A 121,896-nucleotide genomic window follows, 5' to 3' on the forward strand; every position below is an offset into this window, starting at 1 on the left:
GGGGGCTCCTGAGCGCCGGGCTCACAGCGCCACGCCGACGACGCCGCCCGGAGGGGCCCCGAAGGCAATCCGGTGGGTAGAGGCGCGGCGAAAGGGACGCGTGGGTAGCTCCAGAAACCCCAGGAAGCCGGGGCAGAAGGCGGGGGCCAAACACTTCTGTGCAAAGACCGGGAGAAGCTGGGGGTGAAGGATGGACACAGAGGTGGAAGGTGAGTTACCCTGTGGGGCTCCCTGCCAGGCTCCTGCCAGCCGCCCTTCTGTCTTCGGCGGCACTTCGTCCCGCCAGCCTGGACACTTCCGAAGGGCAGTGCGGAGCCCAAGAAGGGGTGCGGGGGCTAACTGCTGGGTTTGGGAGACGGTGTGACGGTGGATCCCAGGAGCCGTCAGGGGCCAGGCAGGGTCCAGAATGGGGATAAGGAGGACTGTGGAAGCCCCGGAGGCCCAAGCCTGGAGGCTAGACTGGGACCTCTCCACCGTGAGTGGGGACGCATGGAGACCCAGGTTTCTATGTATGAAAAATGTCTGGTCCTGAGTTTTGCATTCTTGGACACACTTTGTGTTGGAAACTGTTGCAGGAACGTTTGTGCTCATTTTAAACTTTTATTTTAAAATCATAAATAAATGCCCCAGGACTCCTGCCTCCCCTGAGGCAACGGAGAAGACTTTCCTCCGTGTGTCTCTCGCCCTAGGGTGCCAAGACCCGCTCCTGGGAGCAGCACTGGCCGGGAGGGAGGGCTGAGAGGCGAAGAGGAAGGTGCGCCGCACGCGGATTCGAATTTAGGGCGGATTTCTAGGCCCCACCCATTCTTGCCCCCCAAAGTTCTCCTAACTATGGCACGTGGCGTGTTCCCGTGGGCACAAAACGAGAAACCAGAAGAAGAACCTAGCTAGAGAGAGCAAGTTTTATTTTGTTTTAACTTAAACAGGGTTTTTTCTTTTTTCCTTCAAAATACTAGTGCAGCCTCTTCCACCCTGCTCGCACACCCCCTCCGGGTGAAGGCAGCTTGGAGAGCCTCTGTTCGGCTTACAAAGGAGCCTCTAGGGAACAGAGAGGAGCTAAAAATACCGCAGACACTATGCCCCAGGTCCAGGAGGAGCTGGTCACATCCCCCCGCCCCAGCCCTGCCCTGGAGGGGGCCTTCGCCTCTTCTACCCCGACGGGCAGCCGCGCTAGGCTGGGGCCCACACTGCAGCCACCTCGCTAATTTTGCCTTCTCTTTGCGCCCTGACCTGAGTCTTTTGGGGCCATACCGGTTACTCTTAGTAAGGATTTCTAGACCAATCTCTGGCAAAATCAGGTGCCACACTTTTGGTACTTTCCAATATGACCTCCCCCGCAGAATCAGTTTCTAAAAAGAAAAGAGATGAGACCACTAGGCCCTATTTTATATGAACAATCGGGTCACGCAAGTATTCTTCTCCGGTTTGTGTAACGAGCTGTATCGCAGCCCTAGGACACAGTCTGATTTGCGGGGAACCGGTGAACCCCTTATTACAGCCCTCTCGAAAAAAAAAATCTAGCAGTTTCCCCCACAATTTCTCCCTTGGTTATTGGGTAAAACCGCAAAACTCTACATAAAAGCAAAACACACAAAGAATTTCAAAACTCCCGCTCGCCCCTTCTAAAGGGCAGCTTTTATTTTCGCTGCCCATGCTGGATGAAAGTGGTTTATTTTGACTTTTTTTCTGGTACCCACATGCCTTGTAAAAGGTTCCTGTGCACGGGCCCGGCCCCCCTCTGGTGACCGCAGGGCCTTGCTTCCAGACTGCAGTCCCCGCCACTTGGTTTTTAAGTCCTCGGCTGGAGCCGAGGTGTAATTGTGACCCCGCCCGAGCCGCGAGCCTCCCGGGAGGATGGTTGGCCCGGCCTGCGCCGGGGCCGGGACCTCCCAAGTGGCGGCCTGGGCGCCCGGAGCCGCGTGGTCCTCTCCTTGCCCGCCTCCTCCCCCTCCCTCCCTGCACACTGCGCCCGGGCTCTGCTCCTTTCTCCAGCTGCCAGCGCTCCGGCGCGCAGCAGCTTCCTCTCCGCTTTTCTGCCTTCCTCTTGCCTTTTTCCTAGCGTGCACCTTATTACCGCGCCCTCCGTCGCCTTCACGTGCACATCCCAGGCCGGGAGAAGCAAAGTGGGGCATTGTCGGAAAGTGGGGGAAAGCACGGGCGGCCTCTGGCCCCCTCGGCGCCTCGGCGGAGTCGGAACCCGGCGCTTCTGCGTAACGTCAGCGCGCGGGGTAATTTACCTTCCCCGGGCGTCTGTCAATATGACTAATTTCTACTGGGGTCAAAAAGCCTTTCTCTGGCAGTCCATCTTGGAGCGCTCTCTTACGCGGTAGACGGGCTTGGTTGTTTTGTTTCCAGCCCTAGAAATAAATACTCCTGGGGCGTCCCTGCCGGGCCCGCCTGAGAGGAGCGTAGGAATATACACGGTGTCAATTAAAGGCAATTTTCCTTGAACTATGAACTGTGATTGGGCGTAAACGACAGCGACCTGCTTGCCTTTTAATACACATTACCTACCTGGTCCTAGATCCTAATGCTTTCTTTGGAAACAGAAGATCAAAAAAGAGGAAAATAATTATTGCTCCAGTTCTTCTCTGTCGCGTGCAGGCACCTACTGCCGCATTTCCTCCGCATTTCAGAGTGTGATTTCAACATGGATTATGCGCGCGCGTCTCTTGCTCCTCTGGCCTAGACAGACAGTATATATTCATATACTCACAGACATATTCATCTGGGTCGTGTTTTACAATAACTTAAAAACTCCTACCAAGTTCTCAGTGTCAATCAGTGCTAAACATTCCCCGGGGTTCCAGGCATGCGGCTAAATGGTGCTGGTAGCGTAACCCGGACTCACTTTGAGAAATGCACAGAAAGAAGTCAACGTGGCTAGCTGATACAGAACGATTCTCTGTTTGCAAAGGACTCTCCTGTCTGAAAGAGACGAAGAGCGTTCACATCTGAGGGCACTCCTTTGGGCCCCTTGGGTGTCGGAGGTGATAAACCTCTCCAACCTGGGAATTTCCAGCAAGAAGTGAAAGTTGCCAAATAAACCCATTTCCCTTCCATAGGGCTCAGGTACAGAGGCCCAACTAATATACTTCTCTGAGTTAAATCTTCAACAAACTTTCTTGAAAAATCACGTCTCTCCTCGCCCCCCAACCACCTCCCCTCCACCCCGCCCTCGCCTCTTGCGGCCTTTAGGGAAGCATAAGCCCGGACCCGGGGCAGCTAGGAGGTTCAGTGGAACCCACTGGAAACCTAAGAACTAAGATAGCAAAGCAGAAGCGCTAGGAAGCCCACAGAGGGCGACTGAACTCGCGGTCCCTGGCCTCTGCCCGCGCGGGTGGGTGGCATGTACCGCCGCGCCAGGACCCACCTCCCCCGCCAGCCCGACCCGCATACCTGAGCCACCATACCCGCCATGCGCAGACACACGGGCACACACACACACACACACACACACACACACACACACACCTCCTTCCTTCTCTCATCTGTTGGTGCATTTATGACCTAATGAAAGTATATCCTTTAGGGAAAAGTCTGTCTATAAAACTTGAAATATGAAGAACCCGTTTGGATATTCCCACTCCAGGCCAGGCCCTATCTTGAAGTTTTTTAGCACGAACACCTTGACTCCTTCTGTTGCTTCCATAATCACCCTGTTATTTTTTTACTAAATGAGGAGAATTGGTTCTAAGTGACCTCAGCTCATTTCCTGTGGAAGGAGAAAAGTCTCCACCCTGAAGACATATCTTTATTTGGGGGAAAGCCTTCTTTATGGGGGGGAAATAATTTTACTTTCTATCCCTTGTCATCTTTGAGAAAACCTGGCACCATATGTTCCAAGTTCTGCAAACAGCTGGGGAAAGCAAGGGCTTTTTCAACTCCCAGCTCTTCCTGCCCCACCATTTCCCCCATGTGCCTCCTTTCTGGGTCTCACAAACGTTGCCCCATTCTTACTCCTGGTCACTCTGAAATCACTCCCAGTTTCCAACCTAAATGAATACCCTTTGGAAATCCTATGGTTTAACCACCTGCTTTTGTGGGAAAAGGCAATCTGACTTTGTGTTTCAGTGACTATCTAATTATTAACACAAATTGATGGAGCAGAGATTATTTCCCATGTGGTTTTCTATATTACCTCATCTTTCAATAATATAGTTTTTAAAAGTGCCTTTCATTTTGCAATTTGATCTTCCCTTTAAGAGTGGCTTAAGTTGTTTACTAGCTGGGACTATGCAACAGGAAAGGCTTCGGGATACATAAACATTAGAGTGAGCTGAAGAGCAGTGTCCTTTGCTAGGGTGAATTTGTTTATTTGCATATTTCTTGAAGAGCACAGCAGTTCTGACTTAAAAACCTTTTTGACAACCCAGGGCCATTTAAGCATCTGTGCAGAGTGGGTCGACTGTTGAACTTCCTGCTTAGTTTATCCCTTTTATTTCTGAGTTTACATCACTAAGGGGGTTTTTACTCTCCTTTTTTTGATTTAGCTTTAAAATATTAAGTTTCTAGAGTAGAATTTGCCTAACAAGAACTTTTACACCTAGTTAAAGCCTTGGGAAAGGGACAAAATGTTCTGCCCACCCTGAGAAGTGTAAGAGAACATATATGGAGAGGGTGCTTTGAGAGGCAGCCATTTCTAGGGAAGGGTCTTGTTCTCCTTGTTAACAAAAATTGACCATTTTCAAACATCTGTTAGAAAATGTCAATCCTTCTTTTCAGTTGTATTCTAGTTTTGCCTTTCCATTTGGGGCTGAGGGCTCAGCCTGTCCTGCAAGTCTGTGTTCCCAGGGACATAAGCGGGGGAGCAAATTGTTTTAAGCTGGCAAATTTTCTTCCCATTTGTGAAGATGAGGGAGGGGAGGAGCAGTGTACACTTTGCCTCACCTAAAGTTTTGTACTTTTGTGAAAAAAAAAATTATTTTCTAGTCAGATTTCCAACTTATAACCTATGGTGCAAAACAGAAAATTTATTACATGTTTTTCAATCCCATATTTTCAGTACATAACATCTGGATTCTCCTCCTCAACATGTGATATTATGTGTGAGTATATTTAGCATCTACAATCTCTCCTATATACCCTAATCAGATTAATTTCTCATAAGCAGGTAGTATATTCTCATGGTTTAAAAATATACAAATGGTACATGTGAAAACTCTCTAGTTGCTTCATCCACTGTTATTAATGTCTTGTGCATCCTCTCAGAGCTTCCTAATGCTTGGAAGAGCAAAGGGGATTATAATCTCTATGGTTCTAGAATGATGCAGGTTACTCCAGATGTATATATTCTGCTGCGGAGGGTGCCCGGGGAGAGGGAAGATCTCTGGAAGTTTTGAAGAGACTTGCACCAAATACAATCTAGTCAGAGTGTGAGAGGCCATCTGACTGTAATTTAAATTATATGGGAAAGAGAAGACAGGGACACATGCAGAACACACCATCCCTAAGGCTCTACATTGGATTGTCTTTTCTCAGAGACTGGGGCCAAAGAATTAGAAATAAGGGAAGAAGAAAAGTAAGTGAAGCAAGTAGAAAGAGTGAGGTTCTCAAATCCTGTCTAGAATTGTGGGAATGTGGCTCCTCATTGTTTGTGTGCCTGCTCCTTTCAACTCAGATGGGAAGGACTGAACTGTTATCCATTAAATAAGTAATGAAAAAATATCTTCTTACTGCAAGAGAGGTTTGCTATGTTCTAGTCTGTAGATAATTTGTACAGGTTATAAATGGAGGGAGGAGGGATTGGGAAATACATATTTATTATAAAGCAACTGAGATAAATTCTGCAGTGTAATAAGTATGTGTATACTTGCTAGACCTCAGGCATTTTGTCATTTATAATTCAGCAAGAGATGAAGATAAAGCCACCTTTATTTACATCAATGTGGCCCTTGGAGAGGCTGTGGGGTCTTGCTCCTCAAGTCTAACCTAGACAGCGACTGACCCTGACTATCCTCCATCTAAGAGTTAGATATAGGTGGAGAAGAGGACACACCTTGTGGGGAAAGTGCCATGCATAGGGTCTCTTGCCAGGAATGGGTGAAGGTCTGCTCTCTGAAATGTTCTGCAGCTTCTGGTACCTGGCCAGAATTGCAGTTAAGTTGGCTCAAGCTCAGGCTCCTCCTCACCACTCCTTCCCTTATCCTTGTAAATGGTGTTGGAAGGATTTTCAGCTTCTGGATGGACTACAGCCATTACTCTGTGTATGTACGCCAGGGAGAGGGTTGCTAAGTATCCAAATCTTCCACTAATACCAAAAATTTCTCTTCTTTCACTTTGGACTTCTCCCCAACCCTGTCTCATAATAATACTAGTTGCAGTAATAACAGCAAAGGCTCGCTGCTGATTCTCCCTTAAACACATTTTTCCTGTCCCCTATACAGATCCACTGCCAGGTTTTAGCCATAGTTACTGAGGTTAAGCCACTCTCCAAGAAGGTTTAGCTTTCAAATCATCCACTGTATTGGACTGATGCCCTGATAGGACCAAGGGCATCTGCTGGGTGAAAAGGACCCCAAACCCTCTGCCCCTTGCCCTGGAGCTGTTTTTCATCAGACTGAAAACCAAAGGCCAGCATAACTCTAATTAATGTGTGCATATGTTGGCCACCCTGTTGGCCAGTTTTATGGAGTTTTACTGTTAGTGTTTGAATTGCCAGGGTCAGAGAGTCTGATGCTAGTGCTCTGATGAGGAGTAAGGCCCTAATGAGTCATGTGACCATGAGTGGACTTGGAGGGTGGCTATGTTCAGGAGACCTACCCCAGGTGCCTTCCACCCTGAGAGTCTCTTTCTGTTCCCAGCAGGGAATGCTGGTCTGATAGAAACTACCCAGAGAGGGCACCCTCGTAAGTTTAAAATGTCCTTCTCATCTGCATCTTGGTACAGAATATCACTGAAATATATAAACACACACATATGTATGTATGTATGCAAATATTCCATTCATGAATACAGAACAAAAATTGTGTCTTGGAAGTGTTGAATTTAAGAGTGGAAATGGGCCTTTTGAGTCCATCTGGTCTAACCACTTCCTTACAGATGAGAAGGCTCAGGTCTGAAGATGCTCTTGGTGCCTGGCCTGCATGTACCACGAATTAGTGAAATTGGGGGTGGTGGGTTATTTCCAGGGATTTCTTGTTTAAGAAGGATAAAGGCATAAATAAAGGGGAAGTTGCAGCAGGAAACGTTTTGAGGGGGAAAGAAAACAGTATAGAGGGCCAGGGAGAAAAGAAGTAGCCAGAGTAATGGCAGCCTGGGGTTGGTTAATTGAGCAGGCCCATTTCCACCATTTCCTGAAAGTCTTTACTCCACTCCAAAACAGCTATTAGAGGCTGATGTTTTCACACTACAGATACTCTGTCATGGTTATTATTTTTTCTAAGCCAGCTGAAGAGAATAGATTTCTTTCTCCGGGGGAGAGGGAATAGTGTTTCCAAAAGGGAAGCAGCTCTCATCAAAAATGCTTGTGGATCTGATGACAGCACGAACATGCGCTTTACTTAGAACCTGGAGATTGTGGGTTGGTGGAGGTGGGATGGGGAACGACTAGGACTGCAGGGTGCCAGGGTGAACGAGTTGGGTACCCGTTGGGTAACGAACGAGTTGGGTTCTGGGAGGGCCCTGTCTCTGGGTTCAGAGATGCTAATAGCCTGGGCCAAGAGATTAGCCCAGATTCACAGGGAATCGCAGACGGAGGGAGGTTGGTAGTTGACTGGAGTAGAGAAGGATAAGAAGAGAAGAATGAAGAAGAGCGATTGCCTGGCTAGAAATGGAGCTTCTGGATCTCTGCAGGGCCACACAGTCCCTCTGCGGGGCAACCAGATTCGGTCCACTGTCCGGGCTGCCTAACTGTGTCTCTGTGTGTGTGTGATGGGGAACCACCTAGTGGCTCTGGTTTTTGCACCGATTCACACACACGCTGGCGTGGGTCTCAGTGGGGTCGAGGCTGCCGGTAGCCTGGCCGGATACACAGTGGCCTCGAAAGCGTCGGCTGTCTTTCCGTAGGCCTTAGAAACGGAACAGAACGAAAGTTAAAATCAACCAAGGAAACCAAACAACAGCTCCCACAAGCCAGCCTTCCATTGCTGGGGAGCAGTGTTCTGGCCTCAGTACTCAGGTTCGAAATTCGAATAAATGGAGCCAGATCCTGGATTGCACCCCAGGGAGAGCGTTTTAATGTAAATGTAAAATATGTTTGTAATAATCACTTGCGGCCCTGAAGCGTCATTAGAATCTCTGTTTAATTATAGGGCATGAGAGGAGCATTACCAGCTAATTAAATCCAATCCGATTTGTAATTCTCCCTCTGCTCCTGCCGACTTTAAAATGCAAAATTGCTTTTTCAATGTGCCCGACATGTGAATTTTTAAAACACCAGCGGACTAAAGTGAGAAGCGAGGGAAAAGAGGGCGGAGGAGACAGAAGGAAGAAAGGAAGGAGACGCAGCGCTGGGCCGCGTCAAGGGGCGTCTGGACGGTGTCCTCGCCCGGCCTCGGCCTCCCCGCCTTCCGGCCCGCGCTGAGCTTGGTTGCGAAGAAGCCACTTCCTCTCCCTTCGGAGCGTTCCACTGCCTCTGTCCCCGCGGGATCTCCTCCCGCTCCCGGGCGCGTCCCGAGAAGGGCGCCGGCGCGGGGCGGCGCGGAGCAGGCCCTGCGCCCCGGGTTCCGCGCGCCCGGGCAGCCGCGCCCCGGAGCCGGCTCCGGCGGACGGAAGGCGGCGGCGCGGGGAGGAAGTGAGCTCACTGGGGAGGAAGGCCCGCAGCGAGGATCGGCCGAGGCGCGCGGAGCCCGGGGAGAGGCTGCGAGCCCAGGTCCCGCCGCCGCCCTCCGAGGACAGGGCCGCGCGGGCTTTTCGAAGGGCCGGGGCTGCTGGCACCTACTCCGTCTGGATCTGCGCATTGTGTCCCTCGTGCTCCCGGGGAGGGAGCGCCAGGCTCGGCTCGCGAGGCTCAGGCCTCGAGGACAGAAGCTAGAGACTCAGGACGCGCTAGGGCTTTATCCCGGTGGACGCAGCCTCGATGTCCCCAGGCTTCCCCTCCTGCCTCCCTGCGAGATTCTGCATCTGACCTTCCCGCACGCGCGCGCGCACACATCCCTCCTCTTTCTCCGGCGCGCCTTGCAAAAGCGGGTCCTAAAGCTTTCATTTACGGTTAGAACGTAGAGTCATTTGCATGAGAAAACCGGAGTGACCGAGGCCACCAATTCTTGAATACTCCTTAGTGCCTGTGAAGTAGAATGATATGCTGTGGGGTCTGTTCCCAAACCTGGTACCATCTGCACCATGCACAGCCAGCTGCACCGTCACCTGGCTGCTCCGATGTAGTCTGGTTTGCGGAAATGGTCCTAAAAAGAGGGAGGCTGGCTGTCTCCCCTGTGCACCAGGCCCTGCAAGCAGAAAACGTGGAAGTGCGTTTCCAAACCAACCGAGCCGCCGAGCTAATGCGGGGGCACCTAGTCCAAGGGGAGGCATTCCCACTTCGGCTCCCCAGGCCGGGAGAGCACAGACGCAGGGTGGGCACTTGGCGGCCTTAGGCGCCTTCACGTCTGGAATGAGGCAGTCACGGTGGGGACCGGCCGGGGCAGGGAGGAGGAGGAGTGGGGAAGTGAAATTGCCCCAGCACCGGGGAAGATCCGGCCTCAGGGCTTCCCTAGTCCCTTTTGGGGGGATCCTGCCCTCAACTGAGAAGTCGCTCGGGAACCAGCCTAGCGGGCCTGCGAAGGGTGGGGACAGCCTGTGGTCTGGCTCCATCTGTGTGGCCTATGGCTTGGGCGTTCCGCAAACTAGGGACTGCGGAGGCCTGGAAGGAGGAAAGTCCAGACTCCTCTATGTGTGTTGGCGGTAAGGGATTAATGTCAGCCTTGCCTGCACGGCCGGCCTGGGCACATGGCTCGGATTCTTACGTTCTCCCCCACCTCCACCTCCTGAAGAAGCACCCACATACCCCAGTGGGTTGATAGGTTGCTTCATAAAATTAGTAAAATCTTGTTTTCAACCTGACTTTCGACATGATCTCTATCCATTTTTTGACTTCAATTCTTCCTTTGTACATTTAGGCGGTTGGAGGGGAAGTTCCAGGAAGCTGTCTTGTGTCAACTTACAGCAGCCAGGAGGAGGGAGCCCACAGGGCTTTCTTCAGGTTTTTCCCATATGCTGTCAGCTGGGCCCCCGCCCCCGCCCCCTCAGCTCTGTGCTCACGGCACCTCCCCCACCCATGCCCTCCCGGCCCCCCCACATTCCCTCTGCAGTCCCAGGCCGGTAGCAGCGCCTCCTGGAGCCACTCCTGGGGCAGCAGGGACTCTGGGCCTTCCAGGCCAGCCAGCGGAGGAGCCTCCCGGCCTGCTTTGGAAACTCTCCATTTTCCCACAGTATTTCACATTCATATTACTTTTCACACCCTGTTAGGCAGTAATGGCACTGAACCTGCTAAATACTTCCATGCACCAAGCCAGCCCTCCCCTGACTGCTCCAGATCTCTGCCTTCTGGTGATAAAAAGGAAGATTGCTCTCTCATCCTGGGGTGCTGGCTGCTTTCTTCTCTTTGCTCTTCCGAGGACTGGTCTCCAGAACCTGGTGAGGTGGTGTGGCGGTGGCCTCTGGGTGGGGGCGCTCAGGTGTGGAGCAGCTCTTAGCCCTGCCTTGCACAGGTGGAGGGGGCAGTTGTGGGAGGAAAGATCTTGGGGACAGGTCTGGCTTTTGGTAGTAGTGTGAAGTTACGTTGGCGATTTTGGAAAGAACAGGGCCATGGTCCAGGCCTTGTGCAAGGAGTGGGGTCTAGGCTTCTTCGTTAGCACCACCTCATGGCCTTCATGGGCACCAGGCCACTAAGGGACTCTGAGGCTGCAGAGGGGAGTGTTCCAGACCCCCTCCTCTGGCCTCTGCCACACAGCAGCTCTGAGAGCTCCAGGGAGGCTCAGTAAACCCGGGGAGTGAGGAAGGGGAGTTAGAGCCCTGCTCCAAGGCCAGCGAGATGAATGCTTGAGCCCCGAGGGAAAGTGATGAGTCTGGCCAGGCAGAACCCAGGTTTCCAGCACGGAGATTCGGAGAGTCGCTTGCTCTTTGGGTGTCAAATGAACCTGAGCCACTCCCTCCCAGACCTATGGCGGTTGGATTCTCAGAGAGCCCAGGACTAGGCCCGGAACACCGTGCTAGACACTGCAGTCCTGGCAGTTGCCTAGGCCATGGCCACAGCCACAGACATGCTGCCGGGAAACCGCTCAAGTCCACTACCTTAACAGGACAGAAGCTGGTGGCCCTGGGTCTTCAATCTGAGAAGTCAAGGGAAACTCAGGGTGATCCTCCATGGCTTCCCCACCCCGCCTCAGTTCTTCCATCAGGAAAAGAGTAGTAATCAGATCCACTCATTCCCTACCCACAGGACACGGGGGAAGGAACTAACTCTCATTGGGTGCCTATTATGTACCAAGCACTTCTCTGGCTGCATATTGTTTAATCTTCACAGCCGTAAGGAGGGCATTTCCAAGTCCTGTGTGCCTGCAAGAAAACTGGGGTACAACGAGGACAGATCTGGCAAGAGCCATAGATCTTGTGTCGGAAGAAACCCAAGGCCTCCTGAGAGCTGATGGCACACCAAGAGGTCCTGCAGCCTGGGCCAGGCCTCCTGGGAACTTGGGGGAGGGAGTTGAACTCCCTTCCGTGAGCCTCTAGCATACACTCCTAGAGAGTGATTTAAGTGATGGGAAACCCCAGTTGTTAGAACTTGAAGCTTTGGGCACCATTTTGAGCTATAGAGCCCACATACCTATTTCTCCAAAATATCCACAGGAAAGTCAACATTACCAGGAGTCTCTTACTCAACAAGAGGAGCCCAAAATGTAATACACATGTGTCCTTCAAGTGTCACTTCTCATGCCCCACCACACCAGGGTTTGAGACCATTTAAACTCAAACATGGCCAGGCATGGTGACTCACATCTGTAATCCCAGCACTGTGGGAGGCTGAAGCAGGAGGATCACTTGGGGCCAGGAGTTCAAGACCAGCCTGGACAACATAGTGAGACCCATAACTCTACAAAAAAGAAATTTCAAAAGCCTCCAAACTCATTTGAGTTTTGAGGGTTTGGGAAGATTTAAACTCAATCTCCTTTGACTTGAGTTTCTGTTCATACCATCTAAACTGAACCCAAAGCTCCCCCTTGAGCCTGGGGCAGAGACAATTCAGTCTTAGAAGCCTGGGAAGGCCTAGAAGGGGATTAACTTGGTTCCTAACTTCCAAGTGCCATCTCAGCCATTTCTCCACTGGACAGACCAGTAATACGCAGAAAGGACCACCCAAACCTAAGCTGGGAGAGGACTGAGTGTGGGACTCTGGATACCCATATGTCAGCCTTTGAAAGCAAAGCCCCAAGGGCTCCACCTCCCAAACTTTGTTGTTTGCACTTCCACCTCCCAGCTCTTGTTCAGTAGTTGCTTCTTGGTGTCACGGGTTTCTTTCTTATCTACAGAGAGGTTGTCTGATGACTGCTTGCTCACACACAGAGAAAATGCTTTAGTGTTTGCATTTAAGGAATTTGTGGAAAGTAGGAAGAGTGAGACAGAACAGGCAAAGCCAGGAAGCAAGGAAGGAGAGAGTGCAGGCCTGCGGGGGAGGCAACTGCAGTTTGGGAGTTGCCTGGGGAGATTTTCCCTCATTTCCTCTCCTACAAAGACACAGTCCCAGCACTGATCTTCTCCATTGTCTAGCTACTTTCCCCTTTCCCGTTTTCTTCACTCTCCCAATGTGCAGGCTGAGCAAGAAGAATTAGGGAGAGGGACCCCATCTTTTCTGCACAGAGCACTGACTCCAGGTGGGCATTAAGGATAAATTGTTTTTAAGTCTCTGAAGCCATCTCTTTCCCTTTGGACATGGAAGTGATGTCCGGGGAGTATTATGGGCATTTCTTGAATTTTTGGCTAATTGAAGGCCTCTGGGCCTTAATTGTCCCTAGAGCACTATTCCAAACCTGGAGGTGTGGTCATTTAATGGGACTTTTTAACTCCAACAAAGGTATGTTAACTCATTTTACAGTCACTGCACTAGAAGGAGAGACTATGATTTATTTTCTTCAATTACAGTTATTGATTATCTAACTTAGTGGTGACAATGAAAGCTGACAGAAAAGTGAACATCAAGTTCAGAAAGCTGCACGGCGTTCATGTATTTCTCCTCTGTCATCCTCTGCCATAGTTGCTGCTGCTACCTGTGGCTGGAGGCACCACACTCGACTCTGGTCACAGAGAAAAGGCTGACCAACCACTGCTGGCAAATTGGAATTAGGTTGCCTGTTTGAATTGAACTGATCTTCCCTCCTCTGAGGTTAGGGGTGACCCAGCAGTGACATCTCCTCTCGTGGTGGGGGGACTCCAGAGGTCTGGCAGCACTAAAACTCAAGAAATTCAAGAGGGAAATCAAAAGAACAAGACAATGTAGGAAGAAAGAAGAAAAAGTGAAGGAAAATAATAATTGTGCACAAAATTCAAAGGATGTTTGGAGCTTTGCCTGAATTTCCAACAAACGTGGCTAAAGTATGTTTGTCTCCACTTCACTGGGTTTTTCCATGAAGTTTCTAGAGCCCAATTCCCTTTTTCAGTATTTCTGTGGTGCTTTGCCTGGGAACCCCCACCTTTGGAGACAGGAGGGTCTAGCCACTGGAGGGCCTACTCTCTGGCCATGGGGAGGGAAATCTGGAGGCGGCATGTGAGGAGTTGGGGTGTGAAAAGCCCTGGGCAATGCTGGCAAGTACCCTCCAGTGCGTGTGGGCCCTCTGGGACCTGCTACCAGTGGAGCACGCAGCCCCTGCCCAGCCCCCCTCCCCTAGGCACCTGGGCCAGAGTGATCTTGTTATAGTTATTAATGATCAGAGTGATTTATTAAGCCAAGACCAGTAAGAAATGGATCCAAATGAGAAAACCAGTGCAGTTCGGGCTCTGTGCAAAGGCTGCGAAGGGGAATTGCACCGGCTGACATTATCACAGCCATTTCTTAGGCATCCATTCCGTGCTGGACAAAGCGGCGCTTCGGAGTTTGCAGTGGTGCCAGACTGGAAGGCAATTACTGAAACACTTAGACTTGTGTACAGCTTAGTAGGGTAGGAAACAGAAGACACTACTGGTGTATTTAAGAAAATTCGTAACGCCCCTCCTCACCCCTTACCCTCCCAGCAGGTTTAATGTAAATCTCTCCTTTGCTAAAGATAACACCCACCTAAAAGCCATCAGGAATTTGGACGGATGTGCAACTCTTGTAGAATCAGGGTCATCGTGAAGATCCTACTTGAGCCGCTTTTATCAGAGGCTGAGTCGCAAGTGCTTAATGCGATTTGGGCCTGGTACACCTGCTTGGGTCTTGGCTTTTGGACTGGCTTTGTGATCTCGAGCCACCATGTTGACGTCTCTGTTTCCACGTTTGCAAAACGAGGATAATTTGTCAAATATCCTCATCGTTGTGTATTTGTGCCACTGGGAAAATCCTTGAATCTCCCTCCTAGAAACTCGGGAAGTTCATAGCCTGACCTCCTTACTCCCTTACGACGGGGAGGCGTGGCCTCCCAGGCCGTCAGTCCCCTGCCTCCTCCCTTCCTCCCCTCAGTGGTCGACTACTGCGAACTTCAAGTCCTTCCCTCACGTCTCACAAGCTTGTCCTCAAACACGCCTCCGTTTGCATTCTCCGACCTTGACCGGCAAGGTCTAATCCTTTGCTCTTCAGCCAGTTTTATTACCCTCCCGCTACATGTCCGGGAAACCCACGTTCGACCCTCCCATCTGGGGCACTGTCCCTTGAAGCTGGCCATAACCCACACAAAAACCGAGAGATGCGGTTGGAGCGCGGCCTTCCCCTGTCCACCCTCTGTGTGGGCCAGTCCGAATGTGCATGACTAAAGGGCCTGGGAGCGGGAGCGACACGGGGTCGAGGTAGCCGTAGGGACAGAGACGACACCTGCACCAGACTTGCGGAAGCCCGGGGGACACACCCAAGGACCTGGGTGGTGAGGAACTGCCTGGGCCTGGGCTCGGGCTCCACCGCCCCTCCCCCAACCGTCGCCCAGCCTAGAAGAGTTCAAAGTCGGCCGGCGGGTGCTAGGCCCCCCCCTCAGTGCATGCTGCTTTTCAGGGGGCCCTGCTCTGCGCACCAGGCTCCCTTTGCATTTTTTCCAATAAGGAAAGTAAACATCTTGCCTGTATTTCCATAGTGGTCAGGCCCTAATTATGCATGATCACGTTCCAGAGACGCTGCTGTTGGGGCCAGAGGGCGCTGGGCCGCGGAAGACCCTTAGAACTTCATAAATTTTTAAAGTGTTTATTTTCGACAGTTTGGGGAGGATCAGGGACAGGTTGGTGGCAGGAAAGGGAGCATCCTGGATTCCCATTCCGAAAACAGGCCTTGGTGTCACCTTGCAGGTGAGAGCTGGCGAGGCGACAAGCCAGTGAGCTTGGGACTGCCCCTGCCAGACCCGTGTAGTCCCAGGCCTCCAGGACTCCTCCCTGGGCCCACATTCCGCCGGCACCACCATTGAACCAGGACCCAGTGAAAGCTCTTAAACTTGCAGACTTTGGAGAAAGAGGAAAGGAGCCAGGCAACGAAATAGCGGAAACATCCTCTCGGTCACGTGAATTTTATTGCAGATCAGGAAGTTATCTAACAGCTGCCAAAACTCTTCTGACTCCAGTGCTCCAAATGTTGACTGTTTCTCACACCTTACCACCCGGTACGCAGTCTGCTGCCTTTGGGGTTATTCAGATTTCCCATTCCCTTTTCAGCTTCGATCTACCCCCCACCTGTCTGGTTGCATTTGGAGATGATTTCCCTTTTCTCCATCCGCCAGACCATGTGGCTCCCATACTTACCTGGGCTGGCTGCTTCCCCCACCACCTCCCCCCGCGCCCCCGTAAGGGGAATTCAAAATCTCCTCCTGAACAGGGAAAGCCGAGTTGAGGAAGGGTCAGAAAAAGGAAGCTGAGCCCGAAGTCCAGGCGTGCAGTATTACAGTCTTCTCCGAGTGCCTTTGATTCATTCCAGAAAAAAAGTGCAGCACGAGAAGTAACTTTAATGGGCGCCCTCCCTTCCCTCCACTGACGCACCAATTCCCGGTCCCGAGCTGGGTTCGCGCGCAGATGCCAGGCCTTCTGTGGCCTTGTATGCGCCAAAGAGCCTGGCAAAGATCCGAGCACAGGAGGCACTGAGACAACAGCTCTTGACTGGCAGACAAGGTGCTCCGAGAGAGGGGCAGTTGTTTGCGAGCGAGTGGAAGCCAAGGCGCGCGTACCCTGTGCTTGTCCAGGTCGTCTCAGGCCCACGGCCGCGACTGGCTCAGGAGGGTTTGCTGCACCTTCAACCCAGCCTCGGCGCGACCTGCTTCCCCCCGGATAACCCACGCGCCCGCTCCCGCACGGAGGGAGCCTGGTCCCCCTGACAGTTTGACACAGGCAGGCACCGCGGTGCCCTCTGCCCGACAGTGATCCTTCCTTGACCCTCGAGGGTCAGGGTGAGCTGGTCCCACCCGGCCGGCTCCAGACTCCACCCAAACGACCCGGAGGAAGAGCCCTCCCCAGACGCCGTCCTGCGCTACTGCGGATGGCGCGGAGTCGCGCCGTGCTCCAGTGCCCGCGCCCACCGTGCGGCGGGGAGGCCCGGGCGGCGCCCTGGTCTCGGCTCTGCGGCCCCGCAGGGCAGACACTGGCGCGCTTGAGCACTGGGGCTCGACCGCAGCCGGGGTGGGGGGACCCGGCGTGGCCCACTCCGACGTCACTGTCGGCCAGAGTTGTGGCCGGTTCCTTTTGTTGGTCCCATTCCCCGGGGTCGCTATTCGCGATTATCCGCAGGCGCCGGTCCCGGCCGCGGGGCGCGCACCCCGGAAGTGCTTCCCGGGACCCGGAAGCGGCGGGGGCTCGGACGCCGAGGTTTGAAAGGGAGCGCTCAGCCCGGCCGCCACGCGGGGGCCCGGGTCTGCGAAGCCTCACGCCGCCCAGGCGCCGGTTTCGCGTTCTCGCCCCTCCCGCCCGGCGCCCCGGAATCCCCCGCCTCCGATTCCCCCCTTGCGGCCAGCCCCGGCCCCCTGCCCCGGGAGGGAAAGGGCGCTTTCCTAGAAGAGGCCTCGGGTGGATGTAGATCCTTCCTTTTAAGGTCGCCGTTCCGTCCGGCGGTGGACAACAGGGGGCAGGGAAGGCAGGAATTTACAACCGGCGCGTGAATGACTATTTAATACACTCCCCAAAGGTTACAGTGTAAATTTACTAGGGATCTTCGCGTGTGATTCATAATTCCGCACGCCATAAAATGCCACCACCGCCACCTCGCCCCGGTTTCCCGCTCCGCTGGCCGCTGCCGCGCGGGCCGGGCCGGGCGCGAACCCCGGGAGCGCGGAGGCCGGGGCGACCCGCAGTTCGCCGGGGAGCCGGGCTCGCGGCGCGGGGCGGGCGCCGGGGCCGCCGTCGAAGGAATGCTTCAGATCTGAGCTGGGCTCGTTTCCGGGATTCAGGAAACATCTGGGGAGTTTTCGCCCGGCGTTTGGGAAAGTACTTACTCCCGCACTTGGCGCTAAGGTGTCCCGGGATCCAGACAGACCCGCGCCCGAAAGGGGGATGGGCGGGGGCAGCCCTGCCCGGGTGCAAACGGGGCAGCTAAGCGGTGGCAGGCACCCGGGTGAAGGGCGAATTAAACACTCAGGGCCAGGTCCGCCCGCTCGGGCCTCATTGTTTTAACGTCTGTAGTACTTGCGGGCAGTCTGAGAAAGAAGGATGCCTTTACATTCAGAAAAACATCAAAGACTAGGGCTTGCTCAATGTGGAGCACATATGGTAGTCTCCGAAGGCCTTGCCTGCCAAAACATGTTTCTCAGTATTTTTCTGCTTTCCTTTCTTTCGATTCCTCCGCCCCCCGCACCCCCCACTTTTTTTCTCCTCAAATGGGAGGGAGCCTCGGGCTCGGGTTACCTAGCGGTCCGCGTTCTCGTGAGGCAGTTGCGGCCGTACTGAGGGTCAATGGGGCCTTTCAGGAACGCAGTCTACCCGGGAGAAGACTTGGAAGGTGCGCGGGCTGGAGGGGCCGGGCGGGAAAGACCGTGACTTGCCCAGGACCCCAGAGCCGGCTGTGGCAGAGTTTGAGGCATCAACAGATTCAGAGACGCTAAGGTGTTTTTTTTTTTTTTTTTGCATCATACAATGCCATTTTCATGCAAAAGCACATTTTCTTGTTGCTTTCTTAATACGGTCGAGATACACTGGCTGGATCCCCAGGCCTTAGCACATTGGTAGCATACGGGGGCACACTCACTAAATATTTACTGAATGAATACTGAATGCGTTAGCCTGTCAAGTCACTTTTTAAATTTCAGTCTGAGCAAGATTAAGTAGCAAAGGTCCTCTTCCTCATTAACTGCTATTATTATTAGTATTACTACTACTACTACTACTACCATTATTCTAAACCCACTATCCCAGTTTTTTAAATTACCTAGCAGAGAGAGGCAGAGGACAGTTGGCTAAAAGGGCAGTTTGCTCAGGAATTTCTCCAGGTGAAATCTCAGAATGTTAGGATTTGTTAAAGTTCAACATCTGAATTTTCCTGGAGATGAGCTGAGACCCAGAAAGGTGAAGTCATTTGCCCAGGGCCCACGGCTGGGATGGAGCCGCAGTGCCGTCTTCCCCGTGCCTAGTGCAGTGTGGGGGAGTACCCCACATTGCCCTCAGCAGAAGGACAAGCCAGATAATTTCCTCTCGTTTGGCCTCTTCAGAAATGGACTGCTTTCATCACCTCTGAAAAATGATCTCAGGATATTATCCTTCAGCAAATTTACATGTAGAGTTAGTATTAACGGCAGGGGTGAATTCTTAGGGCTCCCATTTAAAAGAAGATCCATGCTGTCACCAGAACGTGCAGCTTTTTCTGAGGCAACATCAATGGTGGGGGAAGGAAGCACACCACACATGGAGCTCATTAAACATGAATCTTATCAAATCTTCCAGCATTCTGGTGACATCCATGACTTACAGAGACCAATGGGCAAATTACCTGACCACTAGTTAGAAAACCTTGACATTAGACCTGGCTTTGTCATCAACCCCTTGCATATATTGACCAGTTTCTGAAGATCTACTTCTGTCTCTCTTTCTCCCTCTCTCTGTATGCACATATGTAATGTATATACACGCACATACACATTATTATTTTTTTAATCTGGGTGATCTGTGGCCCGTAAATCTGATTTCTGTTCTCATGTTCTCTGATGCTGTAATGTTTCAACGGTCAATGAACCCCTTCCCCACACCAGATGGAAGCAGCGGAGCTAACACTAGCTAGAACCCACTTCTTACACTAAGTGCAGAGAGCATGTTAAATTTGGAAAGGGCTTTAGAGATACTTCAGCCCCTTCATCTTACAGATGAGTACGCTGGGCCCAGAGAGCTGATTTCCTCAGGTCACGCAGCTGGAGACCCCAGGTTGAATTCCCCCGCACTGCCTTGCTCCTCCAAGAAACTTACTGTAGAGATGGGGCCCCCAGTCCAGCCTCTGTGACCAGTTTAGGTGAGCACAGAACATGTCTTTAGGCTGTATCTTCCTACCACCCCAACCATCTGCAGTCCTCACCTGGCTTTCTCATTAAGACCAGGAATAACTGGGCCAGAATACAATAGTCTTGGGTTCAGGAGCACAAATTTAAAACAAAACTAACAGTACCATTTCACTTGGGTGGTGCTTCTTTAAACATACCAGCTCTGCTGTGTGAGACTTTGAGCCATCAAGGGCCACTGAGACAGGGCTGTGGTTTCTCCAATGAGGAGTACAGCAGCAAGTCTCGTTTGTTTTTAGAGTCTTGAATCAAATGTAAGAGAGACAAAAATCCATAGAGGACATTTCCATACAGATGTACTTAGATTTTTAGAACTCACTATGCTCAAAACAGAATTTATATCTAATCTCTGCTGCACACCCATAGTCTGTTTCTTAGTCTCTGTGAATGGCACCTCCACCCATCTGGTGCTCAGGCCAGTAACCTAGCAACTGTCACCAGGTCCTCCTAAATATCTTTGAAATCCACCCTCTCTTTTTTTCCAAATCATTCCCTGCCTCAGCAATGACACACTGAATTTGCCTCCATCATTCCATCATTTCTCCTACTGCCAATGTACCTTCCAGTCTGTCCTCATGGCAGCTGGACTGATCTGTAATGCAAATGACATTTGGTCATGTCATTTTCCCACTTAAAATCTTTCATTCACTCCCCCATAGACTTCAGGAAAACCCAAATGCTAAGCACATAATGCTCATCATAGTCTCTTTCTCATCACTGTCCCTGCACACGCGGGAGCCATGGCTATCCTGAACTATATTGAGCACTCTTGTTTCTTTTGCCATCACATCTTTGCACATGTTGTCTTTCCGCCTGAGTCACACCTCCCTCCTTCATCACACTGTGTTCAGCTTGTCCTTCAAGATGCAAGCTGGCCATCTTTTCTTCTTGGAAGCCTTCACCAAGCCCCAGGCTGTTTATGGAATATGTATCCTCCAGGGGTGTAATTTCTCTGTCTTCACTCGGTGTGAGTTCCTTGAGGGCAGTGCAATATGTCTTTGATCTTTGTGGCCACCGTGCTTTAGTACCCAGCACACAGTAGGTGTCAATCACATGTTTGCTAAATATGAGAATGACTCAGAATAAACGGCTTTGGTTCTATAACTTCTTATCAAGATTTTGGGAAAGTTATTTTTCTGAGCTTCAGTTTTTCTAATCCGTAAAATGGGGTTTAACAATGCCTAATGCTGTGAGGATTAAATGAGAAGTAAATGCAAAAATCTTTTGTAAAGTGAGTAGCAATGTGCATTATTATAAATGCAAACTCATATTTCCCATGCATGTGCACATTTTCATATATGCACTTGGTATGCACATATCATATGCATCCATGTGTCTGTGTTTTTGTTCCTGCATGGTTATGTGGAAAGTCAGTTTCCAAACCACTGTCTCTAGATTCCACTCTTTAAAAGGCATGCTGAAATAGATGCATAATATAATTCCTTTTTGGTAACTAGTCCAGGCTCTAGATAAAGCAGTTTGTGGCAAGTGCCCTCCAATTAACAGCTGTTCTGTGAATTCATTATATCCGTACATGTAAATACAAACTCAGTGGAAATGTGTAAGGCACTGAGTGGATAATAATAACCTATTATCATTTTCACTAGGATTGTTATTGTACCTTTCTACAAAAATGGTAACATTGAAGGCAGTTTCTCACTAGGTTTTCCTTTTCTCATCAGTCACCTGAAGGTATTGTTCTCCCCATTTAGCATGTGAACAAACTGAGGCACAGGGGTTGCATTTAACCTGACTCCTTTCCAGTGTTGCAACAGGGTGGAGATCCGAATCCTAGGGAGCCTGTTCTCCGGTATTCTTCTCCTCCCCCCATAGGTCGGTGCGGGGAATCGCACAGGACAGGTGATTGATAGAAACGAGCCAGAGCAGATCAGTGCGTAAATTCATCTGTGCTTACTTATAATGCTTTGAGTGCCACAGGTGTTTCTGCACTTTACACCTGCTTTAAATGCGGAATCCACTATTTTACCACGAATAGAGAGGGAAGTTCCCGGTGATTCCCGGGAAGGGGACTGCGCCTCCCCCCGCAGCGCCGCCCGGGCTGTGAAGCGAGAGGCGCGTCACCTTCGAACCCGCCCGCCCGGTGCCCTCGGCGGGGAGGAGGCTGCGGGCCCCTCTTCGACCTCGTCCACCTCCTGCCTCTTGTTCTTGCTCAGGAAGCCAGGTGGCGCCAACTCTCAGCCGCGCCGGGGCCCAGGAGTCCTGCGGGCTCGGAGCGGGCGCGGGCGGCCGGCGGCGCGGGGCGGGCTGCTCCCCTCTGCGCCCCGCGCCCTGGGCGCGCAGATCCGCTCTCCCCTCCTCCGCTCGCCTCTCGGGAAGACGCAAACCTGCAGGAAAACGGAGTGTCCTGCGCGCCACATGGAGCTTGGGGAAAGGAAATGATGAAAGCCATGAGGTTTCCCGGTTCTCCGCGGCGTCCACGGTGGGTTTTGCTTTGGGGAGAGAGCCAGGAGAGGCCAGGGTTCCTGGCCGCCGGCATCCCGCGTCTGTCTGGGTTGCAGACGACCCGTGGGGCTCGGGCACGCGCCGCCCGGTGTCGCATACCTCGGGGTGCGGGATCGTGTCTCCGTGTGTCGTGTGTGATGGCCGTTCCTAGTGAAAACGTATATGTGCATGTTTGTAGAGAGGCAGAAATCCAGCTGCAAAGGACAGCGTTGAGCTTCTCTCATGTGACAGCTGAAGATCTAAGACTATTCTAGAAGGCATACGTTTCCGTTTTCAAACCCCATTTTTTATCCTTGAAGTGTTTCCAGTCTTTGAACTACTGTTATTCAACAGGGAGAGAGGAGAACCTTCATTATATGATTATATTGATTAACTGGAGCTAAACTAAACTTCATCGCACCAAAATGTTTGTTGAAACCTGGAAAATACCTACTAATCTGGTAATGAAAATTTGGTCATCCACTTGTGCTGCTGTAAATCATCACCAAATTCAGAGTTAAGAGGAATTCAATACAAGCAATTTTTTTTTTGTATTCACTGCAATACTAAGAGTATAGAGTTGGTATTGTGGGCCTGGCCTGTAGCAATTTAAGATTTTAATTGAAATGACAGTAACACACACACAAACACATAGAGCACTAAGCAGCATTAGTAATGATGACAATGTGCTATTAATGCTGTTTTTTCTTTAGTACTGGTAGTGTGATTATTATGGTGTGTACTTTAGAGCAGTGTTTTTCAAACTGCAGGTTGCTAACCATTAGTAACCCATGAAATCAATTATGTGGGATTTGACTAGCATTTTAAAAATGCAATAGAAAATATCAGAAGGATAAGTATTCTTTCACAGTTTTTTTCATACATGTGCGGGTACTGGGTTGCAATGTAAAATGTATTTCTCATAGATTAAAAAGAAGTTTGAGAGCTGTGGTTTTAGAAAACTCCATGTTTCTCTGACAAGGTTCCCATCAGTTTCAGGCTTTTCAGGCTTGGCTTGTGAGGCTGAAGCCCCTGCTGCCCTTGGTGCTCTAGCCTGAGCTATAGTGGGGACATCCCCTCTTGCAGACTTGACACTGAATGTGATCCTCAGTGAAAATGAGTTTGGGAGGTGGGAACTCAATTCTGAAAATCTCAACACAGTGTTTTTCCCCTGATTGTGAAAGTATTGATAATACTGGAGAAGAGAGCATGGCAGGCTTCAGGCCCCAGGAAGAAAACTGGCAAGAAAGAATGACGTGGAGCCTAGGACAGGACTGGCGGCAAGAGGAAGATAATTCGAATAGGAACTCGGGAGCAGAGACCGGAGCAGAAGGGGCCTGTTCAAGCTAGGAATGGGAGGTGGGGAGGAGAGGTGACTGCAGTCAGAAATTTTGGCAAGGGGACCCATTGTCTTAATAGGGACAGGTGGAATAGTCTTGAATCATGGGAAGCAATTTAAGAGCTCAGAGACTGATGTTCGGGGTAAGGAATAATTCTGTCTCTTCTCCTATCTCTCTGCTTCAGTGTCTACGAGGAGCAGACACTACTTTGACTGTTCAAGTTTCAGGACGCTGATTAAAGCATATTTACTAGAAGGCAGACCATTCTATTTCCTGGTAAGTGGACCTACTAGAGCCTGTCCTCAGGAATATTAACCATCTCTCTCTTTTCTTCCATTCCAGAGACTAGGGTTGTGGGAGTTTGTTTTGTTTTGTCATATTTTGTTTGTTTGTTTTTTTTTTTTTTGCGATAGGGTCTTGCTCTGTTGCCTGGGCTGGAGTGCAGTGGTGTCATCATAGCTCACTGTAACCTCAAACTCCTAGGCTCAAGCCATCCCCCTGCCTCAGCCTCCCAAGTAGCTGGGACTAGAGGTGTACACCACCATGCCCAGCTAATTTTTCTATTTTTTGTAGAGATGGGTTCTCGCTCTTGCTCAGGCTGGTCTTGAACTCCTGACCTCAAGCAATACTCCTCCCTTGGCCTCCCAGAGTGCTAAGATTACAGGCCTGAGCCACTGTGCCCAGCCCAGATAGTAGGATAGAGCCAAGGTGCAGGTTAGCTATGGCCTTCCTTCTCTCTCTTCACCTAAAATCATGCTGACCGTGGCTTTGGGTTCCTGCACCATGTGGTCAGGCAGAGGGAAAGCAGATTTAGATGTGCACCTGGGGAGAGATGGACCTAGCTGCATGCTACATCTTAGCTTTGCCAGAGCTCTACGATGAGGTTTATGCTGTTTTTGCCCCAGTAGTAATCAAGTGGGCATTATTTCCCCTATTCTATTGTTCCAGAAGTGTATATTTCCTTATAGCAGTTGTTCTGAAATTGTAGCAGGCTTTAGAATCACCTGAAGGGCTTCTTAAATCACAGACTAGACTCCACCCCTAGTTTCCGATTCAGCAGGTCTGGGGTACGGTTTGAGAGTTTGCATTTCTAACCTGTTCCCAAGTGATGCTGCTGCTGGTCATGGGACCAGGCCTGGGGAAGCACTGATCTCTGAAATCTCAAAAAGGGTGTGGAATGGGAAGGTGACTGGCAGAGCAAGATGGGAGCTCTCCTAAGTTCTTCAGCCAAGTCAGTCCCCTAGCTCTCAAGGCCGCCGGAAGACCCGATCTTAAGGAAGGCAATTCAGGCAGCAACACCACCAGCTCTCAGTGGTTAGTTTTAGTGTTCCCCATCTTGAGGGAGACTCCCAGGAAGGGGGGCTCAGCAGAGCATGTGTGCTGGGCACCTTGTTCCTAGAGCACTCGGCCTGTGACTCCGTGTGCAGTCCCTGTGGGAGCTGTGCTGGCCCTTGGCCACAGCACCAGGCTTTCCTAGGTTTTGCCCCTGCCTTGTCTTGCAGGGCCTAGAAGTGTAAACTACAGTTCCCACTCACCTTTGCAGCAAGAGTTCAGGATGCAATTTAGGTTCCCATAATGAAATACAGTCAGGTAAGATTTGAAAGGCAGCTGTGTAGGTGTACAAGACGGCTCTGGAAGACATGAGGATGGGCAGTGGCCTGACTCCATGGTCCACTGTCTGGTCACCAGCCTCATGGCTGTGGGGACTCTGATGGCTGCCCCTGACTGGGCTCCTCCAGCCCTTCCACGTGGTACCTTGTATCAAAGCCTCTGATCATGGCAGATCTATGGTTTTCTGTTTCCTGTACTGAACCATGACTGACAGGGAGCAAGGCCGTCGGGGTGGTTCACGTGAGGTCAGGGTTAGTGTGAACACGGAGTCGTACAGACCCTGCAGTGGTGAGATGGCTGTCCTGACCAGGGCAGGTCGGGGGCAGTGCGTGTAATCAGGAGGGGTCCCTGCCATCCACAAGCCAAGGGGCTGAGGGAGGACCGTCCCGCATTGCTGCTGTCACCTCACGCTGCCGCTTTTGCCACAAGGCCTCACTGCCACTGCCTGCCTTTTCTGATTTCCACAGAAAAGAAAAAAAAAAAAACAATTTTTTTTTGTGGAATTTAGGCAAAAATTTTCACTAGGGTTTAATGACTGACCTGCCCATTTTGATACTTGATTGTATATTGTCCTGTTTTGTGGTCTAATCTCTGGACATTCACTCCCCGAGGAGGCTCTAACCTGCTTAGGGGCAGTGAGTTTTCAGTTTCCAGCCCGAGGGTTGAATGACCAGTCACTGAGGACGATCAGCTTCGTCGCGTGCGAACCCAGAGCCGGGCAGACTCTGCAGGTCTCTGTGGCAGCAGCAACGGGGCCGCTTCCTCTGCTCACTCGCTGCCTGAGCCCTGCCCACAGCCGTGCACCTGCAGGTATTACTCGGCGGCTGATTCTTCGGCTCATCAATTCTTCCTGAGCACAGACAAGACAGACTATGTGTCACTTAACTAATGTTTGTCCGGAAGGAATTGATTGCCCTGGTAACTGCATCGTCGCTCACAAACACACGGCAGCCCTCTCTGCAGGAGGGGTGCACAGCCCCGCTGTGTGGCATGCAGTTGTGACCACTGGACTGCTGCTGGCCAGCGCAATGGGAGTAGAAACGACTGCCCTTGGTTTCCAGTCCCTCTACCACCATGTCAGCAGTGACGCAGAGAGAGGAGGCTCCCAGCGTCGGTGGCAGAGCCAAGACCACGTGCAGCAGCAGGGCAGCACGATCCAAGACGGAGAGATGGCTAAAACTTTAAAATATATACATGAATTCTGTATTAATTTACTTCTGTGAAGTAGTTGGGATTTTAGAGGCTCAATAAACGGCATCTCTCATCCTTACCAGAGTTTGGTACTAACTTTATGGTGTCAGGAATCAGAAGAACAGAGATTAAAAATACCGGCTGTATTACTAATAAGAGCTGGATTGAGACAGCCGCCACAGTGCGCTTGTGAATTGCTCCACCGGCTGGCAGTCACCTAGGCCCTGGCAATCTGGGCACCACAGGCCTCCCCCCAACCCCACCGCACAGAGGGTACCTGCCCGGCTGGCTCAGGGGTGCTGGAGGGACTGCCTGGGCACACTCTGTTCCTTCTGCAAATGCACCAATCAGACGAGTCGCTCCTCCTGCCTGGTGGCAGGAAGCGGCTTGGGGAGTTACTGCACAGCAGGCCCTGCCCCTGAAAACTGTAGTTCTGAGCAATAGAGGTTTCTGGAGGTATTTAGTTACCGTAGAATTTTATCACTCTAGCTATCTGAAAGAACTTACCAGAAATAGAAATAGTAGGAGAGGTCAGAAACATGTTAATTTTTGTTTCATTTTTATTCTTGCATATTTAAAGCCTAGGGGTAAACATTCAAGTGACAGATCAAGGCATTGAAATAGAAGTTTAGGGCTGGGTGTGGTGGCTCATGCCTGTAATCCTAGCACTCTGGGAGGCCGAGGTGGGAGGATCGCTCGAGGTCAGTTCAAGACCAGCCTGAACAAGAGCGAGACCCCGTCTCTACTAAAAATAGAAAGAAATTATCTGGACAACTAAAAATATATAGAAAAAAAATTAGCCGGGCATGGTGGCACATGCCTGTAGTCCCAGCTACTCTGGAGGCTGAGGCAGGAGGATTGCTTAAGGTTGCTGTGAGCTAGGCTGATGCCACGGCACTCTAGCCGGGGCAACAGAGCGAGACTCTGTCTCCAAAAAAAGAAAAAGAAATAGAAGTTTAAGCGATGGTGATTCTGACCATTGGCACTTCACTGCAATAGGGCAGCAATGCCATATTGAATGGGAGCTTTGGCCTGAACACTAACATGACTGACTTTCTGCCAAGCTGTCCCTGGCCCCCAGAGCCCGGCTAGTTGTTGTTAATTGATGGCCTATGGCTTCTCAGTGCTAGGCTCTGCTCTGGCTGCTGGACCTCAGAGGGAAATGGGGTTGTTTTGAAACCCAGTGTTCTTAATGGAGCTATTCCCAAACCTAAAATGTGTGAGAAAATAACCTAGAAGTGAAATGAGAAACTGGTCTATCGAAAAGTTGGTGACCTTTCCAAGGTTGCTTTTAAAAGAATAGATTTGTTTTACTTGACACTTTGGGAAATTATTTAATAAAACATAACGTCAAAGAGATTATCCAGTATGTTCCATGTCCTGCAGCCTGGAATATCTAAACTATTTAATAAATCCTTGCAAATGAGCATCATTATTAGTGAAATTTTGTTGCATAATTTGGCATGGACTATTTTGAGTTGTCAGACTTCTAGGCGCTATCACAGAATTGGCAAGATTCAAGGGATTTTTCTGATTTAATGACATTTTTCTTTATTGTCCTCATAATCACCTGCTTTATGAACTGTGGGTAGAGCTGATGTTGCAACTGGTAATTTTCTTACAACCCAAATGCATTTATATTTTTCCATCTTTTGATCTCCATCATTTCTGGGAATTGTTAGTAGATGGAATAAAAAGAGAATACATTATAAACAATTCAAAACACCAAAAACAAAATTCCTTGGACCTTTTACAGATACCACACATGCAAATAAATGTGGCTTTGCATTCCAATGGCATTCGAGTAGGGATTACATTTTCCTCATTAACCTCTTTCTTAACCAAACAGTATTGTTTTTTAAGTATTGTTTTATCTAAATCGAGTGTGACATTTTAAGTTAATTCACACTGAATCAGTTTAAGTGAAGAGGTAGAATGTCGTATTCTTTTGAACCCAGCAATTATGCAATCCTGATTGAATTGTACCAAAGTAGGAATGCCTACTATTTTAGGATGAATCAAGAGGTTGATTGTATTGCTTGCAAAGCCAAAAAACCTATTAGAAGTGCTAAGTATGTTTTTCCCCTCTGCACTACTGAGGAAAGAAGTGGAAAAAACAATCCATGACGTATACCTCGGGTCTAAACAGGATTGCTCTCCTTACGGCAAACCATTTATAAAATGAATGTACTTATTTCTAATTGAAGAAACACCCAATCTGTTTTCAATCTGTCATAACCAATAATTCCTCTGCTAATATGTGGACTTTAATTTGAAGCAGTGGGAATCTTCTCTTTTCTCCAGAAAGTCAAGAAGGTTGTTTAGAGAGACTGTACAATTTTGGTAGGAGCAGAAATGCAACTTCATTATTTTTTAAACTTCTGTAAACAATTATGCATGAATCTGTGATTTTTGTCCTAATATAGAACAAAAGTATACATTGTTTTCAGTGTTGGTATTGGGCAATGGATGATGAATATTTGTGGGTGTTTAGGTATGTGCATCTAAGTAAAAGGACGGAGACATTAAAATAACATTGTCTAAATTAAACCCACCAATTTTAAGAATCCCCGTGTCAGCTGTCTTCACTCTGCTGTTATCTCTGTCTTACTTTGTCAGGCATTCTTTTTCCTTCTGCCATCGTCTCATGCATTGTTTTCAAGCTCCTGTAAACCTAGCTCAAGATGGCATGAGTTAGAGTTGGAAAGAGAGCCAACGCTAGTCTCCTTGGTGTCCACAGTTTCAAAACACATGCTTTAATGTTATTTGACACCATTTTTCTGCATGTGCTTTTTTGGAAATTGGAAAAATACACTACTGAGAGTTTGTCAGATGAAACCAAATTGCAAAACATTTGCAAAACTGAATTATTGACAAAATTCATGTTATTCCAAACGGGCCTGCTTGATTGAAAGCAGTTGCAGTGTTTCAACATGAGCACGTTCCTCATCCTTTCTGTTGCCTGTGTGTCTGTGGATTCCTGCAAAGTGCAGGTCTGGACTTCTCCTGTCCTCAGACAGCAGTTTCTACAGAGCTAGCTCAGAGCAGAGTAGAGCTAGAGTATTAGAACACTTCTAGGCCTTTTAGTCCTTGAGTGATCATCCTGGAAAATTGCATCCTCATGTTCTTCCACAGTCATCTCTAGTTCGTAAGAGGCTGATGTCCCCCTCAGATGCCCGCAGTGTCCAGCACTGCCTGCCAAATTGCATCGTCGTGCTTGGTTGCCAGCATGTGCCTGGATGCAGCTATGCCCTGTGCAAGGTCCCATGAAGAGATACTCATTTCGAGTCATGTGACTTCAGGGGCAACTTGCCACTTATTCCTGAATGTCTCAGTTTAGCTGACACTTAACGTACTTCTGAGAATGACACCAAACTCTCGCCACTAACCAGAAACAGGCCATTTCTATTGAGAAAGGAGAAAAATAGTGTTTTGGAAAATTTGTTGTATACTTGGTGAATATCATTAACAAGTTGGAATTAAATATTTTTTAAAAGCCCAAATGTGTAGTGTATGTGATGTGTGCTGAGAGAATTTTTTAAAAACGTAATATATTGGCCGGGCGCGGTGGCTCACGCCTGTAATCCTAGCACTCTGGCAGGCCGAGGCGGGTGGATTGTTTGAGCTCAGGAGTTCGAGACCAGCCTGAGCAAGAGTGAGACCCCGTCTCTACTAAAAATAGAAAGAAATTATATGGTAAAAAAAAAAACCAACATAATATATTTAACATCTCAATTGCCTTTTGACTAAGATGGAATTAGCATCCTAAAAACTGACCAAAGAAGGTGAAAAAATGATTTGTTTTTATTTTCCCATTTTAAATTTCCTTCTTTTGTCAAATTGCTTTCAATTAATAAGGAAAACCATCAAGAGCAACATGATTCATCTCTATTTGGAATTTCAGAAAAGCTAACATCCCAAACCCTGTCTTCTGAGGTTTTCAAAGGACTTTTGCTGCCCAGCTTCATCTTGTTTAAAGATGTTAAAGCTGTGTTGAGATTAATATCAACCATCAGAAAGTAATATCATAGTTCTGGTTGTCATTATCCTGTTTAGACATGCTAGAACTAGATTGCCTGTGTTAAAACTTAATGGACTGGAGAAGAGAAGCATTTGAAATCTTAATGGTGGGGGCTTCAGCTATCCAGGCATCTGCCAGATGTCTCCTTTTCTAAATTCGGAACATCTGATAAATCCATGATTTGCCTCAATTAGTGTCCTTAGCCCTCACTGCACGTTAGAGTAGCCCAGAATTTAAAATAAAAAAATTGATAGGCAGGCTCCATCACAGGCTAATGAAAGCAGAATCTCTCAGGGTGGGGCCCAGACATTGGTTTTTTTGTTTATTTTTTAAAGTGCCTCAAGTGATTCAAATGTGCAGCCAGTTTGGAATCACTAAGCCACATGATAATGTCATCTTTCAGAAGGGAGAGGGAGAGGAAGCGAGGAGGATTAACACCCTGCTTCTAATTCTGGCCAACTAGGAGGCCCTGAATGGAAAATCAGAAGTGACAGGAACCCTGGAAGAGGGCCACCTGGCCATCAGAAAATTCCAGAGGGATGTGGTCACTGCCAGACACACACTCAGTTAGTCTGAGCTTAAAAATATTTCAGGAAATTATAAAGGCCTGACTTTGACACCCTGGCCCAAGATTCCAAAAAGAAGCAGCAGAGGAGATTCCTCAAAATAAAATTCAGATCCTACTATTGTAAATAGTCCAAAGCCCGGAGGGAGGAGGGGCGAGGGGAAAAGAAAAGAAAAAGGAAGGAGGCAGCCAAAAAGATTTAATGTCTTCAGGCAGGAAGCTGTCTGCTGAGATCTGATATATTTTTAAATGGTGTGTGTAAAATGTGAAAGGCGATCTAGAGAAACAAGCATGGGTACAAAAAGATCTGTCAAGAACATGTGAGAAAAAGAGAAAGACTGAATCCAGAAGGAGGCTAATGTTCTAGATGATGAAGAGAGCTGTTGGAATCAAACGCAAGAAAGTGTAGGATGCGTGCAGGGCTGGGATGGCATCATGCCAGTGGTGAAGGTCACGGAGTAGAAGCCTGTGTAGACCAGCAAGGCTGGGACGACGTTTAGTAAGAAACGATTGAAGGGCAAGCTCACTTAGGAGCAGATGCCAGCTGTCCTAAATAAGTTTAAACACTGGCCTGGAAATAACAAACCAGAATGTTAATAGAATTTTCAGTTGACATTGCTTAAATCTCTAAAAATTATGGAGAATGAGAGAGGTGCCCAAACACTGCCCCACCTTTTTTTTTTTTTCCAGGAAGAAAGTAGGAAAAATCTTTGAACTACAGACTAGAGAGCCTGCTGCTGCTTCAGTTCAAAAAATCCTAGGATTTACTTTAAAATGCAGTTTGCAATATTTGCTAAATTGAATCATGCCTGTGACATATAGTAGAAATAAGAAATCATGACATTTTAAATAATCAAATTCAAATTCGGTAATATTATAGTTCATAACCTTTGAGAATTACATAAAAACTAAGTACCCTCTTGAAGTGGTTACATATTACGGTATAACAAACCCTCTCAAAACTTACCATTAATTTGCTCACAGTTCTGCAATTTGCGCTAAGCCTCCCTGGTGGTTCTTCTGCCGGCTGTGTCTCCAGGGTCATCAGCCATCCGATGGCTTACCTGAGGCTGAACGGCCCAGACAGCCTCAGTCTCATGGTTGGTGGTTGTCGCTGGCTGTCAGCGGGGCCCTGTGTCTGCAGCAGGAGAGCGAGGACCAACCTATTTGGCGGTGGCAGCATTCCAAGAGAACCAGGGCAAGAGCTGCAAGGCTTCCTGAAGCCAAGGCCGGGAAGTCACATGACATCACTTCTGCTTCGTTCTTTCGTTCAGAGTGAGTCGTAAGGCCGGGCCAGAGCAGTGGGCCGGGGAATAGACAACACCTGTAGGGGGCGTCACGGCAAAGATTTGTGGCCACATCTGATCTATCACACCTCTCCTCAGAACAGTTCTTCCACACTGATGCTCTTTAATTTCAGGGGATTCATGTATCCTCCCAACCCCAGTTCAGAGCCTTTCATCTGTTCTAACCACAAGTATATTTAAATGAGGATGCTAAAGAAGCTCAAGAAGACTAAAGCCTTACCCACAGCCGAACATACTTACTGAGCACACAAGCACATAGCCTGGCCTGTGTCACCCAGGCTCCACAACTCCCAGCACTGTGCCGCTTCTGTTATGCCCGACTGATGATCGCTTTGTTATTACAGGAAATGAATCCCAGCAACTTTATAAATCACTCAACCACCAAATCAGGACAATTTAAGTCAAAATATAAGTATTTTATTTAATTAGTATATTCTATACATACACCCAGATAAGAAGGTAGGCTGGTTGAAAATACGGTTGAGCCTTAAACACCATGAGAGTTCGGGGCACTGATCCCCCATGCAGCCAAAATCCTCGTATAACTTGACTCCCCCATAACTTAACCACGAATAGCCTCCTGTCAACTGGAAGCCTTATCAGCAACATGAACAGTTAACACGTTTTGTATATGTGTTACATACTGTATTCTTACAATAAAGCAGTTTAGAGAAAAGAAAATGTTATGAAGGAAATCATCCTTTAGGAAGAGAAAATATATTTCCTGTTCATTAAGTGGAAGTGGATCATCATAAAGGTCTTCATCCTCATCATCTTCAGGTTGAGGAGGCTGAGGAGGAGGAAGAGGAGGAGTTGTTCCTGCTGTCTCAGGTGGCAGAGGTGAAAGGAAATCCACGTATAAGTGGAGCCTCACAGGTCAAACCCCTGTTGTTCAAGAGTCAACTGTACATGCGAGGGGTAAATTATTTAGTTGATTTGCAAACTAGCACAATTATTTATACATTGTGAGCCGTTCCCTAAGCCTAGCTCTGTTTTTACTGACAGGTACTCACTCTGCTTCAATTAACACACATGGGAAAGTTGTTTGTAACAGATCATTTGTGATTAGCAAAATTGTTTTCACTTTTAAACCATCTGCTTAAAAATCATTCATTGTAGGACAGCAAATAATCCATTTACATTGTTTTAACTTACATAAAAACCAGGCACTGTTACCACCACAAATTTTTGTTTTTCCCTCATAAAATAAAGATAATTAAAGGGAAATTGATGTGGTTTAGTTTAAATTATTGCCTTTTTGTTGTTGTTGCCAATGAATGAGTTCATATGAGGGCTGCAGGTGTGCTTAGTTTTAAAAAAATTATGAGTCTTTTATTTTATTCTTAATTTTTATTTTGTTTTTAAATTGTTTTTGCTGAATTTGATCAGTTGATCTGGTCCAAATGGGTGGAGAGAAACTAACTAGTTTTGAAAAATCTGATTTTCATACATTATCAACTAATAAAAGCAGGGTTTTTTTCTTACCTTTTTATCATAAAATTGTTTAAACACGCAGAGAAGTGGAAAAAAAGAATACAACGAACACAAATAACCCAACATCTTTAATCAGTAATTGCTATCATTTTGCCATCTTTATTTATCTGTATTTTTTTAGTTGGATCACTCTAAAGTTGCTCCCAAGCACTTCAGCACACATCTGCAAAAAATGAGGACATCCTCTTACATAACCAAATTCCAATATATCCCACTTAATAAATTAATAGCAATTCCCTAATATCATGTAACACTCAGTCCATATTCAAATTATTACCTTGGTTTTATAGATGTTTTTTAGAGCATGCTTTTTAAAAATTAATTGTTTATTTATAATTGACACAGAATAACTGTACTTTTTTTTCTTTTCTTTTCTTTTTTTTTTTTTTTTTTGAGACAGGGTATCACTCTGTCACCCCTGCTAGATTGCAGTGGTGTCATCACAGCTCACTGTAACTTCAAACTCCTGGGCTCCAGCAATCCTCCTGCCTCAGCCTCCTGAGTAGCTGGGACTACAGCGGCAACATGTCCAGCTAATTTTTCTATTTTGTGTAGAGACGGGGTCTGGCACTTACTCAGGCTGGTCTCAAACTCCTGACCAAGCTATCCTCCCGCCTTGGCCTCCCAAAGTGCTAGGATTATAGGCGTGAGCCACTGCGCCTGGCTAATTGTACACATTTATGGGATATGTAATACTTGTGATGTTTTAGTGCATGTATACATTGTATAATGATCAACTCAGGGTATTTATGGATTTTTTTCCAATTTAGAATCCAATCAAGGAACACATGTTAACAATTGTTATGTCTTCCGTTTCTTTTAATCCAAAACAGCACAACCCAGCCCCTTCCCATACTATTAACTTTTCAAAGAGGCCAAGCTAGTTGCCTATTACAGTACCCCAATTCTGGACTTCTGATTCTTTTTTCATGGTGGTTTAATTTGTTCCTCCATCTTCTGTATAGCCTGTACAGCTGAAGTCTTGCTTAGATTCAGGTTGTATGTTTGGAATAACACTCATCGGTGAAGCTGTCTTCTCAGTACATCGGGAACACACTGAGCCTGGCTGCCCCACTATTAGTGATGCCAGGTTTGATCCTTGAATTAATATGGTGGCAACCACAGCTCTCTTCACTGTTAAGATATATTTTCCCTTTGTCAATTTGCTAGTTGTTCTGGGGTGAGAATTTGGTGCCACACAAATATCCAGTTCCCTAAAGTTAGTTATTTTTCTTCTCTTTTTTTAAAATTATAACTGGTTGTACTTTTGATTTTCATAAAGAATTATACTGCATTTTTCAAAGCTTTCATCAAGCTGGTATATTCCACCTAAAATTCTGAAAACAAACCAATGTCTGCATTAAACCTTTAGCTAATTTCTCATTTGCTGGTGTCAGTACCATTCTGGTTTATAGCAGCCAAGCACAGCAGGACTAGCAGACTGGGTGTCGGCGGGTTTCCAGAGCTATGCGCAGTAGTTCCCTTATCTATTTATGTTATTTTATGACTATTACATGCTAAAGTTAGAAATGGAGCAATGGAAAATGCTATGGAAGTAAATGTCACACTGGCATGAATAATGAAATGATATCAGGGAAGTGCCCAGTGAACCAAGAAGCCAGGCCTTGCCGTAGGTATGATGGCTACTAGACTCTTGTGGAGAATTGTCCCACACACCGAAATTGAAATGTGGATCCCTTGAAGTGACTTCTTCGTTTCTTTTTTCAAGCAGGTCAGCAGATGTGAGTGAAAACATACCAGTCACCAAACATGGTGGTATCAAGCCTAATTAGAAATAGAAAATCATTCTCAAGTCTGAGTCTGTTCATTTTCTTTATTTCATTTGTTTTTGTTTCACGCTCATCTGTGATTCATTTTCCTTTCGTCATCTTCCGCAATGGCTTCTGCAAGAATATCAGTCTTGAAACATACAACATGGCTCACACCCACTTCAAAAGTTGTTTAAAATCTCATTTATTATTTTATACTGTGGTCTCACTTAAAAGTCAGTGTTATTGAGACTACAGAGTACATACCTTTAATTCCCAGGGTGAAGGGGGCGGGGAGAGAGCAAGTGCAAGAGGGAGAGCTGGAGCTGTGAGAACTGTGAGGAAAACAGGAAAATCCAGGAGTCTTATAGGCAGATGAAGTCTCTAGACACTAAAAAACTGGAAAGTACCCAAAACCTGGACTTAGTAGAGTAGAGAAAAGTGATGAAGACCAGGACTGGTATTTTTTTCCATCAAGAGGTTAGTTGCTTAAAGACCACATTCCCAGGATTACAAGGATTTGCCTGAGTAGCCCAGGGAACATTTATCTGCAGTAGAATTAGGAAGACAAAGAGATAGAATTCTATATGAGCCACTATTACATGAGACTGTATTTAGAACTTGAAATTAACACTGGGAGTAATCATATTAAATTGATGTCAGCAGGTGAAAGCTATATTAAGTAGGAATTATGTTTTTCCAATTAGCTTAAATTTTCAGATACTAAAATCCAGGTGTTACAGCCCAGTTGAGTTTAGCATCATTCCTTTAGAGAAAAGCAAAAACAACGCTATGCACTGAAATACCTCCTGCCAGTAGCTCAGCATTCTCATTCAACTCACTTTCCTTTCTCCACTCCCAAATAGAAAATAGTCACACAATTGAAAACTGTTTGGGAATGGACGAGGAGATTGTCCCAGCTGTCAGTAGGGTGTGTGCTGTTTCAACGCACCCCCATCCCAAAACATTTTGCAAACAGAAGAGAAAGCATGGACCTAATAGGAAAAAGAAGATCGGAGGGAAATTTTCCTGTTCCTGGTGCAATGGATAATTTTCTCCCTTTTTCTAGGGAAGCTATAAGTCACGCCTTCATAAGACGTTCAAATTTCAGACCACACATGTGTTTCAGGCAATTAATTACTCCGCAGCTCATTGCAGCAGGAAGCGAAAATAAGATATGGAATTTAAGGTAAGTGATTAGCAGACACCGAACTACAATTTTTATTTCTCTTGCTGAAGGGAGCTTGGCCGGAAGAGCCAAACAAACTCCTCTTACATGCAATGCTGCCATTGTCAACTTCAAATTCTCAACGTTTGGGCAGCCAATGCCTTCCTTCTGTTCTGGGTAAAACAAGGAAGAACACATAAGCATCACCCTATGATGCTAGCTTAAACCACTAATGATGGAAAATCTCATGCAAGTGAACAAATTACCATGAAAAGTTAATATGAAGGCCCCAAGTGTCTGGGTAGCCTAGAGCTGCAACGAATGTATTACAATGATGGCTTCTTACATCAGGCCAGAGCCTTGGTGTGCAAGAAATTTAACTTCACGATACAATTTAAATTGTATTTCAAGCCCTTGTGAAGTCAATTCAGGGACTTTCCCTGTCCATGGTGTCACATACGAATTCTAGGGGGGCTCACACAGTGCCAAGGCATTGGAGGGGCTCATCTGCTTCTGCATGTTGTCTCCACTCAGTGGACACTGAGTTGTCCCTGGTCACAAATTTGATCCTTGTGAGGTCCCCTTCGGCTCCACTCGCCCGCCCCTCAGTCTCGGTGCCTCTCGGGCTTCTTCCCCACTACTCTTGCACACACAGCTATCATTCTGCTCTCACACCCGCTGGGCCTGGGCCTGGGAAGCTTGTGAGGCCGTTTGAGACTTGAATGGCTAAGATATTACACATAGCCATATTTTTCCCTCTTCGGAATTCTCGCCGTTCTCAGGGATCTATCCAGGAAACGAGGTCCAGGTTCCCTCTATCTTACATCTGAGAAGGTTTTGCCTATTCCCCCAGAGCAGGGTGCAGGGCCCTTTCTCAGGAACCCCTCACTGTCTGCCGGTCACACTGGTTCCCTGCTTCTCCTCCCAGCCTTCTCCTTTTCTGGTAACAAGGGGAAAACAGACTTGCTTTCAATGTCAGCTCTTCTCCACGAGTGAGTGTTTTTTTTACAAAATTGTGATAAAATATATGTAACATAAAATTTACCATTTTAACCATTCTTAAATGTACAGTTCGGTGGCATTAAGTGCATTCACACTGTTGTGCCACCATCACCACTATCCATCTCCAGAAGTGTTTCGTCTCCCTACACTGAACTCTGCAGCCATTCTCTTATTCTCCCAGGTCCCAGTAACCACCATTCTACTTTCTGTCTCTATGAATTTGACTATTCTAGATACTTCATATAATTGGAATTGTACAATATTTGTCCTTTTATTACTGGTTTATTTCACCTAAAAATGTCTTCAAGATTTATCCATGTTGAAGTATGTGTCATATTTTACCCCTATTTAAGGCTGAATAATATTCCATTGTATGTGTATCCCATGTTTTCTTTATCCATTCATCTGTCCATGACAACTGGGTTGTTTCCACCTCTTGGCTATTGTGAGTGATGCTGCTATGAACATTGGTGCACAAATATCTCTTCAAGAACCTGGTTTCAATTCTTTTGGCTATATACCCAGAAGTGGATTTGCTGGATCATATGGTAATTCTATGTTTAATTATATTTAATTGCTTTACTTTTTTTCTTTCTTTTTAAAAGTTTCAATAGATTCAGAGGGTACAAGTGTTTTTTTTGTTACATGGATGAATTGTATAATGCTGAAGTCAGGGCTTTTAGCATACCTATCACCAGGATAGTATACATTGCACCCAATAGATAGATTTTTATTCCTCACAGCCCCCATCCTCCCCTTTTCTTAGTTTCCAATGTCCATTACAACACTTTATGACCATATATACCTTTCATTTGGCTCCCACTTATAAGTGAGAACATGCGGTACCAAATACTGGTTTTCCATTCCTGAGATACTTCACTTAGGATGACGGTCTCCAGTTCCATCCAAGTTGCTGCGAAAAACATTATTTCATTCCTTTTTATGGCTGAGTAGTATTCCGTGGTGTGTGTGTGTGTGTGTGTATGAATGACACATTTTCTTTCTCCACTCCTCAGTTGCTGAGCACTTAGGTTGATTCCATATCTTTGCAATTGCGAATTGTGCTGCAATAAACATTCAGGTGCAGGTGTCTTTTTTGTAAAATGACTTATTTTACTTTGGGTAGATACCCCATAGTGGGATTGCTGGATCAAATGGTAGGTCTACTCTTAGTTCCTTGAGGAATCATCATACTATTTTCCACAGAGATAGTACTAGTTTACATTGCCACCAACAGTCTGTATAAGCATTTCCTTTTCACCACATCCATGACAACATCTATTGTTTTGTGACGTTTTAATAATGGCCTTTCTGATAGGGGTAAGGTGGTATCTCATTGTGGTTTTAATTTGCATTTGCCTGATGATTAGTGATGTTGAGCATTTTTTCCATTTGTTTGTCAGCCATTTATCTTCTTCTGAAAAAAAAAATCTGTTCATGTCTTTTACCCACTTTCTGGTGCGGTGATTTTTTTTTTCTTGCTGATTTGTTTGAGTTCTTTTTAGATTCTGGATATTAGTCCTTTGTTGGATGTATAGTTTGTGATATTTTCTCCCACTCTGTACATTGTCTATTTATTCTGTTGATTGTTTCCTTTGCTGTGCAGAAACTTTTTAGTTTAATTAAGTCACATTTATTTATTTTTGTTGTTGCTGCATTTGCTTTTGGGGTCATAGTCATACATTCCTTGCCTAGGCCAATGTCCAGAAGAGTTTTTCCTATGAGCTCTTCTAGAAATCTTATGGTTGCCTGTCTTACATGTACGTCTTTAATCCATCTTGAGTTAATTTTTGCATATGATGAGAGATAGTGGTCCAGTTTCATTCTTCTGCATGTGGCTACCCAGTTTTCCGAGCACCATTTATTGAATAGGGAATCCTTTCCCCAGTGTATGTTTTTGTCTGCATTGTCAAAAATCAGTTGTTCATAGCTATATGGCTTTATTTCCAGGTTCTCTATTCTGTTCTATTGGTCTAGGTGTCTACCTTTATGCCAGTACCATGCTGTTTTGGTTACTATAGACTTGTAGTATAATTTGAAGTCTGGTAATGTGATGCCTCCAGATTTGTTCTTTTTGCTTAGGATTGCTTTGGCTATTCATGCTCTCTTTGGGTTCCATATGAAGTTTAGGATTGTTTTTTCTAGATCTGTGAAAAATGATGTTGGTATTTTGATGGGAATTACATTAAATCTGTAAATCACTTTGGGCAGTATGGACATTTGAATAATGTTGATTCTACCAATCCATGAGCATGATATGTTTTTCCATTTGTTTGTGTCATCTGTGATTTCTTACCCCAGTGTTTTGTAGTCCTCCTTGTAGAGATCTTTCACCTCTTTGGTTGAGTATATTCCTAGGTGTTTTGTTTTCTTTGCAGCTATTGTGAATGGTATTGAGTCTCTGATTTGACTCTCAGCTTGACTGTTATTAGTATATAGAAATGCTACTGGTTTGTGTACATTAATTTTGTAACCTGAGACTTTACTGAATTTATTTATCAATTCTAGGAGTCTTCTGGTGGAGTCTTTAGGGTTTTCTAGATATAACACTGTATCATTGGCAAATAGGAATAGTTTGACTTCCTCCTTCCCACTTTGGACGCCCTTTATTTCTTCTCTTGCCTGATTGCTCTGGCTAGGACTTCCAGTACTATGTTGAATAGAAGTGGTGACAGCAGGCACCCTTCTCTTGTTTCAGTTCTTAGGTGGAATGCTTTCAACTTTTCCCCATTCAGTGTGATGTTGGCTGTGGGCTTGTCATATATGGTTTTTGTTATTTTGAGATATGTTCCTTTTATGCCTAGTTTATTAAAGGTTTTTATCATGAAGTAGTGCTGGATTTTATTGAATGCTTTTTCCATATTTATTGAGATGATCATATGATTTTTGTTTTTACTTCTGTTCATGTGGTGAATCACAGTTATTGATTTGCACCTGTTGAACCTTCCTTGCACCCTGGGATGAAACCCACTTGATCACGCTGAATTATCTTTTTGATGTCCTATTGGTGTTGGTTTGCTTGTATTTTATTGAGGATTTTTGCATCTATCTTTATGAGGGATACTGGTCTGTAGTTTTCTTTTTTTGTTGTATCCTTTCTTGGCTTTGGTATCAAGGTGATACTGGCTTCATAGTATTCTCTCCTTCTCAATGTTATGGAACAGTTTCAGTTGGATATTTTCCAGTTCTTCTTTGTGGGTCTGGTAGAATTCAGCTGTGAATCTATCTGGTCTTAGGCTTTTTGGGGGCAGAAGATTTTTTATTACCATTTCAATCTTGCCATTCATTATTGCTTTGTCCAGGATTTCTCTTTCTTCCTGATTCAAGCATGGGAGGTGGTATGTTTTCAAAAATTTATCCATTTCCTCTAGATTTTCTAATTGGTATGCATAGAGGTTTTCATAGTGGTCTCAGATGATTTTTTGTATTTCTTTGGTATCCAGTGTAACGTCTCCTTTTTCATTTCTAATTGAGCTTATTTGAGCCCCTTCTTTTCTATTTCTGGTTAATCTAGCTAGTGGTGTATTGATTTTGTTTATCTTTTCAAAGAGCCAACTTTTTGTTTTGTTGATCTTTTGTATTGCTTTTTGTTTGTTTATTTCCATTTCATTTAGTTCTACTCTGGTCTTTGTTATTTCTTTTCTTCTGCTAGCTTTGGGTTTTTTTTTAAATTTTTCTAGTTTCTTGTGGTGTGACATTAAGTTGTTGATTTGTGATCTTTCTGGGTTTTTTGATGTAGACATTTAGTGCTATGAACTTCCCTCTTACCACTGCTTTCTCTGTATCCCAGCGATATTGGAAGCCTATGTTGCCTTTCTCCTTCAATTCAAGAAACTTTTTAATTTCCATCTTGATTTCATCACTGACCCAAGAATCATTCAGCAGCAGGTTGTTTAATTTCCATGTATATGTGTAATTTTAAGAGTTCCTCTTGGAATCGATTCCTAGTTTTATTCCACTGTGGTCTGAAAAGATATTAATATATGGTATGATTTCAATTTTCTGAATTTGCTGAGACTTATTTTGTGGCATGACACATGATCTATCTTGGAAAATGACCAATGTGCTCATGAAAAGAAAGTATATTCTGCAGTTTTGGGGTAGAATGTTCTGTAAATGTCTGTTAGGTCTATTTCTTCTCAAGTCCTGTTTAATTCCAGTGTTTCTTTGTCAATTTTCTGCCTCAATGATCCATCTAGTTCTGTTAGTGGAGTGTTAAAAACCCCGGCTATTATGATGTCAGTGTTTATTTCTTTCCTTAGATCTAGTAGTATTTGTTTTATGAATCTGGGAGCTCCTGTGTTAGTTGCATATATATATTTAGGATTGTTGTCTCTTCTTGTTGAGTTGACCCCTTTATCATTATATAATGACCATCTTTGTCTTTTCTTATTTTTTTTTTTTTTTTTTACTGTTGTTGATTTAAGGTCTACATTATCTGATCTCAGAATAACTACTCCTGCTCACTTTTGGTTTCCATTTCCATGGAATATTTTTTCCCACTCCTTTACCTTGAGTATATGAGAATCTTTGCGAGTTACATGGGTTTCTTGCAGAGAGCATAAATTTGTGTTGTGTTTTTTTTTTTAATCTATTCATCAATCTGTATCTTTTAACTGGAGCATTAAGACTGTTTACATTCAATGTTAGTATTGATATGTGAGATACTGTTCTAGTCGTTGTGTTGATTGTCACCTAGTTGCTTTGTTTTCTCCCTTATGTTACTGTTTTATAAGAGCTGTGATTTTTAACTTTTGGGTGTTTTTATACTGGTGGGTATTAATTGTTCTGTTCCACCTATAGCACACTTTTAAGCATTTCTTGTAGGGCAGGTATAATGGTGACAAATTCCCTTAGTGTTTGCTTGTCTGGCCAAGGCTTTATTTCTCTTTTATTTATGAAACTTAGTTTTGCAGGATGCAAAATTCTTGGCTGGCAGTTGTCCTGTTTAAGAAGACTAAAAATGGAACTGCAATTCCTTCTGGCTTGTAAGGTTTCTGGTGAGAAGTCTGCAGTGAGTCTGATGGGTTTTCCTTTGTAAGTTACTTGACACTTTTGTCTTGAAGCTTGTAGGATTTTCTCCTTCACATTGATTTTGGCCAGACTGATGACTATGTGCCTTGGTGATTTCCTGTTTGCCTTGAATTTTCCAAGTGATTGCTGACCTTCTTGTACCTCAATGTCTAAATTTCTAGCAATACTGGGGAAGTTTTCCTCTAATATTCCTTCAAATAGGTTTTCCATGCTTATTAGTTTTCCTTCTTCTCCCTCAGGGATACCTATGATTCTTATATTTGTTTGTTTTATACAATCCCATATTTCTCAGAAAGATTGTTCATTCTTCTAATTCTTTTTTCTTCATTTTTGACTGACTGGGTAAATTTGAAAGCCTTGTCTTCAAACTCCAAAATTTTTTACACTGCTTGGTCTAGTTTGTTGTTAAAAATTTCTACTGTATTTTGACATTCTCTAAATGACGCTTTCATTTCTGTTAAATTTTTTCGTATATTAATACATTATTTTCTCTCAATTGCACCCAGTATTTATTAAGAACCTAACCTACCATATGCTTGCCATTATAAGGATGATTTTAATTCCTCAAAGGACTTTGGAATGTATTATTATAAATAAATCAGATGGTTTCATTTTTCTGACTAAGACTATACTTCATTTCTAATCTCAGTATCCAGGAGTAATAAATTTAAAAAAAAATTTTGTGCACAGTCAATATTATCTTATCACATGAGCAGAGTTGCCATGTTTCTTTTGTGTGTGTGTGTGTCAGACAGGGTCTCACTCTGTCTCCCTGGCTAGGTGCAGTGGCATCATCATAGCTTACTATAACCTAAGACTCCTGGGCTCAAGTGAGTCTCCTGAGTCAGCCTCCCAAGTAGCTGGAACTATAGGTGCACACCACCACGGCCAGCTAATTTTTCTATTTTTTTAGAGATGCGGTCTCACTCTTGCTCAGGCTGGTCTCAAACTTCTGACCTCAAGTGATCCTCTCACCTTGGCCTCCAAAAGTGCTAGGATTACTGGCATAAGCCACCACACCTGACCCCATGTTTCTTTTAATTTTCAAAAAACATATGACATTTTCACCTTCTATTTTTTTCTTAAATACTTAATCTTTAAAGGTTAAAAATGAACAGACTTTCCCTATCTCATCTTAATTCATACCCTTTGATTTTGGGAAAAAATGTGTTTTAAAGTCTATTGCTCACAGAGGATTTTTAAAAAGGTTTTTTAAAGTCCACTGATATTTTATGAAATTTATTACTTTTAGTCACCTTTTGGCACTACACTCCAAATATATCTAACTTTTAAAAACTGTTAAATAGACTTGTATTACACTGATATTAGTTTTAGGATGATTGTGCTTCTAAAAGTTCCAACAATGCTAAAAAATAACAAATCAAGGTACTTAATTCAGATAATTTTATTGAACTATATTAAAAGGATCATATGGCTTAATATCATATAAAACAAAAACTCATTTTAGTAAGCAAATGTGCTCATGAAGTACATTTAAAGTCGAAAATAAACCTGGGAAAGACCCTCATCTTTACCAAAAAAAGAAATTAATCGGGTGTAGTGACATGTATCTGTAATCCCAGCTACTGCAGAGGCTGAGGTGGGAGGATTGCTTGAACACAGGAGTTCAAGGCTGCAGTGATCTATGATCTCACCACTGCAGCCTGGGCAATAGAGCAAGATCCTATATCTAAAGAAATAAAATAAAACAAAAAATGGCAAAAGATACAATTTTGGTCTTCATTATTTAATCTGTTTTGGTGGAAAGGTGATTTGTTTTTCCACAGTCTTTATAATCATGTGCTCAGCAACCAGAGACTATTTGATAAATCAATATGACTAAAACACTAAATTATCTGTGAGCTGATCTCCATAATTTAGATTATAAAATCCAAGAGGGAGGGTTTATGCCTCATTAATCTTGCATCTCACCATATGACTTCCCTGGTGGGTTGCATATGCTAGATGCACAATATAGGTTTCCGTACCAACAAAAGGTCCTTTTGTTCTTATAATGTTTTATATGACCTGTTAAACACATGTTGAGATGCTAACCAATGATATCTGGAAAAAAAAAAAAAGAGTCCCCCCAAATGGAGAGGAAATACGAAGACTGAAGGGGCAGATCACTAACATGAACTCTACTCCTTGTTCATATTAGTCACCATTGGTACTACACTATGAGTTTGGTACCTCCCTCCATGCCATCTGTTTTCTACCTGGGCTAAGGTGCTCTGCCTCCCAGCAGAGGGCAAGAGCCCTGGAAAGGCTGTTTTCCATTTACTGGAGCGAGAACGTTCAGAGCCCAGATAGCTGCAAGGCAGTAGCGTTGCAGTCTGTGCCTCTGACAGTGGAATCAGGGGCCTCGCACAGACTGTGGAGCCAGCCCTAACAAGCCCCCCTGACGCAGTCAGAAACTCTGAAGGTGCTAGAGAGCAATTCCCCCCTTCAGTTATCTGAACCTTCTGACAGGGAGGATCCGTGAGGGGAAGGATGGCTTCTTCTCTCTTTCTGAATGTTGCTTTGTTGGTGCCTTATGCTAAAAGAAGAACTCATCCAATAAAAATGTATTATTTTCCTTATTTGGAGAGCATTTTCCCTCCAGTTAGAAGAAAACTGCTGCTCACATTCAAAATATCTAATTCCCAAAATACCTAATTCTAACAGGGAGTTTATAGAGTTTGCTACTTACCAAAACAAAATGTGAACACTTGAAATCTGAGATCTTGCCAATTTAATGAATTTCTAATAATTCTTAAATAGCAAATATCATTTTAATACTTTACACAATTGGAAGGTTATTGAGGGATAAGTTGGCAGAGTCTCTATTTTCCTTAAAAAAACAAATTCATAAAAATTTTTCTACATTTATTTTATAGTATCAGTTCGGCAGTTTTATTTTTGTGACAAAATTCTGAATCTATTGTATTGTTTGAATTCTAAAAAGATTCAATTGATTACAGAAAAATGAATTAGAAAAAATTACTTTGTCCTTTTTTCCTCTGAAAAATTACTGAGTTTTTCTTTTTTTAATACTTGCTATTTAAAGGACCTAATTTATTTTTTATGGCCCATCAACAATGTCCAAGATGGTATCCAATTTTTAAATTCTGAACTCTGTCTTGAGTGACTTCCAAACTGAATGAAATGAAAATACCTCAGGCAGTCTGTTTATACACAGTGGCAAAATTAACTTTAAATTCCTTGGATCACTGCACTGGGGATACTTCTGAGCCTCTACTCATGCTACTTCTGAGCATCTTACATACGTCCCCAGACAGAAAGCTTCTACCTCTCTAGATAAAACAAGACTTTTTGAACACCTGCTCTGAGCAAAGCACAGAGCTGCCAGTACAAAGGTAGATAAGACTCAGTCCCCGATTTCATGGTCTTTGTTGGAATAAGTTCTTGAACTGCGATGTCACCGTTTCTCTAGAGGCAAAATGTTTGCTTTTATCAGGTTTCAAAATAAGGATGTGTTCACCTATAAGCCATTGACTCTCCATTGTGCAAGATCCTTTCCAATGCAGGTCAGTCTCAATCGGGGTAGAGTAATGGAATACTTCAAAGACATTCTGATTCACAGTCTCCTCCTAGTGAGAAAATGTGAGAGACTGGCATGGCACAAGCAGTTGTCCATGTTTGGTTTTGGCCATTTCTGAGAATGGAACTCCTAGCAGGGCCAGAGGGTGCTCTTTCTTCATTTCTCTTACACGTCTGTGTTGTCTAATACCCAGCTACAGTCACGCGTTGCTAAACAACAGGGATACGGATACAGGCTAAGATGTGTTGTTAGGCTATTTCTGCGTTGTGTGAACATCACAGAGTGTACTAGACAAACCTAGATGTATGGCCTACTTCATGCCTAGGCTACATGGGATAGTCTATTGCTCCTATGCTATAAACCTGCCCAGCATGTTACTGTGCTGAATAGTGTAGGCAACTGTAACACAATGGTAAGTACTTATGCATCTAAGCATATCTAAACATGGAAAAGGTACAGTAAAAACACTGTATGATAACCTTGTGGGACCACAGTCCTGTATACAGTCTGTCATTGACCGAAACGTTGTTCTGCGGTGCATGGCTGTGTATGCTTGGTGTACAGTGAACATTCAGCAAAGGTTTTCATCAGTGAATAGGAAAATGGGTGGATTTTGTGGGCTTAACTGGGTTAAAATACATAGAGAAACACTGTTTGACTTCACATCTAGACATTATTCTACCAATATTTTTCAATAATTCCATTTTCGCAAAGCCTGATTTCCATTTGGATCCAGTTTCCACTTGGGGAAAATCTCCTCATTCTCCTCCCTCTTATAATTAAAAAGCATGTTCTTTTAAATTATTTGTTCTCCTCCCCTAATCCCACAGCTTGCATGACTCAATGTGACTCAACCTAATTGGAATATCAGAACACATGTGGCTTTTAGAATTCAGGTGAAAGGAAGTCGAGGCAGATTCAGTCAGTCTAGAGATACTAAATGCCAAAAGACCATTTTAACATGAATGTTCTAAAGCTAATATTTAGCTCCAGCTGGGAGGGGTTATAACAATTACAGCAAATGTCCAAGTTATCATTTTTCTAAATTGTTGGCAAAGTTCTCCCAAAACAATCTAAGACAAAAATCTGGCCCTGGGTGACTAGCAATTTTCATCAACAAAAGTCTTTTCTGCCTTCCCCATGCTCACAGGAACCCCAGAGGCAGCAGTCAGCATGCCCAGAACCAACTGCTTCACCCTGTTTTGCTGTTTCGTGGGCGGATTCATTCACTTTTAATCTAGTGCACTGAGTAGTCACTTAGATTAATTTCTGGTTATTCTATTTGCATAATATAAAGGATATCTAGATTTTAAACCAATGCCAAAAAACTAGATGATGTGATTCTTTACTATAATAGGAAAATACTTATTTTAAATAGACTATTTACTCACATTCAAACAAGAAAAGAATATAGGAAATTAACATGGTCAATTAAGAAAAATACATTTTCTTAAAAATATTACTTCAATTGGTTGTATATCCTGTGGGGAATGTGTTTAAAATCCAAATGATCCACAAAATTTTCAGCTTTCTACGTTTCATGAATAGATACACATGTCTCCTGTCTCACTAACATTACGTCCAAATTTGGAAAAGGGGAAGAAAAACTCATAGCTAATAATATTCAGAATCTAGAGAAATTAGCTTATAGCCAAATTTTTTTTTCCTATGGACATTCATGGGTAAGGTGTTTATATCAAGTTTGTTGAGTCAGATAGAATATTGGCATATTTTACTTCAAATGAAGTAAATGAGCATAACATTTCAGAATTACAAAATTTTACATTTTAAAAATGGTGTAGTCTTCAAATTGATATATAATATTATAATTTGCTGCACTTTTGCAGCTTTGGGTATGAAGTACATTACTTGTTAGACACCCTGCTTATTTCAGATACAGTACCGGGAAAAGAGAATGCATTAAGCATTTGGACTCTTTCTTCAAGTTTGTGTCAAATATTTATCAGGCCTGACCTATTATTTTTTCCATCCTCCCTAAATGATTATCTTGTACCAAACCCAGCACTGCCTTCTGATTAGAATCCTGGCCTCCCTTAACACCGACGCTGTGTTGCTTTCAAAACTCTGTATAAGGTTTCAATCCTCCTTCTGCCGTTTGACTGTATCTCCCTAATGGGAAGATCATGGAAAAATGTCATAAACAGTAATGAAAGGACTTGGAGGTTTTCACTGTTCTGTAGACCTAACAATTGTTTGTTGGGAATTGTTCACTTGGATTCCCTTCCTAGGATGGAATGTAAAGTATTCCAGCTGACGCTATTCAAGGCAGGAAAATATATCATGATTAATTTGACAAATGACTCTAAACCCAGTACTGCTGCTTGGGAATTTTCCCTTTGAGCACATTGCTTAGGACAAATTTATGTACCAAATAAAAAAGAAACTTGTTCCATTTGACCACAAGTGTAAAAGTGTAAACACTCTGAAGTTTCACAAGATTTTTCTTCTTTTTCTTTTTAACCTGTGTCTTCCTTTCTTTCTTTTTTTAACATCAGATTGGCCATTTCATCCATACGTGGTCTTCAAACCAAAGGGAGGTGGGCCTGGCTCTAAGCTAGGGCCATGTTTACCGTGTTGCTGGGAATTTTCCTCTCTGTCGAAAGGAAGGCTTGGAGGAAGAGAAAGTGACACTCCTTTCACACAAGACAGATGACTTGCCCCATGCACAAAGAGGTAAGGTCAGGACTGTGTGTGTGTCGTCAATGCACACGCACACACACTTACACAAATTGTGGTACAATATACATATTTACCATTTTCACCATTTTTGAGTGTAGAGTTTAGTGGCATTAAGTACATTCACATTGTTATTTAACCATCACCACTATCTATTTCCAGAACTTTTTTACCTTCCCAAACTGAAACTTTATACCCATTAAAAAATGTTTCCCCCTTTCTTCTCCTCTAAGCCTCTGGTAACCATCATTCTACTTTCTGCCTCTATGAATTTGATTATTCTAGGTACTTTATATAAATGGAATTGTACAATATCTGTCCTCTTACTACTGGCTTATTTCACTTAACAGGATTTCTTTAAGATTTATCCATGCTGAAGAAGCATATATCAGAATTTTCTTTCTACTTAAGGCTGAATAATATTCCATTGGACATATGTATCATGTTTTGTTTATCCATTCATCTGTGATGGACATTTGGGTTGTTTCCACCTTTTAGCTGTTGTGAACATTGGTGTACAAATAAATCTCTCTGCAAGTCCCCGCTTTCCATCCTTGTGGGCATATACTTAGGAGTAGAACTGCTGAATCATGTAGTGGTTCCATGTTTAACTTTTTGAGAAACGGCCACGCTGTTTTCCACAGCAGCTGCACCGTTTCACATTCCCATAAACAAAGCACAAGGTTTCTGATTTTTCCACATCCTCACCAACACTTGTCATTTTCTGTTTCTTGGTTTTTGTTTTTTTTTTTTCAAAATATGAGCCCTCCAAAGTGGTACATGCCTGCCCATATTTTTTTAACATGCTGAAAATGATAGTTTGACAGAGGAAAAATAATATTCTGGTAGTGTTTCTTTACAGCCACAATTTTTGGCTAATTTGACAGTTATTTTGTTCATTGAGACAGCACAATAAATAGTGCTTCCAACTGAATCCATCAACCAAACTTCCTGAAAACACTTTCTAGTTCTGTTTCATGGCTAGCCAAGACCTGTGGCTCTCTCTGTGCATTCAAATTCATTTTACTCCTTGAGATTAGCCAGTAATATTAAAAAGTGAACTGGAACATCTCCAGATATTTTTAATAAAAGATTGGTTGGGATAAAAGTGATTTTTATTTCATTCTCCAGGTAATGTCAGTTTTTTACTTTACTGTATGTGTTCGGACACAGTCCAGGTGGAAGAATGGTTTGAGATTCTTACATCGTTTGAAAGCCCCAGTCCCTGCCACCCGGACTGAAGGGTGGTGAATTCACTTGACCACAGACTCTTTCAACAATTTGAAAATCTGGTCGTAAGTGTTGCTTGACCACTGCTTGAATCAGCATTTCTTTCCCCTCTGCCCGTTTATTCAGGCTCGGCTGCTATTGCATGGGCTCAGTTCCTTTGCTTGCTTCTTCGTGGCCCTGCTGGCCGGACTGCCAGCTGGCGCTCCCGGTGCTGCATGCTGAGCCACCCAGCTCCTTCTCCCCACCTTCCCGAATCCTCATTGTTCACCGTCATTGGCATTTCACACTGCCCACAAGCCACAAAGGTTCCATTGGTATAAACCTAGAATCACTATAAAATAAAATAATAATAAAAAATAAATAAATAAAATAATAATAAAATGTGAGAACTCAGGGCTCACAGAGGAGGGTGCAGCCCAGACAGGGTAAAGGGCTTGTCTGCAGCTAATGAGCGCCAGACCAAGAATAAGAATCCAAGTCCACTGACTCTCAGCGCAGGTCCCTTTCCTCCACTGTATATCCTTTTATCGCAGAGGGCCCGGTGTGATTACTGATACCGACATAACCGTTAAGAACCTATATTCCAGGAGTGGGAGTTTGTGGAAACTCCCAGAACCCAGGAAGGGTGCTCACCCTCGTGCCTATGCCCCGGACTAACACATGTGCCTCCCTCAGAGCAGAGCGTAGAACCTGTCAAAGCAAAAGGCAAATTCAGCTGTGCCAAGAATTAGTACAGTCTGACAGAAAATGTGTATTCCATAGCCTGTTTATTTTCTCCGTATCACTTCTTACTAATGGCAATTATTTGATATCCTTATTTGGCTACTAATTTATTGCCTACACCAGACACTAGAATGTAAACTCCTGGAGAGGAGAGATCTTGTTTGTGAAGGTCATGGACGCTGTATCCCAAGTATCTGAAACAATGTTGGTTGAATGCAAAATTGTGAATAGAGTGTGTACTCCATGAATAACATATGACTCCAGGGCAACATATTAATAAATTTATAATAACAACTTTATGGAGGACATTCAGACCACAGAATTGACAGATTGAGTCTTTGCCTAAACGTTCACTGTCTAATATGGTAGCCATAGACTCATGTGGTTATTAAGTACTTAAACATGGCTAGTCTGAGTAGAGATGTGCTGTAAGTGTAAAACACACACCAGATTTTGAAGATCTAGTATAAAAATGTAAAATATTTCATGAGTAATTTTATATTGTTTACATATTGAAATGATAATACTTCTGGTTTTTAATTGACACTTAATAATCGTACATATTTATGGGGTACATATGATATATTGATACGTGCATATAATGTGTAATGATAAAATCAAGGTGATTAGGATATCTTTGGCCTCAAATATTTGTCCTTTCTTTATGTTGTAAACATTTCAAATATTCTTTTCTAGCTATTTTGAAATACACAATAAATTATTGATAACTATAATATAATATAATCACCCTATTGTGCTGTCAAACACTAGAACTTATCCCTTCTGTCTAACTGTACTTTTGTACCCATTAACCAACCCCTTTCATCCCCTCAACCTCCTTCCCAGCTTCAGGGAACCATCATTCTACTCTCTACCTCTCAGAGATCAACTTTTTAAGTTCCCAAATGAGTAAGAACATGCAGTATATGTCTTCCTGTGCCTGGCTTGTTTCACTTAACATAATGACCTTCAGTTCCATCCATGGTGCTGCAAATGACAGGATTTCATTCCTTTTTATGGCTGAACAATATTCCATTGTGCATACATACTACATTTTCTTTCTCCGTTCTTCGTTGATGGACACTTGGGTTGATTCCATATCTTAGCTATGGTGAATAGTGCTGCAATAAACATAGGAGTGCAGATGTCTCTTTAATATACTGATTTCCTTTCTTTTCGATTTATACCCAGTAGTAGGATTGCTGGGTCATGTGTTAGATCTACTTTTAGGTTTTTTTTAGGAGCCTCCATTCTGTTTTCCGTAGTGGCTATGCTAATTTACCTTCCCACCAGCAGTGTCCCCCTTTCTCTGCATCCTCGCCAGCAACTGCTATTTTTTGTTTATTTGATAATAGCCATTTTAACTGGGGTGAGATATCTAATTGTGGTTTTGATTTGTATTTCCCTGGTGATTACTAATGTTGAGCATTTTTCATATGCCTGTTGGCCATTTGTATGTCTTCTTTTAAGAAATGTCTATTCAGATCTTTTGTATGGTTTTTTTTAACTCTCAATTTCATTAATTTCTGCTCTGATATTTATTTCTTTCCTTCTATTAATTTTGGTTTAGTTTGTTCTTGCTTTTCTAGTTCCTTGAAATGCATTGTTAGGCTGTTTATTTGAAATCTTTCCACTTTTTCAATATAGGCATTTATTGCTGTAAACTTCCCTCTTAGAACTGCTTTTTTTGTGTCTCATAGGTTTTGGTATGCTGTGTTTCTATTTTCATTCATTTCAAGAAATTTTAAAACTTTTCTTCTTAATTTCTTAATCAACCCCTTGGTCGCTCAGGAGCGTGTTGTTTAATTTCCACGTATGTGTACAATTTCCAAAGTTCCTCTTGTTACTGGCTTCTAGTTTTATTCCGTTGAGGTCAGAAAAGATACTTAATATGATTTCCATTCTTTTAAATTTGTTGAGGCTTGTTTTGTGGCCTAACATATGGTCTATTCTGGAAAATGTTTTATGTGCTGACGAAAAGAATATGTATTCTGCAGCTGTTGGGTTAAATGCGCTGTAAATGTCTGTTAGGTCCATTTGGTCTAAAAATCAGTTTAAATGCAATGTTTCTTTCTTGATCTTTTGTCTAGCTGATCTGCCCAGTGTTGCCAGCAGGCTGCTCAAGTCCCCAACTATTATTGTATTGGAGTCTATATCTCCCTTTATATCTAATAACATTTGCTTTATATATCTGGGTGCTCCTGTGTTAGGTACATATATATTTATAATTGTCATGTCCTCTTGCTAAATTGATCCCTTTATTATTATATAACAACCTGCTTTGTCTCTTTTTACAGTTTTTGACTTAAAGCCTGTTTTACCTGATACAGGTATAGCTACTTCTGCTCACTTTTGTTTTATATTTGCATGGAATATCTTTTTCTGTCCCTTCACTTTCTGTCTATTTGTATCTTTACAGATGAAGTGAGTTTCTTGTGCATAGTATATAATTGAGTCCTTTCTTAAAAAAATCCATTCAGCCAGTCTCTATCTTTTAAGTGGGGGATTTAATCTGTTTACTCTCAGGGTTATTATTGATTGGTGAGGACTTACTCTTGTCAATATTAATTGCTTTCTGGTGTTTTGCATATCCTTTGCATATCCATATTTCCTTCTTCTTCCCATATTGTTTATCATTGTGATTTGGTGGTTTTCTGCAGTGATGAGGTTTGGTTCTTTTCTCTTTCTCCTTGTGAATTTGCTCTACCAGTGAGTTTTATACTTTTGCATATTTTCATGATGGTGATTATTGCTTTTTATCTTCTAGATGCAGAACTCCCTTGAGCATTTCTTATAAGGCTATAGTCTAGTGGTGATGAATTCCCTCAATTTTTGTTTCTTTGGGATGAAATGATAACATTTTAGATATGTGGGGTTAAATAAGATATAATATTAAAATTAACTTTATCTCTTTCTTTTTATTATTTTTGCTGTGGCTACTAGAACATTTAAAGTTACATATGTGACTTGCATTATATTTTTGTAGGGCAAGTACAAGACTAAACAATTAGTCATTGGTAGTCTGATTTTTGTTTTCATTGACTGGACCAATTTTTATGCTCTTAAATTCCCTTCCGACATCATTGGGATGGGTGGACTCACTCTGTCTTGCCCCAGTCCCCTAAGGGCCCTGTTGGGCTCCTGAGCTCAGACCATTTCAGTCAGTCCTGGCATACTGGGATTCCCATCCCATCCCATTCAGAGCCCAGCAAGGGCCTGTCCCTGAGACACCTCATGCCTGCAAGGTACTCTGGGATCCACAGCATCCCACAGTCCCCCTGAATTGAGAGACAGACATACCTTATACCAGTGGATGCTCTCGCTCAGGGCACAAGGGAACACTGTGGTTCCTTCAGGGAACTAAGGAGAGGACACTGCAGGTGGTGCAGGGCATAGGGAAGAAGGACAACAAGACACAGATAGAGGGTGAGCAGCACCTACGAATCAAGCTCTCCAGGTAGCATCAAGCTCTCCAGGTAGTGTAGGTACAACCGTCACACACTCCGTAGCTAGTTCTAATATTATAATTACTATTGTGAGCATGCAGATATGCCTCAAACACTAAAAATGGCAAGGTCTTCTAGAACAAACCTGAGTTAAAAGCGGTGTAACAAAAGAACACCTAGTTACAGATTTCAAGGCAAGCAATCTCACCGTCACTGAGCTCCAGCCTTGCTGTCCCACATCTGGGAGGACAGATGCCTCACGGGGAAGTGAGTGGGAGACTGTCTGCAGGACGGCCGGGCCTGGAGAGTCAATTATGCTTTTGATGAGTAAGGATGGTTATCTAATTCTTTGACTGTATGTGGAAAACAGAGACAAGCTCAAGACAAAAGCAAAAAAAAAAAAAAAAAAATTTTTTTTTCTTTTCATAGCAACAAAAAAACACAAGGAATTGGCTCTGCTCCCTGAGTCTTCTGAAATGTGAGAAAATCCTCTTTTCATCACTGCTAAGTGTCATCATCAGTGTTATCAGCACCCTAACAGAACACCATGCATTTCATGTCTTTCTGTCTTCAGAATTTGCTAAGCTTTCCCACAGAAGTTCTAAAGTCATCACTCCCCAGTAGTTGTGGGGGGTGGCTAGTGGGTGAGCCCTCTACCCTGGGACCCCCTCCTCTGCTGCAGTTATTCTGAACACCACGGATAATGGCGGCACCCAGGCCACCAGCTGCCAGTCTGGGTGACAGAAACAAATGCACTGGCCTCTTATGTAGAGAAGGAAAAGAACCTCTTGGAGCCCTTCCATAGCTCCTCTGAGATGCAGGCTCAGCTGTCCGCCACGAGCAAGCAAGGGCAGTGAATCAACCTCGATGCCGAGAGCCCTGGGAGGCAGGGACGCTGTCACCTGCTCCTGCCATCTTCTCCACCCTGGGAAAGCAGGAGGAAGGGAAGCTTTCTTCTAGGACACCAAGCAAGAACCTCTTGATTCTATCTCTTTGGAGCAGTGCAACCTTTCCTACGCCTTCCACTTTTTCCTAAACCCTGACAGCTGTTTTCTCTAATTCCTGCCTAATTTTGTACATATTCTCAACCGTTCACTATACATACTTTGGCCTTACCAGTGCTGGAAATGTGGCGTTTCTACCTGTCACCTCTGTAATTGCCAATAAGAGAAGCTTAAAAATGGGTGGACATTCTACAACCCAAAAAGTTTGGGTTTTTTTAAAACTGTGATAAAGTAACCAAAAAGGTTAATGACAGCAGTGTTTGTATGTGGATGCACACGTGTTCTAGGGGGTGGCAGCCAACCACATGCAATGCTGCAACTAGAAAGGGTGCCTTCCCAGGACAACTCTGGCTTGGCGTGTGGTGTGATTTATTGAGATCAAATCAATGAATTTGACACAAAATCGGCTAACATAATTTCTACAACTGAATGTCAAAATGTACTTTGGGATGTTTCCGACTCAATAAAGTGAAATTCATTGCCTTACAGGTTTTAATTCCGTACATACCATGAGTCAAGGCTGTGAAGGTTTCACAAGGACACTCTGCTTCAGGTTTGAGTTCTCTGTATGTAGAATCACAGGATCCAGGGAGTGAAAATTAAAGTCACTTAGTTCAGTGATCAGCTGCCTGAGTCCTTCTGCAATATTCTTCCAATGTGATTGTGCAGTTAAGGCTCAAATGTCTCAAATGGCGGAGAACTGAGCATCTCCCACGTTAGCCATTGCGTTTTTGAAGACTGTTATTAGAAAGGCTCCTCCTTCCCAACCGCCCTCTCTTTTTTTCCCCCAGTTTAAATCTGGTTTTGTGTCTCCACCCTGTATCTCTGATTTCTGCCTTCCCTGCCCCAGGGGAAATCTTCCTCTTGTCGACCCCCAGAGTATTTGAAGACAGTTCTCACGGCCTCCCAGGCCTTCTTTCCACAGCCATCGTTTCTTTGTTCCCAGTGCGACATGGTTTTGGGTCCCCTTACTAACCTAGTCTGAAAGTATCTCTCCTGCGAATGTACACTTTAAAAAAATACATCCCTTGTTAAGCGTGGTGTCCACAGTCATACACAATGCTCTGGGTGTGGGCATCTTCCATCAGCGCACCGACACCTGCTCTTTTCACTGACGCTGGGCTGCTTGTCCCCACAGCAGCCCTCAGTGTTCACACGAACTCCCCCGAAGGCTTACGCTGGTCTCCGCGAAAACTTCCAGGCTCACGTTCAGAGAACAGTCTGATGATGGATCTGAGCCAGGCCGTAGAGGTCATCGCTCCTTCACCAAGTGCAGCAGCTCCCACCCTGTGGCCCAGACAGCGTGGGCAGGCAACGGCCAGAGGACTGCCCGCCCGTTAACACAGGGTGACAGTTGTGACTCTGCTTCGACACTGGAACCTCCGTGTACTTGACATCGCAAAACAACATCAGCCTTCTTATTAGGTAAGTGTTATTTATTCCCCTCCGGAAGGCCTACTACAGGTATATGTTCTGTGACAAGTGTAACGTGTTTATGGCCACGTGCATAATAAATTATTGGAAATGGCTGGGCTTTTTATACCCCCTTAATATATAAAGTTTGACTCCTGTCAGCTTCGGACTCTGTTACGAGTATGTAAGGGTTTGCCTACACGGTGGTCTGCCATGGTCTTCGGTCATGATCTAGTGGTCTCACCGCAGGACTGCTGAGGACCTCGGGCTGCAGGAGGCCCCCGGAGGATGATGCAAGCCTAGGGACATGTACCGTATCACTTCATTCGTCTGTGGAGAGGCAGGTGTGAGGGTTGCCCACATTTCTTGCAACAAGGAGCCAAGACTATTACATCAGAATAATAAGAAACCACCATAGAACACAGAATTCCAATCTCCAGTCTTGAGGGTAAAGACGCAGCTATTCAGCACAGACTTTATCAAGGGATCCCCCTGTTCAAGCCATTTGCTTGTGAGTAGCCTGGGTTTCCTTGGGGACATATCCTTTACACTACCTCCCTCATCCTGGCCAGGAAGGACCCCCTGAGGTCCTTTAGACCTGACCCCGAACACTCTCAGGGAAGGGCCTGACCGCCAGATGTGTGAGACGATCCAGCGCTAAGCACACTTGGATGACACCTTCCTGAATGACAAAGTCTATGAAAGTGAAAGTGCCACTTTAGGTAAGAGATGTATTAATGATGCTATAAATCAATCATCAAACATACAAAATTACCTGCAAAGTTTGCCTTGGTGCTCTATAGGAAAGAAAACAAAACTGAGTAAATACAGGTATGTTTCCCATGTGGAAAAAAATGCAAGCGTTCCACACTTCATGCCCAGACCACTGCGAAGACCTTCTCTCTGTCTCCTTCCCGTGCCTCTGATCTCTGCTCGGGCCCGTCCCCCGCCACCTTGCCAGTGGGCGTTGTCACTGTCCCTCCTCATTACTGTAGGAAAGGTTCTCGGGCATTCTGGGCCCTCCACACACCAGTCCCAATTTCCCGCAGCTTCCTAAATAAAGTTTCCCTTCAGCCAAACTGGGCTTTTGTTTTCAACTGCATCATCACATTCCTGTCTCCATACCCACGTGCATCAGTAAAAGCTGTCTTTGTCCCTCTGGGTCCAGGTTCTCCCTTCCTTCAAAGTCCAGCTACTTTCTCAGATTACTCAGCCTCCAGTGCTCATTTCTTAATATTTTAGTGTTTCTGCTACTTGTGTAGTGCTTGTCATATACAGTCATGCACTGCATTACAAAATTTCAGTCAATGATGGTCCCGTAAGATTACAATACCGTATTTTTCCTGTACGTTTTCTATGTTTAGACATATATAACACAAGTACTTCCCACTGTGTTCCAATTGCCTACAGTATTCAGTACAGTAACATGCTGCACAGGTTTGTAGCCCAGGAGCAACAGGCTGTACCGTATAGCCTAGATATGTAGCAGGCTATGCTACACCCTACGATGTCTGCACAGTGATGAAGTTGCCTAGCAATGTATTTCTCAGAAGAATGTAACCACATCCTTAGGTGACACATGACCTTACTGCCTCATATCTGCTGGAGTCAATTCTCCAAGGGGCTCCTATGTTTCTGCACATCTTGCAAGCAGAGACACTGACTGCCTTTGTTTGGACTATCCTCATAAGGATATTTATATAGGAAATAGCCTTAAAAGATAATGTCTCCCTCTGGAGAAGAGGGCAGGCATGCCTACTGCCCTTTAAGACGTGGGTTCCTTAAGTTCAGGGTTCCTCTCCTATAATGCCACCCACTGCATGTGTAGGCGTCACCTGGCTATCTGTGTCACCTTGTGGGAATTGGGACCTGGAGAACTGGTACAAGAAAAAGTTGGAAGTCTATTGCTATGGCTATGATAAAGTCCTTTATCTCTGACCCGGGACTCTTGTGTCTTCTGCTAGCATCCATGACACTATAGCGTAAAATCTGAGACCTGTCACAGTTCTTGACACTGTCTTTCAATGGGAACCTCATCTCCCCTAATCGATAAAGTCAGAGATTAGCGATAGGAATCCATATTATAGTTCTTAATCTCTCTGATACTTCCCCCATGCTTTCTAAGTACACAATATGTTTTATTGATGATGATACCAATGATGTTGATATGGCAAAATCGTCATAGCAACAAACTCCCTAGTTTGACTCAGTTTAAACCAATACTCATTTTCTGCTTTGCATGGCCCTGGCTTTCAAACAGTAGGATCTTTTGTACAAAACACATGTGTGCAAGAGGCAGTGGGAAGGGAGCCAATGTGGGGAGCACAGGGAACAAGGGGATGGGAATAGGTTTGAGCACCAAGCTGTGCCAGAGATGCAAAATTGCCTCTAAATATTGTCCATCTTTTTTCCTTTGTAAAAAGAACCTCATTTTTTTTTAGCTGAGAACGTTATGGCTAGCTAAAATAATAAAGCTGACCCTTGAACAACATAGTTCCAAACTGCACAGGTCCACTTCTATGCAGTTTTCCTCTGCCTCTGCCACCCCTGAGACGGCAAGACCAATCTCTCCTCTTCCTCCCCCTCCTCAGCCCACTCAATGTGAAGACGACAAGGATGAAGACCTTTACAATGATCCACTTCCACTTAAAGAATAGTAAATACATTTTCTCTCCCTTATGCTTTTCTTAATAAACATTTCTTTTTTCTAGCTTACTTTATTATAAGAATATGGCATATAATACATATGACATACAAAGTATGTTTTAATTGACTGTTTATGTTACTGATAAGGCTTCTAGCCCATATTTAAGTTTTTGGTGGGGTGTAAAGCTGTACGAGGATATTTGACTGCATGGGGATTTGGCACCCCAACCCCCATATTGTTCAAGGGTCAACTGTATACTTCTCAGCCTACCTTGTAGGCCATATCCCTGGGTTAGAAGTGGAAGTGAAAGGGAGAGCATTCCCTTCTTCTTGCCCCTTTTCTACTGCCTGGGTTGCAGATGTAATTGTTGGAGCTCTAGCAATCGTATCAGACCATGAAGTGAATTTGGAGATAGAATCCATGCATAGTGGAGGAACAAGTTAGGAAGGACATCAGTCCCTGACACCATGAAGCCCCCAATACCTGCCTTGAACAGACTATCTCTCGACCTCTTTCACATGAGAGAAAAATAAATAATTTGTTTTCTTTAAACCACTGTTATTTTGAATTTTCTGTACATAGTGAACTTAATACACAACTAACACACAAACCCAATTTTCACTGAGTGTAGAGCATATTATAAATCACATTTCCTAAGAGAAGTGCAATCCTATGTCTTTTTGACACTTAAAAACATTGAAAAGTGAGAGCTATGATCAATCCTCATATGTGTGACTGTGTAGTCCAAAAGAAAACCCATGTTAAACAATTCAATTCTGTTTTATGAAGAATTTAATCAAACTTACATGTGTGTAGAGTGTCTTAGGAATATTTGTATCAACACAATGAAGAACAGCTTTTTAAAATATTTTCTGACAGTTCCAACATAAAGGTTTTATCATCTCAAAAAATGTTTCATAGTTCCTTCAAAAATGCTTTATAGCATTGAATGCTACCTGTTTCAGGCCTTTTGTGCTGCTATAACAAAATACACTGGTGATTTATAAATCATAGAAACTTATTACTCACAATTCTGAAGGCTGGGAAGTCCAAGGTCAAGGTGCCAGCAGATTCAGTGTCTGGTCAGGGCCTTGCTGGGAGCCTTGCTGTGCCAGACGGAACACTGGGTCCTCACACGGAGGAAGAGCTGGAAGGAAAAAAGGGCCAGGCAGCCTGTTTTATAAGCACATTAATGCCATTTATGAGAATGGAGCACTCATGACTACTCACAAGGCCTAATACTATTATATTGGGTATTAGGTTCCAACATAGGAATTTTGGAGGGACACATACATTCAAACCATAGCACACCTGCACTGCCCAAAGTCAGGCTGGATCTCGCTTGCATCCTCGGCATCCTCATTCTTGTACCCCAGTCATACGTTCAGCCACGATTTAAATCCTCCACTGTCTGAGACCTCAGCTTCAAATGACCATTGTGCTCATTAGGCTGTGATATGCAAAAGTATGATCCTTAGTAGCACCTTGTGTGTGACGTGGAGAAGGGAGCGAGGTGGGGCAGTGCTAGTGGCACTGGGATTCTGGAGTCCAGTCCCGGCTCCCACTGTCTAGTTCTGGCACCCTCAGGAGAGCACGTGCTCTCTTGTCTCAGCGTCTTCACCTGGGAGGAAAGGAAGCCGAGCTCAGGCTTTGAGTCTTGCCCTGGGCTGCCCTGAGATTTCATAACAGAATTCGTGAGGAAGAGCTTTTTAAACTAGAAAGGGCCGCACTATGTCACATGTCGTGAAGATGGTGATCCTGACACTTAGGAATCCCGTGAAATGCAAGGAAGCTATAAGGGATAAGCCTATGGGGCGCATCGTCAGAGGGAGGACAGGGACACTCAGCAACATCTTGAATGTGTCAGCCCAAGTTTGTTAAGATCTTCTTGCGAGAGTTATCTCAGAGTACCTCTTGTGCAACACACAGAGCGGAGGTTGTGGGCATTACTTTGACTCACCAATCAGATCAGGTTTATTAATTAAAATAATTTAGGTATTAGTCTTAGGACAGCAAATTTTGCATAGTACCTTCAAAATGACCAAGGGAGACAGGTGGCGTTTTAAATGGTCACCATTGTAGCAAAACTACTATTTACGGTTTTAATGGGTCAGCAGGGATGCAGTTGAGGCCCATTCTCTGGTCGGTGGTCGTCAAACTTCATGAGGAGAACTTGCTGTCTCCTGGATGAAGATTTTGGTCAGAACTTTGAGAATAGCCCTGAAGTTCCAAGACAGAATTGGAGAAGCAAAATCCAGGGAGCTCTCTGAACTGAGCTAACTTGGGCCCTGCTCACCCTGGCAGGTGGATCTCAGTTGCAAGTTCAGCTTTGCTACTTAGCTCTTACATGGTCCTGGTCCAGTCACTAATCTTCAGTTTCCTCATCTATAAAATGGGAGTAACAAAACATTCCCGTACTAGATGCTCGATTAATCTTGATCCCTTTCCTCTTAGTTCTTCTAAAAAAAAAGAACCCAGAATAACAAGCAGATCAGAGACTGCTGATACATGCACTGGAGCCTTGGGGGATCCGTGCCTCACTTCTAGCATCCTTGGAGGACCAACGAGAGCTCAGTGCTGATTCAGAGACATTCCTTGAAGAAACAACTTCAAAACTTATGCCAGGTGGGATGATATCGGATGACCTCAAACCAAAGGGGCAAAACTGTAAAGTGGGCGAAGTATGTTTTCAGTTCCTCCCTCCTAACTTCAAGTCGCTTCTCTCTCCTGACAAGCTTGTTTAGAATAATTCAGGTTTCCTAAATAACCTAAAAATCAGTCTCCTGCTAGGGTGACCGGCTTGCCCAGGCCTCCTGCTTGGACTCGCAGTGTCCCTGTGCCACTCATGGATGCTCCAGTCAGACCTTTCCTCTCTGGGGCAGCCCCGTGACCCAGGCTGGGTCTCCGTTCCCACCCCTCTCCCCTCTCAGCTATCCTCATCACCACTTTCTTGTGCGTGAAGCTGCCCTCAGATCAGAGTGTTCTCGAAGGAAAGCTGATAAGGCAACTCAGAGGTTCAATAGCTAATAATGTTTTTTGAGTTTATTGGAGACAATCTGCAATTCCTCCTGCAGGAGGCTTTAAGGCTAAGGCACCATCCAGGAATCCTTTTCCTACCCTTTATAACCTCCATCCTGAACCCACAGGTAAGAAGATTTTTATTTGCCAAGGCAGCAAAGTAACTAACTGCCCAACAGTGTTTGCTGTCAGCACAGGATGTGGGTGCCCCACCCCAACCTCATCTAACTGCTGCCCGGCGGCGGCTGAGTGGCCAGCGCAGAGGAGATACTGACAGTGGCTCCCGAGCACCGTGATCAGGCTTCAGAGATGACCCAGGGGGGTTTCCAGCCTTAAAATTTTTTTTGAGTACAAGCTGGCGTGGAAACATTTCTGTGTGATGTCCCACTACTCTACCTACAGGAGAGGCCTATCTCGGCCAAAAGCATTTCCTCTGCCTTCTTTCTACTCTAAGACAGGCCCGACTGAGAAAGGAAGGGAAATTCTCTCAGCACCTAAGAACTTTCCAGCTGAAAACACTCAATTTCACGTGGCAGGATAAAGTCAGCAATGTCAGCAATGAGTTGGTGTTTCTGTGTATTTAGGAACACAAGCCCCCTAGCGCAACTGTCTCACAGAGCAGGGGGGTGATAGGACGGAGGCCGGGCCTGGCCTGCCTGGCTGGCTTTGGCCCGGGAGACAGTAAGCACCCCAGGTAGGAGGTGTAGCCTTCACAAGAGCACAGGGGAGAGACACCCAAGCAATGGAGAAATTTGTGGAACGCTAGAGCCAAGAGCTAGAGCCAGAGCAGCAGAGCCACTGCAGAAAGACACACGATAACTGTGACAAGCCTGGCTGTGCCCTGGGAGGCCAACCTACACAAACCAAAAAAAGATTTTCCACGCATACTCTGCAGAAAGGCCTTATCATTTGTCACGTTTGGGTATTTTCAGCCACACTTGCATGCAGGGATAACCACAGTGTCATCCTTGACTACAAAGGACAACAGTGACAAACCTCAGGCCCCTTTGCATTTGAAGATAGCTTTGTTAACTCCTGTGAATGCCAGACTTTTTATTGTCAACAGAGCTTCTGAGTTATTTATGCCTGCGAGGACTTGTGTTAGATCACCCCCGTTTTAGCTGCTTCCCTGAGAGGTATCATAATGAAAGTGAGAGTGTTGTCAGCAGTAACACGTCCTACATTGCCTAAACAACCACTGAAACTGGAGCTCCCCAACATGCTCTTGAGGCCTCTCACTCTGTTAACCTCTCCACTTTGGCCTGTCTATGATTCCCTGGGGAACTGAGCAATGGCACAAAATGCTGTCTCATTCTTCATTCTAGAAACTCTGAAAATCTTCCAAAAGAATAAGTCACTCTCTGAGACTCCTGAAATGCACAGTTCTAAACCATTTTTGAAGAACCTGCACAAGGAGGCTATTGTATGCATATACAAATAAATGACACAATTCAATGGTTTAGTACTATCTGCCAAGTTAAACTACTGCCGAGCAGCTGTGCACGTTTAAAATGATGCCTGGCACAACGGAGATCCATAAATCATCAGCTGCCTACTTTCATCCAATTAAGAGAGTTAAACAAGAAAAAAAATCCACAAATTAAGACGTGTTTAAGGACATGGATGACATCCCTCTCTGAATGCAAAAAATAAATACAAATAAAAATAAATCCTCATTTTTCCAAAGTTAAGGCTAATGTTTCTTTTCTGGCGACACCACTTTTCCTGGTTATCAAATCCTGGCATAAAACCTTGTTCTCGGGAGGGTCATTTCAGGCCCATTGGTTTGTCATTCTATAAGCATTAGTGCAAAACAGAAGTGATGACTTTACCTGAAAAACGTCGTTCTTAAAAAGGAGTGGGTGGGTACGCTAGGATCCCAAGGCTTTCCCGGGAAAACGACAGCCATGTTAGAGGTCTGGGGCACCGTGCAGCTGGTCCCTTGGATCTGGCTTGTCCATCTGCAGCACAAAGATGCTGAAGAGCAGGGCCAATGGCCAGGCCAACAGATGCCTCCATGCAGCTTCGCTGGGCCCTGGGGGTACAGGCGTGGCTGGAGAAGCCAGGACACACTGAAATGGAGAGAAGTTACATTCTTGTAAGTTGGGTCACTGTAGGACAGGGTGACCAACCATCCTGGTGGCTTGGAGCTGAGAGGGTTTCTGGGATGCAGGAGCTTTAGTGCTGAAACCAGAAAAGTTCTAGGCAGACCGGGACGAGTTGGTCACTCTAGTAGGAGACCAATTTTTAGGTTATTTAGGAAACCTGAGTTATTCTCAACAAGCTGATAACTCTCAGCTGAATGACACATCAATATTAGCAATCCAGGCTCCAATCAGCATTATGTAGAACATCTATTCATTGAGCCTTAACTATGTGCTCAACATTGTGCTATGTGCACAGGAGGGATAAAAAGGAAAGTGCAATTAATTCCTCAATTTTTTTTTTTAAATTCACTTTTAAGGAGTACAGCCAAGCAAACCTATGCTTGCTACTACAGAATCTTGCACCACACCAATAGACTTGCTTTTGTTTGGAGACTGGCTGGTTGTGGGGAGCTCTTCTGGGCTCCTCCTTCGGTTGTGGCCCCACAACACTGTCCCCGTTGCGCTCAAGGGGGCGCCAGGTCAGCACCAACACCACACAGCTGACAGCTTAAGCTGGCGGGGGAGGGAGGGAGAGAGAAGGCTCTGCCTCTTTAAGATGTAAGATTCATTTCTTCTGTAGCTGATTCTCTCTGACGACAGTTCTTCACTCAGGGTTCCAGGAAACAAACCATTATTTGAATAAGTATATAGTCTCCTAAGGGAACCACTAGGAAGAAATACACTCATTTAATTTTCTTATAATCAGACAATGAAATTCTTTTCCATGGTGAGCAAAAGGAAAACACGATGGCTGCCGCTATCACGAGGCAAACGCAGGACCTAAGGTTGGAACTGGAATTTTGCTCTTCTTGATTATAAAAGCAGAACGTTTTTATCATAGAATACTTGAAAAATTAATGAAAATAAAAGAAAATTTGAATTACCCAAATTATTATTTTGTAGTGTTTCATCCTATTCCTCTTCTGTGCATGTATTTCTTTCATATAATTAGGGTCACTGTGTATCTGTTTCAATGTTCTGCTTCTTAACCCTTTGCCATCACATTTTCAGTGTTCACACATCACTGAATATTCTTCTAAAACCGCATTTGATCTCAGGACCCTTTTATCTTCTTAAAAATTATTGAGTACCCCAGAGAGGTATTATTTATGTTAGTTATATCTATTGATATTAACCATACTAGAAGTTAAAACATTTAAAAGTGTATATGTATTATTTTATGTGACTAACATTCTTTATGAAAAATATCAAAAAATAGGAATAAAAGTGACACTGTTTTAACAACTTTGCAAATTATTAAAATTTTCAAATTGTTCCATTTTCAATGTCTGACTTAATAGAAGATAGTCAGATTCTCTTCTGCCATCATTCTGTAATGATATGTTGTTTTGGTTGAGATATATGAAGAAAATCCAGCCTCAAACAAATATGTAGTTGGGAAGAGAGGAGTATTTTAATAGCCTTTTCAGATAATTGAAGCTATTCTTCTTTGATACTATACCACAATTCAAACTACAAGTGGTAGTTAGTTAAGGGTTATTTACAATGTGGTATCTAAAGCCAAATAGATGAGCTTTGTGTTCCTGTTCCATTAAAATCCATTGATCCATCTGTGCTTTTAATGGATCTCTTAATCATGCACAATTTCATAACTTAAGCCATAGGTCATGTGAAAAATATTAATTAAATTGTGTAAGTCTTTCACATGTTGACATATTTCATGATACAATATTAAAAAATCACACTATCACTGATCTCATCAGAAATATCTCTAAGTATTGAGAAGCTGCAATAGACTGAATGTTTGTGCCCCCCCCCAAATTCATATATTCAAATCCTAATCCCAGTATGATCGTATTTGGAGGTGGATAATTGGGTCTTGAGGTGGAGCGCTCATAAATGGGAATAATGCCCTTAAAAAGAGGCCAGAGAGCTAGCTAGCTCTCTTCCACCATGTGAGGGCACAGCAAGAAGGTGGCCATCTGTAAACCGGCCAGAGAGCCCTCACCAAGAACCAGACCATGCTGTCACCCTGATCTTGGACTTCCGTCTCCAGAACTGTGAGAAATAAATGCCTATTGTTTCAGCCACCTGACCTGTGGCGATTTCTTGTGGCAGCCTGAACTGCCTAAGATAAAAGCTATCGAGCTCACAGTGGCAGATACAAATTACCCAAAATTTAAATTTCACTTGAAAGCTCAAATGTTATCATTGGCAACATTCCCTGAAGTGACTGGCTCACTTGGTTCATTTTAGAGAATATATCTGCCAAAACTCCATTTGAATAACCATCGTCTGCCAGTCTTTCTTCAAGTAAAAATGGCATTCTATGAACAAAGAGGCTAGTTAAGTTCACAACACACAAATAACTACAGAAGTTCTTATCCCCCAGACGACCGTCATACTTGGGTTTGCAGCAGAAGTACTTGATCCGCGCTTCCCAGTCTGTGTCACGGAGTATTAAAAACACGTATACTGTGCTCACTTCAGCAGCGCTTCTGCTAAAATTGGAACAACACAGACAAGATGAGCATGGCCCCTGCACAACGATGACATGCACATCTGTGTGGAGTTCCATATGTTGCTTTCCTTTTCTAATGTTTATGGGTAGGGAAATGAGGCTCTGATGAGCACCTAATTGAGGGGCCTCTGGGCTTCAAATCCTACACCCAGTTCCTCCAAAAACAAAAAAAATATATACTCAAGGTTCAGATTTAATAGAAGTTATAATTTTTACTGATTCTTTTAAGACCATTCTTAATTAAAATTGGTTTTTTTCCCCTGTGAGTGCACGGTGTGGAACACAATGACTGTTGGCATAGTTGGGTGCTACTGCCTGGCTTCGTGCTCAGGTGCTATAGGTTTTACCCACCATTGCTTTTGCACCAGCCATGCAAACATCAACTCGGTGAAAAAGGCAAATACATAGTGTCTTAGTATTATTACAAAAATGGTTTTGACCTCCTAGATTGCCTGAAACTTTATGCTTATACTGGGTACAGGGTAATCATAAAGGACAAAATAAATATTAATATCCTCAGGGGATTAAAGGGGAACCACTACTTTATACCTCTGCATCATCTGAATTTTAAAAGATGAACCTGTATGACTTTTGTAGTTTAAAAAAGGGAATAAATGAACGGACCTGGAACTATCTCTAGTGAAAAAAGGGAAAGCATCTGAAGAATTTATCACGTGGACCAAAATCTCCTTAAAAGTCTCCCAAAAGAGTCTTGTGAAAATATCCCTTAAAAATCCTAATGGATTCAGTGACTTAAATGAGTATATTCTATATTTTCTACAGTCAAAATAACATAAGAACTATGAAGATGTAAGATAAGGACTTTGTATAATATTAATACAATATGCATGTTAGTTTGAACTTGAAGTAACTGACTTTATACTGTAATAATTCATCAATTTATATGCATTGTAAAAAATTTATTTAACTATATCATTGATAATTGATTTGACATGACTTTTTTTATTAATCCAGTAAAAAGCTGGACACTGTGTTCTGTATCGGAAATGTAATACAAACTATATCACTTTTCCCTCGTAGGGAAGCCAGACTCAACTCACATCATTTTGTCATTATTTTAACATCCTCTTTCAGGAATGTGACTGTACCAATTAAGATGCTTTCTTGTGAGGGAAAAGAGTAATTGGCTTACACAAGAAGAGCATTTCTTAATTTGCACAGTTTGGAAACCAGAGCAGAGTGGGCTCCAGGTGTGCGTCACGGTCTCTCTCCTCTCTGTCTGACACAGCCTGTCCTCCCAGTGTTGGATCCTACTCAGCAGCGGGTATGATGGCTGCCCACCTCCCTCTCCCAACAAGGTCCAGAGGAAAACAGGGGACAGGCTCTTATTGTGCCTGCCTAGAATCCAGGACACCTTGCCCAGAGGTCCCCGCCAGATTTCCCCTTGTATCTCCTTGATCAGAGGTGGGTCACAGGCACATGCCATTCCTGACCAAGTCATTGTCAAGGGAAGTGGTATGACCAGCGTTGATTTAGACCAGAAATCAGAAAACTATGGCCAAGGGCCAACTCTGGCCCACAGCCTATTTTTGCAAATAAAGTTTTACTGTAACAGCTGTACTCATTCGCTTATATGTTATCTATGGCTGTTTCTCAGGCATCAGCCAGTAGGTTTGTTTTAACAGAGACCATGAGGCCTGCAAAGCCTAAAATACGTGCTGTATGGTCCTCTACAGAAAATGTTTGCTGACCCCTGGTGTAGGGAATTATTCAGGACAGAAAAGACGATGACAAGTCAATCACAATGACCACTGCAAAATAGAGTGGCTCTAAAAACAAGCTCTCTGCCATTGAAATGTGGAGATAAAGTTCGTGGAGTATGTACAACATAGTACTAAACAGATAAATTATGCATCAAAGGTTGGAAGTGCTGTCAGAATTCAAAGGAGAAAGTGACCAATTAAGGCAAAGCAAAAATATTTTCTAAGTACAAAAATTCTCCCCTACAATATTTCATGAGATGCCTAGACAGAGGAGACAGACCCTGACATTCATCCCCGGGGGCCCACTCTGTTCCGAGCAGACCACCATTCTGACTTAGCTTCCCCGCGTTTGCAGGCAGGTGAGCGGCATGAGAAGGACAAGTCTGGCATCTCTCGCTCACGGACACTGGCAATACCGCCCCGTGTCCCCCAGGCTCCCTTATGTCTTCTTCAGCCTTAATCATTACATAATACCAGGGCTGATTCTCGATAAAAATGTGCAGATGCTATTTTTGTTGTCCAGCTCTGTTGATACAAGTCCTGTATCATTTCCCTTCTACGGCATTTTTCTCTCCTTCCTGCCTTTAAGAAGTTTTATACAGAACGTCTTCTAAGATCTGAAAGGCTCTCGTGGTAAAACTAGAAGCTTCACTTCAGTAAAGAGGATGTACACTGAAAGAGATCAGAAAATCCTTGAGTTAACTACAAAAAAAAAAATGTGTCTACTTCTCATCTTCCTCAAAACTACCACTTTTACGCATTTTCCTAACCTGATACTTTGAATGTGCAGTTATGCATTGTGCTAAATACAAGATAAATATTGGATGGTGCTGGGGTCTGAACGTCCCCTCCAAAACTCACGGTGAAATCCGATCGCTGACGTAACGTTATTGGGAGGAGGGGTTTTTAGGAGGTAAGTCCTGAGGACTCCGTCCCCACGAATAGGTGAACGCTGTTACTGAGGGAGGTTAGTTGTCTTGGAGTGGGCTCCTGATCACAGCACGCAGTGTGGCCCCACTCCTCTCGCTGTCTCCCGCGCTTGCCTGCGCCTCTGCCACGCTGTGGCCACAAGAAGGCCCTGGCCAGATGCGATCCTTTAACCTTGGACTTTCCAGCCTCCAGAACTGTGGGTCAAATAAACTTCTGATCCTTACAAATTACCGGGTCTGTGGTCTTCTGTTTCAGCATCAGAAAACAGACTAAGATAAATGGGTGTAAGAATATGGAGAAATGCTCTTCAAATTCCTATCTCATCTGCCCTCCAGGACTCCTCGGAACACTGAGTTTGAAGTTAGGTGATGACTTCTGATGTCTCATGAGTTTCATGAGATGAGAGCGAGACGGGAAGCAGTTGTAGGACTTTGAGGAAAGAGGAAGGCCCTGCGTCATCTGCCCACCACGTAACCACGGATGCACCTGCCCCAGCAGGGACTGTCGAGCCGTTAGCAGGACACTCTGAGAGGCAGGTCTGAGCCATGGGTGCTCCCAGGAAGTTGCACGTCTTCACTCTACACCTGAAATGCAGATGAGGATCACAGTGGACAGAAGGCAGGCTGGCAGGATCCTAACAAGGTTGGATACTACATCTCAAAGCTGATGGTGAATCAAACGCTTGAAGAATTAAGTACATTTTAAAGACCTAGGTGGAGGGGAGGCCAGAGTCCCACTCTCAGGGAGTTTCAGATCAGAAATATCTTCTTCTGCTTAATGATGTTTAAATCTTTTTATTCAATTCAGTAACTATTCCTTGAGTAATTATTGTGTGCCAGGAATTGAACAACGTGTGCAGAAAGGGCCGTGAACAGCGTGGTCTCTTTCACCAGGGGTTTATGGTCTGCCGTGTACCTTGCTTCTCTCTCCCCGTTAGCCTGTGACTGTCTGAGGACAGGACTTACACTGTATTTATCTCTTAATCTCCTCACACATAATTAATCCTCAGAAAAGTTGTGGAACGAATGAATGACTTGACTGACTGAATGAAGTCAGCTCCGATCCTAATGCAGTGATCTTTCGTACTTCTTTACGAGCAAGAATAGTCCTAGACCCAAAATCGGAGAAAACTGAGAGGCCTACAGGTGTTCCATGTTCACCGTTGGAATCAGGCCAGGGGGACTGGGATTACAGAGAGACTTTTGCACCAGGAAGTGTTAATGGGATATACATTTAGCACATGGGCTCTAAATATTTCACAGCTGAGAATATATAGTAGGATTGCGTGGATTACAGCAGTGACAGAGACCTTGCTATAGGAAAAAGACAAAATATTTGAGACTGAACCTGCTCTTGACTAAAATAAGTGACACAATAAAATTTTCTGTGTAGAGGCATTTTAACCTACTTTCATGTCTCACACATGTTCAGGCAATAACCGTCTCATTACTATTTTAAATTCCATTCACCCTTTAAGATGCAGCTCAGCTACCGTCTTCTCCTCTAAGAAATATCCTTTGATCCTCTTTCTGATTTGCCCTCATCTGGGCTAGATGTCTAAACTGGCTTGAATAGTGTCCCCCACAAAATTCACATCTACCTGGAACCTGGGGAGGTGACCTTATTTGGAAATAGGTTCTTTCAGACGTAATCAAGTTAAGACGAGGTCATAGTGGATTAAGGTGGGCACCAAATTCAATGTGACTGGTGTCCTTATACAGAGAGAGAACACAGGAGAGAAGCCGTACGAAGATGAAGGCAGAGATTGGAATGATGCATCTGTGGCCTGAGAAATGCCAGGGGTCGTCAGCAACCCCTAGAAGCTAGAAGAGATGAGGAAGGACATGTCCCTAAAGCCTTCAGAGGGAGCATGGCCCTGCCTTTATTTTGAACTTCTAGTCTCCAGAACTGTGAGCGAATAATTCCCTGCTGTTTCAAGCTACTCAGTTTGTAGTGGTTTGTGACAGCAGCCCTAGACAGGGGGCTGTGGAGCCCTGTGCTTTCCACAGCCCCACACTCAACGCCACGCCACGCTGGCTGTGTGTTAGTGCATACATCCCCTCCCAGACAGTGGCTTCTTGGAGATGACAGCCTGTCTTACTCATTTCTGTGTCCTCAGCGCCTAACATGCTAGCTGTCAAAATAAACGTTATTAAGGTAAACTAACTGGGACAGGGTTCACACTTCTAAATGTGCAACGATATTAGAATTTGCCATTCCCGGCCCAGAGCCAACTTCCCCCGCAGTGAAAATAGAAACTGAGAAGTCTGATTAAACATGCCACAAACCTGACCCTCCTAATTTGGACAGACATAGTACGATATTTCTGCAGAAATTCAGCTAACATCTCAGAAGTATTTTTCTGAAACTTCACCTAGAGATGTCCACATGCTGATTCATTGGAATAAGCAACAAAAGAAGTATCCATATTCCAACCTAAGAGAACAATCATTTCTGTGAAGACTGTGTCATGAGTCCTTGTTCAAAACAAAGAAATAAGAATAACTAAGCATGTCACTCCCTCAAGTGTCAAAGGCCGTGGCAAGAACATCTGACTGGCTGAGGCAGCCTCATGCCCATGCTCTTCCACCAGGGGGACAGACAAAGATTATTTGTCCACCTCTAGCTATAGTGGTGGTAGGTGAGGACCTGTCTTCATGTATTGGCCCCAAATAAGGTGGCTTTCATATGCTGGAGAGCTTCCTGTATTTTTGTAATTATATAGATAATTTTGTAATTACATATATAATTTTATATATACATATTTTTGGTGTTAAAAGTTTTTGGATATATAATTATATATTATATTTAGTGTGTGTGTATATATATATATATGTATATGCACATACACATATCCAAAAATCTTTAACACACAGATAGTTTATTCCTTGATCACATAAATGGGTGCTCTTTGCAAACAGTAATTTGGGGGACCCAGGTTCCTTCCATCTTGTGACTCTGCCATTTTCACTCATGGTTTCCAAGGGTCCTGAACTTATTTGCATTAATCTGGAAGAAGAAGACAGAGACAACAGAGGCTTTTAGGGGGACAAGCCCAGAAGTGTCTACTCACTCTGCACATATTCCATTGACTAGGACTCAGTCTTGTGACCACTTCCAGTTGCCTTGGAAACCACGTGAGCCCAGGAAGAAGAGGAATCTGGTTTGGTCAACAGCCAACAGTCTCAACAATTATTGTCCACTGCAACATCTCTAAAATTTTAAGAAGTCTTAAATCAAAAGAAACAAAATATCATGACCAAAGCTTGCAGGAATCAGGTAAATCTATTAAGTCTCCACATTAATAGTTGAAAGAAAAGAAAACTAGCTTAAAAAAATAAAAGATTTATGAAAAATGTGAACTATGATAAAAACAGGACCTGTAAATATTTAGAATCCCACCAACCAAACATTTAGATGGTGTTTTTCTGACTTTTCTTCTGGATGTTTTATGATTAAGAAGCTTGTGATTAATATATTAGTCATTAATTAATCAATATATTTTCCAGATCCCATTATTTTATCAAAAAATATCTCAAATCAAAGTTTAGAATTGAAAATAATGTAACTATAACAAATAACAGCTATTTCAATGTGAGATTTAGTTGTAAACTGCAGATTCCCTTACAAAAAGCTTAGTTGTCAATGTTTTGTTACCAATTTTTGCCTTGAAAATGGCTGAGTCTATACAACCACAATTTTGATCAAACCAGTTTGTCTTTCTGTTATCATCCATAGCAAAACCCCACAAAGGCTTGGTGTTTCTTGGAATGATACGGCACAGCAGGCCTTATGGATATACTAAGGGAAAGTTAAGTTCAGCATGTTTGGCACTGTTGTTTGTTTATGCCTGACTGGCACAGCCTATGGTTTTTGTTTTGTTGTTGATGTTTTTAAATCTGTGCTTCTACATTGTCTTTTTCCGCAATTATAATTAAGGTAGCCAGGCAGAGACTATGTCTAAATTGTTTATCTTTAATATGCAAAGGGACAGATTGTCATCAGCCTGCTTAAAAGATAACATACACTAACTTAAACAAGGTAAGTCTTTGGTAATTCCTAGCCTCTGCTATAACTTTTCTTTTTCTCTTTTCAGCTAATGTATAACCCTAATAAATTATCCCTCTAATTGTGGGTTTGCGCAGCCAATTCAAAAATAGAGTTATTAAGGAGAGCAAATGAGGTAATAAGCCCTTTTGTTTTTCTTAACAAGGCATCTCTTAACATCTAAACGTAAATTACAAGCCATTATTACAAATCTTCCCTTCTTTGATGACATCTGTGGCTAAATGTTTGGACCTTCCCTTGTGTGTAAGTTAGTGCATTAAGTACTGCCAGACAAAATGAGCCGTGTGTGCTATATTAAATATGCTATTAAGCAAATGAGGTTTTAATACAAAGAAAAGATGCCCAAACTGTTTTGTTTTGACGTACTTTGTGCGTTGTGTTTTACTTTGTTTGGGGCATCTCACACGCGTACTGAGCTGTTCTAAGACTGCCCAGTAACACGACTTCGTGCTCTGGGAAGCCAGGATAACACCTGGTTCCCTTCTAAAGTACGCAGAACACATACAACAAAGACAACGAAAGCAGGAGTTGATGTTAACATGAAGACAAGCTGTCTTTTTTGTTGTTCTGGATTCCACAGAGAAGAATCCACACCTCATTACTGAGCAATGAATGTTTCTGCTTAATTTGGGTGTGCGGGGAGAAGCCAAAGCTGCTTAGACCGCTAATTAATCTCTTACAGTCTTGGGAGATGCTTAAATGAGTGAAACAATTAAAATCAACCCAGCTGGGAGCCCGGGAAGAAAAGCGGAGAAGAGTAATTAATGGAAACCCAAACATATAAGCCGTTGTGGTACCTACATGGAGCCCGTGACGCTGGTGGTCAGCGAGGCATCATGGTGTCTCACACGGTGGCATAGGGACAGATGCGCACGTTTACCAAAAAACAAACATACTCACGATTTGTGTGCAGATGCTGACGCAGCTTCCAGTTTACGCGTCCCGCACACACAAGCAGTTTGCACACTTTTATGGGCAGTATACATGGTTCTACGGAAAAGGCGCACATAGAGAATGATTGTTTTGCTTCGGCAGGGAGGTGAACTTTGATGGAACTTAGTAAAACACAGAACATTTATTACCATGAGAAATGGCTCTCTGGGGAGTCATTTCCCTGCCCTCCCGGTTTGGAGGTGGAGGGCGGCAGTGACAGCCTGGGTAAGAAGGGGGCAGAACAATAGGTTCTGTGAGCTCGAGGAGCTGAGGTTGCCCTCACCGGGTGGGTGGTACGAGCGTCAGTCCTGAGCACCACATAACTCAGCCAGAAGTGACGGATTCCTGCGGAATGTGGAAACAACAAAGCGGGTAAAGCAGAGCACACTATGAAAGCGCACTCGAATCACCCGACATGCGGAGGATTTTTCCTGCCAGCGGATTCCACTGTTGAAAAGCCGCACGCCTGGCGAATTTCCTGATCAAATCCAGAGCAGTAAGTAACACTGACTAACCCAACGATATTACCCAAACCAGACTCCACAGGGCGATTGGATCAATTAGAAAACAAGCAGCTTTTGCACCCTTTTAATAAAAATAGTTAATTAATTAATTATGTTTGTTTGAATTTAAACAATTTTTAACACACTTACATCAGCGTATCTGGATCATTTCAGTGCCTTCACTGCCAAAGCCGGGGCAGGGACCTTCAGTTTCTCTGTCCTCGCTTTGTCTGTGATGACCAAGGTCTGAAGGTGTTCGCTGCCCCAAGCATTTAATTGCATGCTATCCTTGCATCTTTCGAGCCTGACAGGTTTGGCATCCTCTTGCCTGGCTGCGAGCAGAAAGTCCTGGATCGGCACTGCTGGAGAGACACCCTCTCCACACAGTGTTTAAAAAATGCTGAGGCTCTCCTTTGCTCTGTATTTCATCTCCAAGTCACAAAGCAAGAAAACGGCCCTGGGCTAAAATGAAATGAGACTCTTTCTTGCTGTTTAGCTTGGCTATGTTTTTTCATGTATTTCATTTCCACTCTCTCGATAAGCTCCTGGCCGTGTCTGCGGACTTACCTGGCTGTTCTAAGAAGTCAGCTGTCTGGTCACTGTATCTTAGACCCCCCACACAAAGGTAACAGCCTGCAAAAAGCTTTGCACCAGAGAGGGAAAGGCCCACCTAGGGCCACAGCATCCTGACAGCAGGGCGCCCCGGAAGCCCCAGCACCCACGCAGAGATGTGCCACGGCACAGCTTGGAAACAAAACTTGCCAGAGTTGCCTTGGCTCTGAGGATCTGTGATTGGCTCTGACACTTTTGATGCAGGATGATCAAAAGCCCTTCAAAGATTAGCCTCCTAGGGAATCTCCACTGTCTTTTGTCTTTTCTAGCCTAGTGATTTCCCTCCACCCCCTGCCAAGATAGGAACTGTCAACACGGTGGCTCCTAGCTTATATTTTAAATGGGAAGAAAAAGCTGAATTATGAATTTACGTTCTTTAAGTGCAGACACACATATACATAATTAAAAGATTTTTATTCTATATAACAGTGAATCTGAAATCTGTTCATCATCAGAATCCCTTCATCACATGAGGAGGTTTTGCAAAACTACCAGTTGTAGGGTCCCAACCTGGGAGACTAGAGCTGCCTGGGCCTGGGGTCACACTCCGCAGTCTGTACTTCAGCTGATTCCAACAGTCACCCTTATTTGAGAACCAGGGACTCAGTTTAGTTATTTTTTAAATCAAAAAAGTTGAATGTATCTTTGGAGATTCCTTTTAGAACAGATTGCTTGCACTTTGACTTTCAGTTCCAATAGTTTCCTTAGTCACACTATCTCCTTCCACTTTCTTCAAATGGCTAATAGAGCCGTGCAAAAGGATACATGTAGTTCCATGTTTACTAAACTTGCTAGGTAACTTAAGTCAAAAAGGAATTAATAATCCTATCTTTATGACACCCCAGATCATCTCCTGTTATCTCAAGGGATGTTGTGAAATTTTTGAAATGAAACTCCTCTGGGTTCATTTAAATTTCTAAAGTTTGAAAAACACTGCTTTAGACTCAAGGGAAGGATTCAAGGCTCCTCCTCCCCTGTCTCCTCTGTCCCTCTCCCACCCTCCCTCCATCTCCAGAGCCACTCCGTTATTTTTCCACTGAGGTCCAGCCAGGAAAGTGGGCACTGCACGAGGTATTTTAACGGAGGGAATTTAATATGAGAGATTTTGGAGAACTAAAAAAGCAAAAAGGAACACAAAGAGGGCAGAGATAGGTAGGACGTGGCTTCCACTCTTAGGGAAAAAGTGGGAGTTACCAGAACTAGAAGTTGGATGAGGGCCTCATGGAGCGAGGACCCGGGTCTCAGGGTGGGGGCTCTGCCAAGCCACTGCTGGTTCCCTAGGAGCTTGCAGGACAGGTCTCTTGGATCTGGGACTCTGACCTCCACTGCCTGGAGGCCACTGCTACTTCAGACAGAGTGTGAAAGGTTCTAAGAGCAAGGAAAGATGCTGAAGACAGGAAGTGACTGTTGCCGCCCAGGGAAAGGCCATTGGCAGGGTAACACCTAGAAACAGCAAGCGAGCAGGAAGAAGGAAAATCCCTCTCCTCCTGCTACCCGGTGTCCCTGCAGGCCATCCTAAGAGGAAGCCAGCTGCTCAAAGCGAAATGTGCTTTCCAGAGTCTCAGCCCCTGCATCACACAGCAGAGTATACAGAGGAGCCTTTGGAGCTGAGAGACGATGTCTTAATCAAGCATAAGATGGGGCTATGTCTTGGGTCAGAAGAGCAGTGGAATTCGCATTGGTAGGAACAACAAGGTTAACAGCTTTTGTTTTCATGACTGTACTTTTTTGAAGACCAAATAAATTTGAGAAAACTATTTTTATAATCCACTCTTGGCGTGTCATAAAGCCCATTAATGTATTACAGCAGCAGTCCCCAACCTTTTTGGCACCAGGGACTGGTTTCATGGAAGACCATTTTTCCATAGACTGGGGGCTGGGGGCAGAGCTCAGAGCTCACGTGGTGATGCGAGTGATGGGGAGCAGCTGTAAATACAGATGAAGCTTCGCCGGCCCACTGCTCACCTCCTGCTGTGCGGCCCAGTTCCTAACAGGCCACAAAACGGTACCGGTCCACAGCTGGGGGGGTCAGGGACCACAGTATTAAAGGATCTAAGGAATCTTGCAGTAAAGGAATCTGCCTTACTTTCTTTAATTACTTCTAAAATTTATTTAGTGTGAATTCCTTTTTTTTCCTCCAAATATAATACTACTCAGAACATGCAAAGTGTGTTTTAAATACTGTTCTAAAAAGGGGTACTTTAATCTCCAAACAAAGACAATAAAAAATAAAAAAGGTACTACTTAAGTTTGAAGTGCTTTTTAAATCTATTAGCTTCTAAAGCTGGAAAAAAAGGAGAAAAGAATGTACATATACAAGTGAAATCAAATAATTGGGAAGAAAAATAGAATTCTATCTGCAAAGTATTAAACATAACTATTTCTCTCACATGCTTTCTGGAATCTGTAAAAGGGACATCCTCCTCTGCACTTTACCATACTGTTAGGGGCAAAAATTCTTTACTTAATCCCCAGAAGAATCACTAACCACAAGCTATCACAAAGACCACCAGCTTCACCAAAATCTGAGGGAACAGGCAGTGTTCCATGAAACTGGACAAATCGTCACAAAGCACCCTGACGCCCAGCTGCCTCAGACACACAGGGTGGCTTGAAAAGTTATCCTGCAGGGCAAAGAGTGGTTCTCTTTCTACTTAAGAAGATAAAAAGAAACTCTGTTCTCTATGGTTACTTCTACCCGCTCCACGCCTGCCTCTCAGGCTGGCAGAGGCACCCGATGGTAACATCCAACACGGACAGGACCGGAACACACAGTACAGCCTGCAGAGAACTCTGGGGGGCTGAGCTGGATGGTGGTCATGGAGACACAGGGTCTGAGGCCACCATTTGGCAGGTGCAGGTGAGTTGGCAAAAAAGGTTATCTGCGAAGACAGATGCTGAGGGAAAAGGAATGACCAGGATGGGGGGAGAGAGGGAGAGAGCACAGGAGGAGGAGGAGGAGGAGGTGGGGAGGGAGGAAGAGGAGGATGTGGGCTCTCCCTTTTATAGACATCAGGAAACAGGAAAGAGGAAGGAAGGGAGGGAGGGAGAAAATAATTGCTAGATGATTTTCCAGATCCAGTGAGGATTGACTCTAAATTTTCCTATTCAACTAGAATGTTTCATTTTACAACACCACAATGTCCAACTGCTACAAGCGTCCCCATCAAGTTATGCTAATCTAGCTTTGACCTCTGAGTTGCATTTTGTTCAACAACTGATTCCTGCCTGGAAATCTTGTAAGTTTCTTAAGTAAAAGCAATTTGAATTGATTTTATTTTTTTAATTGGCTGTTCTATTCCTTATCCTAAAAACAGGTAGCAGAAAGTTCCAAACAGATGAATGTGGGTAAAAGTAGCTACCACATGACGTCAGCACACCTCCTTGAATCGGGATGTGCTATCTACGACCTGACGTGACACTACATTCATGCTCAGACAAAACATCAAGGCCCGATTCTAGTGCTGAGAAACCTCTGTCCCACCCATTTGGAAGGTCGTCAGTAGAGACGGAAGACCCTGGAAGTTTTATCTCCTACACCCACACGGCAATGGCAGAGGTTCCTCGGGCAGAGGCAGAAGAGATGGAGCGGAGTTAAATATCTACAGTTCCAGTGATTAAACCTCCTATTAACAGCCTAGCAGACAGACTCTTCCTGAGATTAGGTTGCTCTCACTGGACGTGGCCGCACTTCACAGGCGATGCAGCACTCTGGACATCGCCCAGCCAGCTCCTGCCCATGGGCTCCTCTAAAGGTGACCTACCAATGGGTGTTTTGCCTCAGGGAACACCATCCTCCACCTTCTACATTCTCTGGCTTTGTCATCTCTTTCATTTGTTTCTTGTTCTTTCCTCCCTTTTGGAATTAATCTGTCTGCTTCCCAAACTCAGTTTCAGCTGGAATACAGATTGCAACTTCCCTTGGCTCAAGCGCCCACAGACGAAGGCAGCCGCCCTACCCCGCCCCAGGCTCGGCTCTGCGGCTGGAACCCCAGCCTTGCAGGAGGAGGCAGACCACACACCGCAGGCACCAGCCTCTTGCCCACAAGCAGAACTCGGGCCCCGACTGATTTCATAAGTAACGCTACCTCTGGGATAGCACACAAATGAACCCCTTTGTAGGCCTGAAAAAGTATCCCCAGTAAATATTTCAGCAGTGTTTGCCTTTTTTTTAAATTATTTTTTATTCTCTTTTCTCTTTTTTTTTCTTTTCTTTCTTTTTTTTTTAGCCTCACATTAGATGCCTTTTTTCTTTAACAATTTAAAAATAGTTATTTTATAGTATCTTTGTGAATGAATGTCTAATTATATTGGCTGCTATTTCTGACAATTCTGGATTGTTTCTTCTTGTATTTTGTAATTTAGAATTGTGAGCTCATGTTTGGTGAGACTTTTTCTTTTTGTTTTTGTTTTTATCTATCTCTATCACCAGGCTGGAGTGCAGTGGCCTCACCACAGCTCACAGCAACCTCTAACTCCTGGGCTCAAGCGATCCTCTTGCTTCAGCCTCTCAAGTAGCTGGGACCACAGGTGCCACCACCACACCCAGCTAATTTTTCTGTTTTTATAGAAACAGAGTCTCACTCTTGCTCAGGCTTGTCTCAAACTACTGGCTGCAAGCGATCCTCCCCCCTAGACTTCCCAGAGTGCTAGGATTACAGGCATGAGCCACTTGTACCAGGCCTAGTGGGACTTTTTCTATAGGAATCCTGTGCAGCCTAGGCTGAATATATGTCTTTCTAGAAAAGGCTTTGAATTACTCTTGTTGGGTGCACCAGTATTGTTATAACATAATAAGCCAGAGACTGTTTATTGTATTATTTTCTTGGAGAATCTAGGCCCTCCAGACTGTGTAAATTCAAACCCTAAACCTGAGTGGGGGTAGCCTAAGAGTCTGAGGTTTCTCATATTCTCAGGGTTTTCCTTCTCTTCCACTTTCCCCAGTAGTCAGGCCAAGCACAAAAGTCTCCTTTAAGTCTCCCTCTGGAAGGGCATATGTGTTTTCAGTTCCCCCTTTCCATAGATCTATAGTCATTCAAAGGTTCTTTACTTAAAGGTCTTAGGTGCAAATTTCTGCCCCTCGTGAGCCCAAAGAATTGTATCCTGTACTTTCATATCCACTAAAACTCAAACCCATTGTGAACCATTCTAGTAGAAAATGAATCCAGAGGAGTCAAAAGATCAGTTTCCAGAGTGTTTTCCTTATGTTCATGTCAGTATTCAAAATCGGGCTTGTTATATTTTTGCCCAGCATGTCTAAGTGATTTGTAGTAAAAGAGTTTTCAGATTATCTGGTCAGCAATATTGCTAGAAATCAAAGTCTTATGTTGTTATTTTTCACATATTTATACTTTGAACATTTCTGTTCTTGTTATCTGTCAAGATTCCTTTAGACACGAAGTCATTTCTGAAAATGGATTTGTTTGGTAGCCACATTTGAACCTGCAGAGACTTAGATTGAAAATACCTTCTTAGGCAAAGTGAAAAAAAGATTTGTGCAGTTACCTGCCCCTCCTCAACCAACAGAAACAATCCATGTGGCAAGTGCAGCTCTTCTTTCTGCTCACCCTCACAAACGTGGCTCCAAACTTGTCTCACACTCTCCAAAACAAAACAGAGTGTGAATGCTTTCTTCTCAGAAAAGTTCCTTGGAATCAGCTTTGAAAAACAAAAGAGGGGAACAGTCCCATTCTCGAAATCTAATTCTCTCTGGGAAAATCAGGATTTAGACCTTAAATCTAATATTTGAAACTCTTTCCATGTTCTATTTTTCTTTGGCTTGACTTTAATAGAAATATTTGAGTGGGAATATTATAAGACCATGTCTTTACGACACCCAAATTAACTTTCAACTTGATCAATTTAATCAAATAAATAATCTGTTTTTTAAAAACATACTATTTTATTGGATTGAGTAATAATTAGAGGAAGTATTTTTTTAAAAAAGTAAGAGTGATACTGGAAAAGTGGGTAGGGCAATGCAAATTTCAAATGCTGGATAGAATATGCAGAAGGCCTTAGGATTTTTGAAAACTGCCAGCAATGCAATTTCTACCATAATATTACAGATCTTCTTAGAAGGGGTATTGTTAGGCCAAGAGCAGTGGCTCACGCCTGTAATCCTAGCACTCTGGGAAGTCCAGGTGGGAGGATCACTTGAGCTCAGAAGTTTGAGACCAGCCTGAGCAAGAGTGAGACCCTGTCTCTACTAAAAACAGAAAAATTAGCTGGGTATCCTGGCACGTGCCTGTAGTCCCAGCAACTCAGGAGGCTGAGGGAGGAGGATTGTTTGAGCTCAAGAGTTTGAGGTTGCAGTGAGCTATGATGATGCTGCTGCACTCTACCCAGGGCAACACAGTGAGACTCTGTCTCAAAAAAAAGGAAAGAAAGAAAAGAAATGATATTGTTTGGCTTCTCTTGGACAACTATTTTACTGCTTAGCAACACAATCGGAGAGTATTTGAATTTGGCCTAAACTCTTCCTTCTGAAATTCAAATGTATTTCCTCTCGTTCTATTGTTAATGGAGACCAGATTCTTACAAATAACCTCCATCTTGAAGACTCATCCTCTCAGCCTTGCATTCCATTTCATCGTCTTAGTTACCCAACCTCCACAGAGGATATCCTGAAAGGGAAAGTTCAAGATCAAACGAGATGTCTCTCTTCATGAACTAACAAATGTAATTTTCTTTTTTCTAGTTTTATTAACAGTGACAATTTCTCTTCAAGTAACACATTGAAGCCAAAGGTGCCACAGGAACTGTATCACTTTTGAACCCTACAGAGGCTTGAAAAGGTTACTCTAATAAACATTTTCCAAGTAATGCTGTTTGTTGAATAATTGTAATTTGAGTTTTTCTGTCATCAGAATCAGGGGCTGATTCTCCAAGGCCCCTTTTGTTCTAAAAAACAATTCTGATTGTTTCTGGCACTACTTACATTTTTCAAGGGTAAACTTTGATTCCATCTCTATCTCTTGTTGACCTGTGTCCAAAGTAAAGTCAAATGAAGTGTTAATTCAAAATAATCTAGAAAATTAATTTTGTCACCTTTATTCACCATCTATCCTGTATCCCTGCTTGTTCCCTCCTCTCTCTCCCAAACTCCTACATAAAGTCTTTATCTTCAGTAACTGATTCCTGTGTCTGACATTTTCTGATATTTATACATTTTCCATTTCATTTTTCCCACAAAGGCTCTCTCTCGGTATGTCCACTAATCCCAGAGGGTAACCATCTATTCACAAGATCATTCCAACAGACCAGAGGAAAAAAACATGAATAACTATAATACCTGCTAACTCTCAAGTACTTTTAAAGTCCCAGGATTTCTGTGAGGTGCTCTGGAGAAGTTACTATTCTTAACCCATGTAGCCGCCTGTTAAGGGTTGAATTATGTCCCTGCAAAAAGATGTGTTGGCGTCCCAACTCCCGGTACCTCAGAGGGTGACCTTATCTGGAGAGAGGGTCTTTCCAGGGGTGTCTGAGTTAAAGCGGGGTCATCGGGGTGGGACCTAATCCAGTATGGCTGGGGTCCGTATCCGAAGGAAAACTCTGGGCACAGAGGCACGTGCGTGGTGAGGGCGCCGCGGGAACATGACCACAGCCGTCTGCAGGCCGAGGAGAGAGGCCCGGAGCACATCCTCCCTCAGACCCCTCAGAAGCAGCCTGCGGACCCCGGGATTACCAGTGTCCTGCCTCTAGGACTGTGCGACAGGGCATTTCTGTTGTTGAAGCGACTCCGTTTGCGGTACTCTATTACAGCAACCGTTGAAAACTAGAGTGCAACCCTGCAGTTGAAGCCTTGTTCTCTTGTTATAAACAGGGAAACTGAGGCATACGAAGATTACGGACCTTGCCCCGAGTCCCATGGGCCGTGGCTGGCGGGGCTGTGGTTAACCCAGACCCGACCCGTCCCGAAGCCTGTGTTCGTCCCTATCCGGCCCGAAGCTGTTGGCTCCTTCCCTCCTCCCTGTGCCTGAGCCACGGCTCCCTGCGCGCGGGCCTGCGGAATGCGCCGGAGTCGTGCAGTCGGGGTATTTCAGATTGTTTTTTCTGAGCAGAACTTTCTGAAGATCACTTCCCCACGTTTGGGGGTGAGTTACCGTAGAAAGTTCTGGAGGTGTGTGTGTACGCACAGCCACTGGCCTGGTCCGGGAAAGGCAAGGTCTTGGCTGGCACCAGAGGGTGTCAGCCACCTTCCCGGGAAGCCAGTGGGGCTCAGAAGATGACACCAGGTGTGGTCAGAGGGCGACAGGGCGTCGGGGGAGTTGGGGGTGACTGCCGGAGGGAGGCTGGGCACAGGGGATGAGTGGGGACCGGGTAACTTGCCCGGAAGAGGATGCGACGGCGGCAGGACAGCACAGGCTGGAGGGAGGCAGAAAAATACCCGGAGAGCAGGTGGTTACAGACAGACAAGGACCTAGGGGCAGAGGAAAGGTTTCTCCATTTCTAACGGCTACGGCAGCCAACACTCCGGTCCGAGGGCCAGACGTGGGAAGGAAGGGGCCATCAGCTGAGCAGGTATGGCCTGGTCACTCCATGAGGGCGCCTGGCAAGGCGGCAGGTGGAAACCGGAATTCCCACGAGGTCCTGCTGCCGAGCTGCGGGCCGGGGCGCCGCACTACCTGAGCAGCAGAAGGTGCCTTTTCCTGATTCACACAGAGGCATCCCACAAGCTGCCCCATGCAAGAAATCATTGTCTCAGGATCAAGGCACTTGCACTGGACTCTCAGACAGGATGTGGAGGAGAATAGAGCCCATGGGTTATTGTAGGATCAGAACGCAGTGCTTTACAAACATCGTTCTACGCTTTTGAGATTTTCTTTGTTTCTCTTAAGGTTTTTCTTTACTTTTTGTTGCTATTGTTGGAAAGCCCCTTTTGTTGAGCTAAAAAAGCAATGCAGTTCTTGTTTTTGCTTTTTCCACATTGAAATCAAAGTTTCAAGAGAAAAAACACACCAGAAGGGCTAAACGCGCTGTTAAACAGCAGACAGGCAGAAACACAGTAGTGATGGGCAGGAAGTTAGACCGACAGGTGAAGTCCAGCTCTGCTGTGCACCTTGGGCAAAGTAGCTTCCTAAGCCTCATTTTCCTCACTGTAAAATTCGTCCAACAAATATTTACCCAACATTCACCCAACAAATCTTTACTAGGCAGCGACTATGTGCCTAGGACTGTTTTAGTATTCCCAGGGCAAGGCCCATGTCCTCATGGAGATTAAATTCTGGATTGGGGTGGTAGGAAAGGGGAGACACAAACGACAAGCTAAAATATGCATATAATTTAATAGGCAAAATCCTCCTCCTCCCAAATATATCAATATGCATTTCTCTTTTGCATTTCTTGATATCCTATTAGAGCCATCCATCTGCCCGGGGGAACAGAGTATAGTAATTCAATAGGAATGCAAAATTATTTAAAGACTTAATATCTAGTTTCTGACATCCAAATAGGGTTTCTAAGTCAACAGCAAGATAATATTAATAATCCTTGAAATGTGGAATTTTTGAGCAAACGCTATCCAGAGGACTGGTTGACTAGATAACTGGATCACAGAGTTTTAGGTACCCCTGGAGTCTACTTATACCTGGAGTAGAGAGGAAGGTATGGGGTGGAGGCCTTTGGAAGTCCAGGGCGTGGGGAAGGGAGGAGCAGAGGGAGGCAGACAGTGTTTTTGTTCTACCCCGTTTGCTCGGGCCCAACCTCAACCCTCTGAATGGATGTGGAGAAGCCTGAGCAGGCTGGGGCTTATGGCTCCTTCACAGGTGTGGCACAGAGAGACGACCAGGTAGGGCCCCCAGACAAACAACAGGAAGCCCGGTTACACCTGAATTTCCGATAAACAACCAATAATTTTTAATATAAGTACCCTGTATGCAATATTTGGGACATACCCTACATATTTCCATTGCTTATTTGAAATTCAAATTTAACTGGACTTCCTCTATTTTTATTTGCTAAATCCAGTAACCCTACCCCGGGAGAACCTTTAGCCTGGGGCCTCAGCCCGCCTGGCACGCGTGTGTTGATAACTAGGCCTCAGAAAGCATTCTCGCTCACGTGAAAAGTCCTTGGGTTGTCTGCACCGTAGTAAGTGCTCAATAAATATCATCTATTACTATCATTATAGCTATAATGATGAGGGTGAAACACCCTCGTGGGCCCTGGAGATGATGTGGGGGCAGGGGAAGGAGGGGAGTACAGCAGGCAAGAATAGAAGAAATGGAGCTAATAGTATTGATCGAGGCGTGGATTGGCACTGGCAAGGCTCCTGTTAGATAAGATTGGCGAGGCATGCTAGACTCGGGCTCATGTTCAGAATCCTGCCCTCTTGATCGCAGAGTCTCACTGGGCCCTGGGCCAGGGCGATAGAAGAATGCAGAGCTCTAACAGCACAAAGGACGACAGCCTGGACAAACGGTGACCACAATACCTCCCCCCAGGTGAAAGCAGAAGAGGTCCGGCAGAAGTGTGAGAGGCGCAGAGTGGGAGTCTCTTAGGTAAGTGGAGTGCAGCAGCATTACTGCATCGGAAAACTGCGGGAAAGCCAGCCACCAATTGAAACAGCCAGAAAATTCCTTCAGACTCAAGAAAAGCATACATCGATCATTTTGAACAGCTTTGCCTTCTGAGTTTATGGTTGAATCCTCCTAATTAGTGATGAGAAACCTTCTAAAAATGAAAAGAAATGTCCTAAAACCAAATTAAAAAGTCAAAATGGTGGTCATGACATTGACACCTTACTGGCAGCTCTGCTTTTTTCCCCCCTTGAAAAATGTGCTCTTACCTCTGGGTTCCTTAGCCTTAAAATTTTCAGATGATGCTACAGAACTGTGAAAGTATTTCTACGGGAGCAAATTCTTGTCAGTCGAGAAGTCGTATAGCGTATATGTAATTTTCTTGCTGATGATTGGCACAGGAACTTGGAATATTGGCAGAATAGATGATGACTGATGATTTCTACATAGCATCATGTCTGCTTAGGCTTGTAAAATCATTCAGTGTGATGGGCTTCGCACAGTTTTGAGGCTCAGTATATGCAGAAAACAGCCTTGTCCACTGACGGACCAGAAGGTTGGCCCTGCATCTGCTGCTCTTTAGAGCAACACTTTAGGCCAATCAAACACATCCTGGCCTGGCACATCCAGGGTTTACATTGTTTGCTTTTAATGAAGCTACTGTTGGTTACTAGAAGCAGCAGCTAATATTATTTTTTATTTTTTTAGCAGCATGTTGACACAAAACAGAGGTATCTATTTGTAATAGAGTGAATTGTCTTGTAAACTCTTACTGTTTTACCCTTTTGAGAAATAGATACAATTTCTATTTTGCTAAGAAATTAGACTAACACAAATAGCAAAATGCTAAGAGTATGAAACACCACACAGCATAGCTAAGTAAGCCATTTATGTTGTCCTCAGATATCTAAAATTTTTGTGGTCTATTCCAGTTTTTCCCCAAGAGCCTCCCCCAATATCAACTAATTGTGTGTTAGGGTTCTGCTATGGTTTGAACATCCTCTCCAAAACTCATGCTGAGATTTAATTGCCATTGTCATAGTGTTGAGAGGTGGGGCCTTTAAGAGATGATTAGGTCAGGAGGGCTGCCCTCATGAGTGGATTCACGATGTCAGTGTGGGAATGGGGTAGTTATCACAGGAGTGAACTTACCCAGGATAAGTTCAGCCCCATTCTCTCTCCGTCTCTCGCACTCATCACTTGCCTTTCTGCTTTCTGCCAAGGGATGACACAAGAAGGCCCTCACCAGATGGCCGAGCAGATGCTGGCACCACGCCCTTGGACTTCCCAGCCTCCAGAACCCGGAGCCAAATAAATGTCTTTTGCTTACAAATTACCCAGTCTGTGGTGTTCTGTTGTAGCAGCAGAAATGCACTTAGCCAGGTTCCATGGGAGGGATTATAGTCACAGGAAACCACTAAGAAAAATGCTACCAAAAGAGAAATAAAGAGAAGTACAGTATGTAAAAGTATTTTATCCACAGTACAGGAGATATAAATATAAGGTTTTCTTGTTATTAACAACTTGAACTAAATTTCAAGAATAACTTCTCCAGATTACCTAAAATTTAATAATAATTTTCTTAGTAAACACCTTCTTTATCAACCATACAAGTTAATGTACTAAACTGATGAGGGAAGACTAGATAAAGTACTAAAAGGGTTAAGCACTTCCTGGGAACATTATTTATTTCAATTTTTTTTTAAAAAGTCACAGGGCCAACTAAGTAATTGTTCTGTAGAAGAACAATGATGATTTGAGCATCTAGACCATGTAGGATAGGCTACAATGTAGGGGATAAATCAACTTTATAACTATCAAGTGTGTTTTTAAAACTATTTGAAACTATTGAAGTCACTTTTTTAAAGTACACAATTAGTACACTAATAATGCAGATTATTATTTTTTCCTGAATAATTAAACATCACGAGGTTCATAGCAGTTTCTCCACAATGGCTTTGTGAGGTGAACCACATGCATCATGGACCACTCAGGGCTTCCTGAAAGTAGCTGAAACCAACGGCAGCACCAAAGACCAAACAGAATTCTCAGAGACTGCTCTTCATAAAACAGAGTAAATTCTGACCTACGCAGAAAATTTGCACTTTTAGTTTCTTTGACAGGCAATTTTTTATTTCAGCTAGATTGAGGCAGCAATTTTAGTAGATTATTTAGGGCTGTAATTACAGTAATTAAAATATAAAATGAAAATCCAAGATATTAATAAATAATAATTGATGTCATCTATGGTCATATTCTTGGTAAAACTTTATCAAGTTACTAGATAAAACAAAATGTCAATCTTCTCTCACTTTTCAAATGGTTTTTGACATCAGTTAGTCAGAAGTATAATGTTGAATTCGACTCTACAGAGGTGAAGTGTTTAACAATTTTGATGTTTTCATTTCTAAAGATGTGTCCACTAGTGATAATAAAGGGAAATAGGTGAAATTCGAATTAACACTTACAGCAATTCTGGCAAAAGCATAGATGGGGAAGGGTGTGAAGTGATCAGCTGCAATTAGCTCCAAGTACATGACCCTGAACATAGCAGTCACTCAGTAAATTCTTAATTAATTAATTATGGACTTAGTCCATTTTTCTTTCCTTCTGGTTATTATCACATCTAATCAAAAGTTGATTGTAATTATAAAACCATGTGAAGCTACCAATGATCCTAAGTTATATTTTAAAAAATCAATGAGAAAATTAATGCTCACTCCAAATGCACATGACTTTATTATTTCAGTCTCACAAACCATTTGAAAACCACAGCTGTTGATAATGTTTTTGATTTGCCAGATCCTGTAACAGTCCACTTACTTTGCCTTGAACATGGCATTTGTACCACATTAAAGTTTGGCAAGCTTAATCTTTGCTAACCACTGGCAAATGTGAACATGCTATAAAATACAAAAATATACTTCAGCCAAAGCCATTATCAGGTACATATTTGTTTGGATTTTACTAAGAAATCTCTAATTTGCTCATGTGCACTTGCTATCTTTACATCATGCATGATCATTATTCTCGCAATTTATATATCATGTGCCTGACAGCCAACTAAGCTCCAAGTGCTGGTAAGGGAGGAAAAGAGAGAGAAAGAAAGAAATCTATTTTACTTCTAACAGTGTGAGCATGAACTGCCACGAGCTCTCAGGGGAGCTCTCCCAGTGGTGATCTTCCTCATCCTGCCCCCTCCCCGCCTGCCCCACACTAAAAATGTTTTGAGCAGTTGGCATATTCTCTTTCACATCATCCCATAAGAAGATCTACCCTTGCATTTATCTGTCTACAAGCCTCATAATAGAGTAAAAACTATGTTATCTGGCTCTTCACCAACACTAAGCTCAAGAAAACCATCCTCTCTAATATTCCAGCACATGGAGCTCTTTAGCCTGGAAATCCACGCCATGCAGAGAGGCAGCGTAGGTGCAGGTAGTGCGTGATACGGAGGTTACTGTTGTGTTTTGCTCATCCACTCACTGGACAAGGCCAGCCAGAGCAGGTGTGATACCAGGTGGAATTTGTGACTTAGACACACTCCCTCCCCAATGAGCATCATAAAAAAAATTTCATTACATTCCCATTTATTGACTAACTTTCCCACTTAGTGGCCCCAAAACCTACAAATAGGGCATCTTATATTTATCTCATGACATATTGTGAAGTAGAAAAGGTAGGAGTGATATAATTATTATTTCTATTGTACGGAATGAAAGGGAAAGGTAACTTGCCACATCTGGACCAGAACTAACATCCCCTCGTCCTACCTCTCCATCCACGCCCACCGTTCAGAGTCTTGTGGCAGGGACTACGTTCTATGTATGCTTTTCAGCGCCCAGGAGATGAACACCTGTAATGAATACAGCATTGAACATAAACGCAAGGAAATACAACAAATCAACCCCCCTCAAACAAACCAAACCAAAGAAAACAAAGAAACAGATCCTTCTTAATCATCATTTATTATCTTTGCAATTGTAAATAAGCATTTACTGTCTTCTCTGGTTGTTTGACCGAATTTAATTTTCCTTTGCAAGTAATTTATACAGACAGACATAGCCTTAAAGCCAATGCTTTCAGCCCTACCTTGCATCCTAGTTTCTATTTGCTTTTTTGTTTGTTTGTTTTTTGTTTTATTCATTTATTTATTTATTTTGGCTTGGCTCCCAAGACTAGGTCAGATATGAAGGGGAAACCAATCTGCCATATCATCAGTTTGTATCTTCCAGCAGATTTCATGATCTGAGCTAACTGCCACCACCAAGTTGCCCGTGTGGCAGTGCAGGCTGACCACGGAGACATCAGAAGGAGCAGATCCTTCTATAAACACAACATAAATGTTGTTGCAGGTCAAAGATATTTTAAAAACTCACCTATGACCTCTACTGGCCATGTTACCAAACTACAACAGCTACCATTCTTTCAGAAGTGTTTCCGTATTTTCATTCATTTATTTAGCAAATATTTTTTAGCACGTGCCTTGTGCCAGGCACTGTTTAAGGGATTACAGTAAAAAAAAAAAAAAATACAAAAAACAAAAAACCACCAGACAAAACCCATCCCTCTTAAAATTTGGCAGGGGAGACAAACTAGAAACATTATAGATAAGTTCATTGTAGAGTATTTTAGAAGGTAATACGTACTTTAAAAAGAGAAAACATAGATCCAGGTAAAGGGAATCAGAAATCCTGAGGTGGCAGAGCTGGAAAAGCAGGTTGTGGAAGGAAACCAGGTGCTCTGCACAAGCATCAGTGAGAGAGTGGAACTGAGCAAAGTCTTGAAAGAAGTGAGAGCCTCAGCAACTGAAGATTGAACACATAGTAGGTTTTCAAATTCAATTAGACATTGTTCATTTTCACTGAGAGTTTGTAGAAGCTTTGGAGTCAGTCAGACTTGTGTTCGAACGTTGCATCAGTTTTTGCTACAGCGACAAACAACACCAAATTCTCAGTGGCTCAAAAACCAAAGATTTATTTCTTGCTCACATTTCATGAGGGCTGCAGGTTGACTGAAGGCCAACTGTGACTCTGATGGCTCCACTCAGCTGGATTCAGCTCAGCATGCGTGGTCTCATTCCAGGAGCCGGGGCCAAGGCACATGCTGCTCTCACGAGGAGGTCAAGGCTGAAGAGCGCCTCACCAAACCACACCACTGCAAGCTTCTGCCCACACACGGCACATGGCAACTTCACTCCTGTTCTGTTGACCATAAAAAGTTGCACTGGCCAAGCCCAAAGCCAGTGGGGGCAGGGAAGTGTATTCTGCCTATACAGAAGCATGGCAAAAGCAAGGAAGGAAGGAATGTGTGTGAATAAATAATACAATATACCCTTAATGAGTTCCTCATTACTTTTCAGCAATTTTCCTGATCTATGCCCAATTGCCACTGCCACATTATGCATGCGGCAATTCACACTGATCACTGAGATGTCTGGAATAACAGGTCCTCGCACAAATATGGACAAAAAGTACTTGCAGGTTCAAGGTAAGTTGCAGGTCTCTGAACTGTCCTTTGTCCATCTGTGAAACAGGAATAAGAACAGACTACCTGAGAAGAACAAATGAGGTCATGTTTGTGAATGTGTTTAGCATAATACCTGGCTTACAATAAGGAATCAATAAATGCTAGTACTTTTTTTTTGTCTTCTTCCAAAGATGGCGTCAGTCTGGCCCAATTCCTTTGGAAGCTAAGGAGGCAACGGGGAAGAGTTGGAAAATTGAGGAGCCTGGGATTCAACACATAGATTCAGTTCTGACTCTAAATCCTACATAAATTCCTAACTTATAGAATCGGGTGGCTGTCTAAATGATCTGTAAGTCTTCCTCCAGTGCTAAAGATCCTCAATTTGGGATAAAACCTTTACTGCAGGTTCTTGCTTTTTCTCTAGAGCCGCTGTTTAGTTTTAACACCAGGTGGCGTTAGACAACAACTTAATGGAAAAGGACAGTTTGGTTTTTCTGTTTGCTTGTGGTGAAATTCAGACAGTTCTAGGCTATTTTTATTTTCTTCTTAAATGTGTACTGTTATAAAGCAGAACTTTTGCATCTGATGTTCCCTCAGAAACCACTACTCTGAGGAAATGGCCTGAAGGGAGTGCTCTAGTCCAGGCCTTCACTCGGGTAGGGGCCCTGGGAGCCTGTGGCCCTGCGTAGTTTTGCCTTTGAGATGTGGAAGCTTCTCTTTTCCTGACACAGGCATGAGACCACTGGAGCTGTGCTTTAGGATGACACGTCCAGCAGCCATGTGATGGGTGCCAGGAGCCGCTGGCCAGGGGCAGAGTTGTCTAGGACTGCAGTCCCCAACCCCTGGGCGTGGACCAGTACCAGTGCACGGCCTGCTAGGAACTGGGCCGCACAGCAGGAGGTGAGCGGCAGGCGAGCAAGAGAACGTGCATCTGTGTTTACAGTCACTGCCTCCCATCCGCCCAGATGGGACTGTCTAGTTGCAGGAAAACAAGCTCAGGGCTCCCACTGATTCTTCATTATGGTGAGTTGTATAATTATTTCATTATATATTACAATGTAATCATAATAGAAATAAAGTGCACAATAAATGGAATGAATCACCCCCAAACCATCTCCCCAGCTCCACCACTCCCATCCGTGAAGAAATTGTCTTCCATGAAACCCGGCCCTGGTGCCAGAAGGGTTGTGGACAGCTGGTCTAGGAGGCTCTGGGAACAGGCCAGCGTCTGCACGGCGGGTCTGCATGGCAGGGCAGTGGGCGTAGACACGGGGGAGCTGTTGCTGCAGCAGGAGGCAGTGGAAGGAGCTGTGGCTTTGGGGTCAGATAGGTCCGGGTTTAAATCCTAAAACTCCAGCTCCCCAGTGTTAGCACCTCGCTGCTCCTGTATGGAACTGCCCAGAAGAGGACATGTCCGCTTTACGCTTCTAAGGTTCCTGTTACCTGGGGCAAGTTACTTAATTTCTCTGCTCCTCAAGCCCATCCATGACATAGGGGGAAATCCCATAGTACAAATCTCACACATCTGCTGTGGGAAATAAAGGTAGTGGCCACAGAATAAGTAGTCAGTGTATACCAGTTCTCTTTTCTTTTACAGAAAAGGCTACTTGGGTCCTCAGTGTGAGTCTGTCAGACAAATTCAGCATCAGCACAGAGACAGATATAATGGACAGATATAATCATACAAGAGATGCTGAGCTCTCATGATACAAGACGCTCAAAAATAAAATCTAGTAAACTGGTGTACAGCTCGAGACTTAGGATACTCACTGGTTCCCAAGAAGTAAAGGGGAAGAAGGAGTTACACAATGCGTCTCTGTTCTAATTGCTCAAGCTCTACTTAACTGAAAGCTTGCTTCACAGGAGATTAGCCACAGCCCCTGAGAGCACCAAAATCCTGAATTGCAAACCCTGTTTTGCCACCTCACAGACCTGCATAAATCTCAGTTGCAGTGAATGCTTCTCCTGTTTTATTTATGAAATGACTATTTTGAGAGGATATTCACAATAGTCATTGTTATTAGTCCTTCCAACTCTCCAAACTGAGGGAAGAAGAAATTAATGTGCAATATTAACGTTTCTGTTTTGTATATAAAGGGAAAATGATTTTCTCTTTTCAAGGGATACAGGCAAATTTGTGGGATGTGAGCTTGGTAGATAATTTCCAGAGTTGGGTCACTGCTACTTCCATCTTATTCTGGAAACAGGCAAAAACCAGTGGTCACCAAAATACCCACAAACAAATGCCCTATAGCAAATAAGTATAGAGTGTCCATGGAGGAGAGCATGATGCCAACAATTTACTCCCTAAGAAGGAGACGACTAAGAAAGAGTACTCGCAGTGATGATGTTTCACTTTCAGGAGAGTCAGAGGACACGATGCCAGGGCGAGCCACAGAGGCACACGTCCTCCCTGAGGGTGGGAAAACAGGCAGAGTTGTACACTCACCCACAGCCGCTGTGAACACAGCTGACAGAAGGAAGCACATTCTAGTTCTGCTCATGCGGATGAGAACACCCTTCCCTTTCTTCACTTAACCCAGATCATTCCCTTTTCAAGTGACATGATCAAGGTCCACGATGCTCAGGGTAGGAGCTGTGCTTGGCAGCGTAACCCTCCCTTTCCCACCCCTGTGCGTCACCACGCTCAGCTTCTCAAGATGAAGAGGACAGCAGAGACCACCACAGGAAGCTGTAAGTTTGCTACTTGATGAAACGGTATGGTCACAGTGTGTGAAATGCAACTGGTTTCCTAAGGTTCAGAACTATGAGACACCAGAACGCATTACAGAGAAGATAATTTAGAATTATCCTCTGCTGATTTTAAAGAAGCCAGTAGGAGTACAACCTCTACGGAAAGTGCTATAGAGATACCTCAAAGAGCTAAAATTAGAACTACCATTTGATCCCGCAATCCCACTACTGGGCATCTATCCAAAGGAAAACAAGACATTCGTTAATAAAGACATCTGCACTCGAATGTTTATGGCAGCACAATTCACAACAGCAAAGACGTGGAAACAACCCAAGTGCCCATCAATACATGAGTGGATTAATAAAATGTGGTATGTGTATACAATGCAATACTTCTCAACTACAAAAAACAACAGTGATCTAGCACCTCTTGTATTATGCTGGATAGAGTTGGAAGCCATTCTACTAAGTGAAGTATCACAAGAATGGAAAAACAAGCACCACATGTACTCACCATCAAATTGGTATTAACTGATCAACACTTATGTGCACATATGGTAGTAATGTTCATCAGGTGTCGGGCAGGTGGGAGGGGAGAAGAGGGGATGGGTAAATTCACACCTAACAGATGTGGTGTGTGCTATCTGGGGGATGGGCACACTTATAGCTCTGACTCGGGTGGTGCAAAGGCAACATACGTAACCAAAGTATTTGTACCCCCATAATACTCTGAAATTACAAAAAAAGAGGTTAAATCACCAATGTCCTCTCCAAACTGTGGAGAATAATTTTGTTTAAGAAACAAAATAACAGAATAAGAAAATAAATAAAGAAGCCAGTAGGGAGATCACTTTCTGAGATGAATTTAAAAAAATGTTTTTAATTGACATATAATAATTGTACATATTTATGGGGTACATAGTGATGTTGCAATAAACATATAGTGATCAGATCAGGGTAATTAGCATATCAATCATCGCAAAAATTTATCATTTCTTTGTGTTCAGAACATTTAATATGCTCCTTTTAGCTACATGAAATTATATATTATTGTTAACTATAGTCATCCTACAGTGCTATAGAACACTAGAACTTGTTCCTCCCCTATCTAGTCGTAATTCTGTGTCCTTTAACAAATCTTTCCCTATCTCCCACTTCCTCCTACCCTTCCCAGATTTGTGTTAAATTTAAAGAGAAGCCCAGACGCCAGGGAAGAAGGCCTGGGGGCTGCGTGAGTGGAGCCTCACAGGAGGGCAGTACAGAGATGTGGTCACGGTGTTCTGGGGCCTGACACGCAGCTGTGCAGGTCCCAAGAGCGGATTTTGTCCGTGTTGCTGAGTGGTTAGTGTGTTAGACTAATCCTCGCTAACTGAACTGTCAAGAGCTTGCCACAGCCAACAAAACACAATGTATTTATTTGTAACAGGTACACAATAAAGCTTCCCAGGGACCTCCATACTGGTTTCTTCAATCTAGGTCCTATTCTGCCCATTATCAAGGTATCTGGGAGACCAAGTTCATAATGAGAATGTCACTTGTGAACAAGAAATCAGAGTAAACATTTGGACAAACTTAAAGGGTATTTCATCTGGGTATTAGAAAAGCTTTCTGACTAACGTGGGCTTTCTAGGTGATCAGAACACAAGGAACCCCCAGAAAAAGTGTCTCTCTCCTCTGGAAAGGGTTAATCAGCCTCTCCTTTCCTAAATAAATGCAAGTCACCTCCCTATGGCACCTCCACACACCCCGTCCCCCCAATGCTGCCTTCGGCTGGAGCACAACTCTCACTGCTTTGCTGTATACTCAGCCACTTGTCAGCTGCAAGCTTTTCAGCCCCGTTACCAGCTCTCAGTGAGGGTTACTGATGGTTGGTCTCTCCAACGACACTGTGGTTCTCACTACACTGTGGTTCTCACTAGTTCCTCTGGCAGAATGATTTGCAAGTTGTGGGGACACTTTCACACATGGGTGGCAAGTTCCCACAGCCCGCCTGGAGGCTGGAGGATGCCTCCCGCAGCCTTGTTCAGCACCAGTCACTGCATTCCTCTGTGGAATGCGTTGGGAATGTGTTTTTATTTATTCGCCTCCACACCCTCTCACCTTCCTGAAGGAAGAGGCAAACGAACTGCCCCGCCTTCCCCACAAGAAAGTAATTTTTTCACCTTAGGTGGGCCATCTGCTTCCCCTAACAGCTCTGCTTTCACTTGAACTGAATACATTTTGTCCCAGGCATTCTGCCAGCTGTAGGCTCCAGGAGATGGAGCAACTAAAAGTAGTTTCCTTATGATGTCAGGGTCTTTTTTTTTTTTCTTAATGGAACAACCTAAAGGAAATCGTGCATCAGTGTTCAGAGGAGTCATTCACAGAGAGGCCACAGTCTCAGAGCAACAACACGAGCCGTATATGAATTTCCTAAGGATTAATCCCATTGAACATGTCGGCAGATCTAGCAGCGGGCCTGACAGATGGAGGAAATTGAGTATTTGCTTTAGGACCCAAAAGAGACCCCTAAGCTAGAGATTCTTGACCCAGGACGCAAATGCAATTCCCCTACGGGGTCTTCAGTTTCCACGCCTTGGCCCCGCTCAACCGGCTGCGTCTGATGCACAGCCAGGGTGGGAACAGTCCTCCTAAGGCATTGGGGGTCAAAGACCCTTCTCAACCTCCCAAGCTATGAAGGGAAAAACTACCCAGGGCAAAATGTCAAAATGTACAGTCCTAAAGCAGAAGATGGCGAGCTGTGGGAGGCCACAGTAAACTGAGGGTATTTTCTGATGGTCATGCACAGACTTGGGATTACAGCAAAAGTAAGTCACAGAGAGAATACGGCAGCCTTGGCCTGGCCACCAGGGGCCACTCGGCCACTGGACGAGATTTTTCTGCTGCTTCGGCTCAGAGATCAGCACGGGCAATGCCACTTTGATGACATTAGAGGTAAAGCAGAACAGCAGCTGCCTCCAGGAATCAACATAAACACAGGAGCCCTTTTGTGGTGGGGAGAAGCAGAAAAAGAAATGGCAGAGACACAAGAAGACAACACTCATGGCCTTGTGCTAACACACGTGGGACATCTTGAGACTTTCTGAACTACTCAGAAGAGATGGGGCCATTGCTGATATTCGGCCAACACACACTGGCATGGTATAACTGCAGATTGAAATATAAAAATATTGCCCTGATGGTAGTTTAAATTAGATCTCGTGTCACCAAATGACATCATCAGTGGCCACTCCATTGGCAGTATTGTGAGCTGGGACTGGTGCATCTGGACACGGCGGCGTGAGCAGAGCAGACCGAGGTGGGAGCTGGGATGAGTGCAGTGTGGTGCCTGGTTGCAGCTCAGGATGGCCTCTGGGGGACCAGGCTGGGCTGGGACTGTTGCAGATGGGGCAGAAGAAAAGGCCATCCAGGGACAGGCTCTGCGGGCAGCTCTAGCATCCGGGACACGAGGGGCAGCCCACTCCTCAGCCTCCTACTGAAGTGAGTGCTGATCTCAGACCTAACGACCACTGATATCATGGAGAAGTCATTGAAAGGGTTTGGTACAGTTTCCTCCACCAAATTGTAGTTTAGACACAAACAGCACTGAGTTCAGTGAGAGCTTGTCAAACATAAGATCATACCAGTAATTTCTAATACTCAGTAATGACTTAGAAGTTATTAGAATGATTCAAAGAACATTTTGTCTTGTAAGTTATATTACACTGTAAGCAGTTTCATGATCCATAGTTTAGAGAATAGAAAAGAAATATTTTTAATTTTCATTTACATTCTGATTGATAGAAATACATGATATTTAGTTATAAAAACATATGCGGCCTTACAGGTTGCTAACTATGTTGCACATCATCCTCAGCTGGGCAGTGTGGGAGGGGGCAATAGCGATTCAGCTAGTGTGGTTTGAGATGGCTTCATTATAGCCTTGCACCCCATTCCAGATTGGCTTGACGTGGGAAAAGATGGCTTTCATTTGGTTTACACATCGACTGTTTGCTGCTGAGGCTTGTGCCTACCAAACCTAGTCAAGAATTCCCGGACATTGCTGTTCTCATACTTCCTGCCTCCTCAGTAGGCACCTGCAGCAGCAAGGTACAAACTGTGCAAAAGAAATGGCTAAGTTATGTTTTTAGAACTTTGCCAGGACAGTGCTAGACCGGAAGTCCATTCATTCCACAAATAGTTATTGAGCGCCTACATGGTGCCCGGCACAGCTCTAGGCACTACGGATGCGTAAGAGAATAAAACAGAGAATCCCTACCCTCCCATAGCCAGTAAGCCACTGGAGGCCATGGTCGTTATGGCAAATGGAAGATGGGCCATACAATCGGCACGGATCTCCATCAGTTTAGGATCCAGAATCTGGGCATCGCTCAAGTCTCCACTCCTCTATATTATAGGTAATTCAGTATCTATTCCGAGACGACTCCCCATTTCCCCAGTGGTCCAGGAACCCTGGGAACCTAAAGGGAGGAGTCTTGTTTTAGCGTTTCATGTGGAAAGACCTGATCAGTCCATTAACAGGTTCTGGTTTTAATTGTCACTCTATACAATGTCACTGGTGAAAACTGGCTCTGACAGTCCTGGTGCTGCGGTGGGGATGTCCTTGTTGCTGCAGCACCCTCTGCAGGCAGTGGGGTAGCTGTGCACAGGGACTCAATGCCGGCTTACTGGATTCATACTCACACAATCGGCCACTGTTGCCCAAACACGACGGCTTTGCCAAAGTGGCCGAGTCTAACTGGGTTTCTAGCCACAGCCAACACAGCATCTGGAACAAGCTGTCCTCCACAAACCTCTAGGCCCTGCTGCTGGGCCCGTCAGGGAGCCAGACTTCCTCTTTCTTCTTGCGGGATCTCAGTCAGGGCTATCTCAGCTCTTTAGCAAGTTTTAATTTAGTTGAATGTCAAATGAGAAGGGGATTGGGTCTTGATTCCTTCCCTCCCGGAGGATCCTTGGCCACAGGTAAGTTTAATTTGGCATGTCAGGGGAATACTGGAAACAACGACCTTTATAGGGCCACAAAATATTCTTTCCCCAGAGACATGTGTATCTACTTGCCCTATATTGACCTAACTAAGAGTATTCAGGAGACTATCCAAGATCTAGGGGTAAATGTCCTGGTCTATCTTGCTGCTCCTCTAGCTTAAAAAAAGAAACAGTTTCAAATCACTACAAATGTTTCTGGGAAATTAGACCACTTAAAAATCATTGGTTATAAATAATTTGGCCTGGATTGTTCATCAGATTTCTCCCTCACTGAGAGGTAGTTACAATCTGGAAGGATATGGAGTTTCACAGGAGCAAGGAAAGAGAGAGAAAAGAGATAAAAATAGAGAAAGAGCAAAGGATAGGAAGAGATTCCAGGGTACTGGAGGTGACTGAGCATCTGAAGCATCTTCCCCTGCCACATGGGGAGCGGGAGAAGGAAGACTTTCTCTGCCCTAATTCTGTATATTAAAAGGGACGTGAAGCTCCCGCCTAATGCATAATGAGGTGTGGTCTGCTGCTGAGAGAATCAGACTCACAGGAATTCTCTCCTGAATTCCTTCTACTCAACTAAAGCCCTAAGACCTCCCAAGCTTCTTGGTAAACCTCTCCTCATCTCTTAGTGTGGCAAGCTCTTAAGGGAGAAATCTCAGAACCTCTAGGTCAGGAAAGAAAATCCCAGAATTTTCTGAGATGGCTTTAGACTCATTAATTTTCTGACACTAAAAAGGTCAAAATTTCTCTAAGGAGCTCATTGAACTACTATGATATTTTCAAGCCCCTCCTTCTCATTGATACTTGGCCTTGTTCATTTTCTCAAATGTTTTACATCAAGTAACTTGAGACCCAAAATAAACCGTAGACACAAAATAACTTAAAGACACAAAAGAAACCACTTAACACTGTTAAAGCTTTCTGATGTCAAGACGTATTAATACTTGAGCCATGTTGGCCCAATCAGCACAAGTCACTAAGACACCGTGGGGAAATACAATGAAAATTCTGTAAGGCAGTAACAATCTGGGGGCAATTTTTGTTATTTCAGACCCAAAGAAGGAGCCTGCATTGGAACATTAATAATAAAGGCAAAGACTAACTTGTCATTTGATAGAAGACAGTGTTATAGAAAGGTTATTTTGGTAGATTTATTATGTTTTAGACATATAACCCAAGTATAATCATAAGACAAATATTAGACAAATCTCAATTAACAGACATTCTACAAAATACTTAGCCAGTAATCCTCAGAACTGTCAAAGTCATCAAAAACAAGGAAAGTGTGAGAAACTGTCACAGCCAAGAGGAGCCTAAGGAACATGATGACTAAATGCAAAGCGATGTTTTGGAGGGCATCCTGAACAGAAAAAGGGATGTTAGGTAAAAAACTAAGTAAAAATGAGCACAGTATGGACTTTAGTTAATAATAATAATATACCAATATCAATTCATTAATTGTAACAAATGTACCACATTAACGTAAGAATCAAATAATAGAGGAAACTGAGGGTAGCATATATAGGAAGTCTCTGTACTAAGTTAGCAATTTTTTTGGTAAATCTAAAACTATTCTAAAATAAAAATGTTAATATGTAAAAAAAGATATTTAGAATCCTATCCTCATAGAAAGTGAGGAATGGAAGGGGCCATAAAAATCATCCATTAAACCCTTTATTTTACAAGGGAGAAAATTGAGGGTTTACAGCAGGATTCAGCGCCAAGCCCACCAGGTTGCCTGCACTTTGGAGAGGGCTGAAGGAAAGGGGGCAGCTGCTGCGGATCCTCATCCTCAGTGACACTGCAACATCATTCACGACACACAGTGGACACTTAATTCCCAAGAACCTATCCTCTACCCAAGCATTTAGTCCATTCACTAATTTATTCATTAAATCATCCTTCATTGAACAAATTTTACTGAGTGCCTGGCACTATAATTTTACTCCTAGAATAATAATCACTTGGAAACTCTAACCAAGGGACTGGAGTGTTGGCAGTTTTCCATATCTAACTTTGTAGAAAACAACATTCAGCTGATTTAAGTTTCTGAGCGTCCAGGGAAGAACCGTTTCAGCCAAATATGAACAGAAGGTAGATCAAGGAGCTGCATGAGGAGAGCGATGGCTTTATGGCTCACAGAGAGCATGTGTGGCTCATCCACACTCAAATTAGCTCTTTTAAAAAGTTATTTTGGATGCTCCAATCTAATATTTTTACAGTTTATTGAGGCACTAGGGTAAGGGTGTGATTTTTTTCCTGGTTTCCAGTTTGTGCTCTACTACTTATCAGCTGTGCCATCTTGGCCAAGCTGCCTGACATTTTTGAACCTTAGTTCTCCCATCTGAAAACTACCTCATAAAAGTAAGTTGCTTGGACCAAACAAGACAACATTTATAAAGTGTTTAGTACACTTGGCAATGGCAGTTAATATCATCATTGTTGCTAGTATCATTGCTGTTATCAATATCAACCCACCAGATGCTTGAATCCATGAAACAACTTGGGAAGATTAAGGCAATAACTGAGGATCTGTAAAGAACACACTTTGGCACATTGAATCAGTCTTTCCATCTTTCTAGGTTTGGTGAGTAAGGTTGTCTCCAACACATCACAAAATTATTGCTGGGATCTGGGCTGTGATTCCATGCACCAGTCCAATGCCAGGAAACTAAAGAGGTTATTTTCAAGTTCCTTTCCTTCTCGGCCTCTTTTCCTGCCAAAGTTTATTTTTATGTTCGCATCATTCATTCTAAAATTTCCATGGGCTCCTAAAACTGGACAGTTTTTCTTGACACACTTCTCTCCTGATGGTCATTTTTCCGACTTTATTTTTATTCTATTTAAAGCTCATGTTTCTGATGGTACTCACAACCTCCATGTATAAATTCTGCAAAAGAATCCAGCATTCCCAGGGGGTGCCTTACTCTCTACGCCGGGTAGAAGAGGGCTTGTGTTTGCTATTCTGACTAAGACCTTTTGATCAAGAAGACTCTCCTCGCTCTCCCGTCATAGCGAGGGCTGCCCGTCTGGGAATCCTGGCAGTTCCCAAGGACATTGTGCCATCAGAATTGCATTCCGATACGCATGCCTCTTGAAGGCGTTTCTCTTTCTGTCGTTGTGGAAGCATCAGTTCAACGTCTCACACGACAGCTACTCAGTAATTTTGCTGTCCCTTCAAGGACCTCACTGGAGACTCCTCAGTGGAATCTGTTTTCACAAGTCTCACTGCAGTGGCATGAAGCTAAGCTTGGGTAATAATAGAGGTTATGTTGTTCAACCCAGCTGCAAAAACCATTCTAGGCACAAATGTTCCAGGTTCGGCGGAAATTTTAAGGGAAACTTTAAATAGTTTGAATCCAATAGAAAACTCTTTTACTGAGTTTGAAAATAATTAAGTTAATAAAACAGCTTGTTGCTTTTTAACTGTCAAAAGATTTTTAAAGGTAGTTTTAAAGGTAATTTTGTCTGTAGTTCATTATTATTTCAACAAACATATTTTGAATTAGTTCTTAATTAGTGTAATTATTTTGAAGCACCTTTTGCAGAGGATATTCAAATAAAACAAGTCCTACCTCTCTCCTGGGAGGGGCTGAGTTGCGAAGGCTGAAACCAGCTGCTGCTTCTCCCCACACCGCCAGCCCTGGTGACTGCAGAAGGACTTGAGCCTGAGGGAATGAGAGAAAGGGGTCAGTTACAGAACAGGAGAGCAGCAGATTCTAAATCAGGGCACATGCATGAGCTCCCAGGTGGAAATCGGAGGAAGAGTTTATGCGTGTTCCCATTTTTTTCACAAGCTTAAGATGTTCATAGTCTGAAATTATGTCTATCTGAGATATCTCTTGAGACTTCATTTGGTTGGAAGGATTTTGCTGTTGGTGTTGTTTTAGAAAATACTAATTAGATTGCTTTTCAAATTTAATACCAGTACTTTGCATGCAATTGCTTAAGCTCTATATCAAAGGTTTCTCTATTCATGAATTGGTTCTGTCACTAAATGGTAAGGATTTTCTATTTGTAACAAACCTGATTGGACCTAAGAATGATAACATACACCTATATAAATAAAACATACATACACACACATATCATCAATAAAAATTTAAAAATATAGGTGGACATATTTTCTAGAAATCTGGACAGTATATTTGGATGCCCTTACTTAAAACACAGGCTCTACATCACATAAGAGTTTCACTTTGGGAGGTTCTATGTTAAGGAGACAGGTGGTCTCCCTAGCAAGGTAAAGCAAGTTTGGACAAGAGGTCTCAGTAATCCCGTTAGGAAAGAAAACAAAATTGCCTTAAGCCTTCATGTACAAGAAAACAAATAGTGGTTTCAGATTTGAGCTGCAAATTAAAAGTCATAAGGGCAGACTCTCTGATTGCAGGCCTTGGTTTGCAATTCAATTGCTTCTCCAACGGGCAACTCTGCGTAATAGACATCAGGACAAATAACAGCAAGCATTCTAAACTTTAACAATGTTTACTAATTCTCCCTAGAAACAATGGCAAACCAAGCTACTAATAAATAAATACTTGCGAACACACAAGGGACTAGGAAGCCAGGATCCAAACGTGTTTCTTAGTTTAAAACTTTCCTAAGTGACTTGGAACGTGGTCCAGAGATAGTCACACTGTTAGCACGAGCTGATGTGTACCACTGAAGCCAGCATGCAAGGAGCACAATGCCAGTATATTGTGTGGATCTGAGTATTGCTGAGTATAAAAATCAATTGACTATTTCGAGCAGCTGTGAATTCAGACAAAAAAAGAGATAAAATGAGCTGCACAATAAGGAAAATAAAGGACTTAGACACACAGGGTAATAATAGTGAAACAAAGAGAAAGAGGATTCATCAACACAGAATATCGGTTTGCCTTGGCACTGTACTTCTGGTCTGGATTTACACAAGGTAAACAAGGCACATAGCTCTTAAGATGGACTGAAGGCTAGTTTCCACTTTCCTCTTCATACCCACATATTCCTATACATTTAAATCACGCAAATAAGTTAACCCCATCGGTGGCATAACCTTTAGTTAGTCAGGATCACAGGAGATTTGTTTACAAACAGGCAAAGGACGTGTGGAGTCAATTGCACACACACCTCTCATCTCCTTTCCTGAAGTCCCTGCCACTTTCTCCAGCTTCAATAAAATGGTGACCAAGCAGAGACTAAATCTCTCTCAGGGATGGTAAATGCTTCTGGTTTTGTCAACCTTCACTTCGCTCTACCTGCTTCCATATTGGGGTGTGCACACACAGCTTCCGCAAAACTGCCGTCACCAGGGGCCTCTGCTCACCTCCATTCCTCTTGAAATGCTCCTCCTTTGACTTCCGTGACAACATTTCCCACCGCTTCTTTGGCTACCCCTCATCAGTTTCCTCCCCGGTGACCCACCCATCCCTTAAACACCCGTGGTCCCTAAGACTCTGCTCTCAGCCCCCTTGTCAGCCCTATAATCTGTCCTGAGAGGCAGAACAGCATCATGCTGAAAAGCAAAGACACTAGAACCACACTGCCAGGGGCTCACCATTTGCTGGCTGTGTGTGATGTCTTGGTCAGTTTACCTAACATCTCTAACGTTTCCTTGTGGATAAAATGGGACTAATAATAGACCTGTTTCACAGGGGCGGAGGAGGAGTGAATGAGTTCAGACATGGGAAGTGCCTGGGCGCACAGTAAAAGCGCAGTAAGTTTTAAGTCACGCAGCTATGGCTTCAACTATCATTTAGTTGGATAACAAGATTAGTTATGTAGTTGCTATCATTTAATATTTACTTGATTAGTGGATAAACGCCAATTCTCTAGACCAGACTTTTTCCTGAGCTCCAGGTGTGTTTACCCAGCTGCCTGCCAGTCATTCCCAGTTGCCTCCAGGGCTCCTTAAACTCAGCATTCACCAACCAACTTGCCCCTATCTTCCCACTTCTGCTCCAGCCAAAGCTTTTGTATTCTTTCTCCTCGAATGACAGCTCTTTTATATTCTTTTTCTAGATGAATAGCAGCATCATCCATCTGAGGGCCCCAGCCTTTGAAAATTTAAATAAAGTCTCTTAACTCCACCCTAAACATAAATACTCACTCGATCAAGTCTTTTCAGTTTTCCTTCTGAACTATCTTCTCTTCTAGGTGCCTGCAGGAGTCCACGTTCTCCCTGTCTCTTGTCTCTGTCCTCTCACACCATCCTTCTTTCACACTGCAGTCAGGTGTTCATCCTTTTAAATATGTTTTCATCATTTCCATTCACCTTCAGGATAAAATCTACAGGTTTTAGCTTGTCATTGGAGGTAATTCATCAACTTGCTTCTTTCTATCTCCCACGATCTCTGGTTCCAGCCACATGAAACTACCTATAATTCCCGAAGTTGCCACTGTCTCCTTCAGCTTCATGCCTTTGCTAATAGAACCTGGAATGCCCTTTCCTCCAATTTCTATCTAGATCGTTCCTACTCCATTATAACATTTCTAATTCCCAGAACACTACTCCTAATTGGATTTTTTTAAAAAACCTGAAAGATAGTTAACAGATGCTAGAATTCTAATACAATTTGCTCAAAACAGAATGAGATGCCTTTTGTGCCTGCATTTCTGAGACACAGAACAGATTTCTTTTTTAGTCATTTATTTTTGCTTTCCATTCACTAGTAATGACTCTTTGGGTGGGAAACTAGAGGGGTGGAATATGAATTGGAATATATCTTCTACCCAAATGTTACAAGAGATCTAGATAGTGAGGAAAACTTGGTGGAAAAACACAAATAAACTGTGAAAGGGGAAGAGGTGCTCAGCTAGCCATTCCTCCTCCTCCTCCTCCTCCTCTTCCTCCTCTTCTTCCTCCTCCTCCTCCTCCTCCTCTTCTATTCTGCTGCTTCTTTCTCTCTCTGCCCCCTGCCTCCCCACACACATTTCTCTTAAGGTAAAAATCACTCTGTGTTCTTTTAAAATCCCTCAGCCTTCATATTTTATTGCTGCAAGAGTCTGCCTCCCTGAGGTCCTTGTATAGACTAGTTATTTCCCTCTGTAAAGAAGCTGTTCAGTTCGTTCTCGCCTGGTTTGGAAGGATCCGAGGGAGGCAGTTCTCGCAGCCCTGTCTCCGTCCACGCCCCTCCTCCCCGCAGTCCTGGCTGGAGCCGCGAGTCTGTCGATTCCAGGCAGGAGACAAGGCAGACAAAGGTTCATTTGTGAAGCACCTCCTTCCAGCACCTCCTCTCATCTCCTTTTGCCCAAACTCACCCAGTGAGTTGAAGCATTTAAGAAGCTTGCTCTGACAAGAAGACCAAAAGGAAAGGAGAAGAAGAAAAGGGTATGTAATTTTTTTCTCTATAAAAAACATTTTAGCTTATTTTTTTCTACTTCAAACTGCTGCGGTAGATTAGAGCAGAAATGCATGTATGCGTTGAGTCAGGAGAGAAAGACAGAGACAAAGAAAGATCCTCTGCCTGCACTTTGAAAAAGATGATGCTTCCTACGATAAGGGCAAAGAATCGGAATGGAAAGTGTACATTCCTTGACTACGAAAGTCATTGAATCATAATTTTAAAAAGAGGCAGATTCCTCACTGTTACTCATTTTATGCCCAAATCCACTCTGAATGTAGGTCCACACGACAGGGCTTGTTATCCCGCCCCTCAGAACTCGGCGAGGGTGATGGAGTGTATGAGATTGTTTTGAGTGCAGTAGGTATATATTTATATTACCTACTCTCCATGAAGCTAACTGCAATGTCTAAGTACACAAATGTTTTTTGCTTTCAAAAACCCCGATTCCTGAAAAGAAACTGGTATAAATGTGATACAAAGAGGGAATTCATTGAATTCATCCCTGGTGTCCTCACCATGGAGCACAACACAGCGTCTGTACTGCTAAGATAAAGAGAACACTTCTTTCCTTTGGGGCTTAGAAAAATCCCTCTTTGAAACGTTTGAACTTAGTTACGCAGGCTATGAAAAACTCTCTCAAATGCTGGTGCTTTTCTCCAATGATGATGATTTACTGTGGTCAGGTTAGAATGATGCAAGACTGAATATTAATACCATCTTCTAGCACGTTCTGAGAGGTCTGAAGGCAGATCAGCTTCAGGGAATATGTGGACTTAACTGTTTCTCCACGGTCGTGGGTATCTTGGGTATTTGGGCTGATATATCTGTTTTAAGGATATTCAAAAGGCTTATTTACTTTCTAATACCACTTCTGTTCCTTGAACCCACACTTTGTGAAATTTCACTTCAAGACTCAGTCATTGTAATACAAGCCTAATCTAGGACAGTTAATAAGAAAAAGAGAACTTTTAAAATAACAGTGATTTTCAGCCTCCAAGAAAGATGAATGGGAAATATTGCAGGCTGGGCAGCAAGTTTAATCTCTCCCAACTATAATTTTGATATTTCAAATGTCAGGTGCTGGGCTGGAGTTTTCATTTGCTTTTGCAGCCTTGCTTCTCTCTTGCTGCTTTTTGAAAGAAATCTGAAAATGGACTGCCCTTTCTGTCTAATTCATCAACTGTGTTTCATTCCACTGCTCTCAGCACCAGTTCCCAGAACTGACATCAGCTGCCTGTATGAGCGTTGCACCATAAATGTCTGAGTACTTAAACTACAGAGCCCTGTTAGTTTTGGCCATTCAATGGGATAATTTTTCTTTTTAAGACTCCATTTAACTCCAGCCATTCAAAAGCTTGCCTGTGCCAAATACCCTCACTAAATCAAAATATGCAATTCTGTACCAAATGATGGTGGCAGTGATTTATTGCTTAATTGGAAATGCCTTGCTCTTAATTCTGTATCCTCTGCATTGATCTTTTAAAAATTACACCACTGTTGGGATATGAATGGTATCATGCAACATTAGGAACAATGTTAATTACACAAAATTGAATTAAAAAAAAACCCACAATGGATAACTACCTAAGATTCTCTTGCTTATTCCTTCACACCTTCAGTTTTTAACTGTTTGCTTTTGTAATTTGGGTGTACTCCAGGAGGAATTTTAAGTGCATGTACCTAAACTCAAAGGGAAAAGAAATAGAGCAATTCGCTTCAAATTGGCCAAAGTCACTTCACTCTGCTTGGCACTTGAAAATACATGGTTTTGATGGATTGCCAAGGATTAAAGTTGGTGTCTTTTAATGAAAAAAACAACCAATGTATCCCAGGAACATATTGGCTCAGACATTTCTCCATTTGCTAAATAATAGTTAAAGCTATTTATCTGTAAAGGAAGAACAGAAGCCTTCAGTTAAAACATGTAATTTATAATGTGTTAAAAACACACACACAAAAAACTACCAGTAACTTGCCAGGTGTGGAACTTTCCGTTGCAGTATGTCACTGAGACTGTGGCAGACACACCGTTCTGGACATGGACATAGTCAGAAGAGGTACATGGTATGGCAATAGACCTACTTACTTTTCCAGCAATTTATTTGTGCATTCATTCCTTCAGTGAATGTTTCTGGAACACTCACTGTGAGTCCAACATTGAAGCAGGCACTTTGAGAGATACAAAAGGAGAGGTTACGGTCCCAGCCTTCATGATGCTGGCATTTGCTCTTCCAGTGCTCTGAATATTGGATCACTCCAGGCCTTGTCTCTTCTCAGTCCACAGCCACTGCTCTACCAGACCCATAGCTATAAATACTATCAATGAACACCCTGATTACTCTCAAATTTGTATTTCCAGCCCTGACCCTGACTCATAATCAACTGCCCACTCAACGTCTTCATTTGGATATCTAATAGGCATCTCAAACCTAATTTGTCCAAAAACTTACTCTTGAATTCCCCCCAAATTGGCTCCTTTCAATTCTTCCTCAGTTCAGTAAATGACAATACCACTCAGGCCAAAACCCCAAGAGTTCTCCTTTATTCTTTCCCTCCTGCCTCACATCTTCCATCAGTTCTCATCAAAGCCCCTTGTCCTCCACTTCCAGTCTTGCTCCACCACAACACACCTTCACAGAGCAGCCAGGGATTCTTTTTTTAAAGACATAAATCAGATCATACTACTCTTCTGTCAAAATCTTCCAGTGGTTTCTTAATATACTAAATAAAATCTAAACTTTTTATCATGTCCCATAAAGCCCTTTATGGTTGTTCCAGATCTTCCTTCCTGGCTATAGGTAAATGCACAGAATGACCAATTCACTAAATAGTTAATTGGCTCTTGGTGAATTTCTCACCCCCCATGTCCAATTGTAGCCATATTCTCCACATGGTTAACTGACTTATGAAAAATGCTGACAATGACAAGGCATTATTTAGTAAACTTCACAGTTCTCGTGGTACAGATTATATGTAAGTGCTATGGAAACAGAGCAAGGGAGCTGTGAGAATGGTATTGTCTGGGAGCAAGGAAAGATTCTTAGAAGATGTGAATTTGAGGTTTGTCCCCAGTGGATGCCTTGGTCTGAAATTAACATAAAGGGAAGAGGTGACAGGGAACAACAAGGAATAGACACATGTATAGGATGAAAGCAGTGACTGGACTGACTGTCTGGCTAGCTCAACAGCAGTCAACCATAGGTGCAGAGAGGAAAAGGAAGGAAGAATTTAGGATTAGCCCTGAGAAGTTCACATAGTCTTTGAGATAATATGAAACCTTTATCTGTAGGCTCTCGCCTAGGATAAAAAAGTGTGTTTGGAGAATCATTCATTCAATTCAACAAATATCGGCCAAGCATTGTATTAGCCACCAGGTGTGTGGTAGTGAACAAAATAGATTGCTCTTGTGGAACTTTTAGTCTAATTGGAATGATAGACAGAAAATAAGTAAATTCACAAATATGTAATTTAAATAATCATTAAGGAAAAGAAAAGGGCACCATGAGTCAGGTTGAAACAATCTCAGACTGAAAGGCCTTTGAAAGGATGACATTTAAACTGAGACCTAGAAGAGTTGAGAAGCCAGCAAAGAAAAGAGCAAAATGGAAGAAAAATTATAAGGAAATACTCTCTATGTATCTTTATTGCTAAACAGCAATGTGATAGCATAAGAAAGTATAAAGCTCATTGATAAAGGTAAATACATATACAAATACAGACTACTGTATTACTTAATGGTGGGTAGGCAAATTCCTTTCAATTCTAGCATAAAAGTTAAAAAATATTAAAAATAACTATAACTAAAAATATATTTATAGATACATAATATAAATAGATGTAAATTGTGAAATCAATAATGTAAAGTGTGGCCGGGCATGGTGGCTCACGCCTGTAATCCTAGCACTCTGGGAGGCCGAGGCGGGCGGATCGCTCGAGGTCAGGAGTTCGAGACCAGCCTGAGCAAGAGCGAGACCCCGTCTCTACTAAAAAAATAGAAAGAAATTATCTGGCCAACTAAAATATATATAGAAAAAATTAGCCGGGCATGGTGGCACATGCCTATAGTCCCAGCTACTCGGGAGGCTGAGGCAGTAGGATTGCTTAAGCCCAGGAGTTTGAGGTTGCTGTGAGCTAGGCTGACGCCATGGCACTCACTCTAGCCAGGGCAACAAAGCGACACACTGTCTCAAAAAAAAAAAAAAGTAAAGTGTGATGGGGAGAATTAAAAGTGTAGAGCTTTTGTATGTGATTTAAGTTGTTATCACCTTAAAATAGGCTGTTAGAATTATAAACTATTAACACTTTATGTAAGATCCATGGTAACCACAAAGAAAATACCCACAGAAGTTATACAAAAGAAAAAGAGAAAGGAATCAAAGCATATTTAAAAGAAAAAAAAAACAACAAAACACCAAGTAAAATAACAAGACAGAAAAAAAAGGACAAAAGAACTAACTACAAGACAAATTGAAAACAACGAACAAAATGGCAATGGTAAATCCTTCCCTATCAATACTTACTTTAAATGTAAATGGATTAAACTCCCCAATCAAAAGATATAAGGTAGTGAATTAAAAAAATAATATCTAACTATATAATGTCTACAAAGACTCATTGTACATTTAAAGACACACACAGGCTGAAAGTAAAGAAATGGAAAAAGATTTTCTGTGGGTTTGGTAACCAAAAGAGAGCAGATTTTTCTATCTGACAAAACAGATTGTAAGTAAAAAAAAGTCACAAGAGACAAAGAAGGACATTATATAATGATAAAAGGCTTCAATCCACCAGGAAGATATAATTAATAATTATAAATATATATGCACTCACTATCAGAACACCTAAATATATAAAGCAAATATTGACAGAACTGAAGGGAGAAATTGACAGCAACATAATAACAGTAGGAGATTTTAACAGCTTACTTTTTATAATGGATAGAATAATCAGACATAAAATCAACAAAGAAACAGTGGAGTTGAACACCAATATAGACCAAATAAACCTAACAGACGTATACAGAACATTGAACTCATTAGCAGAAAAATATACATTCTTCTCAAGTATACACAGAACATTCTCCAGGACAGATTACATATTAGGTCACAAAACAAATCTTAATAAATTTAAGAAGACTGAAATCATACCAAGTATTTTTTCCAATCACAATGGAATGAAACTAGAAGTCAACAATAAAAGGAAAACTAGAAAAGATCACAAATATGTGGAGATTAAATAACATTTTTGAACAACCAATAGGTCATTGAGACAAATGAAAACATAATATACCAAAACTTATGGGATGCAACAAAAGTAGCACCAATAGAGTTTATAGAAAATAATGCCCACATTAAAAAAGAAGAAAGATCTCAAGCAAACAACCTAAGTTTATACATCAAGAACTGGAAAAAGAATAACAAAACAAACCCAAAGTTAGCAGAAGGAAGAAAATGATAAAGATCATAGGAGAAATAAACAAAATAAAGAATAGAAAAAAAACAGAAAAAAAATCAGTGAAACTATGAGTTGGTTTTTTGAAAAGATAAACAAAATTGACAACTCTTTAGCTAGACTAAGGAAAAAGAGAAGGACTCAAACTAAAAGAATCAGAAATGAAAGAGAAGATATTATAACCAATGCTACAGAAATAAAAAAGATCATAAGAAACTGTTGTGGACAATTTTATGCCAACAAACTGTATAAACTAAAAGAAATAGATAAATTCCTAGACACATTCAACTTACCAAGACTGAATCAAGAAGAACTAGAAAGTCTGAAAACACCTAAAACTAATAAAGCAATTGAGTCAGAAATTAAAAATCTCCTAACAAAGAAAAACCCAGATGGCTTCACTAGCAAATTCTAGTGAACATTTAAAGAATTTCCAAACTCGTTATCCTGACACCAAAGCCAGACAAAGCCACTATAAGAAAGAAAAAAATAAAAAAGAAAGGAAAAGAAAACTACAGGCCAATATCCCTAAGATGCAAAAATCCTCAACAAAATATTAGCAAACCAAATTCAACAGCACATTAAAAGGATTATACACCATGACCAAGTGGTATATATCCCTGCAATGCAAGGATGGCTCAGCATATCCACATCAATCAATGTGACACACCACATTAACACAATGAAGAATAAAAGCCACATGATCATCTCAGTAGATGCAGAAAAGTTATCTGACAAAATTTAACATCTTTTCATGAAAAAAACTCTCAAGAAACTAGGTATGGAAAAAATTTACCTCAACATAATAAAGCCCAGATCTGACAAACCCACAGTTAACACTGTCTTCCACAGTGAAAAATGGAAAGCTCTTCTACTAAGATCAGGAACAAGGGAAAGATGCCTACTTTCACCACTTTAATTCAGTAAAGTAGTGGAAATCCTAGCCAGAGCAACTAGGCCAGACAAAGAAACAAAAGGCATCCAAATTGGAAAGGAAGAAATAAAATTGTTTTTGTTTGCAGATGACGTGATCTTATATGTACAAAACCCTAAAGACTCCACAAAAAACCTGTTAAAACTGATTTAAAAATTCAGTAAAGTTGCAGGATACAAGTTACACTGCTAATGTAATTCAATTACATTACATTGTAATGTAACAAATTATCTGAAAAGGAAATTAGGAAAACAATCCCATTTACAATAGTATCAAAAAGAATAAATAGGAATAAACTTAACTAAGGAAGTCAAAGACTTGTACAATAAAAACTACAAAACATTGATGAAAAAAGTAAACAAATACACAAATAGAAAGGTATCCTGTGTTCATGGATTAGAAGACTTAATATTGTTAAAATGTCTCTACTACCCAAAGTGATCTACAGATTTAATGCAATCACTATCAAAATTTTAATGGCATTTTTTTTACAGAAATAGAAAAAACAATCTTAAAATTCATATGAAACCCCCCAAAGACCCTGACTATCCAAAACAAAACAGAAGAAGAACAAAGCTGGAGGCATCTCATTTCCTGATTTCAAAATATATTATAAAACTACAATAATTAAAACTGTATGGTACTGGCATAGAAAGAGACATATAGACCAATGGAAAAGCATAGAGAGCCCAGAAACAGATCCACACCTTATGACCAACTGATCTTCAACAAGCCTGCCAAGATCACACAATGGTGGAAAGGATAGCCTCTTCCAAATGATGCTGGGAAAACTGGATGTCCACATGTAAAAGTATGAAATTGAACTCTTACACTCAACACAAAAATCAAGTCAAAATAGATTAAAAATGTAAAAGTAAGACCTGAAACCAAAACTCCTAGAAAAAAATGTAGGGGAAAAGCTTCTTGACATTGGCCTAGGCAATGATTTCATGAATATGGCACAAAAACATAGGCAACAAAAGCAAAAATAGACAAGCAGGACTGTATCAAACTAAAAAGCTTCTGCACAGCAAAAGAAATAATCACCAGAGTGAAAAGGCAGCCCATGGAATCAGAGAAAATATTTGTAAACCACATATCTCATAAGAGGTTAATTTCCAAATATATAAGGAACTCTTAAGACTCAATAGCAAAAAAAAAAAAAAACCCTAATAATCCAATTTGAAAATGGGCTAAGAATTTGAATAGACATTTCTCTAAGGAGGACATTTAAATGGCCAACAGATACATAAAAAGGTGCTCAACATTAGTAATCATCACAGAAATGCAAATCAAAACCGCAGTAAGATATTACCTCTCACCTGTTTAGGATGGCCATTATAAAAAAAAAACAAAACAAGTTTTGGTGAGGATGTAGAAAAATTGAAACACTAGTACACTGTTGGTGAGGATACAAAATGGCACAGCCACTACAGAAGACAGTATGGAGGTTCCTCAAAAAATTAAAAATAGAACTACCACATAATCCAGCAACTCTACTTCTAGGTATTACTGTTTACCCAGAAGAACTGAAATCAGGATCTTGAAGAACTATTAGTACTCCCATGTGCATTGCAGCATCATTCACAGTAGCCAAGATGTGGAGACAACCTAATTGTCTATTGACAGATGAACAGATTTTTAAAGATGTAGTTTATAAATATAGTAGAGTATTATTCAGCTTTAATAAAAAGAATACCTTGCAATCTATAGCAATATAGATAAACCTTGAGGACATTATGCTAAATGAAATAAGCTAGTCACAGAAGGACAAATATTGCATGCTTTCACTTGTCTGAGGTATCTGAAATACTCAAACTCATTAAACCAAAGAATTGAATGGTGGTTGTCAGGGGCTGGGAGGAAGAAGAAATGCAGACTTGCTAATCAACAGGTACAAAATTTCAGTTATGCAGGAAGAATAAGTTCTAGAGATCTGCTGTACAATACTGTGTCTATAGATAACAATACTATATTGTTCATATAAAAATCTGTTAAGAGAGTACATCTCATGTTAAATATTCTTACCACAATAAAATAAAGAAACACACTTGACATATAAAGTCGCAAATATGTAAATGTGAAAGTATGGAAAAATAAGTTCATGGCTCAGAAGATCCAATACTATAAGATGTCTCTCCAAATTTACCTACAAAGTCAATGCAATCTCAATCAAAATTCTAGCAGGATTTTCCTACAGGAATTGACAAGCTGATAACTAAAATTTATACAGAAATGCAAAATACCTAGAATTGTTAAAACAACTTTGTAAAAGAAGAACTTTTACAGTTCTTCTAACAGGACTAACTCTACCTGATTCCAGGAATTATTATAAAGTGACAGCAATCAAAACTATAGTTTTGGTATAAAGATAGACAAATAGATCAATGGAAAAGAATGGAGAGTGTAGAAATAGGCCTGCACCTATATCGAAAACTGATATTTGACAAAGATGCAAAGGCAATTCAGTGGAGAAACAACAGTCTTTTTAACATATGGTACTGAAACTATTGGACAAACACACACACACACACACACACACACACACACAAAGAACTTCAATTCATACTATGCACCAAATACAAAATTAACTAAAATGAACCATAGTATGAAATGTAAGGTCTAAAACTATAAAACTTGTAGAAGACGACAAGAGGAAATCTTTGCAACATTGGGCAGGGCAATGATTACTTAGATATAATACCAAAAGCATAATCCATAAAAGAACAAATTGATAAACTGTACTTCATCAATTTTAAAAAATTTTGCTTTTTAAAAACCATTGTTAAGAAAATGAAAATGAAAGCCATAGACAAGAGTAAATGTTTGGAATACATTTGTCTAATAAAGAACTTGTATCCAGAATAGATGAAGAACTCTCAAAACTCTAGAAAACAAACAACTAATTTTTTAAAATAAATAAAAGATTTGAATACACACTTCCCCAAAGAAGATACACCAATGACAAATCAGCACATGAAAAGAGGCTCAACATCATTAATCAGTAAGGAAATGCTATATGAAGCCACAATGAGATACCGTTCACATCTATTAAAATGGCCGAAATTTAAAAAGACTGACTATACCAGGAGTTGGAGGATATGGGGAAACTGGAACTCTCATACACTGCTGCTGGGAATGTAAAATGGTAAAACCACCTTGTAAAACAGCTTGGCAGTTTCTTAAAAAGTTAAATATATACCTACTATACAACCAGCTATTCCATTCCTATGTATTTGCTCAAGAGTAATGAAAATGATGATCTTACAAAGACTTGTACACAAGTGTTCATAACATTTTATTTATAATAGCCCAAAACTGAAAACAACCCAAATGTTTGTCAGGAGGTGAATGGATAAACAATTTGTACTACATACAGTGGAACACTTCTCGGCACTAAAAAGGAATCAGCTATTGATACACATAACAGCATATATAAATCTGAAAATTAGTATGTTGAGTCAAAGAAGCCAGATAAAAAGAGAACATATTTTTTGATTCCATATATGTGAAACTCTCAAATGTGTGAATTAATCTCTGGTGACAGAGAGCAAGTCAGTGGTTGCTTGAATGGGAGTAGGGGACTGGGATGGACAAGAGGAATGGATTACAACAAAGCGGTATGAAGAAATTTAAGGATGATAGACATGTTCATAATCTTAATTGTGGTGATGGTTCCATGGGAATATACATATGCCAAAACTTGTCAAACTGTGTACTTTATTTGTAGTTTACTGCATGTCAATTTTACCTCAGTAAAGCTGGTTAAAAAAAAAAAAAAAAAAAACTTTGCCTGTATAGTAGGATTCAGTCTTATACCCCAATATTTTTTTAAAGCTTAATGGTTGTGGTGATTCCTGCCACACAGTAAATGCTCAATTAATAGTAACTTTACCCTTCTTGAAGGTCAACTTAGAAAAATGTCAGCAAATGTGTCTTTTTTTAAACATCACATACCTTAAAGGGTATTAAAGAAGGCCCTAATTAAAGTAATTGTGAACTAGAGCATCTCAGGGACTTATATTTTCTACAATATGAAACTTAAACTATGGCCTGCAAAAAGTCTATTGAAGGACATTATTATATATGTGCTAGATTGTGATGCATAGTTACACTGTAATGTCTTGCTCCATTAAATCTGAAAATGTATAAAATGAAATAGATCTCATTTTTGTCTTTTCTTTCACTAATGTTTGAAGGTAGGAATTAAGTTGGATATTTATAATTCTACAAAAATATATAAGCAAAGCCAAAAATGACTAACTCAAATTAGAATGTGAAATAAAGAAAATCTGAAACTCGTAGGAGTATGAAGGAATATTTTTAATCTCTAAACTTACTTATTTAAAAACCCATTCTCTTACCTAAAATGATTCACCATTAAGATGTAGCAAATCACTGAAAACTTCATACTAAAATTTCCTTTCAGCGATATTGTTTTCTTTCAGAGTACAAAATGCAAAGAGAAGTATCTTCATCTGTCCTTCTCTCTTCCCATGGTAGGAAGGATACCTTGGCACCTGTCAACAAGATAAAACTCTGAATGGTTGTGTATTCTAATTCTGGTTACTCCACTATTTTGCTGTTCTTCCTTTACTACAATAGTCTCCACTGTCCTCACATCTCATATAGAAGCCAGAGAAGTCTGATTAAATAGATGATGAATATTCCATAATCTTATGTAAATACTGTACTTGAAAAATTATCTCCTAGAAGAGGAATTTGATTTGTTGGCACGATTCCAAAGGTTCAAACTAGTACTGGTGGGTGGAAGCTAAGGAAAATATTCTATAAGAAGGGAAATGTTAGAACTGTATCAATGGAATATGTCGACTTAGTCAATGAGTTCCCCATGGTGGGTGTTGAAGGACAGGCTAGGTGATTATAAGGGGGGAGGAATTCAAGCCTCTGTTTTCAACTGCGGCTAAGATGAAGTAGTCTAAGTGGGATAAGAATTCAAAACATGACTGAAAATTTGCAACAGGAATGAATCCTAAAAATAATTCTGGAAGTTTTAAAAAACTTAACCAAACTATGAATATATCTGTAGAATATCATCAGTCAATATCAGCATAAATAAGTTCTTTGGTTCTATCAGGGTGGGACCCAGGTTCTTTGACAATGTTGTTAGGATGTAACAAATGCAAGCAAAGAACCACTGTATTTGATGATGCTATTTGTTTTAGAAATTTACCTGAGTTTGTACTACCTTAAAAAGCAATTGTTCTCTATTGAATGTACAGAAAAATATGGCTTTGAGTATTTATTAAATGCAGATTCTGGCTCTCAACACCACCTCCTCCCCTTTCTCAGCATTTCTCATTCTCATTCTTTTTTTTTTTTTTTTTGGAGGAGCCGAGGCATTTGATTTTTAACAAATATTCCAAGTGATTTCTATTATACATGGTTATAAACCTACACTTTGAGAAACACAAATAGTGTGGAAAAGACCAAATTCCATTCCTTCTATCCAAGGGTTTATGAGAATGCTACAGAACTTTATGTTCAGATGAATTCCATCTTTTAAAAACAAACACTGACACACTGTGGTTTTTTTCCTACCTCAGGGCCAAAAGCCAAAATGAAATTTATGGTACTTGCTGTCATTGTTGGGCTAACATTGCTGCTGGGAGTCCAAGCCATGCCTGCAAATCGTCTCTCTTGCTACAGAAAGATACTAAAAGATCGCAACTGTCACAACCTTCCAGAAGGAGTACCTAACTTGACACAGATTGATGTAAACGTCCAGGATCATTTCTGGGATGGAAAAGGATGTGAGATGATATGTTACTGCAATTTCAGCGAATTGCTCTGCTGTCCAAAGTAAGGAAATGAAATCACAAAATGTATTGCTATGAAATGTATGCAGAACAACTCTTTTAAAGACATCTTCATAATCGGTTTGCCGAAATTATTCACCCATTGTAATAAAATCCTGTTCAAATGCCAGCTATTTTCTAGAAGTATTACCATTGTGTAAAGAACTGAATGTTTTCATTTAAACAAAAGTTCAAACAGAATTTGACAGAGCTTAATAAAATTAATTAAGTCCAGACAATAAATAACACTTTAATCTATTAAATTCTAAATTCCCTATCGAAATTTTATAGTGAAAAAGTCTACCAGTAGCAGAAGTCAACCTCCAGGTTGCCATCTTAAACCAATTTGAAAACCAAGAAAAGGTTTTAGATAAAAGATCCTCAAGAATGGCATCAAGTAATTAACTGGACAGAAAATTTACTAATGGTCAAAGAAATATTTTCTAGCTCCATGTGTGAGTTAACCAGAAAAAACTAAATAAAAATTTATCTACCATTGTTTATCTACTTAAGTATAAAATCAATTTATATTTTTAGCTTTTAATTTTAAAGTCATTTTTCTCTGGTTATTGAGGGACCTTTCAAATCCTATGATCTTGAATTTTTCATACTGCAATTAGCTTTTTCAAATTACTTCAATATATGCCATTGCATTTTCATTCTTCTAAGAAAACTGTGAGGTAGAAAAGGCAGACATAACCATCTTACCAAGGAAAGGTACAGAGAGTTGAAAGGCCAACACTGCCCCATATAACCAGTTAATAGCACAACTGGGACTAGAACTCAGATTTTCTGATTTGGACCACATTTCTTTTGCTTCCAAGCCAATTGGTTTTCAAGTGTGGTACTCAGAAGAGCAGCTTCAGCATGACCTGATTTCTTGTCAAAATTGCATATCCTCTGACCTACTGAATCAGAAACTGGAGGTGGTGCCCAGAAATTATGTTTTAATAAACCCTCCCACTGATTCTGATGCATGATAAAATTTGAGAATCACTGTACTAAACAATGATACTAAGAATTTGAGTTAATTAATCCCACAAAATGACTTAATTTTTCCTGGAATATATAAATGAAATGCCAACTAATATTAAAATACTGTGTTTGCTTTTTTGTTATTGTATGACTTGAAAGCAATATACTGAAATGGACTTATATTTATTTTATGGTATAATTTTGTGATTATCTGCGTTAAGGAATGAGAACAGCAGTGTGGACATACATAAGTAATTTCTCTTTGATTTTGGGATATTCTTTTCCCAGAAGCAACAGATTTACCTAAGTATATTTTTAATAAGCCAGAATCATAATACAACCTTGCATATATATACAATTCTGTATTATTTCATGCATTGTAATACATTACCTTATGTGTTCTTTCTAACCAGGGAATGTTGAGTAGCTTTTTAACATTTCTTCTTTCCCTGTAAAACCTAGAAATTTATTTAATGACTTTCTAAGAAATTTTTAATCTTCTGTTTCTTACCTGCAGATTTAAACTTCATGGCCTATCCTCATATAGGAGAAACAGAATTTTATGCATAATTGTAAAGTTTAGAAATTGCCTAATATTCCTTTTCTTTATAGATAAATTATATCATAACATCAAAGGCAAGTGAGGGGGGGTGGAGTAGAATTGACCCCCTTCTTGGTCTTTGTTGCTCCTGTAGCAAGTCTTCCCACTCATCTCTTGGTACATTATTCACCTAAAAAGAACAGTCACATCTGGAATCCTGGAAATCACTGTCCATTTTCAACCCAGAAAACACTAACAAGTATCTTAGTTTTCAACTGAATTTAATTGATGTTCTACTTTCTTTCAGAGATATCTTCTTTGGACCAAAGATCTCTTTTGTGATTCCTTGCAACAATCCCTGAGAATCTTCACATGTTCTGGAGAATACTATCCCGGATTTCCCACAAACTGCACTATATATATCAGTGTAACTGCATTTCTAGTTTCTATCCAGTGCAATAAAGCCCAGGTTCTATAAATCCTTGCTTGTCTAAGATGAGTATACCTGTGTTAAACAAGTAGGAATAAAAGTTAATTCAATTTAATTTTTGTCTGTGGACATTGTTGGTATTGGTTAAAAATTTTGGCTAGCAAATTTCATCTATGAGATGCTCACTATACTCAGTAAAAGAATTCTGTAGGAAAACTAGAAGTTTTCTAGTACGAAGAAAAAAAGCAACCAATATTTGAACATATATTATGTATGTCAACTACTTTAAGTACATTTTATTTTACTCTCTTATAAACAACAACAAAAACCTTCAAGGTGAATATTCTCAGCCTCATTTTCCAGATGTTAACTCAAGTTTAAGGTATTTGCTAAAAATCAAAGCAGAATTTTAAGAGTTCCAATTCCAAAGCCCACATACCAAACACACACACACACAAGCACACATACATGATTACATACCATGATACATATCCCTGAAGTATCAGCTTTTCCTGAGAATAACAAAATACACATTAAAAGAAACAGATAATAGATGAGAATTTAAAAGTCACATGAATTTTAGAAGTCAATGAAACAGGTGCCTTTAAAGATATTTTCTGATTGTTAGAGGAGACAGTTTTGGATTATGACTACATCTTAAGGGGCATGTGTTGACTCATAGTGGCCATCAGAGGTCATTTCAGAGTCTTTTGTCTTATAAAAATGTATTAAATGCTTGCTATATGCCACTTTATTTTTTATTTTTTGAGACAGAGTCTCACTCTGTTGCCCAGGCTAGAGGGCCGTAGCATCAGCCTAGCTCACTGCAACCTCAAACTCCTGGACTCAAGCAATTCTTCTGCCTTAGCCTCCCAAGTAGCTGGGACTACAGGCATGCACCACCATGCCCAGATAATTTTTTCTATATATTTTTAGTTGTCCAGCTAATTTCTTTCTATTTTTTAGTAGAGACAGGGTCTTGCTCTTGCTCAGGTTGGTCTTGAACTCCTGACCTCGAGCGATCCTCCTGCCTCAGCCTCCCAGAGTGCTAGGATTACAGGCGTGAGATACCACACCCGGCCTAGTCATTATTAAGATCTGGGGATATAGTAATGAATAAGATGGACT

The 121,896-nt window shown here is 42.8% G+C and overlaps 1 protein-coding gene, 1 long non-coding RNA gene and 1 other non-coding gene across 6 annotated transcripts; 2 read left to right on the top strand and 1 right to left on the bottom strand.

Annotated features, from left to right (window-relative positions):
- Nucleotides 1–21,818: 21,818 nt before the first annotated feature.
- Nucleotides 21,819–105,529, bottom strand: LOC123638687. 4 transcript variants are annotated; one of them, XR_006735438.1, is made up of 15 exons: nt 105,382–105,529; nt 102,869–102,961; nt 91,142–91,420; nt 89,924–90,006; nt 87,488–87,579; nt 87,303–87,365; nt 82,571–82,615; nt 75,169–75,350; nt 74,665–74,860; nt 74,483–74,572; nt 72,588–72,744; nt 64,064–64,303; nt 60,243–60,360; nt 31,703–32,059; nt 21,819–22,175 (listed from the first exon to the last, which is right to left on the bottom strand). It is a non-coding gene; the product is annotated as an uncharacterized LOC123638687 (long non-coding RNA). The 4 variants fall into 4 exon arrangements; XR_006735439.1 differs by having other exon boundaries at nt 74,799–74,860; nt 90,800–91,420; XR_006735437.1 differs by having other exon boundaries at nt 90,800–91,420.
- Nucleotides 66,817–66,923, top strand: LOC123638991. Its single transcript, XR_006735560.1, has one exon. It is a non-coding gene; the product is annotated as a U6 spliceosomal RNA (small nuclear RNA).
- Nucleotides 105,530–106,194: 665 nt separating the features above from the next.
- On the top strand, nt 106,195–120,879 carry SCRG1 (stimulator of chondrogenesis 1). The gene is made up of 3 exons (XM_045552489.1): nt 106,195–106,602; nt 118,571–118,826; nt 120,646–120,879. Exons 2-3 carry the CDS (start codon nt 118,585–118,587, stop codon nt 120,698–120,700), a joined length of 297 nt encoding a protein of 98 aa, XP_045408445.1. The 5' UTR covers nt 106,195–106,602; nt 118,571–118,584; the 3' UTR covers nt 120,701–120,879.
- The last annotated feature ends 1,017 nt before the right edge of the window (nt 120,880–121,896 follow it).

This window comes from Lemur catta, chromosome 5 (genome assembly GCF_020740605.2).
Source record: "Lemur catta isolate mLemCat1 chromosome 5, mLemCat1.pri, whole genome shotgun sequence".
Lineage (NCBI taxonomy): Eukaryota > Metazoa > Chordata > Mammalia > Primates > Lemuridae > Lemur > Lemur catta.

Coding starts and splice junctions, on each gene's coding strand:
- SCRG1 (XM_045552489.1), top strand. CDS start 118,585: ATGAAATTTATGGTACTTGCTGTCATTGTTGGGCTAACATTGCTGCTG. Junction 118,827..120,645: donor GAATTGCTCTGCTGTCCAAA/GTAAGGAAATGA, acceptor ACTTTCTTTCAG/AGATATCTTCTTTGGACCAA.